Raw genomic sequence first — 135,106 nt, 5'->3', positions numbered from 1 at the left:
AGCACTTTTGTGTTTTTGTTTCAGGTTCCAGCATCCACAGTATTTTGCTTTTACTTAAGATCCTGAGGGGATTTGTCAGGGTGGATCCTCCTGAGAAGTGTTTCCTCTTGTGGGACAGAACGGAACTCGAGGGCAATGTTTAAAAATAAGGGGCCTCCTATTGAAGAGAGAGATGAGGAGTCTTTTTGTTCTTACAGAGGATTGTTAGTCTGTGAGATTATCTTCTCCAGGGAGACGTGAAGGCTGGATCATTGAATCTTGTGAGGCCGATTTTAATATATTCTTGAGGTGGTTAGCACTGCTGCCTCATTGCATCAGGGACCCAGGTTCAATTCCAGCCTTGGGTGACTGTGTGGAGCTTGCAAGTTCTCCCAGTGTCTGTGTGGCTTTCCTCCAGATTCTCCAATTTCCTCCCACAGTCCAAAAATGTTCAGATTAGGCGGATTGGCCTTGCTAAATTGCCCCAAAGATGTGTAGGTTAGATGGATTCGCCATGGGGAATGTGTGGGGTTATGGGGACAGGGCAGGGGAGATGGCCTGGGTAAAATGCTCTGTCAGAGAGTCAGTGCAGACCTGATGGGCTGAATGGCCTCATCTATGATTCTATGAAATGGGATGCCAGATGCTTCAACACTGAGACAGAAGGAAGTACAAAGTGGGTAAAGGCTTCATTCATCCATAAACCAGTACAGCAGGTTCCATGTAACCTAATCACCAGAAGAAGACTGACAAGCAAATTAAAGGGGTAGATTGAAAAGTAGAGTTGAAACCACAATCAGATCAGCCGTGGTCTTAACAAATAGAACAGCAGGCTCCAAGGGCTGAATGGCTACTCTTGCATTTAATTTGCATTTGGTGTCCATGTATGTGGTGGGCTTATCGATGTAACCTGCTCTAATTTTCACTCTGACTCATCTATGATACAATAGATAAATACAATAAGATATAATAGCTAATCTGCTGATTTATGCAGGTTTAATTCAGTGTGCAATAATGTAAACAGGGCATCCTACTCACCTCTACTTCATGACTTAATGTACTGGCATATTCTGCATAAAACAATCAATTAAAAATTTGTGAAAATTGGAAAATTTCTGAGCGCCTCTTGCAGCGCTGGAATCCGCAGCGATACCCTGGCCTTCAGTACTCGGATTGGGCTGGGTAGAGAGGCAAGTTGCGGTCATAGCGAATAGGGCTCCCCCAAGAGATGGTCTCCTGTTGGTCATCTGTCAGACTCCCAGCTTCAGTTCCAAACTATCCCAGCTGCTTCCCGAACTTGCCATACACTTCCCACCAACGAAAGAATAGATTCCGTGATGTCGAAGCTCAAAGAGACATTAGTTTCCGGACAGAACAAAAAAATCAGACATTGCTTGCTCTGCTGATTTGCAGTTAATACAGACTATGAAGTCAATATGACGTGGGCAAATGTACCCGCCTGGCGGTAAAAAGGGGCGATTTTAGCCAGGGCTCATCTCAAAATACATCCAAGCAAGCGTAGAATAAAAGTCTGTGTAAGAAATCCCCAAACTAACAGGAATGGAAAACAGCAGCTGGTAAATTGACCCCGTTGGCGATTATTTGAGATTGAGAATGTGATATTGGGAATTTAATATTGAGAATTCAGGTAAGTTTGTCAGCGAGCTAATTTCTATCTAGATTATCATACCCTTTTAAAAATAGCTGGAAGAAAATTCCTGAGGACCCTGGATCAGGTTTTTAGTTATTTAGTGCAGAAAGAGGCCATTTGGCCCATTGAGGCCGCATGGACCACAATTCTATCCAGGCCCTACCCCATATCCCTACATATTTCACCAACTAATCCCTCTAACCTACACATCTCAGGACACTAAGGGGCAATTTTAGCAGGGCCAATCAACCTAACCCGCACACATCTTTGGACTGTGGGAGGAAACCGGAGCACCCGGAGGAAAGTCACGGAGACACGAGGAGAATGTGCAAACTCCACACAGACAGTGACCCAAGCTGGGAATCAAACCCAGGTCCCTGGAGCTGTGAGGTAACAGTGCTAACCACTGTGCCACCGGGCCACCCAATTCCCAATTATTCTCAATTCCTAATTCTTGCTCACCTTGTATGAAGTTTTGAGTCACGGCATTTTAATCCTAATGCCAATACTGTATGTTTCTCTAAATGGTCAAACACTTTTTAAAATGTCCAAGATGTTTTTACATAGAAACACAGAAGATAGGAGCAGGAGGAGGCCATTTGGCCCTTTGAGCCTGCTCTGCCATTTATCACGATCATGGCTGATCATCCAACTCAAGAGCCTAATCCTGCTTTCTCCTCATAACCTTTGATCCCATTCGCCCCAAGTGCTATATCCAGCTGCTTCTTGAATACATTCAATGTTTTGGCATCAACTAATTCAGGTGATAATGAATTCCACAGCCTCACCACTGTTTGGGTGAAGAAACATTTCTTCATCTCCATCCCAAATGGGCTACCCTGTATCCTCAGACTGTGCCCCCTGGTTCTAGACACCCCACCATCAGGAACATCCTTCCTGCACCTATCTAGCCTGTCTAGTCCTGTTAGAATTTTATAAGTCTCTATGAGATCCCCCCCCATTCATCTGAATTCCAGCAAAAATATTCTGCTCTATGTGTATACATTAGGACTGCATTAATCTGATTTCCACAATGCTGCTGCCATTTTAAAGTCAAATTTACCTTGGAACCTTGACAATGAGTTTGAACAGAATGGTCTTTACTTCCAGCAGTTTAAATGTCAGTTCAATGTTTAATCCCTGTTCTCTGATAAATTTTGCATTTGCATTTTAATTGCAGAATAAAGGTAAACTGAAATGGCCTCCTTCTGCACTGTAGAGATACTATGATTCCATGAAATGGGCTGCCGGATGCTTCAACACTGAGACAGAAGGAAGTACAAAGTGGGTAAAGGCTTCATTCATCCGTAAACCAGTACAGCAGGTTCCATGTAACCTAATCACCAGACAGCACATACTAATCTATTTATCTACTTTTGTGCCATCAGAGTTTTCCATTATAGCTTTTAAAATAACTGAAATGTATTTCTTTTCACTGGTAGAATGGATTTAGTGTATGTGATCGCACAAATGCATTGCATGAAGAGTTTAACTGCTTTATGTCTGGAAATAGTTCATTGATTTATGTGTGAGGCAGAGAGGGGAAATACTTTGTCAGCAATGACAAAGTGATATTAACCTGCTTCTCGTGATGATTTCTAATTACAGTGCCCCACCTTTTTTTTTTTACAAACAATGGGATTCACGTTAACCTGTCAAAATTGGCATTAAGCAGGACGTACAAGTCTCAGGATTGATTTGGCTGGAGCTCAGAAACAAATGAAGTTCAATTGCGTTGCTCGTTGTAGCCTACTGACCACTAACTACTGGGAAGGATGTAGAGGAACAAATTTGCAAGGAAATTACGGGGAGGAACAAAAATTATAGAGTGGTTATGGTGGGGGGCAATAATTGTCTGAGCACTGATTGAGATAGTAGTAGGGTAAAAGGAAGAGTGAGGCAAGGTTTCCTAGGGTGTATTCAGGAAACTTTTCTATGTTTCAAGTCCAACAAAAAGAAAGGTATTCTTGAGAATCAAGCAGGCCAAGTGGATCAAGTGTCAGCCAGAGACTATTTAGGGCACTGATCATTGTATCATGATGTTTAAGTTGGTTATGGAAAAGAACAAGAACAATCCAGAGAAAGAATAATTAACAGGAGTGGCACGGGAGGGGGGAAGCCAATTTCAATGGGTTAAGAATGGATCCGGGCAAGGTACATTGGAATCAAAGGTTGGCAGGAAAAACAATAGCTGAACAATGGGCTACCTTCAGAGAGATCGTTCAGGCACAGTCAAGGTGTATTATCACAAAGGGGAAAGGTCGGGCAGGCTAATTCAGAACACCCAGGATAATAAGAGATCAAGATTAAAATAAAGAAGGAGAAGTGTGCTTATAATCTATGTCAGGTGGATAATATGATGGAGAACTGGGCTTTTTTTTTATTCATTCGTGGGACATGGGCATCGCTGGCTGGCCAGCATTTATTGCCCTTCCCAAGTTACCCAAGGGAAGTTGAGAGTCAACCACATTGCTGTGGCTCTGCTGTTACATGTAAACCAGAACAGGAAAGGATGGCAGATTTTCTTCCCTAACGGGCATTAGTGAACTAGATGGGGTTTTTTTTCCGACAACTAACAATGGTTTCATGGTCATCAGTGGATTCTTAATTCCAGATTTTTTAATTGAATTCAAATTCCACCATCTGCTGTGGCAGGATTTGAACCTGGGTCCCCTGAACATTAGCTGAGTCCTGGATTAATAGCCTAGCAATAATACCACTGGGCCATCGCCTCCCCTTCATGGAAAGTAATAGGTTCACAAGGGAGGTGAAAAATCAAATGAAAGAAGCTAAGAGAGAGTGTGAAAGGCAGTTAATATAAAAGGGAATCTCAAACTCTTCAATAGGCAAATAAATAGTAAAAGGAAAAGTGGAGCCAATTAAACACCAGAGAAGGGGTTTACACATCGAGGCAAGGAGTATAGCTGAGGCATTAAATAAATATTTTGTTCTTGTCATTAGCAATTAAAAAGATACCTCCAAAGCCATGATTGATTTTGATTTGTTTTATTATTGTCACATGTATTAACATACAGTGAAAAGTATTGTTTCTTGCACGCTATACAGACAAAGTATACCATTCATAGAGAAGGAGACAAAAGAATGCAGAATGTCGTGTTACAGTCATAACCAGGGTGTAGAGAACAATCAATTTAATGAAAGGGAAGACCATTCAAAAGTCTGACGGCAGCAGGGAAGAAGCTGTTCTTGAGTCAGTTGGTACACGACTTCAGGCTTTTGTATCTTTTTCCCGACGGAAGAAGGTGGAAGAGAGAATATCCGGGGTGCATGGGGTTCTTAATTATGCAGGCAGCAGGAAGTGTAGATAAAGTCAATGGATGAAATAGGAGATCATTAATACACTAAAATGATTTAAAATTGATAAGGGGGAGCCTTGGATAGGCTGTCCATACTTAAAGCACCTGAACCAAATGGGATGCATCCAAGGACGCTGAGGGAAGTGAGTTGAAATTGTAGAGGAATGAACCATAATTTTTCAATCTTCTGTAGACTCAGGGGTGCTGTCAGAGAACTGGGGAATTGCAAATGTTATGTGTTGTTTAAAAAAGAGTGTAAAGATAATCCCAGCAATAACAGGCCAGTTTAACTTTGGTGGTGGGGAAACTTCTAGAAACAATGGCCAGGATTTTCTAACCCTGTCTTGGGACATGAAATGTACCAGCCAAAAATTCTTTAACTTTCAGCAGGGACAGATGATCCCGGAGGTGGGCAGGGCTGGAAAATCTCACCCAATAATTCACATGAAGAAATGTGGGTTAATTATTGAGACTGGATTTTTTCAGAGAAAATCATGTTTAATGAACTTGCTGGTGTTTTTTGAAGAAGTAACAGAGACTGTCACGTGGCAACATTACTTGCGTGGAGTACATGGAAGCCCAAAGGGCATTTACTGCAAAACAAACTCGTGGCGACAATTAGGGAATAATAGGGACAATGGCAACATGGGTACAAAGTAGCTGAGTGACAAGCAGAAAATTGTGGTTAAAGGATGTTTCCCGGGTTGAAAGAAAGTTTATAGCAGATTTCCCCAAGTTGGGACCCCAATTCTTCCTGAGAAATATTAATGACCAACACCTTGGTACACATGGCAAAATTTCAAAATTTTAGTCTCATTGTAGAAACCCTACAATGATTAAGGAGGCCATTTGGATCATCGAGTCTTCAGTGACAACAATCCCACCCAGGCCTATTCCCATAATCCCACATACCTAATCCCTCTAATTTACATATCTCGGGGCACTAAAAGGCAATTTAGCATGATCAATGCACCTAACCCGTACATTTTTGGACTGTGGGAGGAAACTGGAGCACCTGGAGAAAACCCATGCAGACATGGAGAGAATGTGCAAACTCCACACAGACAGTGGCCCAAGCCAGGAATCAAACCCAGATCGCTGTGCCACCGTGCCACCCATATGATATGATATGAAACTTGGAAGGATTGTGAACTGTGAGGAGAATAGTGTAGTACTTTAAAAGTTGCTGAGGTCGACTAAAGACAATTGTGACATCATAAAGCTTTTCACTACAAACCTAGCTTTAAAAATGTTTAAATAGTTTTGCTTCTTTCAATAGTTCATTACTTAGGATAAAACTACGGTTTGAGTCTAAGTGGATGTCCTTACTGAAGGATCCGTTAAAATACTTACTCCAAAAACAAATTTTACTTGTTTTAGTACTCACTGCTCGCAATGCAATTCCAATACAGAGGAGACCAAATACAGACTGAATGACCACATGAGCTGACCACTCAAGTCACAAGTATAACCTCGAGCTTTACATCACCTGTCATTGGAATTGTCCATCTCGCTTCCACACTGACATCTCTGTTCTTGGCCCACTGCACTGTTCCAGTGAAGTGCAATGTAGGCTTGAGGAACAGCAGTTCACCTTTACAGGTACCTTACAGCCTTCAGGATTCAACAGTGAGTTCAACAATTTCAGGTTGTAATCTCTGCTCCCCCATTTTCCAAACAAAGCATTTCTCCAGTTTATCACCTTTTCTTGACTGTTCTTTGCTTTTGAATGCAGCTGTTCATTATTCTGCTGTTCACGCTTCCTCTGGAGCATCTTTTCTTTCTTTTCTTGTCCCATTTGACCAGATGTGACACCAAGGAGCTGGAGCAGAACTGGAATTAATGGGAATCAGGGCAAAAACCCTCCTCTGGTTGGAGTCCTACCTACCACAAAGGGAGATGGTTGAGGGTGTTGGAAATCAATCACCCCAGCTCTAATCCATCACTGCAGGGGTTTCTCATGGCAGTGTCCTAGGCCGAACCACCCTCAGCTGCTTCATCGGTGACCTTCCTTCCATCATAAGGTCAGGATTAGAATGTTCGCGAGTGACTTTCAGCACCATTCTCAACTCCTCAGATACTGAAGCAATCCATGTTCAAATGCAGCAGAACCTGGACAATATCCAAGCTTGGGCTGACATGTGGCAAGCAATAGGCATGTACCAGATAATGACCATCCTCTACAAGAAAGAATCTTACCATTGCCCCTTGACATTCAATGGCATTACTATCACCAGGACTCCGAAGGCAATGCCTACCAAACCTATGACCACTACACTTAGAAGGACAAGGACAACAGATATCTGGGAACACCACCACCTGGACTTTCCCCCAAGTCATCAACATCCTGACTTGGAAATATACCATCGTTCCTTCACTGAGTCAAAATCCTGGAGCTCCCTTCTTAACAGCATTGTGGGTGTATCTACACCTTAGGGACTGCAGCAGTTCAAGAAGGCCTCCACCACAACCTTCTCAAGGGCAATTAGGGATGGGTAATAAATGCTGGCCTGGCTAGTGACATCTATGTACTGTAAGGACATTATAAAAAGGTATCTCCAATATCTCACCCTATCACCAACCTCCCCTGTTGTTTTTTTGTTACATACTCCTCCATTTCACCTCCTTAAAAGCAACTATTATGTTTATAACTTTTCCCAGTTTGAGGAAAGATCACAACCTAAAGCATTGACACTGCCTCCCTTTTCAGCTAGTGACCGACTTGCTGAGTATTTCCAAAACGTTCTGTTTTTATTTCAGTTTTTTTATTCGAGTATCCATTTGATAGTTTACAGGACTTTTGTGCACATACCTGAATTTGCCTGAAGCTAAGGGGACAGAGCAAAGGGCCAGAAGACAGCTGAGGTTCCAGTGATATAAGTAACTAATAACTTTTATTTTGTCTCAACTGGCAAGCAGATTTTTGCAGACAGATATTTCAGCTATTCATTTTGAAGGGCAGAAGTGAGGAGCAGTACTGTAACTCTCAGTTTGGTGTTAGTTTTGACTGCCATCTCCGCAATTGTCTCTAATGGAAGAAAGAAGGACAGTGGTAGTATGTTACTGCTGGAGCGCAAGCCTTGAGTGTCAGTCAGTGCGGCACCAACTGGGTTGGGGGGTGGTGAGCAATATGCTATCCATCTCCCATAAAATTCAGCCCACATAATTACAGCTTTGAAAGACATTTGAAAGTACTTCATGGGGAATTATGAAATAAAAACACTGAGGCTCCATCCGTCCTCTTATATGGATGGAAAAGATTCTATGTCACTGTCTGAACAAGTGCAGGAACGTTCACCCTTGGGTCCTGGCCAATATTTATGCCTCACTCAACATCATTGTAGTGAATTATGTCATCATTATTCATAAGAACATAAGAACATAAGAAATAGGAGCAGGAGTAGGCCATCTAGCCCTTCGAGCCTGCCCCGCCATTCAATAAGACCTGTTTGTAAACAAACTGCTGTACTTCCTTCGTTACAACATTGAATCCATTTCAAAGGATCACTGACTGCGAAGTGCTTTGGGACATCCTTCATTTGTGAAAGATATTATAGAAATGGACACTCCTGCTTTGTTTTCTTCCTTCCTTTATGTTCTTGGAGTTATATTGCTGTAATTTTTTTTTATTGAGACAAAAGACTCCTGTCTAAGTTTGAAGCTCCAATGCTGAAACACCCACTATTTTATTATGCCTGTTAGGGAACATACCATTCTCCTTTCTCAAGTAGATCACAACAACCTCTTCATTCGTGCAGTCACCTCACCCTGACGTATCTAAAAATGTTTATAGTAGCAAAGAGAGAACAAAATTGTGTTCCAGAAGTACCAGTTGAATAATAAATGAATTAAAAAAGTATAGGGGGTCCTTTGTAGAATTTGGGCTTGGATTTGTCAGAATACGCGACAGTTAGTGGTGTTGCTCAGTGACAGCACTCTTTCCTCTGTGTCAGAAGGTTGTGTGTACAAGTTCCAATCCATAAAACTGAGCACACAATCAAGGTTAATACTGGAGTGCAGTACCAAAGGAGCATTGCACTGGAGGAGGTGCAGTTTTTCAGATGACATACTAAACCAAGACTCAGTCTACCTCCTAGGCAGATAGAAAAGGTTCAATAGAAAGATTCTGAAGAAAAACAGGGGAATTCTTCCAGGCTACTATTCAACCCTCAAATCACATCACTAAAATAGATCATCCCATTGTTGTTTGGTTTGATTTGATTTATTATTGACACAAGTATTAGTATACAGTGAGAAGTATTGTTTCTTGCGTGCTATAAAGACAAAGCATATCATTCATAGAGAAGGAAAGGAGAAAGTGCAGGGTGTAAAGAAAGATCAACTTAGTGCGAGATAAGTCCATTCGGAAGTCTGATGGCAGCAGTGAAGAAGCTGTTCTTAAGTCAATTGGTACGTGTCCTCAGACTTTTATATCTTATTCCCAATAGAGGAAGGTGGAAGAAAGAATGTTTGGGATTGCAAGGTCGTTAATTATGCTGGCTGCTTTTCCGAGGCAATGGGAAGTGTAGACAGAGACAATGGATGGGAGGCTGGTTTGCATGATGGGTTGGGCTACGTTCATAACCTTTTGTAGTTTCTTGCAGCCTTGGCAGAGCAGGAGCCATACCAAGCTGTGATACAACCTGAAAGAATGCTTTCTATGGTGCATCCGTAAAAGTTGGTGAGATCATAGCTGGGACGTGTTGGTTAGGTGCATTGACCCGAACAGGTGCCGGAGTGTGGCGACTAGGGAAATTTCACAGTAACTTCATTGCAGCGTTAATGTAAGCCTTACTTGTGACTAATAAATAAAATTTAACTTTATTGTCCATGTAATGGATGTGCTGTTTGAGCACATTGAGAGTCTGTTTGATGCTATTTCTGGGTGGGAGCATCCCTCTTGCATGCCAACTCCGCAGCTATGCCCATGTCCCTGACAGGAGTTACAAGTCATGTCTGAAAAGATTTTCCCTTATCATTCAGTAGTCAGCCTGTGACCTGATAGCTTGTTTGGAATAACCAGAGGACTAGCACAGGATGAATGAATTATAATTACTGTCACAATGTCTAGGCATATTGAATTGATAGGCACCCATTATATACTTGTAAAACAGGCACTAGGCAATTCAATTTCTAAGCTAAGGTGCTCCATCACAAGGAGAAAGAGAATTATAATGCTCACAGCTGTTTTTCAGTGTAGTAACAACACAGTAGGAAAGCTAAAGGAAATCTGGATTCTTCCCCATTCCTCCCACAACATGGGTTATAAGATTGACCTTTCCAAATCCCATTTAGTGATAAAACATAAAAAAAACTATTTAATTAATTCAAAAGTTGTCTTGTATTTATTTATTGTATTTATATTGAAGGTTAACAATTGACAAATGTTCATGATTATGTGCAAACTCTACAATTTTAGTAGAGGCACTATGTCCTGAATATTAAAAGCAACATTTAATCTATAATAAAGAGTTTTCACTTTATTTACGAGGACAGTTACAAAGACATGCTCGGTCTTATACTGAAGTAGTTGTTTCCATTTCTGAATGGTGGTCAAAGGTTATGTATCCCCCAAAGGTTTGAAGGATTTCTTGTAATCCAAAGGAATGTTATCATTAATCGATGAAGGGACAACAAATAAATAGAAACTAGCAGTTATCAAGATTGAACTACACATAAAATGGTTCCCATGGAAATGTAGTGCTGAGAACACAGGTCAGAGTATTTAATTTGATCATGATGGATAGATTTAAGTTTTCAATTGCATTACCTGGCATTTTTTGGAACGAAATATAACATTATCTATCCTATGTGCAATTGATATGCTGGGACAAATATTCCCATTACACTATTTTTCAGCGCAGATTTGCATTTTATTGTTGTTCAGAAGAGCATTTGTGCAATTACATTTCTTTCTCCACCCACCTTTTACATCGTGAACTTTTGTATTTATCAAGTAAGTAATGTCCTCAGGGAGGTACAGTTTATTCAATTCTGGCATTGAGCCCCCTGGGATTAGACTTTTATTTTACAAGTTAGGTGAGGACTAAGGATGGTTTCCAAATTCACCAAACAAAACATCACAATTCCAGCCAAATACACTCCCACCATTGACTAATTTTGAACTTCACTCAGTGCCAACAGCAATCACCCTTGCAGTTTCAGATTCCAATCCTGCTAACATTCTAGCAGGAAATTGGCATCAAGTATTTACCTTTTGTTGATGTAGCTCCAACAATTGCAGCATTGCTATATTTGAATTGAAATATTTCTAGCTACAGATTTTGTATCAACATTTGTGAATAATACTGAAATTTCGTAATATCTTACATCCTGTGCACGTATCTGGAACAACGATAGTGTTGAGATTTGACAGAAACTGAAGTCGGTGCACTTCCAGCATTAAGCTGTACGCAACTATCATTTATCTAACAGAACTCTGACAAGAGTTAACCTGAGGATTCGTAGGTGCCAGCACCAGTACGCATAAGGCCAAGGACTGATACATTGTCAGTCTCTACTGACATGGATTTAATCCACCACAAGGTGCTGTACTGAGATTTCCCCATTTGCCAGCATGATGTAAAATGGCACATATTTACAAACAGTGATGCATATCCTGTACCAAACTGTGGTGAAAAAGATACAAAACCAAAAACTGCTGAGCAAGCCAGGGAGCATCCTCTCATCATATCTCCTTTTGTTTCATCCTATAGTTTTGATCAGTTAACTATTTCACATTTCAACTTGTTCTTTTCCATTTTTTGTGTACCTTTTCCTGCACTCTGACCCCCTTGAGTTCCAATGATGGGTTATGCATACAATGGATCTTTTTTATTTCTTCACAGACACTAGCTGACTGGCTATGTGTTTCTAGCTTTCTGATTTTTACTTCCCTTTTTGACCAGTTGTAAGATTTGGTTTTGCTTGTTATCAGTGAAATTAGATTGCAAGTTACCATTAATTTGTGCTAAAATGTACTATTTTCTCCTTTGACCTTTTTGACTGGAGCTTTTCGGGGGCCGCATTTCAATTTTTCCTCACCCACTGGGCCAGTGAGCAGATTTCAGAAAGATAAGAAATTTGGGAATAAGTCTACAAGTATTTTTATTAGTGCCACAGGTGGGCTTACATTAACATTACAATGAAGTTATTGTAAAAATCCCCTAGTCACCACAATCCAGCGCCTGTTTGAGTACACTAAGGCAGAATTTAGCACGGCCACTGCACCTAACCAGCATGTCTTTCAGACAATAGGAGGAAACTGGGGCACCTGGAGGAAACACCTGCAGACACAGGGAGAATGTGCAGACTCTGCATGGAAGTGACCCAAGCTGGGAATTGAATCCTGGTGCCTAGAGGCAGCAGTGCTAACCACTTTGCCGTCCTCAGAAATGCCAGTTGGCCGTTCAGCCCTCAAGCCTCTTCTATCATCTTATTAGACCTTAGCAGATCTGTACAAATACTCTCTTTTCCTGCCTCTAATTCATTTATCCTAATGTTCTTCCCTAATAAAAAGAAATGACAATCTCAGAATGGGATTTTCCCATTCCATCGTGGCGGGTTCCCCAGTGATGGATGAGGCAAGCAATTCAAATGTCAATTGACTTTGGTAGAACTGGAAGATCCTGCCGGTGGAAGGGGTCGGAAAATCCTGATCTCAGTCTTGAAGGCTCTAGCTATTCCCCAAACTTTCGGGGGAATGAGTTCCAGAGTCCCACTACTCTTTTTGTGAACAACTGCTTTCACTCCTGAACATCTCAGCATTAATTTTAAAACCATGCCTCTGTGCTCTGGATTCCCCCACCAGAGAAAATAACTTCTCTGCCCCCTCAAGCCCTTCTTTTTAAATCTCTGCAATTACAGATTTGCGACTTACATTATCCAATCAATTGTTGTTCGTCTCCTGGAACAGGACCCTATAAATCAGATTAAACTATTTCCACCAAAGCTTTGTTAAACTGTAATTCATTAGAGCAGCGGCATAACTCAACTTGTTTCACAAGGAGGATAAAACAGCAAAGATTACTGAATTAAATGTTTAATTTGTAATTGAAGGACATTGTTCACCTGCCATAGTCACAAGTAAGTGATACAGGTCTCTTTTTCACATAGTTTCGTCTGTTTGCTTTTTTTCTCTCCTATGATCTCTCCACTTGAATATCGAGCATTTACCTCCACTTGAATATCGAGCATTTACCTCCACTTATCAGTCCAGTTTATTCCTTGTGTTTAGTAGTGACTCTTTCAGAGTTTTTCAATCCTCCAGTGCCACTATGCCAATCAAACCTCTGATCCACAGTTGTTGTTGTTCTGAAGCCTCTTCTTGGGAGTGGTGGAGGGAAGCCTAGACAAACCATCTGATTTCCCTGTCATTTTCTCTCTAACAATGACAATTATTAGAAAAGCCCCATGACCCCATTCCATGATGTGGAGATGCCGGCACTGGACTGGGGTGGGCACAGTAAGAAGTCTCACAACACCAGGTTAAAATCCAACAGGTTTATTTGGGATCACGAGCTTTCAGAGCACTGCTCCTTTATCAGATGAGTTAACAACTCACTTGATGAAGTTGGTCATGTCATCTGATGAAGGAGCAGCGCTCCGAAAGCTTGTGATACCAAATAAACCTGTTGGACTTTAACCTGGTATCGCGAGACTTCTTACTGTGCCGACCCCAGTTTAGACACTGAAAGCAATTTGATTTTACCTCAAACACAGAACCTGTCTTCATGGCGATCAAGAGAGAAACAGTGGAGATGTCATTAATTATTTGTCCATCCAGTGTTTCATCATCAAACTCCTTGCTGTCTCTGGCATTTTGACTGTGGGCATATTCTCACCCATGAACTTCTTGCATGAAATCCTTGCTCCTCAAAGATATCGAAACTCACCGTCTATTGACAGAAGAGAGCCATTCCTTCTGTAGCCCTGACATAGCTGCTCTCTTGCCACCTGCCCCAGTGTAACCAATCCCTTGCCATCTCCTGATCCTCTGTAAGGGGAGGCAGTGGTGTAATGGTATTGTCATTGGATTACTAATCCAGAGACCAGGGGAATGCTCTGGAAGACTGGGTTTGAGTCCCACTACCAAACGGTGAAATTTGAATTCAGTAAAAAATCTGGAATTAAAGTCTAACGGTGACCATGAAACCATTGTCGATTGTCGTAAAAATCCATCTGGTTCACTAATGAGGGGAGGAAATCTGTCGTCTTTACCTAGTCTGGACTACATGTGACTCCAGATCATAAGAACATAAGAACTAGGAGCAGGAATAGGCCATCTGGCCCCTCAAACCATTCAATAACATCATGACTGATCTTTTTGTGGACTCAGCTCCACTCACCTGCCTGCCCACCATAACCCTTAATTCCTTTACTGTTCAAAGAATTATCTATCCTTGCCTTAAAAATATTCAATGAGGTAGCCTCAACTGCTTCACTAGGCAGGGACTTCCATAGATTCACAACCCTTTGTGTGAAGAAGTTCCTTCTCAACTCAGTCCTAAATCTGCTTCCCTTATTAACCCAGCAATGTGGTTGACTTTTAAATATCAGGGATGGATAATAAATGATGGCACAGCCCGTGAATGAATAAAAAAAAGTTTCCTTGCCACCTCCTGCCCCTTTGTAACTGTTCCCTTGCTACACCTACTCCTCTATAACTGTTACCCCACCAAAGTTGCTGTCGGCCCTATGCAACTGATTGCTTGTTGCTTCCCACCCTCTTTTAGCCATTGATTCATCACCTCCTGCCCTCTCTAACTGTTCCCTTGCCACATCCCACCCCATTGCAGTGGCTCCTTTGCCACCTCCTGCCCTGCCCTCACTGCTCTACTGCCAAGAGCTCTGGCTGAGCAATGTTATTTATCTTCTCCTCCAATCAAAAATAGTTTCTTGTCCATGTTTGGCACTGATAGGCTCACTACATGTACTTTGATCAGTGGTTGGGTGGACCAGATGAAAACTTTGATAGGCTGGACTCTGGCCCCTTAAACAGTATGTTGGATCTGATTAATATCCACCAGAAACTTGGCTGCATTTTCCCAAATCTAAACCATGTAAGCCCCTGACACTTGGCAAAGTAAGAAAAAATATGCATGATATTTAATTGGGTGATACATAGGTAAACTGAAATTACTAATTAAAATATGTAAATGGGTCAAGCTAGTCTCTTGTACTTGGTGACTGACAGATGTTTGATTAGGTGGTCACAGTTTAGACATTAAGAACATACTCCAAAACTGTACATCCAAGATTTTGCCTGAATATGTTAAATACTAAATATTTTTGACAAAATGGACTCTACTTTGTACCTAGACTAAGAGAAAAGAAAAACTGCATTAAATCTGCATTGAACTTATAAATACTTACTATGAGCAATGCAAATCACCCCTGAACTATAGCTATCCAGGGAAGTATACCAAAGTGTGTTAATGCCTCAATTATATAATTACAACTTCAGAGATGAAATTGTTTTCATATTAAGTGATTTGCCAAAGCATCACGAAGCTCCCTTGGTGGTACTTTAATGCATCAAATGGAACATGAGTGGTTAGAAAAATATATAGAAATATCACAAAAGAATTCTCATTCCATGTCCATTGAATGCACCAATATATCATGTAATGTACTTTTTAAAAATATACTCTCAGAATAGGGTTCCACACAAGGCAGCAATTATTGCTCTTCCATTGTTGGCCCAAGATAATGTTGAAGATGGCTATCCTTTGACCACGACTGTTCTTGTAGTGATGGTACTCCCACAACAGCAATAGGGAGGGAATTCCAGGTTATTGACCCAGCATCAAAGATGCAGGTTTATGTCAGAATGGAAAATGACTTGAGAGGTGTTCCCATGAAATTTTGGTTGGGGTGGCTTGTAGGGGCGAGAGTTGCTCTGATACTAATCTCAGTGCTTTTCAACACTTCATCCTGTAGGTTAAACATACAGCAGTTGGAGATTTGATTGGATTTATTACCGTCATGTGTATTAGTATACAGCTAAAGCTGTTTCTTGCGCGAAATACAGACCATACCATTCATAGAGGAGGAAAGGACAGATTGTAGAATGTAGTGTCACAGTCATAGCTAGGGTGTAGAGAAAGACCAAATTAATGCAAGGTAGGTCCATTCAAAAGTCTGTTGGCAACAGGGAAGAAGCTATTCTTGAGCCAGTTGGTACGTTCCTCAGACTTTTGTATCTTATTCCCGACAGACGAATGTCGGAGTGCATGGGGTCATTAATTATGTTGGCTGCTTTTCCGAGGCAACAGGAAGTGTAGTGTGTCATTGGGTGAGAGGCTAGTTTGAGTGATGGGTATTATTCACGGCTCTTTGCAGTTTCTTAGGGTCTTGGACAGAGCAGGAGCTATACCAAGCTCCGATACAATCAGAAAGAATGCTTTCTATGTTTCATCTGTAAACGTTGGTGAAAGTCATAGTGAACATGCCAAATTTCCTAAGTCTTCTGAGAAAGTAGAGGTGTTAATGGGCTTTCTTAACTATAGTTCTGATATGGGGGGACCAAGACAGGTTGTTGGTGATCTGGACACCTAAAAACTTGAAGCTCTAGGCCATTTCAACTTCGTCCCCATTGATGTAGACAGGGGCATGTCCTCCACAATGCTTCCTGAAGTCGATGGCTATCTCTTTCATTTTGTTGACATTGAGGGAGAGATTATTGTCGTCGCACCAGTTTACCACATTCTCTATCTCATTCCTGTACTCTGTCTTGTCACTGTTTGAGATCAGACCCACTATGGTGGTGTCATCAGCAAATTTGAGTTGGAGGGGAATTTGACCACACAGTCATAAGTGTATAAGGAATATAGTAAGGGGCTGAGGATACAGCCTTGTGGGTCACAGTGCTGAGGATGATCGTGGAGGAGGGAAATGTGGTTGCCTATCCTTTCCTGATTGCAGTCTGCAGGTTAGGAAGTTCAGGATTCATACACAGAGGGAGGAGCTGAGCCACAGAAATTGGAGATGAGTTTCGTTTGGAGGTGGAGAAGATAGATACTGATGATAATAGTGTCAATCAAACAAACTGTTCTGTTCTGGTATTGAACTTCGTGATTCTGCTATTCCAGCTTCACCCATGCGAGTGGAGTTTTCTATCACACTTTTGACTTCAGCCTATTAGACTTTGCAGATTTTGAGAGGTCAGGAGATGAGCCAATCATCACAGAATACCTCACCTCTGTCTTGTCTTTGTAGCCATAATGGCTGATCCAGTTAAGTCGCTGCTCAGTGATCCACAGAATAATTGTTTACAGGAGAAAATTGCACAATTGAGATACTGCCAAAGGTCAATGGGAAATGGTTGGCTTTTCTCCTGTCCAAGGTAATCATTACCTGGCATTTATGTGGTACAATTTGTTCCCTTTGTTCCTTTTGAGTCTAGATGCTTTTGTAGGTAGGTAGGAGAAGTTGTGAATGGGGTTCAACACTGAAACCATCAGATAATACTCCCTTTCCTGACATCTTGAAGAAGGAGGTCCTTTGGTGCAGCAACAGTAACGGTTCGTCCAGGAGATGTTCTGACCTGTGTCATCCAATCTCCAACAACCACAGCCATTTTCCTTTTTTCCAGGTATAATTCCAACAACTGGAGAATTTGTCCCTTGACCGCTCCCCCCCCCCAACCCCGCCAATATGATGCTCAGTGTTTACCAGTGGCCCTTAGAACCATACTTAAATCAAATGATCCATGGATGACATGGATGGTTGCAGTTAGCTCTCCTCTGCAATTTAACAATTGAGTTCATGCCTGGAACATGACAATGATGACTAGAGCACTTACGTTACGACAAAACCTCAGTAGCAGGTGTCACTTGATTCTGCTACTGATGATTCCTTTGATTGCTTTACTGATGATTGATAGGAAGCACAGTGTTGAGTGGATCAGATTTATCTTGTTTTATTTTGTAGGGTAATCTTCCACATTGTCAAGTAGATACCTGTGTCATAGCTATCCTGGAACAGTTTAGCTAAGGGCCTTCAACACTCTAGCCAGGATGTCACTGAAGTCCACTGCCTTGATTCACTGTACCTAATACACAATGTCACATGAAGTAAGCCAAACTGGCTGAGCGCTGATACGTGTGATACTGGGGCCCTTGGAAGGAGATAGAGTGAGATCATGACTTTAAATGAAAACACTTTCAAACATTTCACCCTCTGGTTGAGGATGGTAATGTTCTGAGAGATTTATTCCCTTGCCTGATCTGTCCATGTTGAATTGATTTGCAACTGGGGCATTAAGAGTAAACCCCAAGGTGTGGGATTGAAGTGACTTCTAATAAAGACTGGGTCTAAATATTGCCAGTTAATGACACCAAGTGCCAGCTGTAACAGGACATAGATAGGTTAGAAAAATAGCTGGGCAATGATAGATGGAATTCAACATACAGAAGTTTGCGGTGACGTATTTTGAGAAAGGGATAGAGAGAGGCAATGTAGACTTACTGGCACATCAGTCACACAGCATGTGCATCGATTTTTGAAGGTGGCAGGACATACTGTGAAAGTGGTTAGCAAAGTGAATGAGATCTTGGGCTTTATAAATAGAGGCATTGAATACAAATGCAGGGTAGCTATGATGAACCTTTATAAAGCTATGGTTAGATTCCAACTATAGTGCTACATCCAGTTCTGGTCACCACATCTTAGGATGTGAATGTCCTTAAGAGAATGCGGAGGAAATTTAGCAGAATGGTTTCACAGATGAGGGAAGTAGGGGGTAGGGTTTAGCTACAAGGTTAAGTTGGAATGGTTGAGGTTGTTCTCATTGAGACAAAGGAGACTGTGGAGATGTTGTACATGATTGAGAGAGGTTTGGAGAAGGAAGACAAAGAAAAACCATTGCCATTAGCAGATGGCACAAAAATCAGGAGAGACAGATTTAACTGCATCTTGATTGGCACCCCATCCACAATAGTAATTCCCTCCACCACCAACAAACAGTGTGTACCATCTACAAGGCGCACTGAACAACTCAGCAAGGCTCCTTAGACAGCACCTTCCAAACTGATGACCACTACCATCTAGAAGGACAAGGGCAGCAGACACATTGGAACACAACCAACTGGAAGTTCCTCTCCAAGTCATTCACCATCCTGACTTTGAAACATACTGCCTTTCATTCACTGTCACTAGGTCAAAATCCTGGAACCCCTTCCCTAACAGCACTGTGAATGTACCTGCACCACATTGACTGCAGTGGTTTCAGAAGGCAACTAACCACTACCTTCTCAAGGGCATTTATGGATGGGCAATAAACGCAGACCTAGCTAGTGATGCCAGTAAAAGCAAAATACTGCAAATGCTGAAAATCTGAAATAAAAACAGAAAATACTGGAAAAGCTAGCAGATGCCAAACCAGAGGGAAATGCGAGGAAGACTATTTACCCAGTGAGTGGTAATAACCTGGAACTCACTGCCTGCAAGGGTGGTGGAAACAGAAACAATCAATGATTTCAAAAGGAAATTGGATGGGCACTTGAGGAAATCAACATGTGGTGCTAAGGTGATCGAGCAGGGGAAAGAATTGGTCTGTGGGCCAAATGTCCTCTTTCTGTGCTGAGAATGAGTCCATGGCTAATGCTTAAATTTGACTTCACCATTTGCAGAGTGGGCTTTTAAATCACTATTGGCTCTGGGTTGTTAGTCCCACTCCCTCCAATCCAATGTCAATAAAGTGCAAGGAGGAATCATTTTAATGCATTCATTCAAATATTGTATCATAGAATCTCTACAGTGCAGAAGGAGGCCATTTGGCCCATCGAGTAAGCACCTGTCTCTCTGACAGAGTACCTTAACTGAGCCCTTGCCCCCACCCTATCCCTGTAACCCCATGCATTTGCAGTGGCTAATCCACCTAATCCACACATTTTTGGACACTAAGGGGCAATTTAGTTTGGCCAATCCACCTAACGTGCATGTGTTTGGACTGTGGGAGAAAACTGGAGCACGCAAAGGAAACCCAGACAGACATGGGGAGAACGTGCATACAGACAGTCACCCAAGGCCGAAATTGAACCTGGGTCCCTGGCGCTGTGAAGCAGCAGTGCTAATCACTGTCCCACTGGAATAAGTGGGTCTTGGGATAATATTGAGCTGGGCTGAGATCCTGAATATTGTAAATAGCTGAGAGGTACAGCGCAAAGATGTGCGGTTGGGTTGACTGGCAATGGGAAATTGCTCACTACAGGAAGGGTAGCAGGCAGGACACAGACCATGCAAAAGTCGATTGACTGTGGCAGGATTTTCCAGTCTTGGGACGAGCGTGGCTGGAAAATCGCACTTTGTGTCAGGGAGATTAGTAGGGCAAATAGATGGGAATAGCAGGATAGGTGGGGATTCATAGAATCCCTGCAGTGCAGAAAGAGGCCTGTTCACCCATCGAACCTGCACCGACAACAACTCCCCCAGCCCCCATCTCTGCAACCCCACTAATCTCCCCGCCACTGAGGGGTAATTTAGTGTGGCCAATCAACCTAACCTACACATCTTTGAGCTAAGGGAGGAAACCCATGCAGACACGAGGAGAACGTACAGATTCCGCACAAACAGTTACCTGAGGCCAGAATTGAACCCGGGTCCTCGGCGCTGTGAGGTAGCTCTGCGCCACCCACACAAAGGGTCATCCGGACTCGAAAAGACTTTTTTTTCCCTCTCCTTACAGATGCTGCCAGATCTGCTGAGATTTTCTCTGTTGAGGGTGCAGGCTGAGTGGGCTGAATGGCCTCTTTCTGCACTGGAGGGGATCCAGTGATTTCAGGTAATTAATGCAAAACAAGGCAAATAGACGGTGGAGGAAAGCAGTTGTTGTTGGGAAGACGCAGGCACCGAGAGTAAATTCGGACTTGGCTCCCCACCTGTTGGAGCTGCCGCTCCGGAATGCGGATGGTGTGCGCTGTTGCCGTGGTGACTGCGGATTGTGAGGGCTGGGCTGGAGGAGGAAGGAGAGACAGAGCGAGCGAGCGAGAGAGAGGCAGTCAGTCAGTCAGTCGGAGTCCCCGCTCCGCATTGAGGCCATGAGGAGCTGAATAGCTCCCCCTCTCACCTTTTGGCGATGAGGAAGTCCGGGCCCGGGGAGACCATCAGTAAACTTCTGAGAAGGAAAAGTTCTCCGTCGCTCTATGCGGTGACCCCTCCGCCAGGCCAGGCCATCCCTGCCGCCGCTGCTGCTGCTGAACTGCAGCAACTGGGTGAGTAAGTGAGTGAGTGAGTGAGTGTTTACTGTCAGGGTGTGAGGGCTGGAGAAACTGCACCCTGAGCCATAGAAACCAGAGCGAATGTGAAAGTCCCTGCCTTTCTCCCTCTCATCTTAGCCAAGCTGCTGGCACAGAGATGGAGGGGAAATTCTGACTGGAAGCTGGTTAGGTGTGTGAATAAATGATTTTCATTTCACTGTTGCAAGTTTAAAGAGAAAAGGGTTTTTTTTTTAAAAAAAAATGAAATGGTGGAGTGGGTGTTGCCAATGATTTCTTCATCACTTAATTTAATTTTTTTAATTGAGTTCAAATCCAGTTTATCCAATGGATGCAAATCTCACTCCCAATAAACTCCCAGGGAAAATGCCTTTGACCAGTGTCTGGTTCCCAGTGGATGAGATGCCACAGCAGGCTTACCCATGATTTGGAACCGATTTGGCCACGAGGAACCTACCCCTTTTTCAGTGTACAAAATGGATGACATCTTAATCTCAGTTTGACATTAGATACACCGTCTCTCTATTTTTTTTTGGTATGTACATGAAATGCTCATAACGTGAATGCAGTGGGGCAGCAGTCAACGGCAGAGAGGACCTGAGATCCAGCCGTCCTGCCAATTAAAAATATCCCGGAGTGCTGTTTGGAAGAAGAGCAGGGGAGTTATCCACGGTGTCCTGACCAATATTTACCCTTCAATCAACTTCACAAAAACGGATGATCTGGTTGTTAACACATTGCTGTTTTGTGAGAGTTTGTAGTGTGCAAATTGGCTGCCACATTTCCCACATCACAATCGTGAATACATTTCAGAAGTATTTAGGCTATAAGGTGCTTTTGGTATGTCAGAGGTTGTGAAAAGTGTTATTTAAATGCAAGTTTTTCTTTCCTTTAACCACGATAGATTTTTTAAAAAAGTTCTGCTTTATTTAATTTTAAGTCTTGCACCAATACCATACATAGTGGAAGAAATACATTGTTAATGAAATACATTTTTAGAGAAATGCTTTATTGGTGACTATTTTCCTGGCAGTGGCCTGTGAGGGTGAATGGTCTGTTTCTAATCTATAAACGCCATGTATGTGGACAGAAGTAGTCAGTGAGTATTTTAAGTGTGGAATTTAGCAATACCCTGATCTTTTACTCAATGTATTGCCAAATTGACTTGGGTGTTCAGATCGAGAAGGTAGTTGAGTTCGATCCATTTCAGAATTTGAAGAGTTAAGTGGATTTAGTATGGCAATAGATTTGAATTAAATGCACAACTTACTCGTGAATTTGGATTGTAAGGAAAGGCAGAGGCTCACAAAGATACTTTACATGGAAAATTCATACTTACACAGTGGAGGTGTCAGGCATTTCGGAGGGTAGGTGGTGAGCGTGTTATGCTGCTTCTAACCTATATTAACAATCAACAGAAACCTAGCTCGACCATAAATGATCTCAGATCACTTATGTAATTTGACTTACTGATGGGATATTCTGGGTGGTGCCATTATTGTCCTTGCAGACAAGGGAATTCTGTAATCAAAATCAAAAGACAGCTTAATAAAAAAAAAATTCACCAGAGGCTGGGGAAATTGTTTCATGATTGTACATAATCAGAGGTCCCCTTCAGTTTCATTTAATGCACAGCAAGGACTTGCGTTCCTTAAAGCAACATTTATGAAACTTAATTAGAAAATGCAACATGACTGTTCTAAAGGATGTAAAGTGTTTAAAATAATTGCCCAATGTAGTGAATGTTAAGCTGCTGCCTGGAAATTTGTAGGTCATAAAGGCTGATACCGGAGTTGAGGGGATTGAGCTATGAGGAGAGGCTGAATAAACTAGGCTTGTACTCGTTAGAGTTTAGAAGAATGAGGGGAGATCTCATTGAGACGTATAAGATGATGAATGGGATGGATAGGATAGAGGTGGAGAGACTCTTCCCGCTCAAAAAAGACAGTAGGACTAGGGGGCACAGCCTCAAGATAAAGGGGAGGCGGTTTAGAACGGAGTTGAGGAGGAACTTCTTCACTCAAAGGGTGGTGAATCTCTGGAATTCTCCGCCCGTTGAAGTGGTGGAGGCTGCCTCGCTAAATATTTTTAAGAAGCGGGTTGATGGGTTCTTGATAAGAGAGGGGATTAAGGGTTATGGGGAGAGGGCGGGAAAGTGGAACTGAGCCACGACAGATCAGCCATGATCTTATTGAATGGCGGGGCAGGCTCGAAGGGCTAGATGGCCTACTCCTGCTCCTATTTCTTATGTTCTTACATCTGAAACTTCACATTTCAATTAGTAAGACCATAAGAAACAGAGCGGAAATAGGCCATTTGGCCCCTCGAGCCTGTTCCACCTTTCAGTAGGGTCATGGCTGATCCAACATTCCTCACATCCACTTTCCTGCCCTTTCCCTATTAACCCTTAATACTTTTATCTATCTTAGCCTTAATTATATACAATAACTCAGCTCTGAGAGTTCTCTGTGGCAAGGAGTTCCAAAGACTCTCAACCCTCTGAGAAAAGGAATTCCTCATCTCAATTGGCGCCCCTTAATTCGGAGACTATGCCCTCTGATCCTTGACTCTCCCATGAAGGGAAACATCCTGTCTGCATTTACCCTATCAAAATCCTTAATTCAATATGTTCAAATGAAATCACCTCTCGTTCTTCCAAATTCCAATAAGTGCAGTTGTCGCAAGACTTCCCTACTCTTTTTACTTCAACCCCCTTGAAATAAGGGCCTTTCTGATTACCTGCTGTATCTATGTGCTAGCTTTCTATGTTTCGTGCACAAGTATCTTCAAGTCCCTTTGTATTGCAGCTTTCTGCAGTTGTCCCCATTTAAATAATATTCCATTTTGTTGTTCTTCTGTCCAAAATGAACAACTTCACATTTTCCCACATTTTACTCCATTTGCCAACTTTTTGCCCACTTACTCAATCTATCAATGTCTCTTCGTACACTGTTTGTATCCCTCTCGCAATTTGCCTTCGCATTATTTTTCTGTTGTCTGTAAATTTTGCTGGCGTACGTTCACTTCCTTTCTCCAAGCCATTAATATTGCACTTATCCCTGTGGAACCCCACTGGTTAGAAGTCGCCAACTTGAAAATGAACCCCTTATCCCCACTCGCTGTTTCTTGCCCATTAACCAATTCTCTGTACATGCCAATGTACTACCTCCAACACCATGGGCTCTTATCTTATGACTTAACCTTTTGTGAAGTACCTTATGAAACACCTACTGGAAGTCCAAATATAGCACATCTACTGGTTCCCCTCTGAATGTAAAAAGAAAAGACAAATGGGTGGCACATCGGCACAGTGGTTAGCACTGCTGCCTCAGTGCCAGGGACCCGGGTTCAATGCCAGCCTTGCATGGAGTTTTCATGTTCTCTCCATGTCTCCTTGGGTTCCTTCTGCGTGCTCTGGTTTCTTCCCACAATCCAAAGATGTGTAGGTTAGGTGGATTGGCCATGCTAAATTGCCCCTGGGTGTCCCAAGATGTGTAGGTTAGGGGGGTTAGCAAGATAAACATGTGGGTTTACAGGAAAGGGCCTGGATGGGATTTTCTGTCAGAGAGCTAGTGTAGACTCAATGGGTGGAATGGCCTCCTTCTGCACTGTAGGGATCCTATGATTTTATGAATTTTGAAATGTAACTACTCTTCAGATGCACCACATCAGAGCTCAAAAGTTGACAGACAAGACCTCATTTTTATTTCAGCAAAGGATAATCATCGGCTAAAGCAACAATGTACTTTTAACAATGCAAGGTTTAAATCCAGACAGTAAATTTTGAAATATTCAGGTGGTCATATATCTCACTAGGTTACATTGAGCATTATAATTATTTAGGTACTTCTTTTTGATCGAACTCTTAATACATCAATTTTTTTAACTCATTTAGAAAATCTGCTTATGCAACCTTCACTCTTCATTTATATTAGTTATACAAAGATTATCTTCTCCCTATCCTTTATTCATGTTTCTAATTTAATTATTTTAAAATAATGTTCCCTGTATATGAAACTTCTACTGTAGCCAAAAAATTCACCTGGTTCAGCTTTGTCAATTCTTCTCATAACCTTTTCCAGAAGAAGACTGGGGAGGTGATGGCCTAGTAGATCAGTAGATTATTAATCTGGAAATTCAGCTAATGTTCTGGGGACCCGGGTTCGAATCCCACCACGACCAATGATGGAATTTGAATTCAAATTAAAAAAAAAATCTGGAATTTAGAATCTGCTGATACCATGAAACCATTGTTGATTGCCAGGAAACCCCATCTGGTTCTTAATGTCCTTTGGGAAGGAAATCTGTCATCCTTACCTTTGTCTGGTTGACACGTGACTCCAGACCCACAGCAGTGTGATTGACTCTCAACTTCCCTGCATGGGCAACTAGGGGTGGGTAAAAAATGCAGGCCAGCCGGCGGCACCCATTCCCATGAATGAATTTAAAAAAAAATTAACTTCCAGAACTCCTTTTCCTGCCACCCAGCACAATTGAATTTGCTCACGTCAGGAGAATGTTCTTTATCCAAAGAGGGTGAAGAATGTGGAATGCCGTTTCACAGGGTGTGTTTGAGGCAAATTACATTTAAGAGGAGGTTAGATAAGCACACGAGGGAGAAAGGAACAGAAAAGTATTTGGATAAGGATAAATGGAGAGAGATAGGAGGAGGCTTGTGTGAGGCATAAATGCTGATATAGACTAGTAATGTTGAATAGCCTGTGTGTGTAATGTAGGCTCAATGTATCTCTTGGTCACATTGAAATCCAATAACATCTTTTCTCCAATTTGCTGACCAGAACTACACCCAGTCCTCAAGATGTAATATGGTCAGTGTGTTATGCAACAACATAACAGCTTCTGCATTTGTACTTTATACCTCTGCCAAAGCAACCTAATAATTTATTTCCTTCTTTTCCTATAGTCAAATGGGTATATTACATCTGTCTTTGCTATTCAGGTTGCCTAGGAAACTTATATTACAACGTGCAAGCTGTGCTCCAAGCCACATGAGATTTTAAAATATTAAATATCAACTCCAATGCTCAACTTATTTATATTTTTGCTTCCTCCACATCTATATTTGCCGTAAAATAGTGCATCCAATGCACATCAATGTCTGTTAACACTTTTGAAAACAGAAGTGTGAAGCAGCCAAATCATTTATTTTGAATGTACAGGGAAAACTCCCACAGCAACTGAAAATACCTCGGTGATGCAGGAATCAAAATGTTTGTAGCTTTCAACGGTAGGGAGAGAAAGCCAGGCATTTATCCTGGACTGTCACTTGCACAACCTGAAGAATAATTAGGTTCTAATTGACCTAATCCAGTATTTATTTGATAATAACACATTTGTAGCCTGAAAGGGTTGAGTGATTCACTTTAGCAACAGGATAATAGTGTGCATTACAAGATATCTGGGAGTTGCAGTTTATTAGTTCAGCCATGTTGTACACAGCTGCCATTGTAATGTTACTGTCATTAATTGTAATGGTAGTTGGATCACAGATTGTGATTGGTTCTAATAACTGGGGAGAAAGTGCATATGAGTTCGAGGAGACTCATGAGATGGGTTGGGATGGGTGGGGTGTAAATGGGATAGTTAAGTTTGAGTATGTTTGTGTTATTTAATTTGAATTTTCAACATCCATTCCCTTGTCAAATCTAAGTTTGACCATTGTAATATACTAGACCATTCTGATGAATGGTCATTGACCTGAACTCTGAATTTCTCTCCTCAAATGCTCCCTGGCCAGAGTTCCAGTCACCTTTTCATCTCCAATGGCTTCCCATCCTCCAGCACATTGATTTCAAAATTATCCTTATTGTCTAGAGATTCCTCAGTGGCTTTACCACGCTTTAGTTTGGCAATTTCCTCCAGTCCTGTGCCCCAGGTTGTACTCTCGAGGCCCTACATACATATTCTCACCAGACAAGCCACTATTCCATCAAAGTCAAAATCTCAACATTCAGGAATCCTATTTCAAATCTTCTTCCCACATTTTTAAAAAGCTCATGAAAATCAACCCACTCAATTGTGCCTTTGGGTATTTCCTCTAAGGCCAGGTGTTTGATTTCCTCTCTATGATAATTTATTGCATTCAAGGCAGGTAGCACATTATAAATGTTATTTTTAAAGGTATGTAGTGCAATAAAGGCAGAACTGCAGTGGTAGCTGTGACTTAGAGCGACTATTATTCTGCAGAATGTGATTGGGCAGATTTTTTTTAATAGAGTGGGTGTGGGAGGAAAGATTTTGTAACGCTGAATAATAAAACGTGTAAGAAAGTAAATGGAATGGAGCAAGACAGACTTAACCAGTTGGTGTAAACGATAATAAAAATGTACATTATTTAATTCAGAATGTTATTTGCAGTAAAGCAGTCACGAATCTTGCCCAGAACATGCTGTTTCTCTAAGCATGTGTCTTGAGTACAATACTATAATCTATGAGGAAAATATCCTGTGATATTGCAGCAGTTCATTGTCTCTTTTGTGTCACTTCTTATTTGATATGAGGCTGCAAATTGTGAATTTGCAGAGCAAAGCTTAACCTTCAAAAACTAAAATAGGGTTGTTATAATGAATTAATGTAGATAAAATACATATATGTAAAATTTAGTTCCTGATCTGTCACTGAAGGCCAGGAATTGAATGCTTCCTCGTGATGCCATGGCTTTGGAGTGAATACTGTACACCCCTGAAGGCAAGTGGTTGAGTTGTGGTATTGTCACTAGACTATAATCTAGGTCTAAAATGAGGATCTGAGTTCAAACCCCACTATGGCAGATGGTGAAATTTGAATTCAATAAAAATGTGGTCTAATGATGACCACAGACAATTGTTGGAAAAACCCATTTGGTTCACTGATGTCCTTTAGGGAAGGAAATTTGTTGTCTTTATCTGGTCTAGCCTACATGTGGCTCTTAATTGCCCTCTGAAATGTCCTAGCAAGCCACTCAGTTCCAGGGGAAATGCGACACCTACATCTTATGAAAGAATTTTTAAAAATGCTATTTCTGCAACCTTACTGGGAAATATACTAACCCAGCGTTTTGACACAAAAATGACTGAACTGGTTCTCAATTGGGGATGCTTTTATAGTATTTTAAATAAAAATGTTCTTCAGTATAGTAACCCGTGTTATTCATTTCCTGTAATATTTTCCAATAGAATTCGTCGATATACTATTTTGTGGTCTTTCCATTGAACTCCGTAAAAAGTTATTCTCTTGTTGTTCTATGTGACACAAACACATATTTGTAAAACGTGAGATGGTTGGGTGGGAGTTCAAAAGGCAGAAACCTGTTCTTAAATCAGTGACACAGTGATTAAAACTGCTGCCTCACAGCGCCAAGGACCAGGTTTGATTCCAGTCTTGGTGACTGTCTGTTTGCACATTCTCCCAATGTCTGCATGAGTTTCTTCCTGGTGCTCCAGTTTCCTCCCACAGTCCAAAAGATGTGCAGGTTAGGTGAATTGGCCATGCCAAATTGCCCCTTAGTGTCTAAAGGGGTGTAGGTTAGGTGGATTAGCCATGCATGGTAAGTGCGCAGAGTCGCAAAAACCCAGCCTGCAGGTGCAGCAGGTGGTCAGGAAGGCGAATGGGATACTAGCCTTCATAGCGAGGGGGATTGAATATAATAGGGAGGTCTTGCTGCGGCTGTATAGGGCATTGGTGAGGCCGCAGCTGGAGTACTGTGCGCAGTTTTGGTCGCCGCACTTACGCAAGGATGTTTTGGCCTTGGAGGGAGTGCAGAGGAGGTTTGCTAGGCTGATACCGGAGTTGAGGGGGTTGAGCTATGAGGAGAGGCTGAATAAACTAGGCTTGTACTCGTTAGAGTTTAGAAGAATGAGGGGAGATCTCATTGAGACATATAAGATGATGAATGGGATGGATAGGATAGAGGTGGAGAGACTCTTCCCGCTCAGAAAGGACAGTAGGACTAGGGGACACAGCCTCAAGATAAAGGGGGGGAGGTTTAGAACGGAGTTGAGGAGGAACTTCTTCACTCAAAGGGTGGTGAATCTCTGGAATTCTCTGCCCGTTGAGGTGGTGGAGGCTGCCTCGCTAAATATTTTTAAGACGCGGGTTGATGAGTTTTTGATAAGCAAGGGGATTAAGGGTTATGGGGAGAGGGCGGGAATGTGGAACTGAGCCACGACAGATCAGCCATGATCTTGTTGAATGGCGGGGCAGGCTCGAAGGGCTGGATGGCCTACTCCTGCTCCTATTTCTTATGTTATGTTCTTATTACAGGGACAGGGCAGGGATGGTGTAGGCCTGAGTAAGATGCTCTTTTGGAGAGTTAGTGAAAACCCAATGGGCCGAATGGCCGCCTTCTGCGCTGTTGGGATAAAAAAAAGTGCCACAATGTCTCCCTCCATTCTATGCCATTTGTGAAAGAGGAACAACGAATCTTTGACAATGAACGTTCAACTATAGAAAGGGAAGAAAAGATGACGTGTAAATAGAATTTTGAAATGGCCTGGTGCCAACTTCAGTACGCATTAAGCTGACTAAAATCTCTCTTCAGTTTAATTAAAAAGTAAAATAAAAGCCAAAGAGAATTCATGAGAAATGCATTTTTCCCACTGGCTTCACAGCTCACAAATCCAATTCACTAATGAATGATTATTATGTAAGATTTTGTACTACCTAACTTGTCCTTAATGTCATCATATGTCTTAATGAAATAATAAAGGTGCTTTGAAAACAGAGTTGATATTGAATGGTACGCTATCATGCTATATTAGGTATAGCAGCATGCAGAAGTATGAAAGGAGAATAAAGTACATAAAGGAGTAGTGAATGTTGGATAATGTTTAGAATATTTAGTTCATGGTTCATGTTAATATTTTATAGTTAATGCTTAGTTCTTCTTAATGTTGTGAAGGTAAGGTAATAAAAGTGCTACATTTTAGTAGTTGCCAGAAACAGCTGTCCAGGGGATGTTTTTGTTTTGGGTGGTAGAGCAACATTAGTTTAAAAGCATTCAGTAGACTATGAAAAGTTGTATGACCCATTTACTACTTCAGATACATTAAGAAATTGAAACAATTATCCTAAAAGTAGGTTTGAGGGCAACCAGAGGCACGCTGTGTTATGGAGATAGGTGGACCTTAGAAAGGCTTGCTTGTTTAAATTTTATCTGGCTGTTTTCTGGGAGAGATTTTTTTTAGTTGCAGTTTGAATCTCCTGTGGTTTGCAGCTCAGTGAATGAAGTTAGCCAGAGTAAATGACAGACAGAGCTTTAAACAGATTTCTTTCATCCTGGTACTAAGTGCTGTGGTGGGAACGTGAACGTGGCGTGTTTCCCATTGAGAAGACATGCCAAATCCTCTTGTGCCAACCATATACCATGGCAGGGCATGCCTGATGGCATATAATTGACCATCGCATCTGGGTGCCATATTGAAAATATGCCTATCATCACTGACCCATTATTAAGGAAAGGAGATAGACTGTGTGAAGGAGGAGATGGATTTCCTGAGAATGCAGATGGATTTGCAGGAACAATCTGAGACTCGAAGATGGACTTTCTCCAGATGCCAAATCTGCAAGTTTCACCTCTAGATGTTTCCTCCACCCCGACATCTGGGTCCAGGGTTGTTGGCAGCCTCCATTCCAAACTCCATTGTTCAGGTGAATCTTGATATCAGCACACCAGATTCCACACATGTTGTGAATCAGTTTCAAGCTGCCCTCCAGTGGGTTTCCTGATCCGCTGTATCCCATGGGAGATTCACACCGGTGTAAACCTAATTTCCAGGCCTTCTGATGAATTCTTCCCCACCCATTGTTGAACCTGTAGTAGCTAAAGTAAACAGTGGCCCCTTAGAAGCAGAGGCAGGAGAAATGAGGTTGTGCCAGAGGCATTGAGCAAATATTTTGTATCTGTTGTTATAGTGGAAGAGATAGATTTCATACCAGAAATTGACAGTAACCTAAAGGCAATAAAAATGAATAAATTAAGAAAATTTGTATTAATAGAAAAAAGTACTTGAGAAACTTAAGAGACTAAAATCTGATAAATCCCTGGAACTTGATTGCCTACACTCTCAGGTTCCAAAAGAGATGGTGGATGTGTTAGCTATTTTTCCAAAATTCTTCAGATTGGGCAACAGCCCTATCTGATTGGAAGTTGGCAAATGTTCCGCCATTTTCCAAGAAAAGAGGTGGAGAGAAAACCATGAATTACAGGCAGATTAGTCCAAAGATGTGCAGGTTAGGTGGATTGGTCATGCTAAATTGCCCCTTAGTGTTGGGGGACCAGCAGAATAACTACGTGGGGTAGGGGGATAGGGCCTGGGTGGGATTGTTGTTGGTGCAGAAGGAGGCCATGTTAGACTAACATCAGTCATTTGGAAAATGTTGGAATGTATCAATAAAGAAATGTTAACAGTGCACTTAGAAAATCATTGTATGAATAGAATAACCAATGTGGTTTCACTAAAGGGAAATGCTGTTTGACTAATTGAGGATGTAATTAGTAGGGTAAATAAGGGGGAATCAACAGAAGTAGTATACCTAGATTTCCAAGAGGCATTTGATAAAGTGCCACACAAAAGATTAAGAAGCAGAATAATATTAGCATGGATGGAGGATTGATTAATGGATAGAAAGTGGGTATAAACTGAGCATTTTCGCATTGGTAGGTAAATAAATTGCAATAGGAAACTTTTTGTGAATTTAAAATAAGGAAGGTTATTCATCATCACACACTTGTGGGATTCTATGATTAAACAAATAAATGGGATCAGTGGCATCAATGGGAAATTCCATTGACAGTGGCAGGACCAGAAGGTCCCGCCAGTAGCGAATGGCATGCCACCTCCTGCCACCAAGAAACATGCGGCTGACAGGCCAAAGGATCCCAACTAACATCTTATTTCGCTTGACTCACCCACACTATCAATCACATTAAAACTTGGATACCAATGAAGAAAAAACGCTACAATTACAATTTATGACTGGGTCTCTTGCATAGCAGATGACCTGATTTTTTGATTGAAGTGAAGGTTTTGCAAAACAGGTTTTTTTTTCAGTAAAATGTGAAGCTTCTTGTAGTTGATTTACCAGGATTAGTTCTCACCTTGAAGATATGATGGCTGTTTGTTATCTTGATTGTTTATTTGATATTTACCAAGTTCAGTGGTTGTCAATGGAATTCTGTCCAGAATAGCTTCTTGCTGTTTTCAAATCAGGCAATAAACGTGACTTTCTTACTTTGTGACTGGTTACAAGTCCAATGTCCTTTTCTAAGTAAGATGGGTGTCCAGTTCAATTATATACCCTGTATGGTGACTTTCACACCTTGAGAGTTTGAGACAACTAGTGTCTTGTATCTGACTGACCCATTCAATTTGAAATTACCCTTTTGAATTAGTTTCGGGAAAAGACATTGAGTCAGCGTTCATCTGTAAAATTCCTTCCCTTTTGAAGCCTTCTGTGGTCTTTAAAACTATGAAGTATTGATTGAAAATTCATAACATACTGGACATGACATTTGCTTCATACATGGTGAACGAGACATGTCAACTATCGTCACATGCGCCCAACCTAATATTCATCACACCCAATTGTCCAACTCTTAATTATCTCATCTATCACTCATTGGTATACAAGACATGTTCATGACTACATAGAGATCAACCAATACCAGACCACCTCCCAAGGATTCTGGCCACCCTTACTCAAGAAAAACATATTACCATTCATTCTGCACAATCAACCAATCAGCAGCAAAAGTGTTAACATGAAGCAGCCTATTCCAATCCTGACTTATCAGTCATAAGATCTCAGCGATATTCCTGTTTCACGTGCTCCAATCACTCCTCCAGACAATGGGTAGAGTACGCTGCCAAAAATGTTGAGAATCATAGAATCCCTACAGCACAGAAGGAGGCCGTTCAGCCCATCGAGTCTGTACCCACCACAATCCCCATCCTATTCCCACAATCCCATGCATTTACCCTGCTAATCCCTCTGACACTAGGGTCAATTTAGCATGACGAATCAACCTAACCCGCAAATCTTTGTGGACTGTTGGAGGAAACCCACGCTGACATGGGGAGAAAGTGCAAGCTCCATACAGACAGTGACCCGAGGCCAGAATTGAACCTGGCACCCTGGCACTGAGAGGCAGCAGTGCTAACCACTGATCTATCATACCGCCGGCAAACTATTCCTTAAGGGCTTCTTTTTACGGTAACAGCTACTCGTTTTAGAGTAAATCGTTAGATTGTGTGATCATAAAATTATCCTAATCAAAGGTTACAGATACTATTACCAGCTTTATCACTTTGTGCTGTTCGTGAACGTGCCAAGATTAATGTAGTCATGAAAAGTAATCATATATTCATAAACTAACTGTAATGCTTTGAAATGGGGCGGGGAGTAACTCTCCCAAACCATTGAAACTAGTTTTTGTTTTTCAAAAGTGGAAACAAATGATGAATGAGTGACACAGGTCATATTTTTATCTTATAATGACTATAATGACATACAATGGCTTGTAATTTAGGTATCGTGGGGTGGGTGGGGCATAGATACATATGGATCAAGATATCTTTGCTTCCATTCACTATGATCTCTATCTCTTAAATACATAATTTAAATAAATACATTTTTCCTGCTGACTTCAGGTTCTTCTTCATTCTTGGCTACACTTCAAATGAGATGAATAATTCCAGTCAGACCAGACTAAAATCTTGTTCTGAAACATTTTAACGATGCATCCATTATCTGTAATAAAAACATAGAATTCTTAAAACATTCAACAGGTCAGGAAGTATCTCAGGAGAGAGAAAGAATGAACATCTCGGGTCAATAACCTTTCATCAGAAGAGGGATTATCTGTAGCTTAACAAATTTTTGTTGCATCGGGTTTATAAAACTTACATGTCCTGAAAACTTAAGATGGCTCCTATTTTAACATAATGAACCACATAACCAAAGTGCCTATGGTCTAAACTCTAAACTTCAGTGCGGTACTGAATAATAGTGTCTTTCAAAAGAATGCAATTTTTCAGATGCGATGATTAAAGCATGGCTCATTTTGTTAATTCAGGTGGATGTAAAGTAGTTGGTCTCACTTACCATGAGGTGGATATATAACTTTGCCTTCTGAAAACGAAGCCAGTTAGAAGTGTTGCTTTTTGCAAGAGCTCTTAACCATTGATGATCTTTCTCCTTTCTCACTGAGATAAGTTGAAGAAACATAGAAACATCGAAGATAGGAGCAGGGGGAGGCCATTTGACCCTTCGAGCCTGCTCTGCTATTCATTACGATCATGCTTGATCATCCAACTCAAAAGCCTAATCCTGCTTTTCCCCATAACCTTTGATCCCATTTATCCCTAGTGCTATATATTGAATACATTCAATGTTTTGGCAGGAAGGAAAGGATTCCTGAGTGGTTTAAAAAAAAATCCCATGGTACTATCCGAAAAAGAGCAGAGTGTTCTAATATCCCAACTGGCATTCATCCCTTAACCAAGGCCAAATAATGGTAAATTATCAAATTTGATTATGGGACCTTGATCTGTGCTGTTTGGGCGATGGTTTACCTACTAAACAAGATTGTTTTGAAAAGCAACAATGAAGTTTCTGTGGGTTGGATGATGAAATTACTGGTAAGTTCTATGACATCTGTATTTTATTCCTCTTTAAAACTATACTTGAGCAACTTCCTGCTTTTTTGGTTGCCAAGTTAAGATACCTGAACTTGTGCAACTTAATGCAAAGCCTGATGTGACTGAAATGAATCTGAGCCCTGGCTAACAGCATGTCTGAAAGGTGCTTGCATTCAATAAGCATCGGTTGTTTATCCTCTATTTGTATTGCAAATTTTTCATAAATTGTCCTGTTAAATTTAGAACGCTATTGACCTGGACAGGAATGAAGGTTTATGACTTTGAAATAAAACAAATGCTTTATTAATGCTGCTCTAACGCCCGTAACAAAAATGTTTGATTCAGCTGCCAAGGGTGATAGTTTACAAGCCTTGTATACGGCATTTGAACAACTAGCTTACCATTGCCTAGGGATCATACCTAAAATCTTGCCATTCCCTAATGGTTTAGTTCCTCATTAGGCAGTGTATTTAACAACAAACTATCAAGTGGCATCATTGCTTAGAACAAACATACAAATTAGGAACAGGACAAGACCCCTCAAACCTGCTCCACCTTAAGTAACACAGCAGATCTATTAACTTTATTGATTTTCCCAAATTGCCACTAAGGATTTATGATTGCTGAGTATGACTGCCAGTCCCCAGAAAACAATAGGCTTGATAGGGAGTTGTTATTACAAAGAATTATATTTTCCAAGTTACACTTGCACAGGAGTGTCATAAATGTAGTAAATCTTGATTGTGACATTAGGACATCCTAGGGGTGCTTCACAGCCAAATTTTTGAGCTGTAGTTACGGTTAATTGTAGGGAAATATGGCAGACAGTTTGCATACAGCAGAAACCCATAAATGCCAATGGAATAATGACCAGTTCATCTGTTTTAGTAATAAGAGATTGGCTGAACAATAGGAGACATTTTGAATTTGAATTCTCCGAGATGAAGACTAAGTGGTGTTCAAATGGTGCTCTGGAATCTTTCAACAAACGCCTGAGAGGCCTCCGTCAATTAAAACCTCAACTAAAGGGCAGCACCTTGAACAATGCAACACTTTCTCAGCACTGCACTAAAATGTCAGCCCATGATGGGTTTGAGTCTCTGGGGTGAGACTTGAACCCTTGATCTTGACGGTCTTAAAATAAGAGTGCCACAACGGAGCCTGGTTAATATGTGCAGGAGTCCATTTGGCCCATGAAGTCTGCACTGACAACAAACCCACCCAGGCCCTATTCCCTTAATCCTTATAAACCCTTGTTAGCCCCCTGACACTAAGGGCCAATTTAGCATGGCCATTCAACTTAACCGGCACATTTTTGGATCGTGGGAGGAAACCGGAGCTCCCAGAGGAAACCCACGCAGACATGGGGATAATGTGCAAACTCCACAGTCACCCAAGGCCAGAACTGAACCCGGATCCCTGGCGCTGTGAGGCAGTAGTGCTAACCACTGTGCTACCGTGCCGCCCGTCATTATATATGTTGAAGCTGCACTAGAAATATTAAAGCTTTGGATGAAGCACATTGATTAGGCAGCTGTGGGAAAAATGTTCTGATGCATTAAAGTGAAATACTTTTGATGAAAAAATACTATCTTCCAAAATTTAATAGTTTCTCTTGTCAATCATCTCTTTTCTCTGAAGTATATGCAAATATGGTCTTTTCTGAATTGTGCCAAGGTAAATGAGTTTCATCAATTGGCCCATATATTAAGGGCAAAAGTTTTGTTCTTTTTCCAAAGGTATATGTATTGAGCTCGGAAGAGCAGATGAACATTTAATTCTAAATTTTTTCCAAATGCATGTTTAGTTGTCTGAGACTATCTATATTCTGTGGAGTAACTGATCACAGTTAGGTTAGTGAAATGGAGGTGAAGTTTCTGCATATTGAAGCATGATAAGCTTGCTGCCGAGGTGTGGATGATCAGGATTTTATTTGTGTTGAGCATGCTGTTATGGAGGTATCTAACTATGCAAACAAACATGATCAACATTAGGCAAAGTCTGTGCCTGGTTTAAATGAAATAAATCTTAATGCCTTGGCTAGCAGTATGTTGTCAGATTGGAACTTAAAAGGAGGCAAAGTGTCAGAAAGGAAAGGCAGCCCCACATGATGAGTTGGTATCGGATAATCCCATACAACTGATGAGGGCTGGAGGAAAATGGATGGGAAAGCTAAACTATGTTTAGAAATTTTATAAATTTTGGTTATTCTACCCTCTTGGTTAGTTTTTTTCACAACAATTTATTGTTGTTCAAGAGGCTGTTAATTTTTATCAAGATCTGAACACCAAAAGATCAGGGCTTTCCTCTTTGAAGCAAAACAATCAAAGGAGTGGCTGCTTTCCAAGTCTAAATGTTTACAAGCGCTTTGATATCAGGCTGGCTTACAAAGTAAATAAAACATCGATGGGGTCAGTTTATAATCTTGCTTCATTGGGAGACAACACCCATCCTTTAAACAGAGAAGTTGAAAGGTTGCTCATACCCAGTTCTTGTGCCAAGCTGAGCAAAGCGCTTAATTGCAAAATGTTCTGAGGTTTGATTCCATTTCAATTATCGTCACACTCTATAAGGCTCAAAAACAAAACTTGCAACAAATAAAGGGGGCTGGGGAATGTCTCGCTTCCACCCCCTCCTCTCCTCCCCCCCTCCCAGCACAAGGGGTAGAATTCTCAATTTTTTTCTTCTAAGTGCTCAACCAGATGAGAAAAGTCAGCTGGGCAGCTGAATTTTCTCATCATATTGTCCAGCACTTAAGAAAAGAATTCTGGAGGCGTGTCCCACACTGACATAGTAGTGGTACCAGGCCTGAAAGAGCCAGCAACGTTGGTTTTAGGGCACCCTAATCTCTGGTGTAAAAAAAAAGACCTCCCCCTCCCCCAACCCCCATATGGACGCAGAGACCCCTAGAGGGGACACGACCTCTACGTGGCTCACATGAAATAATTCTTCACGTCTTGGCTAACAACATTTTTGGAACTTGGAAGGAGGGACGGAGTTCTGAAGAAGTCATACAGACTCAAAGCATTAATTCTCTTCCTCTCCACAGATGTTGCTAGGCCTGTTAAGTTCATCCAGTGTTTTCTGTTTTTATTTCTGATTTCCAGCATCTACAGAATTTTGCTTCCATCTTGCTGAGGGCCTGGCTTTTTACATTGTCTCCTCAGTTTTGGTTCTCTGCCTTGCATTGTCAGCTAACTCAACCTGAGGAAAGAGAGGGAGAGAATTAGTAAATGGCATTTGAAAGGGGAGGCGGAAATGTATGGGGCTCCTTTGTAGAGTATGCAGAGGATGAAGCAGTAAGGTTGCAGTCAAGGTGGGATAGATCATTTGAAGGACATAATTGGCTGGAATTTGAAATGAGAGGGCAGTCAGCAAAGGAATGCAATGTTTAACAATTGTTATGTAATATCGATTATTGTTTGATTTTCTGATGTAAATAAGAAGCAGAGTCGGAACAGGGCGACATGGTGGCACAGTGGTTAGTACTGCTGCCTCTCAGAGTCAGGCATCCAGGATCAATTCTGACCTTGGGTGACTGTGTGGAGTTTGCATGTTCTCCCCGTGTCTGTGGGGATTTCCTCTGGGTGCTCCAGTTTCCTCGCACAGTACGAGTATGTACAGGTTAGGTTAATTGGCCATTCTAAATTGCCCCTTAGAGTCAGGGGGATTAGTAGGGTAAATACATGGGATTAAGGAGATAGGACCTGGGTAAGAGTTGGTGTAGACCCAATGGGCTGAATGGCCTCCTTCTGCACTGTAGGGTTATTACAATCCTAACAGCGTCCCTTTTTGTGAATGGAGGCACAGCATGTGTTCTGTGGGAGAGAATTGTTCAGATTTCTGGTGAGGTCAGTGGTTGGAGGGAGCACTGTAAAATGGAAATAGTAAGACACTATGGTTGAACTGCACCCGGTGCTGAATCCACATCCTGAGATTTTGATTCTGAGCCCACAGCGCGCGCACACACACACACACACACATATTCCTATGCCAGCAACTACTTCCACCTGTTTCATAGCGGGAAGTGAACTGGAACCATGTCAACAAAGTCCGGCCCTTATTTCGATAGCAGAAGGCATTTCCAACTCACCTTGCTACCTGCTTGGAGTTAGTTAGTGTCAATGAGCCTGATTTTAACCCATTCAAAACACTTGCATAGAGTTAAAATTGGACCCAGTGTGATTGAATCCCAACATAGTTTTGATGAAATTTGTATCTGTGTTGTGAAAACTGTGTTTCTGCTTTGTTTCTTTGTAGTAATGGGTGCTGCTAGCAGCGCGGACATGGATATATCGAAGATTGTGATTACAACCCTTGTGCTTTTTATACTCCAGTCCTGCTGAAAGTTCGTCTCAACCTGAAATGTTCACTCCCTTTCTCAGTCTACACAGAGGTTGCCTAGCCTAGCCTTCCAGCAATTCGTTTTTTAACCCAAAAAAATTGTTGATTGGCTGAAAAGTGCTTGGAGACACTGAACCGGATTCTCCGACTCACCCATGGCTGGGATTTCCCAGTTCCACTGCGTTGAATGGGCATTTGACTGAGTACCAAATTCTCCTTTCTCACTGGCAGCGGCAGCAGGGTGTGAACAGCGAGAGAATTCTAGCCCGTGAAGTTGGGAGTCTATCCACTTTAAGTTCTTCCTCTGCCTGCTGTACAAAAAATGACATTCTTGGTGACTAAGTCCCTCTCAAGTGTCACATCAATGCAATAAATGAACCGGCACAGTAATGAATGACTTGTCTTTTCACACTTAATCTGGCATAGCAATCTGCAGGAGACAGAGTGGGGATAATTGGCAGGTATGTTAACTGGCAGGACGTGACTGGTGTTCCACAAGGCTTTGTGTTGGGCCATATCCATTCAAGGTATTTATTGATGATTTGGATAAGAGGATATTATCCGGTACACCAGGTAGCAAAGTATGTGATGACACCAAGAAACACATTGAAAACTGTATAAATGGAAGCATAAAATTACTCAGATATTGACAGATTAAGCAAATTTGCAAAACTGTGGCAAAGGGATTTCAATGTAGACAAATATGAGGTCATCCATTTTGGACCAAAAAAGGAAGGAACCGAATAGTTACTATGAGGGAAAAAGCTAGGAATAGTGGGGATCTAAAGAGATAGGTCATTAAAGAGGCATAATCGGACACAGAAAGTAATCAAAAATGCTAATGGAATGTCAACCTTTAGGACTAGAATACAAGTGGGTACAGAGTCATAGAGGTTTACAACATGGAAACAGGCCCTTCGGCCCAACTTGTCCATGCTGCCCAGTTTTTACCATTAAGCTATGCCCGATGGCCTGCTTTGGCTCATATCCCTCTATACCCATCTTACTCATGTAACTGTCTAAATGCTTTTAGGAAGAATGGTAGGAAGGACTATTACTTACGTGGCGAAAAACTGCAGCAGGCGACGGTGCAGAGGGACCTCGGGGTCCTTGTGCATGAGTCGCAAAAACCCAGCTTGCAGGTGCAGCAGGTGGTCAGGAAGGCGAATGGGATGCTGGCCTTCATAGCGAGGGGGATTGAATATAAAAGTAGGGAGGTCTTGCTGCAGCTGTATAGGGCATTGGTGAGGCCGCAGCTGGAGTACTGTGTGCAGTTTTGGGCGCCGCACCTGCGCAAGGATATTTTGGCCCTGGAGGGAGTGCAGAGGAGGTTTACTAGGCTGATACCGGAGTTGAGGGGATTGAGCTATGAGGAGAGGCTGAATAAACTAGGCTTGTACTCGTTAGAGTTTAGAAGAATGAGGGGAGATCTCATTGAGACGTATAAGATGATGAATGGGATGGATAGGATAGAGGTGGAGAGACTCTTCCCGCTCAAAAAAGACAGTAGGACTAGGGGGCACAGCCTCAAGATAAAGGGGAGGCGGTTTAGAACGGAGTTGAGGAGGAACTTCTTCACTCAAAGGGTGGTGAATCTCTGGAATTCTCTGCCCGTTGAAGTGGTGGAGGCTGCCTCGCTAAATATTTTTAAGAAGCGGGTTGATGGGTTCTTGATAAGCAAGGGGATTAAGGGTTATGGGGAGAGGGCGGGAAAGTGGAACTGAGCCACAACAGATCAGCCATGATCTTATTGAATGGCGGGGCAGGCTCGAAGGGCTAGATGGCCTACTCCTGCTCCTATTTCTTATGTTCTTATGTAAAAGACAAATTTGTACCCGGCAACTCTGGCAGCTCATTCCAGACGCTCACCTCTCTGTGTGAAAAAAAATTGCCCCTCTGATCCCTTTTGTATTTCTCCCCTCACATTCTAAACTTATGCCCTCTAATTTTAGACTCCTCTACCTTATCTATTCCCCTCATTATTTTATAGACTTCTATAAGATTACCCCTAAACCACCTCCGCTTCAGGAAAAAAAGTCCCAGCCTATCCAGCTTCTTCTTATAACTCAAACCATCAAGTTCTGGTAGCATCCTAGTAATTTTTCTTCACACTCTTTCCAGTTTAATAATATCCTTTCTGTAATAGGATGACCAGAACTGCACACAGTATTACAAGTGTGGCCTTACCAATATTTTGTAAAACCTCAACAAGACATTCCAACTCCTGTATTCAATGTTTTGACCAATGAAATCAAGCATGCTGAATGCCTTCTTCATCACCCTGTCCACCTGTGATTCCACTTTCAAGGAGCTATGAACCTTTACCCTTAGATCTCTTTGTTCTATAACTCCCCAACACCCTAACATTAACTGAGTAAATCCTGCTCTGGTTCGATCTACCAAATGTATCATCTCATATTTATCTAAATTAAACTCCGTCTGTTAGTCATCAGCCCAGTAGCCCATTTGATCAAGATCCCATTGCACTTCTCAATAACCTCTTTACTGTCCACTCTGATTGGAAAATGCCTAGGACACCAATCTTGGTGTCATCTACAAACTTACTAACTGTGCCTCCTAAAATCTCATCCAACTCATTAATATAAATGACAAATAACAGTGGACCCAGCACTGATCCCTGAGGCACACAGATGGTCACAGGCCTCCAGTTGAAAAATAACTATTTACAACCACTCTTCTATCATCAAGCCAACTTGATATCCATTTGGCTACCTCATCCTGGATCCCGTGAGATTTAACCCTATCAACAACCTACCATGCAGTTAATACCTTGTCAAAGCCTTTGGTAAGGTCCATGTAGACAATGTTGACTGCACTGCCCCCATTTATCTTAGTTACCCCTTGAAAAAATTCAATCAAATTCATGAGCTATGCTTTGCCACTCATAAAGCCATGCTGACTAATCAGTTCTTGCTTCTTTAAATGCTGGTAAATCCTGACCCTCAAAATACTTTCAAACAACTTACCCACTACAGACGTTAGGCTTACCTTCTACTGGCCTTGACCTTCACTCTAAACCCTGTAGTTCCCAGGCTTTTCTCTGCAGCCCTTCTTAAACAAAGGCACAACATTTGCCACTCCCCAATCTTTAGGCATCTCGCATGTGGCTGTTGATGATTCAAATATCTCTGCTAGGGGACCTGCAATTTCCTTCCTAGCTTCCCACAACATCCTGGGATACATTTCATCAGGTCCTGGGGATTTATCTACCTTGAAGCGCTTTAAGACTTCCAGCACCATTTCCTCTTTGATATGTACGTTCCTTGAGACATCACTGTTTATTTTCCCAAGTTCCCTAACATCCATGACTTTCTCAACAGTAAATGCTAATGAATAGTACTCATTTAGGATCTCACTCATCTCTTGAGGATGACCTTGTTGATCCTTAAGAGGGCCTACTCGCTCTGTAGTTACTGTTTTGCCCTTTTTATATTTGTAGAAGTTCTTTGGATTCCCCTTTGCTTATCTGCCAAAACAATCTTGTGTCCCCTTTTTGTCCTCCTGATTTCTCTCAACTCTACTCCAACACTCCCTATATTCTTCAAGGGATCTACTTGATCCCAACTGCCTGTGCATGTCTTCTTCTTGGCCAGGGCCTCAATATCCCAAGTCATCCAGGGCTACTTCTACCAACCCTGCCTTTCACTCTAAACTCTCACCCTGAACCGTGGTTGAACACACTTTTAAAAGTCTCCTACTTAGCAGATGTCCCTTTACCTGCCAAACGACTCCCCCAGCCAACTTCTGAAAGCCTAATTCCATCAAAACTGGCCTTTCCCCAATTTAGAATATTAACTTTTGGGCCAGACCTATCATTCTCCATAGCTATCTTAAAACTAATGGAATTATGGTCACTGGTCCCATAGTGACTCCTCACTAACACTTCTGTCACCTGCCCTTCTTAATTTCCCAAGAGGAGGTCAAGTTTTGCCCCCTCTCTAGATGGGCCATCCACATACTGAATGAGAAATTCCTTCTGAATACATTTGAACAAATTTCTCTCCATCCAAGCCCCTAATATTATGGCTGCCCCAGTCAATGTTGGGAAAGCCAAAGTGCCCTAATATTACCATCCTATTTTTCTTGGAGCTATCTGCAATCTCTTTATATATTTGCTCCTCAATTTCCCGCTGACTATTTTGGGGGCCTATTGTACAATCCTATCTGCTTCCATTACCGGCCTCCTTTCCATATTGAACACCCATCCCAAGTGCTCTTGCCCAAAGTGATCTTCCCATCATGACCCCCATTTCTCCCTCTCCATTCATCCCTCAGGACTCCCCCTCCTGCTGCCCCTGCCCTCCCCAGCAAGACCCCAGACCTGTTTGGTCCTGTGGGCTCTGGCTCTTTGACTGGTGGGACTGCTTGTGGCCCCAGCAGTGACCACTGTTCCAGATGGGATTACAGAGTTACTGGCCAATTGGATTGGCTGGCAGCTGTCCGAGGTGGGACTTCCTCCAAAGTGAGGGATGGAAGTCCCATCTCTAGCCAACTCGTCATGCTTGCTGGTTCTTCAAGTGCCAGTGCTGGCAACCGGCCGTCCAAAATTGCCACTTCAAATGCTGTCTAAACCGAGTTTGTGCACTTGAAGCACTTTCTGTTGGTTAGCCAGTCCTTCATCCAAGCTAATAAATGACCTCTAACCACATGTGACCTTACTTTGCGTACTCACCTTCTGTGCGCCACCTTATCAAATGCCTTCTTGAATCATAGAATCCTTAAAGTGCTGAAGAAGGCCATTTGGCCCATGGGCTTCACACCAACTCTCTGACAAAGCATCACATCCGTAACCTCACGTATTTACCCACTAATCTCCAGAACCTACACATCCTTGGATATTAAGAGGCAATTTAGCAAGGCCAATCAAGCTAATCCGCACACCTTCGGACCACAGGAGGAAACTGGAGCCCCAGAGGAAACCCACACAGACATGGGAAGAACGTGCAAACTCTATACAGTCACCCAAGGCCAGAATTAAACCTTGGTCCCTACTAACCACTGTATGGTGCAAAACAGTTTCACAGAATTCTCTCTTCAAATGATCTATTCGCATTAAATTCTTGTGTGTTTGAAGCAGAATTACTGTTCACCAAACACTGCATTAGAATCTAATTTGCAGCCTTAAACAATTAGCGGAGAATCTCTATATAGAAAAACATAGATGGAATGAATTCTATCATTATTATAAGATATGCTCATATCACCTCCATGCACATTCATCAAGGTAACATTGGTGCTGTACAAACACTCAACAATTGTGTCGGGGGATTAGCAGGGTAAATACATAGGGATAGGACCTGGGTGGGATCAGTGTTGGTGCAGGCTTGATGGGCCGAATGGCCGCCTTCTGCACTGTAGGGATTCTATGAAATGCCAGGAATGGCCTAACTATCTAACAAGAAAGAACCCAATGACCTCATGTGCATATCAAAGTTGAGACGTACACCAGTCCCTACTACCAACATCTTGAGAGTCACCATTGACTAGAAATTAAACTGGACCAGCCACATAAATGCCACAGTTACTAGAGCTAGCCTGAGTACTCTGTGTCAGGTGCTTTACTTCATGACTCTCTAATGCCAATATACTCTCTACCCCCACGAGTTTTCTCCCACTCTATCGCTGTAGTCCTGCAAGTTTTATTCCCTCAGTGGCCCATCTAACTTCCTTTTTAAAATTGTTAACTGCTTCCGCTGCCCTCATACGCAACGAGTTCACTACCAGTCAGAGTAAAGAAAGTTCTTCCTCGCTTCTTTAAAGGTACTACTCGATACTTCTTAGTTTTTTAAGATTATGGTTTACAGATTTAATCTTTTTTCTTGAATATATAGATTATAAGAAAATTCACATTTAAGCGGAGTTTAATTAAACTTTCCCCTCTGCTCCCCCACTCCTGTAAACATAGGCATGTGTGAGTGATTGACTACAAGCTGTAAATCAGCTTTAATGTAAAATAAGTGATTTGTTTTTCTTCATGTGTTATTAATTATTCTGAACGTTGAAAGAGGATATGGGTTGTTTTGAACGGAGTCCATGTATAATAATAAGTCAACGGCATTTTCACAAATACAACATCGAAATACTGACATTTTCTTCGACTGAAGCAATAATATCAGGTTGAAAGCATGAAGCTGGTTTGTTGAAACATTTTGTTTACCTCGGTCTAAAATAAATTACATCTATTGAACTGATTCATGTCTACCATGTTAACTTTCATCACAGAGCGTGCTTTTTAAGATTAGGCCTACATTGCTCAGTTTAGGAATAAAATCCAGCATTTTTCATAATCCAATCTTAGTTCTGCACATTGGCATAACTGAACAGACTCCTTGCTTAATCTTGGACCGCATTGTCTCCCCTTGAGCCAAATGCTAGTCAAAATCATGCATTGAACAGAAAAAGCTTTTCTCATAATCGCCCTGCCATCAAGTAAACAAAATCAGGGAACCAAAAATCTCTGAATAGCTCGGAGGCTGTCTTATCTCAGGTTTTGGAGAATTAGTCCCTTACGTGCTTAATTAATTTATTTGCAAATTGAATTTTGCTTGATGATGAGCGGAGTACCTTCTGCTCCCTCAGTGAATCTCTGTCATCCCCTAAGACTTAAGTAGGGAGAGTGATGGGATTTTCACTACTCCTCTACCTGGCTGCAGCCTCGACAATATGAGCAACTCACTGCATTAACACCTGGAGGTTGGACTTAACTAGTGTTTTTAATACAGCTGTAGTGCAATATTCTTTTTTACAGTAAGTTATCGGACTTCTGTTGGCAGCAGCTCCCCAGACCTGTGTCCTTTACCAAGAATGACAGGAACAGAAATGTTAGGGGAACATGACCACTTCTCAAGTTTCACTCCTACACCATCCTAACTTAGATAACTGTTGCAGTTTCTTTGTCATTTTGGGGTCTGGGATCACAATCCTAATAATCCTTGGATATTAAGAGGCAATTTAGCAAGGCCAATCAAGCTAATCCGCACACCTTCGGACCACAGGAGGAAACTGGAGCCCCAGTTTCTGGGATCCCAGGTTCAAATCCCACCACAGCAAACGGTGGAATTTGAATTCATTAAAACAAAATCTGGAATTAAGAATCCATTGATGACCATGAAACCAGTGCCAATTGTCAAGAAAACCCATCTGGTTCACTAATGTCCTTTAGGGAAGAAAATCTGCTGTAATTATCTGATTTGGCTTACAGCAACGTGGTTGACTTTCAACTGTGCTCGGGCAAGTAGGGATGGGCAATAAATGTTGACCAGCCAGCGATGCTCATGTCCCACAAATGAATAAAAAAAAGAACAGCAGTGTAGGATAATCATCACCACCACAAGGAATGCAATGAAACCAAACATCATCTCAGTAAAATTAAAGATGGCATATATGCTGCGCCACTCACATTCAATAATAATAACTTACATTAAAAAGGTTCTTTATAAATGTAATAACACATCCCAATGCATTTGAGAGGAGCAACTAATCAGATGACATTGAGCCACAAAGAGATTAGGACAGATGGTCAAAAACTTTGACAAAAATACAGGGTGTCATATCATCTATAAAGGAAGAGAGAAGTGGAGTAATTCAGGGAAGGAGTTCCTGAGCTTGGAACATAGGCAACTGAGAGTATGGCCAGCCATAGTCAAACAGTTAATATCAGGTATGCACAAGAGTTCAGTCTTGAAAGAGTATAGCAATCTCTCAGATTTTGAGAACAAATGGAACAAAATTAAACTTGTGATATAATTAGAATAGAGGTAATAGTAGCATGCTATTGCCATCTAATTCAAAAGTGAATGACTGAAGCAGTCTTGTGATTTGTATGATATTCCTCAATGATTGGATAAAAATAGCACTCTGTAGTTCTCCATTAGATATTAGCCATTTCACAGTGGCTATATTTTTCTGCAAATGCAAAACTGTTTTGGTGACTGTCGAAAATGATTATGCTGCTGTGTATTTGTGAAGGTTGTTTCCTATTAACTGACCAACCTTATCGCAATAGAAACATGTCAAATGTGTGAGCATTGTAAATGAAGTTGGTATTTATGAGCTGTGACACATTAGTTTGCATTGTGCAGTCCTAATTGACAAGTTGGAACCAACCAACAGAAATGCAAATCACGTACGTAAATTACCTTTGAACTTTTTGGCATGCACCTATTTTAGATCGCAAACAGAGTTTCCTTAATTCTTCAGACACTTGCTTGCACTTCTTCATGTTGTCCTATTGTGTGATTTCCCCCCGATGAAATTCTCAGAATTCTCCCTGCCCTTCCCAAACCATCAGGATAGCCATTGCTGGAGAGAAGAATCCCATGGTGTAACCTAACCCTGGTCAAATTAAATCTCGCTGATTTTTAAAAACAATTGTGTGGGACTCTGTCAGCATTAAATCTTCTCTCCAGCAATGGCTATCCTGATGGTTTGTCATTTGTTTTGATTCTCTCCCCCTGCAAAAATGTACTTTTAGACTTTTCACTAAGGCATAAAACTTCTGATCTCAGGACACGCATCCATTTCCTAATTCTCGTGAGTGGTTGTGATTGAAGGTGTAGAATATGGAACAGCTGGTTAAGGGCAAATGCTTTCCTGTCAGCATAATCAATGTTTTTTTCAAATTCATTTGTGGGACATGGGGATCACTGGCTAGCCAGTTCATCCCTGGTCGCCTTTGAACTGAATGGCTTGCTTAGGCCATTTCAGAGGGCAGTTAAGAGTCAACCACATTGCTGTTGGCCTGGAGTCACATGTAGGCTAGACCAGGTAAGGATGGCAGATTTTTGGCTTTTGGCAAATTCCTGAAAGGATTTGTTCGTTGGAGCGAGCGGAGAGAAGGTTACACAGAGTAAAGGTAAGCAATTGCCTTTGTAAAGATTTTCGCGGGCTTTTTAACTTCTACTTTAAATGTTAAACAGGAAGTGGGCCGCGGGGCTTTGTAGGAAGGGATTTTTTACTGCGCAAAGTATAAAAGGAGGGTTGCAGTAGACAGCGGGAAGCAGAGTGAGCTGTAAGGGCTTTGGCTCACAGGGCTTGAGAGAAAAGGGCTAGGTAAGTCTAAACTCTTAACTGTGTTTAGAATTCACTAGGAGACTGAGATGGAGGGGCATGTGATGTGCTGTTTCTGCATGATGTGGGAGCTGGTGGACCCCAAGGTACTTCCCAGTGACCATGTCTGCAGTAAGTGCTGTTTGCTTGAGGAGCTCCAGCTCTAAGTAGACGAGCTGAACTATGAGCTTCAGACATAGGCTCATCAGGGAGGGGGAGTGTAACCTGGATAATGGGTTACAAGAGAAATTCAAACCCCCTAAACTGACTCACTCTGAGGGTCAGGAACAGGGGAGGAAGGGTGAGGGTGTGGGGAGGAAGGAGGGGGTGGGGGGGAGGAAGGGTGAGAGGAAGGAGGGGGTGGGGGGGAGGAAGGGTGAGAGGAAGGAGGGGGGTGGGGGGGGAGAGGAAGGGTGAGAGGAAGGAGGGGGGTGGGGGGGGAGAGGAAGGGCGAGAGGAAGGAGGGGGTGGGGGGAGGAAGGGCGAGAGGAAGGAGGGGGGTGGGGGGGGAGAGGAAGGGCGAGAGGAAGGAGGGGGGTGGGGGGGGAGAGGAAGGGCGAGAGGAAGGAGGGGGGTGGGGGGGGAGAGGAAGGGCGAGAGGAAGGAGGGGGGTGGGGGGGGAGAGGAAGGGCGAGAGGAAGGAGGGGGGTGGGGGGGGAGAGGAAGGGCGAGAGGAAGGAGGGGGGTGGGGGGGGAGAGGAAGGGCGAGAGGAAGGAGGGGGGTGGGGGGGGAGAGGAAGGGCGAGAGGAAGGAGGGGGGTGGGGGGGGAGAGGAAGGGCGAGAGGAAGGAGGGGGGTGGGGGGGGAGAGGAAGGGCGAGAGGAAGGAGGGGGGTGGGGGGGGAGAGGAAGGGCGAGAGGAAGGAGGGGGTGGGGGGGGAGAGGAAGGGCGAGAGGAAGGAGGGGGTGGGGGGGAGAGGAAGGGCGAGAGGAAGGAGGGGGGTGGGGGGGGAGGAAGGGCGAGAGGAAGGAGGGGGGTGGGGGGGGAGGAAGGGCGAGAGGAAGGAGGGGGGTGGGGGGGGAGGAAGGGCGAGAGGAAGGAGGGGGGTGGGGGGGGAGGAAGGGCGAGAGGAAGGAGGGGGGTGGGGGGGGAGGAAGGGCGAGAGGAAGGAGGGGGGTGGGGGGGGAGGAAGGGCGAGAGGAAGGAGGGGGGTGGGGGGGAGGAAGGGCGAGAGGAAGGAGGGGGGTGGGGGGGGAGGAAGGGCGAGAGGAAGGAGGGGGGTGGGGGGGGAGGAAGGGCGAGAGGAAGGAGGGGGGTGGGGGGGGAGGAAGGGCGAGAGGAAGGAGGGGAGTGGGGGGGGAGGAAGGGCGAGAGGAAGGAGGGGGGTGGGGGGGGCACCCAAAAGCCTCAGCCCCTGAATCTGCACAACAGGTTTGAGATTCTTGCTCCCTGTATGGACCAGAACGAGGGCTGCAAGGTTGACAAGCAAACTGCCTACGGTACAGTGATGAGACAGAGGTCAAAGTAGAAGAAGTAAAGAGGAGTGTAGTGGTAATTGGGGATAGTGTAGTTAGGGGCGTAGACACTGTCCTTTGTGACAAGCATAGAGAATACCGAAGGGTGTGTTGTCTGCCTGGTGCTCGGGTCCAGGATGTCTCATCTGGGCTGCAGAAGAACCTGGAGTGGGAGGGTGAGAATCCGGTCATTGTGGTTCACGTGGGTGCCAACGACATAGGCAAAATAGGAACTAAGGATCTGCAGAGGGAGTATGCAAAGCTGGGAACCAAATTAAAAAACAGAACCGACATGATGGTTATCTCTGGATTACTACCTGAACCACGTACAAATTGGTGCAGGGTAAATAGGATTAAGGAGATGAATGAGTGGCTCAGGGATTTTTGTGGAAGGAATGGGTTTGAATTTATGGGGCATTGGCACCAGTATTGGGGCAGATAGGACCTGTTCAGATGGGATGGTCTTAGTCTGAATTGTGCCGGGACCAGAGTCCTGGCGAATCATATAACTAGGACTGTAGATAGAGCTTTAAACTAATTGGCGGGGTGGGGGGGAGGCGGGGAGGGTGCAGGTGCAGGGGTAGGAGAAATTACAAAATCTAAAGTAAAGGAGAGGGTATGTGTGCAGGTAACTGTTGAGGATGTTCCACTAATAAAAGGAGTAGGAGGCATGAGAGAGGTTAGTAGCGTTTCCACAAATAAGGTCCAGTTAAAGGCTGGTATAAAGACACTTTACCTGAATGCACGAAGCATTCGGAACAAAGTAAATGAGCTGATGGCGCAAATCAGCACAAATGGATAGGACCTAGTGGCCGTTACGGAAACATAGTTGCATGGTGACAGGGACTGGGAGCTGAACGTCCATGGGTATCAGGTGTTTAGGAAGGATAGACGGGAGGAAAAAAGGGGTGGGGTAGCTCTGTTAATTAAGGATAATATCAGGGCGGTAGTAAGGGAAGATATAGGCTCCAAAGAGCAAAATGTGGAATCGTTGTGGGTGGAGATAAGGAATAGTAAGGGGAGGAAGACACTGGTGGGTGTAGTCTATAGGCCCCCAGATAATAACTTTGAGGTGGGGCGGGCTATAAACAAGCAAATAATAGATCCGTGCAGAAACAGAACGGCGATAATTATGGGGGATTTTAATTTGCATATGGATTGGATGACCCAAGTTGGACGCGGTGAGCTTGAGGAAAAGTTCTTGGAATGCTATCAGGATAGTTTCCTTGAACAGTATGTAACGGAACCTACGAGGGAGCGAGCTATCTTAGATCTGGTGTTGTGTAATGAGGCAGGTAGAATTAGGGATCTTCTTGTGAGGGATCCTCTTGGGATGAGTGATCATAGTATGATCGAATTTCTGATGCAGGTGGAGGACGAGAAAGTAGGGTCCCGAACCTGTGTCCTCTGTTTGAAGAGATGGGACTGAAGGTGGACAAGTTCCCTGGATCCCAGGGATCTGAAAGAAATGGCAGAGGTGATAGTGGATGCCTTAGTAATTATTTATCAAAATTCGCTGGACTCCGGGGAAGTGCTGGAAGATTGGAAAATGGCTAATGTTACGCCGCTGTTTAAAAAAGGTAGCAGACAAAAAGCAGGGAGTTATAGGCTGGTTAGTTTAATGTCTATAGTTGGAAAAATGCTAGAATCAAAGAAGAAATAGCGAGGCACCTAGAAAAGAATGGTTTGATCAAGCAGACGCAGCATAGATTCATTAAGGGGAAGTTGTGTTTGACGAATTTATTGGATTTCTATGAGGATGTGACTAGTGCAGTAGACCAAGGGGAACTGGTGGATGTGGTGTTTTTAGATTTCCAAAAGGCGTTTGATTAGGTGCCTCACAAAAGGTTGCTACAGAAGGTTAGGGTGCATGGAGTTGGGGCTAAGGTGTTAGCATGGATAGAGGATTGGCTATCTAATAGGAGGTATCAATGAGTGCTATTCTGGTTGGCAGTTGGTGACTAGTGGAGTGCCGCAGGGATTGGTGCTGGGGCCTCAACTGTTTACCATTTATATAGATGATCTGGAGGAGGGGGCTGAGTGTAGGGTGACGAAATTTGCTGATGACACGAAGATGAGTGGAAAAGCAAATTGCTTGGAGGGTGTGGAAAGTCTGCAGAGAGATCTGGATAGGCTGAGCGAGTGGGTGAGGACTTGGCAGATGGAATATAATGTTAGCAAGTGTGAGGTTATCCACTTTGGCAGAAATAATAGTAGGAGGGATTATTATTTAAAAGGCGAAAAGCTGCAACATGCTATGGTGCAGAGGGACCTGGGGGTCCTTGTGCATGAATTGCAAAAACCCAGTCTGCAGGTGCAGCAGATGATCAAGAAGGCGAATGGAATATTGGCCTTTATAGCGAGGGGGATAGAATATAAAAGTAGGGAGGTCTTGCTGCAACTGTACAGGGTACTGGTGAGGCCGCAGCTGGAGTAGTGTGTGCAGTTTTGGTCGCCGCACTTGCGGAAGGATATATTGGCCTTGGAGGGAGTGCAGAGGAGGTTCACCAGGCTGATACCGGAGATGAGGGGGTTGGCCTATGAAGAGAGACTATATAGACTGGGTCTGTACTCGTTGGAGTTTAGAAGGCTGAGGGGGGATCTTATAGAGACGTATAAGATAATGAAGGGGATGGATAGGGTAGAGGTAGAGAGATTCTTCCCACTCAGAAAGGATAGTAGGATTAGAGGGCACAGCCTCAAAATAAGGGGGTGGGGTGCAGTTTAGGTCAGAGTTGAGGAGGAACGTCTTCACTCAAAGGGTGGTGAATCTCTGGAATTCTCTGCCCGTTGAAGTGGTGGAGGCTACCTCGCTAAATATATTTAAGTCACGGGTAGATAGGTTTCTGATAGACAAGGGAATTAAGGGTTATGGGGAGAAAGCAGGAAAGTGGAACTGATCTACTTCAGATAACCCATGATTTTATTGAATGGCGGTGGAGGCTCGAAGGGCTAGATGGCCTAGTCCTGCTCATATTTCTTATGTTCTTAAGGACATTAGTGAACCAGATGGGTTTTTCCAACAATCATCAATGTTTTCGTGGTCATCAATAGATTTTTAATTCCAATACCACAAGGCATTGTCCGTGATGCTGTCTTTCAGATGGGATGTTCAAACAGATTTGATTCCCGGCTTGGGTGACTTTGTGTGTGGAGTTTGCACCGGGTGCTCCAGTTTTCTCCCACAGTCCAAAGATTGGCCATGCTAAATTGCCTCTTAATACCCGGGAGTCTACCAGATGAATAAGCGGGGACAGGGCCTGGATGCGATTGTGATCAGCGCAGACTTGACATGCCAAATGGCCTCTTTCTGCATTGTCGGGATTCTGTGAACAATATTTTTGTTCCCTTCCCTAATCACTTGCACTCACTCAATCATTTTTTTTTGAGGCTCAATAAGTGCTGCTTGCCACCCCACTGGAGTCATGTTGGTTCCTAGACAGTTGGCTGGAGCTAATTGTAACTAAAAATGCAGCTACTTGAGAGAGATAAGTGAAACATGGATCTTCTAAATGTAAGCTTGCCTCTTATCGGATAATCAGGGAACAATAGCTGACCGGTACTATGGCTCAATAAAGCATGTGATCAGCTGGTAGAAGGCAAGCCCCATCCATACATTTCTGCTATTTAGTGCAGTGTTGACCCAAGTGATGTGAACAATAAAGTGATGCAGAGGGGAGAGTGACCTAATTTCAGCCATGGCTTAGTGTGTCGTGCTATGAAGCCTGGAGTCAGAAGATTATGGGCTCAAGTACTACTGAGGACTCTTGAGCACAAAAGTCTTGGCTGATACACCAGTGTAATAGCAAGACTGTTGCTGCATCAAGATGTTAAACTGAGGTTGGCTCTGCCTTACCAGGTGGCTGTAAAGATCCTATCGTTAAGAGAAACAAAGGAGTAACCTATTGTGACCTGGTTGATAACTATCCCTCAATCAATGTTAGTAAAACAGATTAGCTGGCCATTATCACGTGTTTGTTGGTGCTTGGTATATGCAAATTGCCTAATGCATTTCCTACACTATAGTGACTATGCTTGAAAAGTATGTCATTTGGCTGTAATGTGCTTCTAAAGTGACTCCAACCATAACAATACAAGATGTACCAATGACATTTTTATTGCTGACTTTTGATTTGATTTATTATTGTATTAGTATACAGTGTATTAATATACAGTGAAAGGTATTGTTTCTTGCACGCTATACAGACAAAGCATACTTTTCATAGAAAAGGAGAGAGTGCAGAATGGAGTGTTACAGTCATAGCTAGTTTGTAGAGAAAGATCTACTTAATGCATGGTAAGTCCATTCAAAAATCTGATGGTGTAGAAGCTGTTCTTGAGTCATTTGGTATGTGTCCTCAGATTTTTGTATCTTTTTCCCGATAGAAGAAGGTGGAAAAGAGTATGTCCGGAGTGCGTGGGTCCTTGATTATGCTGGCTGTTTTTCCGAGGCAACGGGAAGTGTAAACAGAGCCACTGGATGGGAGGCTGGATGGAGTGATGGACTGGGCTTCGTTCACGACTCTTTGTCGAATTTTTGTCGAATGGCAGGGCAGGCTCGAAGGGCTAGATGACCTACCCCTACTCCTATTTCTTATGTTCTTATGAACATAAGAAATAGGAGCAGGAGTAGGCCATCTGGCCCTTTAAGCCTGCCCCGCCATTCAATAAGATCATGGCTGATCTGTCGTGGCTGATGTAGTTTCTTTTGTAGTATGTAGTTTCTTTTGCGGTCTTGAGCAGAGCAGGAAGAGAAACAGCAAAAGGTTTTGGAGAGACTAGTGAGTGAAAGTGAAAAGAAAAAGGCTGAGCATAAATGGGAAAGAAATAAAATGAAGAGTGCCTAAAAAGAAAATCATCCCAGAATGTAAGATCACAGTGAAGAATAAAAAGATGAAACAGGTAGACCCATTTTGTTACCTAGGAAGTATGTTAACATCAGACAGAAAGTTCAACCAAGAAAGGATTGGAATGGCCAAAGATGTGTTTTGTAAAGTGAGGAAGATTACAATCGATGTAAAATTAGCAATGAAAACAAAACTGAGAAACCTGGAATGCCACATCAGACCGATTCTGACAAAGGAAGTGAGCAAATTAATGCAGAGAATTGAGACTGCAGAGTTGTTGTTTCTGAAGATGTCTTGGGGAAGTCATACTGCCAATGACGATTGTTCACCTATTAACACATTCTCCTTTCTCACCTTAATGCCACTTTTAGCACTTCTTCACAGCCCTTAATGGTATTATTATCACCCACTTTGCCTTATGTCTGGGACACCTTTGTCAATCTCTCCTTGGCTCCGATTTACGTCGGTGAAACCTCATGTTAAGGGAGGAGGTTTCACCGACGTAAGTCGGAGCCAAGGAGAGATTGACAAAGGTGTCCCGGACATAAGGCAAAGTGGGTGATAATAATACCATTAAGGGCTGTGAAGAAGTGCTAAAAGTGGCATTAAGGTGAGAAAGGAGAATGTGTTAATAGGTGAACAAAGGTCAGTGCTCAGTGGCAGCCTTTATGATGACTTATTTGTCTGTCTTCCATTTTCTCTTTGCACGTTTATTTCTATTTGCTGTTTTTCCCTTCCCACATCCCTCTCCAACCTCAGTAGTTGTCCTGAAGACTCTCAAAAAGAAATGAAAAGCAGATCCTAAAAGGACAAATGAAGCAGCAAAATAAATGTTAAAAGATAAAACAGCGATGCCACTGACCTACCGGAATAGTTAATTGTCCTAAAAAGGTTTAAAGGTTAATTATTCTTGGTAAAAAGTCTGACAACACCAGGTTTTAGTCCAACCAATTTATTTGATAGTAAACTCACAAGCTTTCGAGGGGACTCCCTCTTCGTCAGGTGAATGGAGAGTTCTGGCCTCGGACAGAGCATATAAAGCACAGACAGTTTAGAGGTTACTGATTAGAATGCGAATCTTTACACCTAACCTGCTGTTCAAGTCCTAAAGTGGCCGACAATGTTGGGTTCATGTCGCACTATCTGTAACCCCCGTGACTTGCCTGGGTTTGCAAAACCTCACTCACTGTGCTGTCTGGAGACAATACACATCTCTTTAACCTGTTTTCAGTGCTCCTTCCACACACATTGTCAGCCACTTTAGGACTTGAACAGCAGGTTAGGTGTAAAGATTCGCATCCTGATCAGTAATCTCTAAACTGTCTGTGCTTTATATGCTCTGTCCGAGGCCAGAACTCTCCATTCACCTGACGAAGAGGGAGTCCCCTCGAAAGCTTGTGAGTTTACTATCAAATAAATTGATTGGACTAAAACCTGGTGTTGTCAGACTTTTTACTGTGTTTACCCCAGTCCAATGCTGGCACATCCACATCATAATTATTCTTGACCAGAGCTTGCCTTTGCAAAAATAAATTTTCTCTCTCTCTCGCGAAGGGGAGAGAGAGAGAGTGGCTTGGGATTCACAGAATGAAAATGTGGCTGAATTTCTTAATTGGTCACTGCCTAAATTTAAAGAAAAGGGACTGAAAGGATATTTCAAAATGAAATGTGAATAGTGACGATAGTACTCTTGTTGAACCGCGAGAAGTTCAGAAAAGGGCTCTGTTTTCCAACTGCGATGTAAGTCTGGCAGAAAAGAGTATTTAATTATTAAAGGCTATTTGAACAGTGGCCCCAATAGTCACCTCATAGAATCCATTGAATCCCTATAGTGCAGAAGGAGGCTGTTTGGCCCATTGAGTTTGCACTGACCACAATCCCATCCAGGCCCTACTCCCATATCCCTACATATTTTACCCACTAATCCCTCTAATCTACACATCTCAGTACACAAAGGGGCAATTTTACCATGGCCAATCAACCTAACCCACACATCTTTAGACTGTGGGAGGGAACTGGAGCACCCAGAAGAAACCCACGCAGCCACGAGGAGAATGTGCAAACTCCACACAGACAATGACCCAAGCCAGGAATCGAACCCAGCAGCAATGCTAACCACTGTGTTACCGTGCCGTCCCTGATTATGAGAAATCAGTGCGCAGGGATTATGATGGATCAATGATAAATTAAATTTGCTGGTCTTATTATTCCCAAGCACCAAATCAAACTGCTTTTTAAAGAAATAGAAACATAGAAGCTAGAAGCACGAGTAGGCCATTTGGCCCTTTGTGCCTGCTCTGCCATTCATTTTGATCATGGCTGATCATCAAATTCAATATCCTGATTCTCCCTTCCCCCACATATCCCTTGGTCCCTTTAACCCCTAGAGCTATGTCTTATTTCTTCTTGAAATCTGACAACACTTTGGCCTCAGCTACATTCAGTGGTAGTGAATTCCACACATTCACCACTCTGAGTGAAAAAATTTCTCCTCCCCTCAGTTCTAAAAGGTTTATCCCTTATCCTCAAACTATGACCGCTAGTTCTGGACTCCCCCACCGTCAGGAACATTTTTTCTGAATCTGCCCTGTCTAACCCTGTTAGAACTTTGTGTTTCAATGAGATCCCCTCTCACTCTTAACTCCAGTGAGTATAATCCTAACCAACTTAGTCTCTCCTCATATGACAGACAGACCTGCCATTCCAGAAATCAACCTGGTACTCAGGAACTCAGCCAGGTTGACTAGATTTTTTTTGTATGTTCTCATATATTGTTAGGAATATCTAGTTCATGATTCATGTTAATATTTTAGAGGTAATTTTCAGTTCTGGGAAGGTCAAAATTGTAAAAGTAAAGTCACTAAAATGCCAGACTTTCGAGATTGCCAAAATGACTGGTCAAAGGTAACCCATGTTTGTTTAATAAAATTAGAAGAAAAAGTTATAAAACAGCAGGTGGACTTACTTAGATAAAGGCATGGAACTAAGTCTAAAAAATGGCAGTGTTAAAGTTTATTTATTAGTCACAAGTAAGGCTTACATTAACATTGCAATGAAGTTACTGTGAAATTCCCCCAGTTGCCACACTTCCGGTGCCTGTTCGGGTCAATGCACCTTAACCAGCACATCTTTCAGAATGTGGGAGGAAACTGGAGCACCCAGAGGAAACCTACGCAGACACGGGGAGAATGTGCAAACTCCACACAGACAGTGAGCGATCTGAGGCCAGAACTGAACCTGGGTCTCCGGCGCTGTGAGACAGCAGTGCTAACCACTGTGCCACCTTGCCACCCCATAAGAGATGATAGTGCAAATTTTACCTTAGTGAGGATAGCTGGAGCAGAGGAGAATTCTTCAGAGGATTATGGCATACTTATGGGTCTTCTCTAGAGAAGTAAATAACTTTAAGATTGATGTGTCTTATAATAGAAATCTTGGGGAAGTAAAAAATTAAACCGGAAAGTACAACATACATAGTTATAAACCATATTAAGTGAATAGTGATTGTTTGTTTTTCATATACAATAAAGTTTTATTTTATTTGAAAAAGTGAAATGTTGTGTTGTAATTCTGTTGGTTAAAACAATGTAGAGGTGGAGAGACTCTTCCCGCTCAGAAAGGACAGTAGGACTAGGGGGCACAGCCGCAAGATAAAGGGGGGGAGGTTTAGAACGGAGTTGAGGAGGAACTTCTTCACTCAAAGGGTGGTGAATCTCTGGAATTCTCTGCCCGTTGAGGTGGTGGAGGCTGCCTCGCTAAATATTTTTAAGACACGGGTTGATGGGTTTTTGATAAGCAAGGGGATTAAGGGTTATGGGGAGAGGGCGGGAATGTGGAACTGAGCCACGACAGATCAGCCATGATCTTATTGAATGGCAGGGCAGGCTGAAAGGGCTAGATGGCCTACTCCTGCTCCTATTTCTTATGTTCTTATTTGAATTTCTTTTCAAATGTTAATGGTCCCTAACCAGATCATAATAATGTATAATATTGAAATTAAAAGTTTTATATTTTTTCTTCTACTTCAATAAATCATCTTGTTTTCCACAAATTACACTCATTGTTACTCTACGGAGAGAATGCAATTTTTAAAATTTAAAACAATTAATTCATATCATTTGCGTCCTATGTTTAATCCCCACTTCAGTGAAGATTTGGTTTAATTACTTTCACTTTTTGTGTGAGATATTTGTATTGCAAAATTTTTAATTTAGTAGACTAATTCCACCCCTGACAAAACCTCATCAGTTCACCCCTATCCGCATTGATTGTCTCAGGCTGTTCAAAGCCTTTCATCTTATTCAATGTGAAACTGACCTTCAAACCACCATCTCCCTTATCACATAAATTGCTTACTTTCACTTAGGTATCACCACCCACATTTTGTACTTTAATCAGCTGGTCCACTATGTCTCCTCCAAATTTGACTATTCCAATGTTGCTGTGGCCAGCTCCCAGTCCTTTGCAAACTTTAGCTTGCTGAAACACAGTCCCACACCACAACTTGCTTATCCGTGGTGCCCGGCTTCACTGACCTATGTTGCTCATGGTCTCCCCCAGCTTCACATGTTGGAAGTTTTCATCCTATGTTTAAATCGCTTGATGGTCTTACCTCTCCCTATCTCTGTACCTGTACAATCTGCTCAAACTCTCCCTTTGTCTGACTCTGGTTCCTTGCCCAACTTAGCAGCCATTTGCCTAAGGCCCATCTCTCTGGGATTCCTTCTGGTAATCCCTTCTTAATTTCTTAAAAACCCACCTCTCATGCTAGCTTTTGGTCATCCCTCATAATGGATGGGATTTTTATCCTTGAGGCAGCTAGTAAACGTCAGGAAAATTCCTGGCTTGGCCCTTCTACCTTGGGAGAATGTCGCCATAAAGACAGGATTTTAATTCCTTCGAGACTGTAATTGGAACAGCCAACGCAGGAAAAGGTTCGATAGCAGCCACGGGAATGCTGGGTGACAAGTTGGATTGTTTAAAAGGCCCACCCCTTTGGGACGTGGGATGAATATAAACTAAAAACAGGCTCTACAGGTCTCTCCTCTCGCAACACTTCATCCTGACACATTCCACCTGTCTACTTCATGTCCTCCACTTGGCCATCATGGTGCCCACATATTCTCCATGCCAAATGCGTAATGAGGTACAATCATGAGCCCAGAAATCCATTGGAGCACTGAAATACCCTGAGCCCCAGGGAAAACATGCTGAATTGACAGCTCTGAATCTCTGATCTGTGCTGTCTATTGCACAATGTTTATTACACAATATAAAAAATCCAAAGATGTGCAGGTTAGGGGGATTGGCCATGTAAAATTGTCCTTTGTGTCCGAGATGTGCAAGTTAGGGGCATTAGTGAGATTTATATGTGGGCTTACAGGAATGGGGCAGTGGGTGAGCCTGGGAGGGACACTCTGTCGAAGAGTTGGTGCAGACCCGATGGCCCAAGTGGCCGCCTCCTGCACTGTGGTGATTCTGTGATTCAAAAGATTTCAAGTGTTTGCTGTTTCTGCTATTGATACTTCAAAGGGTATGGATGATTGACATTTATTTGGCTGTAAAAAAGAAATTTGTTTCAGAAAATGTAAAGTTTTCAATGTGTTTTAAAGAATTTTAAGTACATCATATTGTCACCATAAGGTTAACTGGTTCTACACAATGTATAGTGGGTGAATGAGCATGGAATTACAATAGCTTGATTTTGAAGCATAAAGACCATTATTGTGGGAGGGGGAACATCTTGGCATGGGAACATGAGGAGTCATAGGGGTGTGGGAATAGTTTGACATGAGAGGAATGAGCAGGACCTTTGGTATAAGACCTTTTGAACTTGACTTTCAAAATGTTCCCTCAGACAGATTAATGTTCAAGACACCTCTGAGGCCTGTGAGCACAACTCTTGAAAAGCTGATCTGATTCCATGAGAATTGCAGAATATGAGTACATGCCTACACTTGCGATGGAGCCAAAGTGGGAACCCAGGGTGCAGGCTAATGACCCAAATTAGCCCGCACCCTTAAAAGGCACTGTTAAAGATTGGATATACACAGTAAGAAGTCTGACAGCACCAGGTTTAAGTCCAACCAACTTATTTGATAGTAAACTCGCAAGCTTTACTATCAAATAAATCGGTTGGACTTAAACCTGGTGTTGTCAGACTTCTTGCTGTGTTTACCCAGTCCAACGCCGGCATCGCCACATAAAGATTGGATATCCCAGGAATGGGGTCCAGAATCCCAGGATGGGTCCCGACCACCATTTGTAAAGGTCTGCAGAGTCCCCATGATTCTGAAGATGCAGCCCAGTGTCTCCTTCATTGATTTTGTGCCCAGCTTTGGAAATACATTATTGTGAAACACCTTGGAGCTTTCTTCTGTTAATGGTGCTCTGAGCGAAAGCTGTTCTTATTACCTTAATTATTCCCAATTTATCATTCATGAATCACTGAGAATGCGAAGGAGCTTATGTTATTTCTCTCCTGAACAATTAAAACTTGAGTAAATGTTCTGTTCTCTACACTTGCATTAATTGAGTTTCAACACCTGTGTTTGCTTGCAGACAAACTAGATGACATTCTAGCAGCGAATCGATCCAGTAAAGGAGCGATGAATATGGTGATGGATTCTGGAACAGCAAAAGTGAAACAACGGCCAACAGTCAAGCTTGCCATTGTAATGTTGGGTTTTAGTTCCTTTTTTTTAAGCAATGCTTCAGAGTCAAAACAAATTCTGTTGTTGTCAAAAAAGGCTATCTCTGTTAGCACATTACCCTGTGGCAAAATGATCCTGCAGTATAATTGTGGTTTGCGCTAAGGATTCATGTCAAATTTCCTATTGCAATGGCCACTAGATTTTGCATAAATGAAAATGTGGGTGCAGCAATTTCTACGCTGAAGGTTGGCATCTAAAGATGTATTGTACAAAGAGAAACAAAATGCTCACACTGAACTTCTCAATCTGGGATGCAGAGAAACTTGCCTCCACTGCTTTGGGCTGCTCATATGAGCTGAACTGTTTAATGTGCAAAGGAAAATCCAAACTTATTTTGAGTGGTTGAACCGGAATGGTATCCATAGCATCTGTCAGGCTAAATTTATATAGTTTTAACACAGGCTTCACTGCTTTAGAATCAACTGGGACAGATTTTGCAGTTAAAAAGATAAGAATTGGCAAATCACATTCATTCTTACTTGCAGGAAGATCAGACCACAACTTTTAGTGATTGTTGCATTTAACTGCACGTACAATCAAGACATTATTGACATGCCCTGTTCATCCAAAAGTTGCACGAAAGTGATACCTTGCTGACTGACCATTCAAATCCATTGAATACCGTAAAAACTGCTGTGCTTAACTGACAGATATGAACTACCTTCACCAAACAACATAGCCCGCACTGAAAATTAACATTTACCAGGTGGAGTCTCATTCCTTCAGATTTTAATTATTGTTGGAGAGGTTAAAAAGATATACAAACACGTTTTAATGTTTTTCTTTCTTTTTTTTTATCTCTTTCTTAATCTCATCCTTTCTTTCTCTAATTCATGTTCCATACCTGATTTGTCATTGAATTCAATAGTCTACCTAACTGACACTTCCTGACTTAGACTCTGCGTTGCACATTAATAGTTCTTTAATGTGATTGGTCAAGGCAATACACAGTTGTTTACCCTGTTTGCATTGGCATTAGCTGCTCTGTGGAAGGCAATACTATTTAACTTACAGTACCTTGCAGTGGGAAATCCCCAAAAAAAGGTCTATGTGCAAGTTTGACAACATCCAGCAATTCCATTGCATCTCATCATGGTAAATGAGGTTTCACAGAAAATATTTGGTTAATTGGAAAAATAAATTGCAATCCAGAGTTTATCCAGAGGATATAAGAAAAATGAGTAGTGTAAAGTACCTGAATGTGCAAAGATGTTGAGAATAATTAAGGGCTCTGATAGATAAATAGGGAAAAACTATTTATGTGATGAGTTGGTGATGAGAGCATTAATTCCAGTTAATCATGAAAAGAATGAAAGAGAAGTTTAGGAAATTTACTTAATACTGAAAGGATCATGGAAGTAAAATGCATAATAGGAAAGTGGATAACTATTTGAAAAAGCAATGCGTGAGGCTGTAAGGGGAAAGCCTAGAGTCTAATTTGATAACCCTTTTCAGGAAACTGGCAGTGAATCAACTGGCCACTTTTTTGTAGTCACCGCATCAGATTGTGGTAAGAACCAAGGAACTTACTTGATTGATAGGCATACATTTGCCACAAGTATTAATATAACCAGGTGGAGTATTATAAAGAATTGAAAAAATTCCGATTTTTTTTTCCAGTGAGGGCTATGTTGTTTGGTGAATGTAGTTCATCATTTGTAATTTATGGATTTACTGCCGTGAGCTCAATCATGTGATTATCCACAGGGAAAAAAACAGGAAAGAACAAATAATGACTGTCATTAAATGTTCCAGTGTAAACATAAACTGAGTATTCAGTGTTGAAGCATGAAGCATAAATGGTGGAGGGAGCATAAGCATTCATTCATATTGGTACAAATGGATATGTATGCCACTTTGCTGGGGCCTCAGACAATATCCCACTGAAACTGAACAGGAACTTGGAAGAACAGCCCAGATTCTTATGTGGTATATCTTCTGACAGGGAAAGGCAGTGGCATTGTGGTGTTGTCGCTGGGTTAGAAATTCAGAGATTGAGGGAAATGCTCGAGGGACCCGGGTTCGAATCCCACCATGGCAGATGGTGAAATTTGAATTCAGCAAAAATCTGGGATCTACTGATGACCATGAAACTATTGTCAATTATTGTAAAAACCCATCTGTTTCAATAATGTCCTTCAGGGAAGAAAATCTGCTGTCCTTACCTGTTCTGGTCTACATGGTGACTCCAGCTCCACAGCTGAACTCTTAAATGCCCTATTGGGATGGGCAAAAGCAGTGCCCATGAATGAATGATCAGTCAACCTCAAACTTCCATTGTTTGAAATATGCCCAGTACAAAACTTATGGGATCAGACTGGCTAGCTGATCTTAATTTACATTGAGGATTTTTCTAAACTAAAAAATGGAAATACATCAAACAAAAATTAATTCCTCCTGTATTTCCATTCACTTTTTTAAGCTACACTCTAATTTATGGTGATTGCTGAAGGAGAACAGAAATTTTTAAGACCTTGAGCCGTTTAATCTATGTCCGATCCGTAAGAACAAGCACTCAAGTGTGTATTCTACTTTACAGCCCTTCCAGGGACGCCCAACGTTTGCTGTGCCAACTCCAACACTGCCAGATCAAGCATTGTATTCCAAAATTCCAAGAACAGTAATTGCAGGTACGTTTTGGATTGAGATGTTCTGGCATTGCTGACAGTGACTTGGCTCACTCCATCACTGGGGGGGAGAAAGATTGACGAAAAGACATTTGGAATTTTTTTAACCACGTTTTTTAAGTCAGCTTAAAGAATACTATGTTATTTCCAATTTGCGTTTTCAGCAATTATGCTCTGAACTACTATGTGGGATTATTTAGGTAATTTAGTGCATGTTCATACAATTTATATCAGACCTGGTATCAAATTTTTAAAAAGCATAACTTATTGAGTTGACATTTTAGTAATTCTAGATGGACTATATTCCATTCCAAGTCACCTATGTGAATTACTTGAGAGGTACCTATCTATTTCCCAATCACCTCTTCTAATATTGTAGACACTTAAGACCATTATATATTGGAGCAGAATTAGGCCTTTCAACCCATCGTGTTTGGTCAGCCATTTAATCTTGGCTGATAGTTTCTCAACCCCATTCTCTCACCTTTTCCCTGTAACTTTTGATCCACTTAGCAATCAAGAACCTATCCATCTCTGTCTTAAATAGGCACAGTGACTGGCCTTCAGGTGTTGGAATGAGGAGGCAATGGCCTAGTGGTATTATCGCTAGACTATTAATCCAGAAATTCAGCTAATGTTCTGAGGACCCAGGTTCATATCCCACCATGGCAGATGGTGGAATTTGAATTCAATAAAAAAATTCTGGAATTAAAAGTCTACTGATGACTGTGAAACCATTGTCGATGGTCAGAAAAACGCATTTGGTTCACTAATGTCCTTTTCAGGAAGGAAATCTGCCGTCCTTACCTGATCTGGCCTACAGCAACTACGGATAGGCAGACAGTTTTGAGCCCTGTCCCATGAATGAATGAAAAGAGGAGAATACAGGCCTGTGGCATCAACAGTCCATTTGACTGCAGCATCATTGAAGCAGAGGTCAATCATTTCCAGGAAGAACTAAGTTGAAAGTAACCACAATTTATTAGCAAAGTTTCCTAATGAGCACTTTTCAGAGACCTGGAGAAAAATGTTACTGTAATCTTGGACATTAACAGTGGTCTAGATAACATGAAGGTCATGCAATTGTTCCCTTTTTTGTTTGAATTCATCTTTTATTCTAACAGCTGGCTTCTCTTTAGTCTCTTTTAAATTTTTGTTCTTGTTTGCCCCTGTGCAACTTCATGTTTTTACGATTACTTCCCAAAAATGTCACTTGGCCTCAGTGTTGGGGAGGGGAATGGTAGGCTGGGAGCTTCGCTGTTTCCAGATCACTGTCCATGTAAAGTGTATCTCTCGCTTTGAGTAAGAGGGGAAAGATTTGACGATGCTGCAGTTGGCTGGACTGTTGACGCTTTTCCAAGGCTGGAAAATTCATAATGTAGCCACTTAGGGGAGGGAGTAGAAGGCAGCCTACAAAGGAGAAATGAAGGTGAGGGAACTGGCGGCAAAAGTCACCTTTATTCTGCACACGGTCATTTGCTCTTTTGTGGGTAGAGTTCTGCAAAAGTCATTGTACTGCAATAATATATTTTTTTGCTCAAACTAAGGAACCATTAAATGACATTTGTAACTACAGTAAACATGAGGGGGGCGGGGTGTGGGGTAGGGATCTATTGTCATTCTTATGTTGAATTAAGTTAAACATTACCATGTACATGCAATGGGAGCTAGGCGAGATATTTTAATCAGAGCTTTTATTTTCACAAGCTCTTCTGTGTGCAACTAATCCATCTAAATTGACTTTTGTGATGCAAATAAATATAATTGAAGTATCTATGATAATAAATAACCTCTTGCTCCATGGGCACTGGGTTTGTCTAATTGAAAAATCTGAGGCGTGTACAAAATGAAATTAGCGCTTAATGTGAGTTTGTTTTCACTTAATAGCATTGTAAAAACAATCAAATAATCTGACACTTCAGTCGCAAAGGTCAAGGACTCATTACGAAAGGACACAGTTCTGTTAAGTGACCATAAACATTGGAACAGCAATGTCGTTTCTGTGAGTGTGCTTCAGGGAAACCAATTTGATTCCTCATCTTGAGAATTCTAATTATTTGGAAGCAGATTTTCAAAATCATGAGACGTTGACTTGATTGTGTCTAACTATTTAGACTAATCGAGGTTTTAATAACGAGGAGATATAATTAAAATGTTAAGAAATTGGAAGCAGAGGAGATGACAGGCCTACATCACCTCCTGACTTTGTGTCCCTGATCTTGCACTTGACAGAAGGAACAACTAAGGGTGGGCCTAGCTGGGGGTTGTCCCTGGGAAACAGGAAATTACTCTGGACAGGAAATCTCAGTGCTCCTATACCTGGAGAGAAGCAACTGGGTTTCATTGCTCCTGTAGCAGCTGGGGGGAACAGAAGGAACAAAAAGGTTGGAATTCTCCCATCCCGCCCAGCACTGGAATTTTAGCAGGCAGGTCACGGACAATTGGGCAGGAGTTTCTGGCTTTTAGACCACCGCGGCCAAGAATTCCAACCAAAGTCTGCTGTAGATAATTGTACATATGGAGAGAAAGTAATTTAAGTAAATATTATAAATGAATAGAACGGATAACTAGAACTGTGGTGGAAACACTAAACTGGACATTAGGTTGGCTGGGGAAACTAGAATAGAATCCATAGAATCCCTATAGTGTAGGAGACCATTCGGCCCATTGAGCCTGTACCGACAACAGTCCCACCCAGGCCCTATCCCCATAACCCCATGTAGTTACCCTGCTAATCCCTCCGACACTAAGAGGCAATTTAGTATGGCCAATTAACTGAACCTGCACGTCTTTGGATTGTGGGAGGAAACTGGTGCACCCAGAGTAAACCCACACAGACATGGGGAGAATGTGCAAACTCCACACAGACCCAAGGTCAGAATTGAACCCGGGTCCCTGTGAGGCAGCAGCGCTAACCATTGTGCCGCCCATGTCGGATAGAATGACATTCAAAAATAATTATATCCCTGTGTAATAAAATTAACTCAAGATACAGCAGTAGTTGTGAGTTTGCCAATAATTGGCATAATTTTATTACAGCAAGTGCAAAATATTGCAGATATTGGAGAGGGTAAGCAGATTAGGCAGCATCAGATGTTGGAAGGAAGTTGAAATGAACAGATTGCAACTGGCAGATATTAAAGGTAAAAGCAAATTTCTGCGGATGCTGGAATCTGAAACCGAAAGAGAAAATGCTGGAAAATCTCAGCAGATCTGGCAGCATCTGAGAGAGAAAAGAGCTGATGTTTCGAGTCTAGATGACCCTTTTTCAAAGCGTCATCTGGACTCAACGTCAACTCAGATGTGAGAGGTAAACAGTCTTGGAACAGAGCCAGGAGGATTGGGGCAGGAGATTAATAAAAGGAAAAGGAGGCCTGTGAAAGCAGGAGGACAGCGGGTGAGTAAATAATACATATGATAATAGGGCAAGACAAAATTGGGTGATGATGGGACGAGTAAGGGAAAGAAAATTAGATCCATAGGATAGGTAAATGGTTACAACGGAACAGCTGATAGGATTGGAAGGAGGAAGATGGGAAGGAGCTAATATCTGGCATTTGGGCTGACTGGCTATTTATGTCTTGTTGATTATATGTAATAGTAGAGAAGGGAAAGGTGAAAAATGTAGCAAAAGGGAGAAGACATCTATGGACTAAGAAAGCCAAGGAGTTGGGCAAAGTTGATTAAATGTTCCTACTTACGACAAAAAAACAGGCCGTAGCATTAACGCAGCTGTCATCAATCTCTCCAAGACAGACCATCACAAAGGGGGCCTGAGAAGGACTGGAACAAAGACCATTCTGGATAATCTCATGTTGCTGAAATACTTATTAACAAACTTATTACTCTATTACCAGAGATAAATGTGAATAATTATTATGTTTGCATTATGTAGGCAATGACGTAAATGTCAACAACAACAGACCTAATGTTGGAGACCGTGGACACAGTATCAACATGCCAGAGGATGACTGGATTCCACCACCTCCAGCAATGGCCCCTCCACCACCTCCACCAATGGCCCCTCCACCACCTCCCACACAAAGTACTTCTCAGAATCCACATACGACTTATTTGCCTTATGAAGTGGCTGTTCCACCACCTCCAAAGATGGCGCCGCCGCCGCCGCCACCTTTAAGCATGGCTTCACAACATAAATCTGCTTCAATCTACCAGCCTCCTGACACCAACTTTTCACCGCCTCCCGATATGGTTCCTCCACCACCTCCATTAATGGCGCCTCTAAAATCTCTTCCAAAGGCTGAGCAGTACCCCAAAACATCTGCCCCGACAACTCCAAAAGTACCACCTCCTCTGCCTCCCTTCCTGCTTCCACCTAATGATTATTCTCTTCACTCCCCTTGGCAAGATGGTGTTTCTAAATCAAGTGAAATAAAGCATCTGAAAAAATCACCGCCACCTCCTCCACAAAGGGATATTATGCAACACAGTCATTTTCCTCTGAAACCGGAAAGAGATGTGTCGTCGTCTTTCAAATTCTTTCCCAGCACTTCGCAAATGTCAGTTCCAAATAATCAATCTTTGTATGCAGCAGAAGCTCCTGAAGTGATTCCACAGCCTTTGTTTGCATCAACTTTCAATCCTAAAGCGCCAGCAAAGCTTTTTGGGTTTCCCGAACCACTCAACAAATTGGAAGGCTCATTAGATTCTGACTGGCAAAATAAAGGCAAATCCATGATAGTCATGAAGGATGCTGACCAGTATCCAATGGACCAGACTGGTGGAATTAACCACACTACCTCCATGCCCAAGAAGGCAGTGTTGAATGAAGGCACTGAATGTGCAGCAATGAGCAAGGTGATCGACGACTCTGCTCCATATAAACCTCAGAAGCCAGCTCGCAAGAACAACCTGCTCATGCAACAGTCTAAACCAGTCCAGAACAAAGGAGAATATCCCATACATTCTGGTTCTTCCCTCGATCACTCTTTCCCAGACGGAAAAGAGATCTGGAGCAATAACATGGATAATCGGCACACCAGTTCAAGGCAAATTCATGATCCAACCAACCATCAGAATTTCTCCAGCAATTTGCCTGTTACAGCCAATTCTGGAATAGAATATGGAAAACCCATTGCAGGGGAGAAAACAAAATCCACCCTGATGAGAGATTTTGCAAACCAGAGTTCCTCAGAAAATGCTATGTTGGATTTTCAGTCCCCTAAAGCAGTGGAGCAGCCAGATACTCCAGATTCTCCTCCAGAGCAAACTTTAGTTTCCACAGAGTGGAATACTAATCCACGTTCACCACTGGTTCTTCTCATGGCCGCAAAGCGGCGAGATTCGAGTAAGAGCCAAGGACTCCACAAGGCTGGCTCGGAGGCATCAAGCTTATCTTTGGGTGGTACTCGATACATAAAGTCGACAAATTCAAATACAATCCATATCACACCCATAGCTGATAAAAAGGAATGTTCCTCAATATCACAGGCAGAAGAAGATATGACAGCACATCACAAGCACATAGATGACATACTCAGTTCTCTGAAAAACACTGAGAAAAGTCATGAATGGTCCAAACCTTCACTCCACTCAACAGCCTATGGAATGGCAGAGCCAGAAGACACTCAAAAAGATGTTGACATGTCTCTACTTCTAATCCCACCTCCACCAAGTTTTAGTGATGAAGAGAATGAAGAACCCTCGTTCGGACTTCTGCCACCTCCATTCGAATTTTCCAACCACAATGACAATCAAGATGATTCTTCCCAACCGGAACGAAGAGCGAACAATGAATCTGGAGTCAACGATCTGCACCCTGCCAATTCAGACAAGAGAGGGCTTTCTCTACAGGGATCAACTCATCAAAGTGCTGACCATTTAACAGCTAATCACTATAACAGCCTGAGCAATACAAATTCTTATTCTATTAACAAATCACCATTAACTATGTTGTCAGCTCCTGCCGAAACAAGCTTTGCTCAGAAAAAGCCACCAATAGTGGAAAAGCCCAGGTTTCTGGATAACGGTGTTGTGAATGGAGGCTCTGCAAAATTTCACAACGCTAAGCAAGTTTCAGATTCACACACTTATTCTCAGTTAATGTCTAAAACGTATGGAAAAAATGTACCCAAGATGGAAACACAGCAGACAGAAACTGTGCCATCAACAAACAAACTGGTAGTGAGGAATAACGTTATTGATGAATTACAGTCCAAGGTACAAGGTTTAAGCACCAAATCTTCTGGTGTGGCATTTAAAAGGTGAGTTTAAGTGTGTCTCAATGTAAAAAGTTTGACAGTTCATTTATTAGTATCAGAAGTAGGTTTACAATAACACTGCAATGAAGTTGCTGTGAAAATTCCATAGTCGCCACATTCTGGCACCTGTTTGGATACACTGAGGGAAATTTAGTATGGCCAATGCACCTAACCAGCACATCTTTCGGGAGGAAACCAGAGCACAAGGAGAAAAGCCTGGTAGACGTGGGCAGAACGTGCAGACTCCGCACAGACAGTAACTCGAGCTGGGAATTGAGCCTGGGTCCCTCGGTGCTGTGAGGCAGCAATGCTAACAATGTAAATAAAAGAGTAACATTTTGAAGAAAAAGTGTTGAAGGAAGCCTACAGTTTATCTAAACCATTCAATTATATTTCTGTTCTCTTTAGTTTTCTGTCAAGTCTTATTGCAGATGATGCTTTACTATGGCATCGAGGGTGTGCTGCATCACTGCAGCGCCAAGAGCACACTGTGCCACGGCAATGCTGAGGGCGCACTGCTTCATGGTGATGCTGTACTTGGTTTAGTGTTTCAGATGAGAGGTTAAACAAAGGCTCTGTCAGATGTAAAAGTTCTCATGGCACTTTGTCAAAGAAGCGGAGGGGAGTTGTCCTCTGTGTCTTGGCCAATATTTATTTCTCAATCAACATCACAAAAACATATTATTTGATTGTCGTCAGATTGCTGTTTGTCGGAGTTTTCTGCTGTACTTCCTACATTAAGTATTTCATTGGCAGAAAGGTGTATTGGGATGCCCTCTGGCTGTGATTTGAATGCAAGCCTTTTTTAAGTAGTTCATTTCTAATCATGTTGAAAGAAACGCAGGAACAAGAGTAAGTCTTTTAACACCTCGAGTCTGTTCTGCATTCAGTGACATCATGGCTGATCTGTGACTCCATCTTCTCAGCTTTGCCCTAATTCCCTTAATTCTTGTGGATGACAAAAGTCTCAGATTTAAATTTAACAATTGATCTACCATCAGCTGTCATTTGTGGCAGTGTATGTTGAAGTGTTTCCTAATTTCACTTCTGAAAATTAATGTTTCAGCAAAGCCCTTCCTGGTCCTTACTTAAATAAAAGCAAAATACTGCAGATGCTGAAAACTGAAACAAAAACAGAACATGCTGAAAAATCTCAGCAGGACAGAGAATAGACCTTAAGTTTCGAGCAAGGATGACCCTTCTTGTAGTTGGGGAGATGAAGCAGTAGGGTCCCCTTATAAATTGAAAACTGATCAAATTGCTCTTCAATTTGCTAAATTCAAGGAAATAAGACCCTAATGTGTGTAATCTCTCCACGTAATTTAAACCTTGGAGTCCAGATATTTTTCTGGTAAACCTTTCCTGCACTCTCTCCAAGACCAATATAATGATTTGCTCAAAGTCTGGTGTGGAGATGCTGGCGTTGGACTGGGGTAAACACAGTAAGAAATCTGACAACACCAGGTTTAAGTCCAACCAATTTATTTGATAGTAAACAAATAAATTGGTTGGACTTAAACCTGGTGTTGTCAGACTTCTTACAAGGTCTGGTGCCCAGGACTGCTTATGGTGTGGTTTAACCAGGATGTGCCGAAGCAAGAATTCTAACCCTCGTCTTCAGGTCCACTTGAAGTAAAAGCCAGCATTCCATTAGTTTTTGTGATTATTTTCTGCGTACAACTAACTGTCATAATCAATAAATGAGAAGTTCTACCTTAGACCTACAATTGGCTGTATTTGTTTGGGAAATATTATCTAAAAATCCAATGATTTTAAAAAGTTAAGTAAATTAACAAGTAGTAAATAAAATGAAATGTTTACTTCCAAATTCTTTGTGTCTGTGCATTGGGGATCAGTCAAATTTCTGTTGTAGACTTGAATGCACCAAAGCAATAGCATCACCAACAGCCTGTGAGATTGCTAGCAAGTGATCTAAGCAAAACAGTCATAGCTACAACCACTGATTTAGGTTGCTCAGAAACACCACTCGGCAATTATTACTTATAATGGTTAAATATTGTGACGTATGTTTAATTGATTGATGTTAGAGATCTTTAGTGACTTCTTTCAGGGTGGTACAGTGGTTAGCACTACTACCTCACAGCCCCAGGGACCTGGGTTCAATTCCAGGCTTGGGAACTGTCTGTGTGGAGTTTGCACATTTTCCCCATGTCTGCATGGGTTTCCTCCAGGTAATCCAGTTTCCTCCCACAATCCAAAGATGTGGGGGTTAGGTGGATTGGCCATGCCAAATTGCCCCTTAGTGTCAGGGGGACTAGCTAGTGTAAATACATGGGGTTATGGGTACAGGGCCTGGGTGAGATTGTGGTCAGTGCAGACCCGATGGCTGAACGGCCTTGTTCTGCACTGAGAGATTCTATGACTCTTGTTAATAAATGGAACATTGAAGTTACTGAGCACATATTGTGCAGTAGAAAGAGCATTACTAGTAACTGATGCATCCAATCTTTTTGATAGTACTATTATCTTGTGGTTTTACATTTGCAAATTAAAGGCTTTAATGAATCTTCCATTCTTTTCCAGCTCACAGAATGCACAAAGTTACGGTCGGACCTTTACTATCCGGCCAGGTACAAAGCAACCAATAACCGTGGTGTACCCTTCAAACACAAAATGAGAATCTATTGTTTCTAAACCAGAATGATTTCCTACTCACTCCGAATAGTGCAAGTGTCACACACTTAATGTCTGAAGATCTTCACAGTGACTTCATTCACGTTTTGAGGACAACATTCTTAGCATCCAAAATTCACTCAATGTATTTGAGCACATTGGCACTTGGTGCGCACGCACACTTTATATTTGTGACATATTCTGAAGAGGCCTTTTACCAGTAATAGATGGCATGTTGCAGCTTGTTTATAATGTATGTATTCTGATGTAAAACATGCTTTCAACGGGTTTTGCCTTATTGAAGTACCTCTGCGCATTGTATAATACACACAGCCTTTACTTTATGTAATCCTGTAGCATGGTCCCAGCACACTCTCCTGTAACACGCAGATTCAATGTTGATCTTACACTGTCACAATTGCAATCATGGGAGTATTAGGAATATTCATTTTTTTTTACCTTGCCGTTTTATAAACTTGTCAAAATCAAATAAATATCCTGTAAAAATTTTAATTATTTTTAATGTTGAATTATTTTCCCAATAGACGAGGGTTACCTCATATGATGTGTCTGATCCCTAGAGGCAAACATTTAAAGTATTTTCTACCTTTTAATGAAGTGCTGACATTTATGACACAAAGTAATGGTCTATGTTATAAGCTGGGGAGTTTATTGAGTGATGCTTATGCAATCTGAATTTGCTAGAACCATCTACTTATAATCTCCACATTGTAAAAGTTTAAAGATCACATTGAAAATGTATTTACCAAATGGGGGAGAGGGAAGGATTGCCCTGTATCTAATCTGTACTTTGACTTGTATAGTGAGTTTGACATGAAATTAAACATTTTTATTTAAGTGGTCTATTTTGGATAAAAATCAAAATATAATCTAGTGTGAATTTAGGTAAGATTGATGTAATGTAGAAGTATCTATGTACAATATTCATAGTCTCAATACTGCATATTTCCTTTCTGTAATATTTACACCAAAATCTATGATAAAGATGGTTTATGTTTGGTTTCTGAACAGGAAAGCTAATTCTATACTTATAGAAATCAATAAACATTAATCTTATAAAATCAATGTCATCTGTCACTTTGATTCCACACTAAATCAATTGCCTGTTTCTATAAATATTTACAAATGTAATCTCCCATTTTCAGTTGAAGAATATATATCAATTTTTACTATCAATTACAATCTATGTAAATGCATACTGCTTTAATAATTAAATCACAATGTAAGACATCAAAAGGTTCCCTCTCAGGAATTTATGAATATTGGAGTCCTGTGATGTACACAGTACGATAATGGCATTGTATTGGCAACTGGGAGGAGAGTCCATGCTGGAGCCAAGTGCTAAGTTTTTTGGAGATAAGGAGGAATGGAGGTATTGCACCAATTGTGCTTCTTTGGTTCTTTGTCCACTTCTAAACCTTCCTATGTGAGTAAACGCTAAATGCTTGTTCATGTTGAGCGTAGCTTCCTTAATGAGATACAGCAACTGAAATTAATCACGGAATCATTATGACACAGGAGGCTATTTAGCCCATCATGCCTACTGTTTCTCCAAATAAGCCTCATGACTTAGTGTGTTTTCTCTGCCTTTTCTCAATAACTTGCACATTATTTCTATTCAAATAATCATCTGATGCCCTCTTGAATGCCTTGATTGAACACTTCCACGCAGTGCATTCCAGACCCGAACCACTAGCTGCATGAAAAAGTTTTTTCTCACATCACATTTGCTTCTTTTACAGATCACTTTAAATCTGTGCCCTCCCATTCTTGATCTTTTTATGAGCAGGAACAGTTTCTACCTATCTAGTCGCTCTGGCCAATTGTCAAACAATCCCCAATGATCACACTTCTCTCAAATTGTTTAATCATTTTTGAACTATAACAATGCCCTACTAATTCTTACATGCCATCACTCAATTTCAAAATTGGGTTATGACTCAAGTTTCTACAGAGTGTTACATGTAGTGGAAGCAATTTTATTGGATATTTGCCCTTGAAAGTTGGAATTGCATTCTATGCTGGAGATTACATCATTGGCTACTGGCATTCCTGCAAAACTATAAAAGGGTCAAAAAGATGACTAACCCCCAAGTTAGTTGTGTTCTATGTTCCTACAGACAGCTGTGAGATCCAATTTGTGAAGCACAAGGGTCCCTATTATGTTTTTTAGCTGTTAAAACAGCTGTTTTTTTTGTGTCATGTCTCATGAGCTTTATTTCAAAGTTCCTCACTTTGCTGATCTTTTTGTCAGATCAAAACTGTGTTTTAAAACTGCACCACTTTACGCTGTGTTTGTAATGACTTAAATATTGCATTTACCCCACCCAATTAATACTTGTCATGATTCAGCTTACTGCCCAGAGAGACTTTGGAAGTCTGCAATTATCTAAGCCAACAGTACATCATGCACAGTCCAAATGCATTTTTATTATATAAGTGCAATCTGATTTCCATAATTTAACATGCAATTATTAATTTGTTTTTTCTGTGTGACATTCAAGATGGATCTCCAGCAGGATAGATGCAACTGACTGATCCATCAATCAAGTTAATAGTGTGCAGCTGAAATTTTTAATTTGCATTTTAACCACATGTAAAGTTCCTGAATCACCAACTCCCCCCTCAACATTATCTTCAAATACAACAGTCTCTGCTCGAGCATTGTTTTGAAGACCATGGAGAACAACCTTAGTCATCTCTCTCTTTAAAATGGACTGAGTAATCTCCCAATTAATGATTAATGTATAACCTTGTAAGGTCATTGAATGTGTCATCACCATCTTTCAGCTGAAATACCTCCAATTTGATTTCCATCCAGCCAACACCAGTCCTCACCTTATGTGACCAAGGCCAATGACATCCTGTGTAGCTTCAATCATGTCATCTCTCCTACTTTGTGACCTTTACACACAATCAACTATTCTAACTCTTTCACACTAACTCATGTGAGTCCACCATTTCATGACTCCATTCCTACCTGTCCCAATGTTGCCTACACATTGCAGTGGAATTTTCTTCCACATTTGAAATGCTACCTCTTCCCAAATCCTCATATACACACATTGCCTTTGAGAAACAGGGCCATTAACATGCGTATTGGCACTATTTTACTTTGTCCACACAACTGCTTACCATGATGCTATTTGACGTTTTGTGGTTGACTCATAGCTTCCAACTAAACTTGGCAAGACCAAAGCCTGCCTATTTCTTACAAGAAACTGACCTGCCCTTGCTACTTGCTCAGATCTAATCAGATAAAAACAACATCTTAAAAAAAAACCAAAAGCTTAGCCCAAAGAGGACAGTTTTAATTAATTAATATTCATTAGAGTCATAAGTAGGCTTACATTAATACTGTGGTGAAGTTACTTTGAAAATACCCTGGTCACTAAACTTTGGTGCCTGTTCAGGTACAGTGAGGGGGAGGTTAGCATGGACCTAACCAACATGTTTGAGGGGAGTCTGAAAAGGTGGAGGCAAAGAGATTAGTGAGGAATTTAATGAACCTGAGCCTGAAGGGGTTGAGGGACAGATGCACAAATGGGAGCAATCTGGGAGAAAGATTGGGAAGAGAGAAAGTTGTAGCACTGTAGGAAATAACAGATGGGGGTGGGTGGGGGTGTGGTGGAGGAGGACTTAAACAGGGGAATTGAAACACTACGGGTAAGATTTTTAAATTGGGGGACTGTGAACAAATGGCAGATTGTGAATGTTTCACATGCATATTCTTCAAAACAGTTCTGCTAAAGCAAATACAACCAAGTGTCAAAACCCGTCTTTGCTCTACAGATGGAGGGATTTAAAGGTCTGTTTTCAAATACAGTAACTCTTCCCATATAAAAAAAACGCATTGAACTTGCTTTAGAATTAAATTATTGTTTTGTGTGGTTATTTTGTTTAAAGAAGACAACATTAAAATAATAGAACCACAACATTCCTACACTCTAAACAATTTATGGAAAGCACTTTTGCTCAAGCTCGTGCATTCACAGCCAAGTCTGTACCGCATTTAATTGCCACAGATCAAGTGAACTGTTTAAAATACCTTTCAATAGGAAATGAGTTTAGCACCCCCTGTTGTTCATTTGCCATAATCTTGTATCAAAATTGTCATTAGTTCATTCAAGGGTTCCATCTGATGCTACAACATCATTTTTGCCAAGACTCTAAATATGTTTATCACCAAAGAATTTCTGCTGGTTCAAATTTCCTAAAAGCAACATTGGCGTTAGTCCTCTTTTACTGGCTTGCTGCACCACAATATTGAAAAACAGTGCTCTAGAATGTAGGCTACTCTGGAAAATGAAGAACAATGAAACATTGAAACTAGAAGCAGGAGTAGTCTTGAAGCCTGCTGTGCCATTCATTTTGATCATGGTAAGTTCAAAACTATTAATTGCAATTATGATTCATTTACTGGAGGGGATGCAGAGGAGATTCACCAGGATGCTCCCTGGGATGGAATATTTAAGTTATGAAGAGTGGTTGCATGGGCTTGGGTGGAGCAGAGAAGACTGAGGGGCAATCTGATTGAAGTGTACAAGATTATGAGAGACATGGCCAGAGTAGATAAGGAGCAGTTGTTCCTCTTAGTTGAAGGGTCAGTCACAAAGGAACATGAGCTCAAGATGAGGGGGCACAAGGTTTAGCGGGGATGTGAGGAAAAATGTATTTACCTAATGGGTGGTGATGATCTGGAATACACTACTTGGGAGGATGGTAGAAGCAGGTTGCCTCACATCCTTTAAAGGGTACCTGGATGAGCACTTGGCCAATCATGACATTCACGGCAATGGGCCAAATGCTGGCAGATGGGATGAGGTGGGAGTTCAGGTGTTTCTAATGTGTCGATGCAGACTTAATGGGCCAAAGGGCCTCTTCTGTACTATATGATTCTATGACTTAGTCCGTACGCATCCCAAACAAAAATATTGTGAGTTTCATGCCATTCAATCCTTACCTTTGTGCATCATCCCAAGCCCTTGCTTATATCAACCCTATTTTGAAGCTTAATCACACGTATATATCACCTAAATTATCATTTACAGAGTGTCACTATCATTGACTTCCAGTTGGATAACAGTCTAAACTGAGGGGTCAGTTTTACTATACAGAATGAAGCCAAAACAAGGTAGTCATAGGGGGCATTTCTTTTTGGCCAACCAAATAAGCGAAATTAAACAAACTCAAGGACAAGGCAAGAAGGGCATCTCCCAAAAGGAAGGGAACCACCTGAACCAAAAGCCAAAGCAGAGAAGAAACTTAAAACATTAAATCAAAACATGACTAAGGGGTTCGATAATACATCCCAGTTCCTGTGGTGCCCAATGGGCACAGAATAGTCAACGGGGCAATGAGCAAGGACCATTCCAATTAAAGGTTGCAGGCATCTTATTACCTGCGGGGTCAATTGTTGTAAGTTAGTGGAGGAGCTCCCAGGTATTAATCTATGTTACAATGTCTGTTCTGGCTTATCATAAGCTAATCAAATTTTCCTTTGTGGAGCTGGTCTGCCACAGTAGATGCTGCTGCTTCTCCACAACACTTATGGTCAGGCCGTTGCCACGGTTACAGATGGCATTCAGTACCTGATGGGGAGACAGAGCGTACAGCTGCTGGGTTTATTTTTAAACATCAGGTCACTTGGAGTTGGAAGACTGCCACGTGAAATAAATGGATTTTACATTCCACATACACGACGTAAACATCCAATAATGTGTTTCAGGCACACGTATTGTGCATAATAAAATTATTTACCCTTTAAGTTACCAGCTCTGTCGACGCAACAGATTTTCCAATATCATTGTGAGGAAGTTAACAGCCTTTACTTATTCATGACTTAAACACAGCTAACGGACTCAAATAATTTTACCACTAAGCTGTTCTATACGTGGCCTTCTTCATATTCAACTGTTCCCATGTTAACAGTCAACTTCAGAGTTAATCCCATTTTTGATTGCAGCACAACCATATCATATTTTGTACAATTAATAATTCAGAAATGTCAACATGCCTTTTAAAATTTTTACGAGCAACAAACTCATTCTCAACTTTCAATGATATGATTTACATCAACATCAACATTTCCCAAAGCCGTCAGTTTTGTCTTGACAATAGCAATCAATGCCAGCTCGTCATTCATTAAACTTAATTTCAAATCCCTTGATGGAAACAGAACCACTCTTCAACAAATTACCAGCCACTGCGAAGTTTATTTACTAGTGTCACAAGTAAGGCTTACATTAACACTGCAGTGAGGTTACTGTGAAAACCCCCTAGTCGCCACACTCTGGCACCTGTTTGGGTACACTGAGGATGGCTAATGCACCTAACCAGCACATCTTTTGGACTGTGAGAGAAAACCCATACAGAGAGAATGTGCAGACTCCGCACAGACTGTGACCCGAGCCAGGAATCGAACCTGGGTTCCTGATGCTATGAGGCAGCAGTGCTAACCATTGTACCACCCTTACCACATGAGCCACATGAATTATGAATTCACGTAGTCATTCACTGAATTTCATTACAACACATTATACAACATTGTTTCACTGTGGGAGATAATTACCAACACTGCAATCAAGATAATTATTGGTGACATATACATATATTCTAATTATCTCAATTACTTTCTTTTCTCCGCTAACCCACCTGTTGCATAAACAGCTCAATGAACTAACATGGAGGTCATGATCAAATATAGACAGTGAGTTGGTTATTGGACCAGTTTTTGGGACCAGAAGAGAGGAGCAGGAATGTGTTGTTGCAATTATACAGGGCCTTGGTGAGGCCACACCTAGAATATTGTGTGCATTTTTGGCCTCCTTTTCTGAGGAAGGATGTTCTTGCTCTCAAGGGAGTGCAGTGAAGTTTTACCAGGCTAATTTGGGGATGGTGGGACTGATGTATGAGAAGGAATTGACTAGGTTCAGATTGGTTTCACTGGAGTTCAGACGAATGAGCAGGAGGGGGATTTCAGAGACTTATAAAATTCTAACAGGACTAGGACAGGGTAGATGCAGGGAGGATATTCCCAATGGTGGGGGAGTCCAGAGCCAAGGGTCACAGTCTGAGGATTCTGGGTGCAACATTTAGGGTGGAAATGAGGAGACATTTCTTTACCCAAAGAGTGGTGAGCCTGTGGAATTCATTACCCCAGGAAGCAGTTGATGCCAAAACATTGAATGTATTCAAGAGGCGGCTAGATATAGCACTAGGGCGAAGGGGATCAAAGGTTATGGGGAGAAAGCAGGATAAGGCTGTTGAGTTGGACAATCAGCCAGGATCATAATGAATGGTGGAGCAGGCTCAAAGGGCCAAATGGCCTCCTCCTGCTCCTATCTTCTGTTTCAATATCATGCACTGAAAATGTTCAGTCTATTATTGGGCTGGGTGAAGAGCCACTCAACAGCACTATCTTCAGGTTTCTGCAGTCTTACTCAACAACAATATTCAATCAAAAGCATATCAGCTTCTTCATACACAGCATGGATCACGTCAAATAAGGCGAAAAAGGAATCAGCACTTGAGATTCTTGCACAACTTCAGGATTTAAAATGCCATCGTCAGATGTGGTAACACAGCAATCTCACCTTTTGAGTCAGAAGATTAAGTTTGCACACTACTCAGACTTAATCAAATTAGTTAGATGGACTGATCTGTGTATTGAAGAAATGCTGCAATGCAAGGGGAGTAGAATCTGGTTTAACATCTTATTTAAAAGTCACTTAAAATTAAGAGAGCTGATGGAGCAGTGATATTGTCACTGGACTAGTAATCTAGGGACCCAGGGTAAATCTCAGGGGACCTGGGTCTGAATCCAAGAGGATGAAAATTAAATTCAATAAAAAATCTGGAATCAAAAGTTTAATGATGACCATAATGGTCGATGGTCATAAAAACCCACCTAGTTCACGAATGCCCTTTAGGGGAAGTAATCTGCCATCCTTACCTAGCACATGATTCCAGAGCCACTGCAATGTGGTTGACTCTTAAATGCCCCCAGTTCAAGGGTAACTAGGGACGCGCAACAAGTGCTGGCAGTCAGCAATGTCCACACCCCTGAATGAATAAACAAAAAAAACCCTCACTTTTCAACCTTTTTGGTTAAGATCAAGCCCAAGATAGGGTGCAATGCTTGGATCTTGTTTGTCTCTCTTGTAGGGATCATGAACTGGATTCAATTGAATTTTGAATTGGGTTGTTGGAGCAAGGAATGGATTTGGGTTTATCTGAGCATTGGCTTTGAACTTTAAGAATGGAGTTAAAAAAGACACACTGAATGCATACAGTGAACATTATAGGTATCCAAATTATATTGAGTAACCTTAGAGTGAAAATTGATCTATGTAGGCAATTTAAATATAGTACCATTTGTAACAACCATTTTGAAGTATTTAATGTTTCCTTTGATTGTATTGCACCTCAGTGCAAAATTATTATTGCACTGGGGTGAATATTATTGTACTTTATAACGTTCTTGCAGATATTCTACAAATATACTTCTGCAAAAAAAAGTGCACATAAAATAACTCAGTACCATTCATAAAGGGAGTTCTGCTGTCCTAGGCCTCATTCTATCCCTCAACCAATAAAGCAGATTAATTGTACACGTTTCTCATTGCTCTTCCTGTGAACTCACTGTTTGCAAAATTGGCTAAGACACATCAAATATATCTATTTGGCAAAGGCACTTTGCAATGTTCCAAAGATGTGAAACCTGGGATATAAATGCATATTTTTGTCCCTCTCATCTAAACAGTGCTTTGGTGGGATAACTCAAAACAAGTAAAAGGAAAGGCTAAATGAAATACTTGGCTTTTAAATTCAATTATTCCATTTTAACATATTTGGAGTTTTTTTGTGTTACAGCTGCACTAGGTCCTTAAGGCTAATCCAGATAATTATTTCCTAGCTCATCAATGCTCAGAACAAATCACTTTCCTATTTTAGCTGTTAGATCACCCAGTAGATGACGAATTAAGTTCCCTCTGCTCTGCTTTAACTATGTTTTTGCTCCATTTTGTATTTATAAAATACATTTACCACCCTGTCCTCATCAATCATCTTTATCACTTCCTTAAAAATCTCAATTTAAGTTTGTGAGACACGACCTTTCCTGCACAAATCCACGCTGCCTATTGTTAGTAAGTCCATATATTTCCAAATATGATTAAATCCTGTCCCTAAGAATCTTCTCCAATAATTTCCGTACCACTGACATATGACTCACCAGCCTGTAACTTCCTGGATTATCCCTGTTGTCCTTCTCCAGTCCTCTGTGACCTCTCCCGCAACATAAGGATACAAAGATTTCTTACAAGGTCCAATTTCCTCTCTCAACATTCTGAAATAGATCCCATTAAGTCCTGGGACTTGTCTACCTTAATGCTTTTCAAAACACCCAACTCCTCCCTTCTTTTTTATCTCAACCGAACCTGATGGGATGCTATCTACAATATGCCCTTTGACCCAGGATGAGTTGACATATAATCAAATCAACCTCACCCTACCCCCAAATACAGCCGGGGAGGAAGGGGGTAACGACTTCCAGCAGAGGAGGATCCTGTGACCCTACCTACATTGCCTCCTTGCTGCCACCATAACTCAAGACATGTTTTAATCAGCCATAGCCATCGTTTCAAGACGAATTTACTTCACAAATCCCCGACTTCCTTTCATATTTCATTTCTTTCCCTCATATTTTGTGCCATGCAAATTATGTTCCGGGGTACTACATGTTATTACCTGGTAAAGAAAAGCGACAGGTAACACGTAGAGCCCAGGGAGATGAAGGGGCTTGAGCAAGTTGACAGACAGCAACAGAATACAAGAATAACTATTGCTGCAAGTAAGACCAAGATGCTTTAAGGGTGTTTTCATCTAGAATTCTCGTCATAACTGAGACAGACCTTAAACATGATAACGCCATCAGATCAGAAGTGTTGGAGTACATAGGTGCAATTAAGTGAAAGAAAAAGTCACCTTTAACGTGTTGTCTAAATGATGAAGTACACCAGCCACACTCAACTGAGCCATCTGACCCACTCAATGTTCTTCTTTTAGGAACAAAATTGACACACTTCTTGAAAAACACTCCAAAATATAACAGCTTCATAGGATCACCTAGGCAACTCAGGAAGAAGGGATTTCCAATGAGGTCTATCATGAAGTATTTAATGTTTCAATGAACACTGAAAATGTAGAGAGATGCCACAGACATTGAATATTTCATCATCAGCATCAAGGCAAAGTATTAACAAACATTGAGGAAACCAAGGTGTAGATGCAATTTTGATTGAGGAATTTGAGTGTGACACTAAGGATGAGAATGTTTAGTAGAAATCAAAGTATATATTGTAAACCTAATTAGTGAGCCAAGTAAAGCAAATGAAAGTAAATGTGAAGGGAAATGTTGTTAAATAATATTTTTGAATATAATTGCACAAACTTGTTTCAGATTTGTGGGATTAAGATTGCTCATTAAGATGCATGAAAAGTAATTAAGGGAATTATGAATTAAATCTATTGGATTTAAGAAATACTTCAAGTACTTCATGGAAACATTTTTGTGGTCTGGTCAGCTTTACTATCTATCTCATTTAGTCCATACGCCTGTAGGGTGAGCATCTTATTATTTCAAAAAAAATTCAATCTTATTTTTTAAAACCTTATTTTAGATTCATCCTTTTATTTCCTGGACGTAGGAGGAAGTTTAAAACCAATGAATGCAATATGTCCAAAAAGCTCCAACTTGATTGCTGCCTGCTGGCCCTGGCTCAGCGGTAACATTGACTTTTGAGGCACAAGGTTACGGATTCAAGCATCACTCCAGAAGCCTAAACAGATAATTGAAGCTGATAGGTAATCATTTATACTGGAAGTATTATTCACTAAACCAAAGCTACATCTGCACCCTGAAATGAAGGTAAACATCTTGAAGAGGAGATCGTTCCAGTATGCTGATCAATATTTATCCTTCAACCAGCATCAGTAGGAGATTATTCGATCATTGTGGGACAGCTGCCGTGCATAAAACTGGCTGCCAAATTTTCTGCATTAGAAGTGACTAAACCTCAAAAGTACTTCTTTGGCAATTAAGTATTTCTGGGATGTTCTGATGTCATGAAAGGTGATCTTTCTCTTCAATTTCACTCACTTTCCTCTTTCTACTGTTCTCCATTTTATAGACATCATGGATGGTGATCAATCTAAACATATCATCAAAGTCTTTGTAGCATGATTTTTATTAACCCACATTTCTGTATAAAAAGAACAGTTAAAAAAGCTTCATATATGTGCAAATCTCAGATAGTGACAACAGAGTAAATTAGTGATATTCCCTGGACCTGTGGTATCTTTGTATACATGTGTCCACAGTTTCTCAAACAAACCTTTTAAATCAGCAATTAGCTCTGTGCACTGTCACATGAATGCCCTTTTCCTAAATTCATCTCAATTAATGGTCAATAAAAATAAAACAAATGAGACTGTATACTTTGACATACACTTTGGGAACGAGGGTTATACTAGGGTTCTTAATGTAAAACTGTTTGCAGTGCATTAAAACAAGTCCCAGGGAGTTACTTTTTAGTGATTCAGAGAGTCATTCTAATAGTGGAAAACCTTCCATTCAGTTTTTTTTTACAAAGTGCATTCATTCTTATGTATAATATGGAAGTTTATTTTTGGATTTTGTCACACTTGTGGTCAGCATTGCTGAATTTTACTAATTACATTCGATCTTCTCCTTTGAGCCTTTGTAATATATACTCTTGCAGTGGGATAGTTCCTTTAACAATGTGAGTATGCACAAAGCATGTAAAAACAGACAAACTTATATCACTTTTAAAAGTTTCTTTTAATCCTTTTCTTCCTCATTCTAAACATAATGTGAAACACAGTAGCAGGGATCAAAATTCACAGTAATCCAGTAGCTCCAGGCTACCAAAATATCTCTCAAGCCACTGAATTATGAATATCAGAGGTCCAGTTGGCTACCCATTTCTAATACATGACATTCTACAAGCCCACAACAAAAGATAAAACATTGTTATCTTACACTCTGCTCTTACAGAGCAAAACTAGGTGGGTGCACATGTTCTTTAGAGCTTGATGGGACAGGGGTACAGAATTTGGTGAGGTTAGTAACTTTTACAAACAGAAATTTGGAGTGTTAATAAGAATGACTCCCTCACACCTCCTTCTCCCCCGACCCCTGCCGCCACACCTCTTTTCTCTATCACTACTTTGGCGTTTGGGTTTCCCGACGATACACCCGTGTGATTACTTTTCCTCAGAACACGGTTTGAAAGATGTAACATGGTTATAGAAAAGGTACAAAAGAAGCACTTTGAATACTACGTCATCTTCTCATGCCGTATCTACATCCTTATCTAAGCTGATCGTGTGATGTAGAACCTGATGGTCCCATCCTGCTGTACTGAGCAGATCAGAATTCAGAGGTGACCAGCACACACTTCGAACAAAGTCCTTGTGTGATTTATTCCTAAACCTAAAAATAAAATTTGAAAAAGATCAATTTACGGACAAACAAGACTTTTTTGCTACTAGTTAAAGTAATGTATTTCTGCACAGACTGCAGAACCTTCATTCACTTACACTTCTGAGAGGTTGATGTCAACAACAGCCAGCGAACAGTCTTCACTGACTGAAGCCAAAAGGGGAGAGCTGCAAAACAAATGGCAAAACATCACTTACTGCAAGATGAAAGGGTTATACTTATACACTGTCTACTCTTGTCAGACATTAGCTGAAGAGTAACCCAACGTGCACTGAATGTCCTCTGCAACTCAATGCATATTTTTGCCAGAGTTCTGGAACAATAATTTGTGTGTCCTGGTATGAGATATTAAATGTACCTAGTAAGGCATTATTTTTCAGCGAAAAAAAATCGCAGGATTAAGTAATCTAACTGCTTTGATACAGTCTTAGCTTTAACTTGGCTGATGAGAAAAAAGCCAAGGTAATTTTACCATAACTGGTAGCAAAGCAAAGCATGGCAGTATTTTTTCATATCGAAAATAAAAAAAAACACATCTCACTACTAATCAATTCCAGCTGTCCCTTTGTTAACACAAAACAGCAAAAGTCACTGGCATAGGACTATTCAATCAGTATGAATTTTTAATAAGCTATCCAATGTTCCTGAAAGTAGCCATCAAATTACCTGTGTGAGGAAAACTGCAACCCGGAAACAGTCCGTGAATGTACTGCTGATGTCTGAATTGAATCAGCCTGTTTCTGTAAGCTTTTTACACCAACAATTCCATTTTCAGTACCTGTTAAGTTAAAATAATGTAGCTTTAGAAAAGCAACTAACATAACTACAATGCTATTTTCTAAGTAGATCCCATACAGATTGTTCAGTGAAGAAAAAACAATCTTCTAAATATGCAGCTTATAATTAAAAGCAACATTAAAATGTGCCAACATATAGCTTTTAAGTTGTAGAAAAAAACCATAATCTTTTATGATAATAGAAGTAGTGTGCACAAACTATTAAAATTCACAAAAACCTATTACCAGAATTTAATATGTAAAGGAAATTCTGCTCCATTAAATATAGAAGCAAACTGTTTTATAACATGTATAAAATGATCTAGATTCAAATGCAAATCAGATCATTTAAGTACAAAATAATGTAGATTTAAAACATCTCTAAAACCATGAGTCAGAAATTTGATAGTGGCTAATACAAGCTATTAATTCCGCAATTCAAGTTTTAAATGTCATTTTCAAATGTGTCAAGAAATGCAAATTCTAAAAAGTCTTTAAACACTACAGGCTTGATTAGTCTGAGTGACCATTTTTTGGTCATTATTTTGTCATCCTCAAAATTAATTCTTGACAGTTCCGAAAAGGATTTATTTTTTTCCCCCACAAATGCAGCAAGTATGTTTAAATATGAATTAACACAGTAAAACAAATTGGATAGCTGTTATGTTATAAATGACAGCAATGGAGAATTTAAATATAATAATTTAAACAGAAACACACATATTCATGTGTGAATAGCAATAATATTCACCTCTAGTCTGGCACACCTGATTAGTTTACCTGTCATCTTTCCCTTTTATCAGATTTCACACCAACATTTTACTTTTCTAATTGCTTAACAGTGCTTCTATTAATAAGGGTTGATGTTGAAAAGAAATAAACAAGCACAAACTGTTGATTTGGAGTCACGTACCAAAAGCAATGACTTGTTCTTTCTGTGGATGCCATGTAACACTGGTTGGAGAAGATCGCAATGATCCCATTTCTGAAATCAGATTTAACATTTAAAAAGACTTGTCATGAACTGGATCAACAGCTAGACTCAGAATACAACAGAATTCTGCAAATTAAAATGAGTCTATCTGATTCATTACTTCCAAGGACATTAGAACCATGAAAATCCTATATCCTTCACTCTTCCTTTCAACTTAAAACCGAAGTTTGGCATTGGTTAATCAATACTTCCCAAATTATCCTTCTGCTCCCTCCATTTACAACATGAACAATGGCGTAGCTTCTAGAATCTTCGATAATAAAGTAACACGCTGTGAATCCAAGAATTGTTTATATTGGTTTCTCTCCATTGTGTTTACAATCAAGTCTAGACTCAATCTATTCATGGTGAGAGATGTATGAATATTGCTCACATAGCTCTAAATAGTTTAATAAAGTCTATGAAAGTCAATCTCCCCTTTAGCTGATCCAACTATGGAAATTTGCAATATTTTGCTTCAAGTTTGCATTAATGGATTTTCTAAATGTAAAAGCTTATTAATCAGGGATGGAGAGGACACATTCAGGTTTCACTTATATGACCTAGACATTAAAACATCCCAACCTGTCTTTTAGACAGCACAAGCTAACAAGAAATGTAGATAACAAGCCTGGAAGTTGAAATCACTATTGATCAAACACAGACATCACTAAATGGAGGCAAAATACACACCAATCCGCAATGCTGGTTTGGAATTTCTTCTGTCCCATAGTAAAAGTCTCCTGTCCTGAAAGAGGAAAAATCAATCGAAAAAGAGGGGTTGTTTTTATTTAAAATATTTGCTAAGTGATATCTCTGTTGGCAGACAGGATTCAACTAAGGTGGGGTACACAAATAGCAGACCAGAATCCAAACCTACATTGTCATGGGTTTAATAGCTGAACATGCAAAAGTTTCAATTCATACTTTTTATAGACTAATTTTAGTAACCCTTTCACTCACATTTAAATTTTAAAGTTATTTTACTTTCTAAGCATAATTTCAAGGGCTAAGAAACATTAACTCTTTGTTTGGTGGAGTATTATTAGACCACATTACTATGTTATTCTAACTTGCACTATGGTGCTCAAATTAAATCTCTTAGTATGTAAGCAGTTTGATTCTTAATCCAGACAGGAATTGACTTGCAAACTTAAATCTGATATTAAATCAGAATTCAATTATTGCTCCTCACTCTGTTAGAGAAGAACAACATACTTTTCAGTCCAGCACTTATATATTGTCTGTTACCTCTCATAAGATGTCAGCATGCATCACCAAAATGCCAATTAAATAATTATTGCCTGATTATAATTTCCACCCCGGTTCTCAGTGCATGCTCATATTTGTTTTAAGTACCAAAAGATTTCATGCAGAATTAAAAATGCACATGAAAGCACAAAAATAACTTACAACCTTTGTTGAGGTTTACAGGATTATAATACTCTGGACTGTCTTTTAACTTAGGTTAAAACAAAGGGGTCATATAATCTGTTCTGAAGTTTGCCTGACATTTAGCACAAGTGAGATCAAAGGAAGTCTTAGATTGTTTTACTGGGAAGGTATTTACACTTCGAGACAATGGCAGCAGACACTGAATTCACATCAGGTAAACTCAGTGTCACCCAAAGTACAAGAGAGATATTGAAAGTACCAGTTTGCAAATAGCTATGATGTGAATTGTCCGTTTACTGCTTAGATGGAGTTAAGATTAGTTAATCAGTATTTCTATCTGGGTGCAAGCTTAATGTATTGCATACTATCATGGGAAAGAGGGCAGAGGAAATCATTTTTGAGATCAGGGTTACTGGCTTTTCTACTAATCAATTAAAATCACAGACTGACATCAGATGTTTGTGGCCAGAGAGAAGAGGCTGTTTGGTTTTGTGAGCTACCACAACGGAATTCAGGAGAGACTACTTCTAGTTGAAAAGACACATCCCATATCCATCTAAGGATTCTGAGAGATTCGTTCTGATGTGGCAGAAGGTAAGAATCATTGCAACACGCTTTACTGCTGGTTATGGATTTAGAAAATTCTGAAAATTATGGAAAGAACCTTGAGACAGTCACAGTTACTACTTGGCAAAGTGGTGATACAGAAACACATTAAAAGCTGGGAGCAACTATGGATTGCTTGCTATGAGGATTGAAATTCCATTGAGAGTTCAATGTGAGAAGAGTATATAAGGGGAGAATTCATTTCTGTAGTTTAAAGTATAATTCGCCTACAAAAACAGTGTTCAGTCAGTGGTGCTTTAGTCATTTGTTATAGTAAAGATTTTAGAACACAAAATCCTGCCAGATCATCCTTTTCAGCTATTAACTGCAAGTTCAAAGTTATTTTTCAACATTATTGTCTCTATAGCGATCATAGCAAAATGTTCCTCCCTACCTGGAATTTTAAAGCCCTGTTTTATGAATTTGCTAAATATAAACAAATATTTTCTTTACCACGAAATAACTGGAAACTAAGCTTGTTATTTAGCTTCACAATTTCACTCACTGAGTAAATACACAAATGATGTACATAATACATTGCTTAGCCCTATTGACCAATCATATTGGAAGGTCCCAAATCTATGCTAAGTTATGGATGCCAACGAAGGTAGCAGTTAGATGACTAAAACTGGTTGCAGCTGAAGTGAGACTGCAGGACGGTGGAGGAATTAATCCAGGGTATTCACTTCCCTTTACCACCGAACATTTCCCGCCAGTGAGAATAAACTGATTTGAGTGTGTCTATGAGGAGACAGGAATGTTGGGCAACGACAGATGTCAGGCTCAGCCTGAAATGGTCACGTGTTTAGAGTACCTGAACACTCAGTGCCACTAAAACCATACGACTGCATGAATTACAGCTTGAGGGGAGGGAAAAAAGAAACAGGTTTTGGCTGTCAGCCCTTGGCATCTCTTTCGTCTTTCTATTAGGTCACATTTGATCTGTACAACAAATCCCCCTACCCAGCTTTGCTCCTTAGCCCTTTTATGCCCTTACTAACAAAAGTCAATTAATTTTTGTCTTCAAAGTTTCAAGAGATCCACCATTCATATGGTTCTAGGTGGAAGTGGAATTGTGCCAATGGGGGAAGGGCAAGGAATCAGTGGTTCCACAATTCCGCTACTGTTCATTTCCTGTAGGAAAAAATGTCACCTGAAAAACCCAATACTAATTTTAAGATTATATCCTCTTATTCTGGATTCTTCCACCAGAGGAAATGTTATCTATGTATCTACTTTATTAAATTCTTTTAACATTTTAAAGAACCCTATGAATCACCCTTGACTTCCTAAGCTGAAGGAAATACAAACCCAAGGTTATACAATCTGTTCGGAGAATTTAACTCTTTCAGCCCCTGCAACGCCAGAATATCCCTTCCGAGATGCGGTGCCCAAAACTGAAAGCAACACTCTGAATCCAGATTGACAAAGGTTCTGGACAACTGAGAAACATAACTTCCTCACTTTATGTTACAATCAATTGGAGTTTGAGTAAGCCTTTCCCTTTGGCTGGACACTGTCCCTTACCTTATTTGTTTACCATGACTGTTCGATTACACAAGTAATGTTTTTCCCCCCTGTGGGATAGGTACTAATTTTGTACTGTATTAAATAGTTCTTTGAAGGTTTCCCACTATTTGTCTATAGTTATACCTTTCAATAGTTAACCCACTTTATTGTAAGTCACGTCTTTTCTTCAAGGTTTGACGTCCTTAAATTTAAGATGTGGAGATGCCGACATTGGACTGGGGTGGACGCAGTAAGACGTCCCACAATACCAGGTTAAAGTCCAATAGGTTCATTTGGAATCATGAGCTTTCAGAGCGCTGCTCCTTCATCAGGTGTGTCACACTGAGTTACGACTCACTTGATGAAGGAGCAGCACTCAAAGTTTGATTTCAAATAAACTGTTGGACTTTAACCTGGTGTTGTGAGACGTCTTATTGTGTCCTTAAATTTAAAACCTCGGTTTGTGGCTTTCTCTTTGCCCTCGATGTTGATGTCAAATTATATATTTTGTCACTACTCACAATGGAGGCAGATGGCTGAGTCGGTGAATACAATAACGTGACATTCTTTGTAATGAGCACATTGCTGGCCGCAATTACTTCTAAGCAATGTATAAATGACATGGGCTCAGATTTTGAAGCCATTGGCGAAGTTGCAACATTAACCAGTGATTCTGATGATCTCTGTGGCGTGGTTTTCCCTCTCCCAGCTGACCATAATCGGACACGATATCAAGGGGGTGGCTTGGCATACAGCAGCAGAGAGGTCAGTAAGCAGCAACAAGCCAATTACGTTCAAGTAGTCTCACAGAAAAACAGGAAGTTAAAAGCATTAATATCCATCACTTTTAATTTTCAGATAGTGAAATGAATTGATTTGATTAAGAAAACAATTTTTAAAAATGAGGAATTTTTTTTTATTAGGGAGAAATTTGGTATTTCATAGAGCCAGTGAAGGCATTTGGTATTTTACTGAAAGCTCAAGTTACACCTCATTCAACAAGGTCTAACTTTTTCCACAGATTTTCACAGCGTAAGAGTTCTTACAGGAAGTTCATACCAATTCAATTGATTTCTATGCAATGCAGAGGTTGTGACATCGTGTGGGAGGTGGGTGGAAAGGGTAGGGGCAGCTCAATACTGCATGCTCTGGACAAGTTACTGACTTCAACTTTAGGATTCCGCATTATTTGTGCACAGGTGGCCCCCAAGCGTCACAAACATTAGTGGAGTGAATATTGAGTTTTATATTATTACTCCTACCACAGATGGTAGTCTTCAACCAGTTCAATATCAAGAAATGACTGTAGGCACTGGAAACCGCAAAGATTATGGGTCCTGACAACATAGGGGAATTCCACAGTAACTTCATTGCAGTGTTAATATAAGCCTACTGTGATTAATAAATAAACTTTAAACATCATGCTGTGGTGCCAAAGATTTGTGCTCTAGAATCAGCTGTGCCCATAGCCATGTGGTTCCAGCACAGCTGCAAAACTGGCATTTACTTGACAATATGAAAAATTACCCAAGTATGTTCTGGCTACAAAACGAAACCTGGCCAATTACTGCCCCATCAATCTGCTCTCAATAATCAAAGTGAGGAAACGTGTCATTCACAGTGTAGTCAAGTTGCTAATATTCAGCAACAGCATGCTTTCTGAAGCTCAATTTTCCACTAGGACACTTGGCTCCGGACCTCATTAGTCTTGTTCCACATGTTGACAAAAGAGCCAAATGCCAGAAGTGAGTGACTGCCCTGAACATCTAGCAGCATTTGACTGAGTGTAACATCATGACATTCTTCAGATGGTAAAACAGTTTATGCCAGTCTGCAGGAAAACCTGAGTAACATTTAGGCCCGGACTGCTTAGTGGCAAGTAACATCAGAGCCACACAAGTGTTAAGCAATGAGCCTCTCCAGCAAAGGAGAATCTAATCTGCTTCCCCTTTGATGTTCAACTACTTTAACATCATCCACCGCAAGCATCCCGAGGGATACCATTGACCAGAAAGATAACTGGAACAGCCATATAAGTAGGCCAGAGGCTGGGAATTCAGCAACAGATAATTCAAAACATTTCTCCCAATGTCTATCCACCATCTATAAGGCACAAGTCAGGAATGTGAAAGGATACTCTCCACTTTCCTGATAAGAGTGCAGCTTCAACAACATTCAAGCTCGATACTGTCTAGGACAAAGTAACCCATGAGTAACGCCCTGTCATATTAAACATATTCCCCCTATCACCACGCTAGGGGGACCAAATACTAGATGCACTTCAGTAACTCGCTAATGCTCCTTCAACAGCATCCTCCGAACCCACAATCATGGCCACCTAGAAGAACACAAGACACATGACAACATCGTCACTAGCAAGTTCTTTTCCAAGCCACATACCTTATTGACTTCGAACTATATTGCTGTTCTAGTGCCACTGGGTCAATAACCTGGGACACCCTTTCAACGATGTAGCTACACCATTTCACTGCAAAGGTTCAAGAAGGCAGCTCAACACCACTTTGCAAGGGCAATTAGAGATTGATAACAAACCTTGCCAACATCACCCTCAATCCACAAAAGAAAAAAAATCCAGGCAATAGTTAAATTTGCCTACATCCACAGTGAAAAAAAGTCAAATTCTCTACACAACTGGACAGTACATGGACATTTACATGATTAAATGTGCACTTGCAATTGCATTAGAGATAGATCAGGTGCAATGAATTATGAAGTTTGTTGGTTTTCTCAGATTTATATAACTGAACAAAATTTGAAAACTCTGAAAGACATTCAATACTTATTATGTATTCGGCATTTTAAGGAATGTTTCTACTTGACCAGTAGACAGGTCAACTTTAAATATTTAAAATATTATTCACTTTACCTGAGCACAAGAGAGGAAGAGATTCTCATTGCTTGGGCAGGCAGATACACAAGTCACAGGCCCTGAATGCGCTGTATTTAGAAATCAGAGTAGAATCAATTAACGGACAATTCTTGACACAAGTAGGTATCTTTATATATAAAAGCAATACCTCCGACCATTCTGATCATAACAAAACTATTTCTGCCACAAATTTTGAATTTAACATTTACACTACAATTTACTTTTCTCAAACATTCCTGTCAATATGATAAAGACTCACCACAAATAATGTCAATGAAGATCGGTCTGTTTAACTATTAAGTTGATTGCAGATGATAGCTGCATCATTAAAACTGCTGACTACAAAGCTTTTAAAATTGCCCATTGCTTTAATGCCCAAATACTCAATACTTTTTAATCTAGTGCAAATGTATACCTGAGTATAATATCTTTCTAGCCCATTGAAATTAAACTGATCATCCTCACTTCCAAAATCAGAAATGTGTTCTGTAAATCTCAACTCCCCTATGTCAACTAACGATGGAAAACAAGTTATCTGGTGGGAGTTCATATCAAAGTGCAACATTACATACCTGTAAGTACCATTCCTGCAACTCAAATACCAGGAAATGAATATTTCCAACAGACAGCATCCAATGACTAATGTAAGCCTACTTGTGACACTAATAAACTTTAACTTTCCCTTTAACATTCAGCAGCATTACTACTGATGAACTCCACCCCTCCCAAGTACCAAATGGCTGGGGATAGCAGTCGCCAAGAAGTGTAACTGGGTCAGTTACTTAAAACCATGGCTACAAGATAATAAGAGGCTGTGTCTTCTGCAGTGAGTAACTCACCTCCTGACTCCCCAAAGTTCATCCACCATCTACATGGCATAAGTCAGGAGTAAGGCATAATAATCCCAATTTGCAGGGATGAGTGCAGCTCCAACAACACCCAAGAAGCTCAACACCATCCAGAACAGAATAGCCCACTTGATTGGCACCCCATTAGCCACCTGAAAGATTCACTTCCTCCAGCACCAGGACTCATTAGTCACAATGTACACCACCTTCGAGCTTCACTACAGCAGTTGAACGAGACTTCCTTAAAAGCACCTACCAATCTACAATCTCTATCGCAGAACAGGAATGGGAAAACTATAGTCCGCAGACCACATCTGGGCTTTGGGAGTTTTTTCTTTGAATCTGGTCCTCGAGCTGTTTACATTATAATGATTATTTAAGTACTTGAGTTTGAGGGGAAAAGGAAATAAAATTATTTGCTCTTATCTGCATAGGGAGGCCACATGAAGTGATCCAAAGTAAGTCAATGAGCAGCAGCTATAGAGGGTTTTTTGCAAGCTAGAAACATAGTCAGTTGCCAGGTGAGAGGGGCAGAGCACACAGATGGAGAACTGATAACAGCACAGATTTACAATGTGATTAACCCATCGATTTCTGCTGACCTTATATAATGCAACGAAACAGGTCCAACTTAAGAGCTTGAATGCCAGTGAGCAAGGCATTGGTGGGTTATTTCCAGTTACCATTTACTTCATTAATCTGGCAAAGCATTTATGATGCTCTATTAAAATATTTCAGAGATTTTTGATTTTTACAATGTTTGTTTCTTAGCAATAATTTTTAAAACCGTATCTCCTCCAAGTTTATAACGTTGTAAAAGTTTTCTTTGGTATACAAAAGTTTTGTATTAGTTGTCAGGTTGCACAGTTCTCATAACAGGACATCAATGGCTAAGTTAAGCTTTGGGTTCACTTATATCATGTTCATTAGCATGTTAATAAGTCATTTTTAGTAAGTGTGGAAATGACATGATGGGTTCTTCATTAAAAAAATGCTATATTTTAATTGTTGCAGCTAACACAACTAATTTTACATATGCAACCCTCAAAATCTCAAAGATTTAGTGGCTCTCTACCCCAATTAACTGTTCACCCTTTGCCTGGAAGGTCAAGGACAGCAGATACATGGGAACACCATCGCTTCCAAGTTTCCCTCGGAGTGACCTGGGAATAAATCACCATTCCTTCATTACGGTTGGGTCAAGTTCCTGAAATCTCCTCCCTCACAAGGAGACAGTAGATAACGACTCCTGGCATATTTGGCATTTCCTGTGAGGGTACAGTGTAGTAGAAGATAGGCCATGCAGCTCAGTTTCTGGTGTTCTGTTGACAACTCATAAATCCACTGGGACACTGTCTCTCGCAAGAAGAGATTGTGAAAATGGGAAGTGAGAGTCACTAGGGCAGTTGAGCCTGTTGTCGAGGAAAATCCGAAGCTATATCTTTGTCAGAGGAGCTGAAATTCCTCTGAAGGAAGACGGAGTTTAAAGGATCTTTATAACTCAATGATCACTGATATCTGATCATGTTGCTGAGGGATTTGTAGAACTTGTCTTGTGTGTGTCTATTAGTTAATGTTTGTGATGTGTTCAACTGCTGTATATATGTTAATTCATGTTCACCTCATACTAATTCTGAATGTCAGAGTGTAAGAAATTTGTTGACTCATTTATTAGAACTCTGCTTGTTTAAACCTGTGGACTCTTGCTTCTTTATTCTCTTAATAAGTAACTGGGATTTCAAAATGTCATTCTTTACAACAGAAGTCACCAATCCCTAATCGGACCCTAACAATATTACAGGACTCATACAAGTTTATAACTGAGTTTGACCAAGCAAATCTCTATTGACAGTTATGCATGATTAACAAGTTTTTTCACTAATGGGTTTCTCAAAGTTACAGAATATTTTGAACATTTGTTTCATATATTTCAGATACAGTACCACAAAGAAATATCAATCAGTGAGATGTCAGCAAAACATACGAGTTATACTTATCAAAATCAACTGCTTAATGGATCTGAGCAATGTGCGGGAGTGACAAAATTGCTAGTCATATTTGTTGCTTCTTACCTTGATAAGAGATCAACACGGTTTTCTGTCCTAGGTCCCAAATCTTCACACTAATAAATGAAAGAGCATGGACATTATCAGTTAAGATGAACCTTACACAGTATGCCTCAATTATTTTTTGGAGTTCAATGTCAGTTATGTGCAAATTGCCATGCTTAATTGGTAGGAATAAAAGCTAGTGATAGAAAATTATACAAGACGTTTTTAAAAACTTACTAGTTTGCTGATTATACTCTTATTGTATACTGTGAAATAAAGACTTTAAAATATTGGTGGTTTTAGCTCCTGCAGATTTCGGAATCTAAAAATTGATTTGTTATGCATGCATAGTGGTGGGAAACCACTCATTACCACCAACGCTTATATTTATATAAAATCTGATTTCACAGAAGTAATATAATATCCAAGGCCTCTGCACCATTACTTGCTCAAAAAAAAAACCCGATGAGCAATAATGAAGTTAAGCATAAAAAAAATTGGAAAGGAGCTTGGATCAGAACAGTTTACGCTCCAAGGCTCCTTTGCTCATGCAAAACCCACAAACAACGGGTGATAGTTATGGCTGACTGTACAAGACATGTTCAGATAAGCACGGTTAGATGATGCAAGAACGATTCTGTTACCAACCTGCAATCTAGACTGCTGCTAACCGCCTGTGTTGCACCAGAGAGCACACTCACTTTAGTAACAATGTCATCGTGTTCGTATTTACAGAACTTGCTCACCATCACAGTTTCACTCTCAGCCACCTCCCACAATTCTACAGCACCTAAGAGTAAAATAGAACAGGAATTAAGTGAAAACTTGTTCTAACAAAAGGTTCAAACTGCACAATGTTTTTCGGGATGGGCAATAAATGCTGGTCCTGTCAGTAATGTCATGTCACCACAGAATGAATTAAAAAATTGCCTGGGGGTATTAAACATCATGTAGCTCATCGCATTTGCTTTCTGTTAATTACAGTGGGGTATAATATTTAGTATAATAACTCTCTGGCTAGAAAACTAATCAAGAAGGTAAGATCCCATGGGATCCAGGACAATTTGGCAAATTAGATCCAAAATTGGCTTAGTGGCAAGAAGCTGTGATCAATGGTTAACAGCTACTTGTGTGACTGGAAGTCTGTGTCCAGTGGTATACCGCAGGGATTGATGCTGGGACCTTTGCTATTTGTAGTGTATATTAACAATCTAGTCATAAATTTGCGGGATATGATCATTAAGTTCGCAGATGACACAAAAATTGGTGATGTGGTAAATAGCGAGGAAGAAATCCTTAGATTCTAGGACGATATTATGGACTGGTCAGTTGTGCAAAAGAATGGCAAATGGAAAGTGTGAAGTTATGCATTTTGAGAGGACTAACAAGGCAAGGGAATACCAAATGAACGGTTGGAGGCAAGGAATGACAGAGAACCAAAGGGATGCTGTTCAAAGATTCCTGAAGGCAGGACACAGAGATAAGGTGGTTATGAAGGCATATGGGATATTTGTCTGCATGACAGAATATAAGAGCAGGGAGATTATGATGGAGCTATATAAAATACTTGTTAAGCCACAGCCAAAGTACTGTGTGCAGTTCTGGTCATCACACTATAGGAAAGATGCAATGCACTAGAAAAGGTGCAGAGGAAATTCACCAGAATATTGCCTGGACTGGAGCATTTCAACCATGAAGGCAGGCTGGTTAGACTGGGGTTACTGGGGGGAGGGAAGAAGAAGGAACTTTTCCCCTTAGTAATCAATAATCATGGCACAGATTTAGATTTGAGGAAACACCTTTTTCACTCAAAGAATGGTAGGAATCTGGAATTCTGCCTGAAAGGGTGGTAGATGCAGGAACCTTCACAACAAGTATTTAGATGAGCAATTGAAAGGCCATAGTAGACAAGGTTATGAATCAAATGCTGAAAATAGGATTAGATTGTGTCTGCGAAGGCTATCAAGCACCAATGAGCTGAAGGGACTCTCTATGCTGTAAAACTCTGACTCTGAGCATGACATCACATACTCAAGTTTGATCAGTTGTATGCACATCCCAAAAGACATTGTTCTAGCTTACCGGTTTATAAATTTACCAGCATTTCTCTGTCCCAAAACTAAATCAAGTTAGAACCATTTTAGAAAGTATACAAATATTTATGGTCCAACTGCTCATGTGAACAGGAAGATAAAATGGTAGAGGGAAAAACAAAGAAAAGCATCATTGACGATCTAGCACTAGTGGAATTCCTGCAAGCTAAATGTTCTCCTAGGCAGTAATTTTTAACAGTCAGAGAAGTACTTAAAACACAGTCTTACCAGAATCAGATGCGACAAGGATTTCTCTGTCAGAAACCCAGCACGCATCCACCACCCCTGCCTGCGTCTGGACACCAACCGTGCAATATCCTTCATTTGGGGCTTTGAGGGGGTCTTTGAACAACCAAATAGAACCCAACCAACTGCGCCCAGATAACGTAGATGCTCCAAGTAACAATGCTCCATCTATAATGAATAACAGATACAGTAACTTCATTTGGGCCTGAGCAGGAAAAATATATCTGTTAATTACTGTGCTGCAACAATCAAATGGATGAAGAATGAAATAAAATGATTAAGGGCTGCATGTACACATATGCAAAATGAAAAGGAAAACATCATGTTTGATGTACAACACTTATTCCTAACTGAAAATGGAGAAGCAGGGAGAGGGATTGTGTATTGGTGCTACAATACCAGTAAGAAAACAATGACCAACCACTTTAATGGCGAATGGGCTAATGGAAGAGAAAATAGATTAATGGAATAAATAGTCAGCTTAATGAGGCTATGCAAAGGCATCAAAAGATCATTCAAATGGCAAAGCTGTTAAAAAGACTAACACAAATAAAAATACCTAGAGCAAGCATAGAAGGAAAAAGAAAATGCAGTAAGTTGGTATTAAAATAAAATTGCTGAAAATATGCAGTAGGCCAGAGGAACAAAACTTAAACCCATGCTGATCTTTGTTTTCTCAAATCCTGATTTACTCCAATGTTCACCTGGCCAACATTCACCTTCCACTTTATAGAACTTGGTGCCCATCAAAAGCTCCACTGCCTGTGCTCTAATGTACACCAAGCCCAATTCACCCATAACCACTGTGTTTGCTGACCAAAACGGACTTCCACTCTACCAACACCACAATTTTAAAACCCTCAACCTGGTTTCCAAATACGCCTTTGATCTCACCTTCCCTCAATCTCGGTAACTTTCTCCAGATTTCTAGTACGGTGATGCACCATCAATTTTCATAGCTCCACCGCTTTGGCCCTGTTTTCAGAGCCCAAAGGTCTGGAATTACCTCAGTAACCATTCCTGCCTCATTTTCCTATTTTAATATATGCCTTAAAACCTATTCCTGTGACCAAGCCATTGGTCATTTCCACAGATTATCTCCTTCTGTGGCTCAGTGTCTTTTCTCAAGTTCTCACTTGTGCCTTGGGATGATTTGCTGTAACAGGAGCTATGTAAATGAAAGTTGTAGTTAACATCTAGCATACATATCCCTCACAAGAATTACAATTGCCAGTGTTCACAAGACAGATCAGATTCAACCCTCAAAACTCCACTTTCCTCGCACCCTTTAATTCCTTCAGAACCCAATAATCAACCTCTGCCTTGCGAATACTCAACAAGCAAGCATTCACAACTCTCTGTGCTGCAGATTTCCAAAGATTCACAACAATTTGAGTGAAGATATTTCTCATCATAGTCCTAAACAGACAACTATTTATTTTGAGACCGTACCTCCATGTTTTAGATTCCTCACCAGGGGAAACACTCTCAGTCTTGATCATTTCCAGCCCCTCTCATGTCTCATTCTCATATGGTCTGATAAAGTTAGCATCACACTTAAATCAGCTTCAACAGCCCCCTACTGACACTAACATTGTATAACTTAGCAAAGAATCAAACATGAGACTTTTCTAACTGATATCACTTAATATGACAGAGCACATTTAATCAATAACCCAAGAGCTTTATAACAATTGCACACGTAATAGCAAAAAATAAAAACAGCACGCTGGATTTCTGTGTGGTCCCTCAATGTTCACAAGCTCTCCTGCATTCAAAAATGAGGGCTTAATCCAACATTAAAACTCATAACAAAATGCACAAAAACTATATTATTGATTCAGATCACCCGAAATAATTAGCACTTCAAAAAAATTCTGCTATTTTCTCAACACTGGAAAGACACATTTCTATCTGAAATTTGGCAGCGGAATCCCTGAAATAAGAACTGAGAGCTAGCATGTGCCAAGGAGCAAAAGGATTCAGAAGAGGCTGAATGATCGCTTCTCATTCCAAGCAGCTGTTGATTTAGCACAACTTGAGTGAACTACTTTTTAATGACTGAACAATAATTTGTGCACTTAAGTCAAAGAGCTTCACAACACAAGTAAAACTTTAAATTCAACAAATGGTGAAAAGATACTTCATGCAAAATGCTTGACATTTGAAGTTTTAGCTCGATGCTGATGACACCTAGGGTTTCAAAATGATCTGATAATATTTCAGTCAGTGTTAGCCCCCCTCATCCTCACATTACCCTAAACCTCCTTGTCCAAGCCCACCCTCCCAAGTGCTGCTCTCCCACCCACTCATCAGTTCCCACATTCTTGCCCATTCCTATCCCCGTTGCCTCACATTCCACCCCAATCCATTTGCCCTATGCCCCCTTTCCACAACATTCCCCTCTTCTATTCCCACTCCTCTGCCATTCAGCATAGCACCAAACCCATTCCCATCTGCCCTCATTCCCACTCCCAATTTGTCACCTCGCTGCATTCCACCCCCTCCCCAAATATTCCAACCTTATTCTCCATCTCCAATTTTCCCTTTCTCCCATTTGCCTCTCCTCAATCTTTCCTCATCTCATAAGCCTCTCTCTCATTTTCTTCCCCATCTCTCCCATTCCCTCTCCCCCTTGTGTTCCCCTCACATATCCTCTCATCTCTCTTGCTGCCCCCTTACCTTTTACCCCCACACTGCACCCCACCTAGTTTCCCCATCACAATCCCCCCCCACCTCCCCCTCACCACCCCCACTTCAGTCTCCCCCCCACTCAGTTCCCCTTCCCTCACGATCTCCCTCCCACAGTTCCCCCATCGCTTCAAACTCACATACCCTCTCCCCACCAGATTCCCCCTCACATTTCCCCCATCTCAGCCCCTCTCATGATCCCCTCTCAAATCTCTGCCCCTCACTATTCTCCCCTTACCTGATCCCCCCAACTCTGGCCAGTCTCCTCGCCTTAGCCTCCGCTCCTAATTACTCACCGCTCCCCACTCACAACCCCCCCCAACACTGAGTCAGCCTCCTCCCTCTTCACCCCACTCACTCACCTCCACCTACCTCATTTTCATCTCCTTCCACCTCACTCACCTCTCCCCTGCCTCACCTCTCCCCTGCCTCACCTCCCCCCCTCCTCACACACCTCCACCCCCCCCTCCTCACACACCTCCACCCCCCCCTCCTCACACACCTCCACCCCCCCCTCCTCACACACCACCTCCCCCCCCCCCTCACACACCTCCCCCCCCCCCTCACACACCTCCCCCCCCCCTCCTCACACACCTCCCCCCCCCCTCCTCACACACCTCCCCCCCCCCTCCTCACACACCTCCCCCTCCCCACTCACTCAGCCCCCTCAGGGTTCATCGGCCGGCGCTGCGGCCACAATGAGAATTAACTTTCAATGGAATGTGAATTTCCAGCAGAATAGGAGGGAAGGAACCAGCCGCGGAGAGATCCCCCTGCCGCGTTACCTCTCCGGTACTGAAGCGAGTCCAGGTGCCTCTCCATGCAGGCGGGCGCGTTGGGCGGGCTTCCCCAGCGTTTCTCCATCAGCGGCTGTCTGCCAGTCTGAGCAGCACCCGCGTGCTTCCGCTCGAGCTCTGACCCCGCGCGCTCCGCCTGCCGTTACCCGGCCTGCCCCGCGCGCTGATTTTCACCCCCCCCCCCCCCCCCCCCCGCGGCTGCCATCTTGGGGAGAGGTTACCGGCAGTAGAGGAGGGAGACGGAGCTGGGAGTCTCTGTTTCCTTTCGAACCGCTTCACAGGAGTGGGGGTAATCGTTCACGGAAGAGGGGGCGTCGCAGGATCCGAGGACCCGTAATCATGTTGTCCCGCGTCGTCCTGGCTTCGGGTAAGGGAGAAAGTGCATCGGAGGTGCCGGTTTCGGTCAGGCAAGGACACGGAGAGGGTGCTCCCGGGGCTTTGAGATACCCGGTGGCAGGCCCCTTGGTGCTCCTTCCGGAACGGCATCGCGGGGGGTAATGCTGCCCCTTCAACAAAGCTGGTGTCGAGTCCATATTGCTGGGCCCTGTATGTCCGTGTCCTCTAGGCAAAGTCAGACACCGTGGTCAAGACAACAGCCAGCTTAAAGGTCACAAGGCGACCGGCCGCCTTCTGCACCCCAACAAAACCTATCCCCACCAGCTAGATGAATATTGCTGTCCCAAGTACATATCAGGTTGACCCATTTGAAACACCCTTATACAATACAACCACAATAGAGGAGATTCCCCGCCCCCTCGGCCCATACTGGCTAATTTATTTTTCCCTTAACTCTTTTTCAACCCCCTTTTAATGTTATTGTGCATTATAATTAATCCCATTGTTTTCTGGCCAGACAGTCTCTGCTCGAGTAAGAAGTTTCACAGCACCAGGTTAGAGGAACAAGTGGAGCGTGCTACATAAATCAAACTGGAGTTTAAAAGCAGGAACTGGGGCAGTGGTAAATGCAGCACAGACATCAACACCAGAAGAAGAGAGCCAGTTTACTTTTCAGATTGTACTCTGGATACTGTACAGCATTGTATCAAAACAAAACCTTGAATTCTAGAGGAGAAAGTTGGATCAAGATTATAATATGAAAATAATAGTTCAAGAACACCCGATCTCAAGCAGAGGTACCTAGATTTAAGATCCCAGAATTAAAATAGGAATCCAGAAGCAAATCCAGTATCAGATTTGGATGTGTTTTATATTAAATTCCAGTTTGCTAAAACAAATAGTAGTCAAAAGTAAAAGTTTAATTGTTTTACTATATTTAGCTATGCTATTCCATAAATGGCAGCAAGAGCACATTAGAGGCTAGGAATCCTGTGCCAAGTAAGTTTAAGTTTTGAACTTAAAACTTGAACTTACTTGGCTCAGGATTCCTCGCCCCAAGTAACTCATCTTCCCAATCTGAGGTCTGTTTGCCATTTGCAAGGCACAAGTTAGATGTGTGATGGAATGCTGTCCATTTGCCTCGATGAGTGCAGCTCTAAAAACTCGCAAGAAGCAAAGGCAAAGCAGTCCACTTGAGGGGCAGCCCTTATATAAACATTCACTCCACCACCAATTCAAAGTTCCAGATGTGTGTACCATCTACAAGACACACCAAGGCTCCTTAGGTAGCACCTTCCAAATCCATGGCCACTACCATCTGGGAGGACATTGTCAGCAGACACATGGGAACTCCACCACCTGAAAGTTCCCCTCCAAGTCGCTCACTGTCCTGACTTAGAAGTACATCACTGTTCCTTCACTGTTGCTGGAACAAAATCCTGGAACTGTGTAACATTGGTTTAGGAAGGCAGCCCACCACCGTCTTCCTGAGGGCAATAGGGAAGAGCAATAATTGCTGGCCTAGCCAGCGGCACCCACATCCCATAAATGAAAAACGACATCATGGTATTTTTTCAGGAAAAACATTGGGGCATTCTGTTCCAGAAACAAGCAGGATGACCAAGTATCTTATGTGGTCCAGAGTTATTTGTGTTTTCATTGCTAAGTGTCTTGTATTCTTCATAACTGCCTTGAATATAGCAGAATATTTGTTCGTTTTATGTCTTTGCACTCGCTTTTTTTCCTTTTTGCGGAATAGTGGGAGGTATTGGATGCATGCACAACCTGTTGCATCATATCAAATATGTTTCTTCCATGGCAAATGAGTTCTGAAGTAGGTATTGAACTTCTGGCTCAGAGGTGCTTTGGATGATAGTTTCAATAGTTTTTGCTTCTGAATGCTGAACTTGTCTTTAATCTATTCAGTAGTGAATGAATTTTGATTTTGTTATATCATTTTATGGTTAAAAAAATGTAGAACGCACGTGCCAAATAAAATGTGGTAGCATTTTGGCATTTTTTGCTAGAGTTAAATGGGAGACTATGTTTTGGAAAGTTCCCCTCTTTGTATGAAAACCCAAGTCAAAATTAGCTGCTTAGACTCCATTTAAAAAGAGGGGTCAAATTAGAATCCATTTAAAATGAAGGGTCAAATAGACCTACTCTTCTTGTGCAATACATTTCACCAACAACATACAGAAATATTAAAGAACAGTTTATCATTTAAAAAAAACTTTCATGAGCATTCTCTCTCCATCTCTAGCACATGATATTTAATGCAGTATTGAGGTTAGCATCTGTTGACTCTCAGGATCCCATTTGAAATGTGATGGGTTGGTACTGATTACAGCGAGTGAAAGATTACCAAAAAAATTATCATTACTTGAATTTTAATTGGCAGTCTTTCACACTCTACAAGGATGGTTGATGTGGAAGATAGAAATGGCAGACTGAATCTGTTCTGACAGTAGGTAGTAGTTGCATTTTTTTGTGCTGAAGTCTATCACATTGAACCATAATAAATGTTACTTTTTAAAAAGCACGTTTCATTTACTAAGGCATTTACTGACTGATTTGCTCTAGTCTTAAGAATTTATGTATAATTATTTTTCAGCTTCTACTCTGAAGACATCAGCACCCATAAGCGCCAGGTTAGTAACAGGAGTTTCTTATATTGATTGAGTTTATCAATATGGACACACAAGTTAAGACACAATTTGACATAACCAAAACATAGTAAATTATTGAATTTCTTTCTTTAGTGCTGCAATTTTCACCCATCTTAATTAAATATGAAAATCCATATTCCATTATCTTGATCTGGAAAAAAAGTGAAATATTGAGGTTTTTTTGTGAAGGTGGAAAGTTTATCAAAATTGGAATAATGGTGTGTCATTGAATCTAGGGAATATACTCAAGAAATGGAACAGTATGAAGATGTTCTTTGCTGTGATAATTTGATAATATCTGTCTGAAATCTGCAAACTGTGCAATGTTGTTGATTGGTTCTATTTTGCAGTTTATTACCAGTATCCAGGACTTTTCATACAAGCCATCAGTCTCGGAGACCAGTGCCACCTCTTCCTGAGGAAGGAGGCAAAGTACGCCATGGCCTGATTCCAGAAGAATTTTTCCAGTTCTTGTATCCCAAAACTGGAGTCACTGGTCAGTACATAATTTGTTTACAAATTCAGTGAATTGTGTATTAAGTTCCTTGACTGGCTGGGCCAAATAGCCTGTCTTGTCTGCTGCGCATCCTGTATAATCCTCTGTTTTCAAAATTGCTTTATTTATCCTTTGTATATCGAATTAAGAGACTCTTACACATTTGTAAGAACTCTATTGTGAATATTTTATTCTTGGATCTGAACTATAAAGTTAACAGTCCAACTTTGTTTGGAAAAAGTTTTAGCACATTGGCACAGTGGTTAGCACCACTGCCTCACAGCACCAAAGACTTGGATTCGATTTCCAGCTTGGGTCAATGTCTGTGCGGATTCTGCATGTTCTCTCCATGTCTGTGTGGGTTTCCTCTTGGTGCTCCTGTTTTCCCCCCCTCAATCTGAAAGAAGTGCTGGTTAGGTGGATTGTCCATGATAAATTCTCCCTCAGTGTGCCTGAACAGGCGCTGGAGTGTGGCTACAAGGGTATTTTCACAGTAACTTTATTGCAGTGTTAATATAAGTGTACTTATGACATTAATAAATAAAATTTAACTTTAATGTAAATAGACAGTGGAGGTCCCCTTTCAAATTCAGTAGTCACCTGCACGTTGACAGAACTTTATTCAAAGTGTAATTAATGCTAAAGCCTGATCTGTGAAATTCATATTTAATGCTGTGGAGTTGAAGGTGTTTAGCTATTACTGTAGGCTAACATTGGATTGTATTTTCTGCTTTATGTTCACTGTGCAACTTTATATAGAAACAGAAATTTGCGTTCTTTTTGAACTTTAAATCTATGCTCCCCTGTACAAATCAATTATATTCAATTTATTTTAAAATTTTAATGACCAAGGAAAGGTTCTAACTTTGGTCGTAAGACTATTGTTAAAAGTGACCAATCTTTGTATCCATTTATTTGTTTTTCCTCTTTAGGCCCTTATATGTTCGGCACTGGGCTGGTGACTTACCTTCTATCAAAAGAAATATATGTCATTAACCATGAAACATTTTCAGCAATATCAATTGGCATTGTTATCCTCTATGGTATTAAAAAGTTTGGCAAGGATGTTGCAAAATTTGCTGACAAATTGAATGAGGTAAGTGTATTGAGAATTGGCGGCTAGGCTTGATACACAGCTGGATGTCAATGTCAGAAATCGAAGCAGGAGTAAACTATTTGGCCCATAGAACCTGTTCTGCAGTTCGATACAATGATGACTGATCATCTATCTTAACTCGATTTCTTTGCCCCCGCACCACCACCACCACACCGCACCACCCCCCCCCCGCCCCATTTCCCTCAGTTCCTTGATTCCCTGAAAGTTAAAAATTGATCTTGCCAAGGTTGAATTCTGTTCAGTTACGATGCTTTAATCTAGCAAAGCCCTTGAAACACATTGTGTGTCGTGTAAAAATGAGATTTTTTTGTTTTTTACAATTATATAAACGCATTTAGGCAAATTGTTAAAGGAAAGCTGGTGACCTTGCTAGTTGTTGGTTTAAATGGTGCTTTTAAAACATTTTTTTAACATATCCCTTTTCTAAACTTCTCTAAGAAATAATCTTTGAATTCTCATTAATTGTTTCACAAAATACTATGCATTAATATAATCTATTTTGTTTGACATTAACAGACCAAAGTTGAAAAAGCACAAGAAGTGAAAGACACAGCCATAAACAGCTTGAAGGAAGCTATCGAACAGGAAAAGAAAGAACAGTGGAGAATAGAAGGACGCCATCACCTTTTTGATGCAAAGCGGGTATGATGGCATTCTATTTCATTGGTTAATTTGGTCCAATTTTAATTTTTGATATTAATTGCCTTAATAGTTTAGGCACTTGCAACAACGTTGAAGTTGTTAATGAATGATGTCCTATTCAACTGTGATGCAGCCAATATTTAGCTTATTTCCAACATTGAAAACACACTTTCTGATAATTTTTGTCAGATCTCAGTTTGTGTATGTTATAACTGTGGCTATACTTATAAAATGATGTATGTATATGCAAGTTCTTGCTTTAAAATGAACAGCACAACCTAAATTAAGAGGTGGCAACAATTTTGTGTGATACTGGGTCATGCAGTTCAGATCAGTTCCAACATTGTCAGAATTCTCCATATCCTTGAACTCGAGATCCTGAGAGCAATTTGACAAACTTCCTGCTGCAAAGGAATTAAGGGTTATGGTGAACGGGCATGTAAGTGGAGCTGAGTCCATGAAAAGATCAGCCATGATCTTACTGAATGGCAGAGAAGGCTCAAGGGGCCAGATGGCCTACTCCTGCTCCTAGTTCTTATGTTCTTATTCATCTAATACAGGTTCATGCACCTCTGAAACTCACCTTTTTGTCTGATAGATGCAGAATGAACCCAGATAATTGCAACTTAAATCCCTGATACAAACCAGAGGTACAACATGAAATATGGATAGTCTATATTAATGAGTTGTTTTAATTAGATTTTGAGTTATAAGGAGATGATGATTACTGCAGCTAGCTTGTGTTATTTTACATAGACAAAATCCAAAAAAATTTTCTTGGTTCTTCAATATAAATATAGTAAATGGCTGCATGTTGTTTTGTCATAGTCTGTTGATATCAGACCTGCCAAGAATTTTACAGCAGCTCAAAGCCAGTTTCTGTAGCTGGCAGAAGTAACACAATACAAACTCTGTGGCAAATCTATTGCCATATTATGCAAATGTATTGGTAAAAGCTAAGTGGTTTCCATTTGTTTACACTGAGCATTTTAAACTGTTTGTAAAAGTAGCATATTAACAACCCTAAAATTATTCCTACATTCAAACTTGCAAATAACTTTCATTTCTTTGACTACTCACCTGATGTCTTGTACTAATTCTGCCACTCAACCATCTCAAGCAATTTACAAGTTTTTTTACCTTTTTCCTTTCTGCTCCCTTATATTTTTATTCTGTGATGTCTTCCAGTTCTGACGAAAGGGTTCACAGCCAAAATGTTCTCATCTGATCCTGTCAAACCTGCTAAGCATTCATAATCTCTTTTGTACATAATATGAACAAAATAGGTGCAGGGGCAAAGCCCAACGTGAAAAATGGAGCATTAGATATCATGGCTAAGAACTACGAATTGCTAACATTGACTATTGCATTGCAAGTATGCTCAGAAGGAGCATATCTGCAGGCATTTGAACAGTTTTTGTCTGTTTGTAGAATAACGTTGCAATGATGCTAGAAACGAACTACCGTGAACGACTGCACATGGCGTACGATGCAGTGAAGAAACGCCTGGATTACCAAGTCAGTCTCCAGCATCTAGAGCGAAGGCTTGCCCAAGAACATATGGCTAACTGGGTGGAAAAAGGTGTAATCCAGAGCATCACACCACAGCAGGTAGGTAGAGAAAAGTGATGAAAGATGCTGGCTTTCATACAGATCATCACAATAATACATGTGCAAAGACGATATTACCAATTTCGTTCTTAATGTGCGAAAGCATGCACTGATGTGCATAGCTATAGAATCTATGGAAGTTGTACGTTAGTTGCAGTGCTACTAAATCTTTGAGATGCAAGAACATATCTGATTTACATCATGTAAGTGCATAAATCTTGGTATCCAACACAACTGAAACAGGCAGCTTAATAAATGCACCTGTTGATTATCCACAAGTTAGCTAGTAGTTTCATTACAATATTTTGCTAATTTTTAATTTTATATATTTCAAAAAGAATGTACTGTTTCCATTTGTTGGATCTTCCTTCTGATTTTTCCTCTCTGGCCCAGCTCTTTTGAAGAGGGGAACCTTGTGTCAGTCTATATGTTGAAAGCATCTTTTGTACCTGCACAGTTTTTTACATGGGGAATTGAGCCATGTGCTTCAGATAAAACATGGGAGCTGTTTTTGTGTTCTTCTGGAATTAAGGTGTCCAGAATTTGTTAATGGATTAGTGGGAGCTCTGACATTTCTCATTCCTAGACCAGCATCCACCTGGCTGGGACTGGCTGACTGATTTGGGACTTTTTTAGATGACCATTGCCACATGTTTTACCGTTGCATTGTGGCTTCCTCAGTTGATGTTTTAAAAATGTTTTTTCACATAATAGCTTTAAAGAACATGATTTTGCTAATATTTTGCTTTTCTGTTTATAGGAGAAAGAGAGCATTGCCAAATGTATCTCCGACCTCAAAGTACTGGCTAAGACAGCACAAGCAAGGGCTTAATCGTGATGCAAAACTACGATTGACATAAAACCCATCTGGAGATATGTTAATGTAGATGTAACTTTGAAATGTGTAATCTAGATTCCTAATAAACAAATATTCTTGTAAACGGGAGAAAAAACATTAAATCCCGTGCTGATAAATCTACAGGTGATACTGCTCTTTCACTCACTTTTCATAGCATTTTTGAATTTATATGAAACTGTTATCTGTAAAATATAATTTTCATTTAATTTTCCTTTTTTTCATACTAAGGGCTTTTTTTTTGACTACAATGCCATTTTCAACTACCAACAGTAGTAGATTTATTTTATTCTGTCATGGGATGTGGCCATCACTGACAAGGTGAACGTTTATTCTGTAATTTCCCTCGAGAGGTTGGTACAAGAATGTATTTGGTTTACTGCACATAAGTGCATAAGTCACAGTACTCAACAAAATTGAAAGAAACATCTATTATGTGATGCTTAACAGATGAATCACTTTCATGAACTGCTGCAGTCCAGCTGGTGTGGGCACCCTGTTGTTAGGAAGAAAGTTGAAGAATTTTTATCCAAGGAGATAAGAACAATGCTACAGTTCCAGTCAGGATGGCATGCGAATTTAAGGGAATTCCTATGCACCTGGTCTTGACAAAGGAGCCTTGGGAAATTACTGCAATGCTTCTTTCATGAAGGGGTGGCATTGTGGCACAGTGGTTAGCACTGCTGCCCCATAGCGCCAGGACCTGGGTTCGATTCCTGGCTTGAGTCACTGTGCGGAGTTTGCATGTTATCCCTGTGTCATCTCTGGTTTCCTCCCACAGTCTGAAAAATGGTTAGTTGCCTTGGCGTGGTAAATTGGCCCTCAGTGTACCCGAACAGGTGCTGGAGTGTGGCGACTAGGGGATTTTCACAGTAACTCCAAAGAAGTGTTAATGCAATCTTACTTGTGACACTAATAAATGAACTTTAAAAATCTTCACTATTGTACGTCAATAGTGGAGAGAGTGGATGTTTTTGAGCTTATGTTGGAGCCATACTCATCGAGGCAAGCAGAGAGTATTCCATCACACTTCAGACTTGTGCCTTGTAGAAGATGAACAAGCTTTGGGGAGTTATGAAGTGAGTTATTCACTGCAGGATTCTTAGCCCCTGATCTGATTTTGTAGCCCCAAGTACTTGGCTGGTTCAGTTCATTTTCTGGTTAATGGTAACTGCTTAGGATGTTGATAATAAGGGATTCAACAATGCAAATTCCATTACATATCGTGGGAAGATTTTCTCCTGTTGGTGATGGTCATTACATGGCACTTGTGTGGCACAAATATTGTTTGCCACTTATCAGCCCAAACCCATACCTTGCCTAGATCTTGCTACATAATGCTACAGCCTGCTCAATATCTGAGGAGTAATACTACATAAATCCTGGTTTTTGACATCAACTGCTCTGTGATCCAAAATCATTCCACCTGTATATGCATGATTTGTTACTGAGCCCCAGCATGGCAGTAGTAGAAGTAATCAAAATGGTGGCAAGACTCAACTGACAGGAGACATTGGGGAAAAAAGATCAAAGCCTGTGGTTAGCTGAAATTCCATAGCAGGTGATTCAATTTAGCTGAAATTCTTTGCAAAAGAAGTTTCTATTGAGCCAGCGAGCCAGCCTTTTCTGCTGGCAGCAAGTAACCACACCAATCTGAGCAGGTGCAAAGCTCTGGACAAGCTGCCATTTTAGTGATTTCTCTGAAGCAGCATATGTGTGTGGTGAAACCTGTGAGAAAGTTAAGTGCCAATCACAGAGAAGGTAAACTTGATGGTGCAAGTGGAAAATGATAGCAAAAAGCAAAAATGTCGTGAAAGATTTTGCCTTCAAGTTTGCCAACCGTTCTGAAAACCAAGGCAAACATCTTCGAACAATTCAACAAACAGGCATTCTTTCCAGCAAGGGAAAAGGTAGGAACCTTTAGTCCAAATTGCAGGATGGTTCCCATGGGATTTCACTGTTTGAGATTTTACTGTGCTTACAATATTGTGCTGTGGTATTATTGGAGATACTGCTTGCTTACAGCTGAGCCCTGTATGTCAGCTCCAAATGGTCATGAAGAATAGATCCAAGACTTTGGTTAACATTTATCTTTCAACCAACACCCAGACAAGTTAACTAATGTTTTATCACATTACCCAGTGTCAGGGAGACGGACATCTGCTCAAGACTGGACAGGAATTTGGTGTTGAAGAGGGGAGGATGCAGTTGTAATGGTACTTGTAGGTATGAATGACAGGAGTAGGAAAAAAAGTTCTGCTTAAAACAATATGAGGAGCAAGACACCCAACTGGACAACAGAACCTCAAGGGTAATCTGGCTGATTATCTGAGTGAATTGGCAGAGGATAAGATTAGTGGAATGAATAGGTGGCACAACGTGGTTTCAGTTCATGGGGCATTGGTATCAGTGCTGGGGAAAGTGGGGACTGTACCGTTGAAGCAGCCTGCGATTGAAGCATGCTGGAACTAGAAAACCATATAACCAGGGACAAAGGTGGCCTTAAAATAAACCAGCTGGCTGAGGGATCCAGCTTGGTTAGATGTAGCAAATTGAAGGGTAAAGTCAAAACCAGAGAAAACAAAATGCAGGAAATGAAAGAGAGTGGCAGGAAGGGACAGAGAAAAAAAACCCTGAGAACGCACCAACCATCAAAGTTAGATGTTACCAAAGCACATTGATACAGTGGTTAGCACTGTTGTCTCACAGCGCCAGGGATCCAGGTTCAATTCCTGGCTTGGGTCACTGTCTGTGCAGAGTCTGCACATTCTCCTATGTCAGTGTGGGTTTCCTACAGGTGCTCCAGTTTCCACCCATGCTCCAAGAGATATGCTGGTTAGGTGCTAAATTCTCCCTCGGTGTACCTGAACGGACACCAGAATGTGGTGACTACTAGATTTTCACAGCAACTTCATTGCAGTGTTAATGTAAGTCTATCTGTGACAATAAATAAACTTTAAGAGGCGCAACTAAAGATACGATAACTGAATTTTCCTGTCCTGCCTGCCATGGGAATCGTAGCAGATGGGGCATGGACAAAGATCCATTGACTTCAGGTGAGATTTTCCAGTCTTGGGGCAAGTGCAGACTCAGTGTCTGAAACCATGCAGGATTCATGACAAAGTAAACAAATGTTGAGGTAGATAGATACGTCTCAGGCAAGGGAATCAAAGGTTACTGGTGGTAAATGGGAGAAATGCAGAATTTGAAACACAAGGGGATCAGCCATGATCTTATTAAATGGCAGCGCAGACTGGAGGGGCTGAATGGCTTACTTCTGCTCATTCATGCATTTGAATGTAAGGTGGACTCACTATCATCTTAAAGGCAATTAGCGATGGGCAATAAAAATACTGGCTTAGCCAATGATGCCCACATCCTGTGAAAGAGTTTAAAAAGTAATTTGCATTCTTACTAATTTAAGCAAGTATTGTGATTTATACCAGTTCTCTACTGAAGTTACAAATCCATGCTCCAAACTATTTGCCCCAATCTACATCACAACCAAATTTCAAAGGGATGAACAAGTTACACTGCATGAAGAAAAGATGTTACTTGGTTCAGGTGTCGCCATAGAGAACACCCAAGGGAATAGTTATCTCCCAAGCTTTTGTTTAAATTAAGAAGAGGCAAGGCACGTTAACTCTGATCGAGGAATTAACATGAATTTCAGTGCTGGTGAGATGCTAAATATATAAGCGGTACATCTAAATGACTGTTGGTCATATCAAAAAGCACGTTCCTTTGGATGTTTGCAACAGGCAGGGTACTGATCGTATTCAGCCAGCCTTTGATTGCAAAACCCAGAACTTACTGTCCAACATTAGATATGATTCTGCTATTGGACAGCACTTACTGAATGATCACCAGTGTGATAAGGATTACACTAATAACCAATTTAAGATTACTAGTCAAACTCACTTAGGCTTGCTATAAACTACATATATTAATTTGCCGGGCTTTGTCCCTTGCATGTCCAGGCACTATGCCTTTTTCAATTAAATAAAAGCACAGGTTCCCTGATGCATTTCCCTATGGCAAAGTCTTGACCAATTGGGGTCAACTTGTCATTTTTGAATTTAAACTAAAGCTTAGGAGATAACTTCCCTGGTGCATTCTCCATGTTGGCATATAGCACAATGGTTAGCACTGCTGCCTCATACAGCAGGGACCTGGGTTTGATTCTAGCCTTGGGTGACTGTCTGTGTGGTGTTTGCACATTTTCTCTGTGTCTGTGTGGGTTTCCTCGAGGTATTCCTGTTTCCTCCCATAATCCAAAGATGTGCAGTTAGGTGGATTAGCCATGCTAATTTGCTCCTTAGTATCCCAAAATTTGTAGGTTAGTTGGGTAAATGCACAGGGTTACAGGAGTAGGCAGGGGGAGGGGTGGCTGTGTAACGCGCTCTGTCAGAGAGTCGGTGCAGACACGATGGACCAAATGGCCTCCTTCTGCACTGTTGAGATTCTATGATGATGAACACCTCAGAATCCACCTGCCAACAAATGAGCACGTTTTTCTCATGCAGTATAAATTGATGTTCCCTTTGAAATTTGGTATTATTCTCTCCTGACGAGTGCAAGCTGAAAAATTTTGACAGCATGAGTCTTTTTTCAGCGCTAACTTATTTTATTCTTTCTGGCGGGACTATGTATATCTCAAGTGCAGATTCTTCAGTCTAATTGGTAGAAGAGTCTGTCTGTGTACAGACATCTCAGAACACCTGTAGAGGGCACTGTGCTGTAAAAGACTCCGGATTGGATGAAATAATGCTGACGACATATAAACGTGGTGAATGTATTGTGCTATTGCCTCACTATGCTCTTAGCAATGTCCTGTAATTTCCCAAAGTGTGCTGCAGATTAGTTATGCGCCTCACATTAACTATGTGTATGCCTAAATTCCTTATATTATTGTCAACTACAAGACGGACCACACACACATTTGTCATTGTGTCCCATATTCTTGAGAACAGAAAAATAAACAGAATTGCGGCAGTATTTTTTAAAAAACATACCCAGAAAGGAAGAAATCTAAATTTTGAATACTTGTTTAAGTCGGCACAAAATGCTTGTAATATACTGAACAACAATACAGCACAGGAAACAGGCCCTTCGGCCCTCCAAGCCTGTGCCACTCATTGGTCCAACTAGACCATTCTTTTGTATCCCTCCATTCCCAGCCTTAACATTTTAAAAATGATTGACGCTGCTTAGAGAGGTAACAGTTTTTAAAATCAGACAGAGAGGAAAGGGAATGTCTGTGAGATTGTAGAAGGCATGATAGTAAAAGGCAAAAAAAGGAAGGTAATGGAGCAAATAACTTGCCAAAAATTGATGACAATGAGGCTACGGCAGGTGAGGACCTAGAAGATGTCATTATCACTAAAGAAACGGTGTTAGGCAAGTTAATTTGGGCTAAAGGTAGACAAGTCTCCAGGCCTGATGGAATGCATCCCAGGGTACTAAAAGAGATGGCGAGGGAAATAGGAAATGCACGCGTGGTAATTTACCAAAATTCACTGTACTCTGGCGTCGTTCCAGAAGATTGGAAAACAGTAAATGTGACTCCACTATTTAAAAAAGGAGGTAGACAAAATGTGGATAACTATAGACTGGTTAGCTTAACTTCTGTAGTGGGGAAAATTCTTGAATCTATCATCAAGGAAGAAATAGTGAGACATCGGGACAGAAATTGCCCCATTGGGAAGACGCAGCATGAAAGGCAGGTCATGTTTAATTAATTTAGTAGAATTCTTTGAGGACATTACAAGTGCAGTGGACAACGAGTGGATGTGGTATATCCGGATTTCCAGAAGGCATTTGACAAGGTGCCGCACAAAAGGCTGCTGCATAAGAAACAGGTGCATGGCATTATGGGTAATGTATTAGCATGGATTGAGTTGGCTAACTAAAAGAAAGCAAAGAGTGGGGATAAATGAGTGTTTTTCTGATTGGCAATCAGTGACTAGTGATGTGCCTCAGGGATCAATGTTAGGACCGCAGTTGTTTACAATTTACATAGATGATTTGGCGTTGGGGACCAAGTGTAGTGTGTCAAAGTACACAAAGATGAGTGGCAAAGCAAAGTGTGCAGAGGATACTGAATATCTGCAAATGGATATAGATAGTTTAAGTGAGTGGGCAAGGTCTGGCAGATGGAGTACAGATGGAGTTAAGGTCTGGCAGATGGAGTTAAGAAAACAAAAGATTCTAATGAACCCCATTCCTGCATCCACTTATTTCTCCAAAGGTTCCAATGTATTTGATACCATTATTCTTCCTGGAAGTCTAATCAACAGATCGATCACTCTGGAAGGAATAATTTCTTCAAATCAGCCATAGCTTTACCTTTTACTGGTTTGAATCAGAGTCATTTTGTTCTTCTCTCACACTTCAATCAAATAATACTTAACTTTTCTACCCCCTATCTCTAAGGCTTATGTTCCTGATATCATATTTGCAATATTGAAAGCTGAAGTATATTCAGATCTTTCTCAAACCTCACATTTGATTTTAATCTATCTACATTTCCTATTGTTTGAATCTTTCCCTGTGGTTTTGCAACCAGAACCAGACACTACTGAAGATACAATCTCACCAGGACATAATACAGTTTCAATAGGACTTTCCTTGACTTGGATTTGAGCGCTTTGGCTGCGAGGCACAGTGGCACAGTGGTTAGCAGAAACCCACGTTCAATTCTGGCCTCAGATGACTGTGTGGAGTTTGCACATTCTCCCCGTGTCTGCGTAGGTTTCCTCCAGGTGCTCCAGTTTCCCCCCACAGACCAAAGATGTGTGGGTTAGGTGGATTGGCTGTGTTAGTGGCAAAGGGGATTAGCTAAGGAAATTTGGCGTGTCAGTTATGACTCTCACCAACTTTTACAGATCACCATAGAAAACAGTCTTTCCGATTGTATCACAGCTTTGTGTGGCTCCTGCTCTGCCCAAGACTGCAAGGAACTACAAAAGGTTGTGAATCTACCCAATCCATCAAGCAAACCAGCCTCCCATCCATTTATTCAGTCTATACTTCCTGCTGCCTCGGAAAAGCAGCCAGTATAATTAAGGACCCCACACACCCTGGACTCTCTTCCGTCTTCTTCCGTTGGGAAAAAGATACAAAAGTCTGAGGTCACATGCCAACTGACTCAAGAACAGCTTCTTCCCTGCTGCCATCAGGCTTCTGAATGACTTTCCTCACATTAAGCTGACCTTTCTCTGCACCCTGGCTATGACTGTAAGGCTACATTCTGCAATCTCTCCTTTCCTTTGCTTTGTCTGAATAGTGCTCAAGAAGCAATACTTTTCACTGTATACTAATACATGTGACAATAATAAATCAAATCAAATACTTGGGATTACAGGGATAGGGCCTGGGTGGGATTGCTGACAGTGGGCCAAATAGCAACCTTCTGCACTGTAGGGATTCCATGATAATGCAACATATTTATTATTTAGAAATAATAAATATCTTTTATTATTTAGAAATCTTCAAGAGATGGGTGGCATCTAAAACATACAAATTTGCTAACATCTGGCAGTTGCAACATAGTGCGCAATAACTCAGAAACTGGTAAAATTCCTTATTCCGGGAAATTGCGAAATGCAAATGTTAGAAATAACTTCACAATCCAAAACTGGGATCGTAGTGAAGACTGTTACTTTAAGGCAGAATATGTACTTTAAAGTTATATTGCTATTCATGTTCGTATCAGGTAAGGAAATAAAGATTCTGGTTTTCTATGTAAATATAAGTAAGCATCAAAGCAGAGAAAGACAAGCTGCTTTCAACATTTTTGAACTTTAACTTTTTAGAACTTCCTCATTATTCAGCTTTGAGTTTGCTTGTTTATTTAGGTGATCAATGAGAAAACCAGGAGTTATTTTTTTCCAATTTCACCTCGTTTGTGTTTATAATTCAATATGAGCTAAGGTGGCAAAATAAACTTGGATGTTTCCAGTAAGCCTATGATCCATGCTTTGCCTAAACATAAGGATTTGGTGCCTCAGAAAACATGACAAAAACTACCAAGTCTCACTGTTTTGGAAAGCAATCTTCGTATTTAAATTTTTCTGTAGTCTACAAGACTGAAATGATGTTGGATTGGCATTTTTAAAGTGTATTTATTAGTCACAAGTAAGCTGACATGAACACTGCAATGAAGTTACTGTGAAAATCCCCTAGTCACCACACTCCAGCGACTGTTTGGCTACACTGAGGGAAAATTTAGCATGGCCAATTTATCTAACCAGCATGTCTTTTGGACTGTGGGGGGAAACCAGACCAACCTGAGGAACCACGCAGACGCAGGTAGAATGTGCAGACTCCGCACAGAGAGTGACCCAAGCCAGGAATTGAATCCTCACCCCTTGCACTGTGAGGCTTTATTGTACGAAGTAACTGTTGTGAAAAGTTAACTGACACGTCTTTCTCTTCCCACTGTTGTACGTTGTAAACCTCTTCCCATACTTACATACTAGCAGGTTCCTGTAAATTAAGAGGACCGACGGTGATCAACGGATCTTTGGCAGGAAGGGTAACTGTGCAGTTGAAATACGACCAAGAAGATGAAGCTTTTCCAAAGAGCTGTTGTAAAGTGACAGCCGGTGTGTGCACTGAATTTGTGGATACTTCTGGACAGGTGAACGAACTGTATTTGGGAAGAGCATCCATCACCGAAGATAGAAGCAATAGAATAATTTCTCTAACTCTGCAGCAACTGAAAAAAGAAGATGCAGGACAATACTCCTGTGGAATACGTTTGTCTCAGTATCGATATGAATCGTTCTGGATGGAATTAAAAGTCTTGGAAGGTAAAGTACAAATTACAGTGGCAGTATAAGCAAAAAGGTCAGATACTACATGTGGTAAAAAATAATATAGTAACACGGATTAATCTATTCACCATATAAATGTTTCATGTTAGCATGTAAATTTGGACTGAGCAGACTGTTGATCTTGATTAGTTCCACAAATATCTCAATACAGATATTGTTATGATCAGGATGAAAGGAGTATGTTTATTATCCAGCCCCACTAGTCCGCAGGTCATGCCATTAACTTAAAAACCCAAGTTACTCACCAATTGTATACCTTCTTTTCTGACCCCCAAAATAAAAATGTCTTTAACCAGGTTTCTTTCAATAAACTCAGAATGAATATTGATTAACACACAGTTAAAATAAAGGATAAAATTTGTAGGGTCTCATCAATGTCGACCTGGAGCTCCTCGTGTAAAGACGAGCCACTGGTCCTGCTGGACATCTGAATATCTAGGATGGCATGGTGGTACAGTGGTTAGCACTGCTGCTTCACAGCTCCAGGGACCTGGGTTTGATTCTCAGCTCAGTCTGTGTGAGCATCCTCTAGGTGTTCCAGTTTCCTCCCACAGGCCAAAGATGTGCAGGTTAGGTATGTTGGCCATGCTAAATTGCCCCTTAGTGTCCTGGGATGCATAGGTTCGAAGGATTAGTGGGGTCAATATATGGGTGCAGTCTCAATGGGCCAAATGGCCTCCTTATGCACTGTCGGGTTTCTAATTTTCAACAACTGGTCTCAGTTTTGCAGCTTCAAATGCAGACCAGTAACACTCAGATGAGGATTTTTCAGCTACAAGTTAATAGTCACATGTAACTTTTAGCAAGGTAGAGAACGAGAGAAGCAGTTAGGTTAGCTTTCATTCCTCATGTTGTTCCCCAACAAGTCTGACTTCAAAACCAAAAGAGTCACAATTAAAGTCTTTTTTCTCTCTCTTGTGTGATTTCCAGCAAGTGTACTTTTCAATTTTGCTCCTCTCCCATCAATTAAACTGATTGCATTTCCAAAACAACCAACCAGATCTTCCTCAAGTCCCATTAAGTTCAGGTGAATACTTGGAACAGACCTGCTTGTTGACAGTTCCAAGGTGAACTTACAACCTTCTTAAAATAAGAACCAAATGTGCAAATCATGCCATGCCCTGCATTTTGTAATCAAAATATTCTGTCTTGAAATATATGATTCTAACAATTTCCAGGTTCAACTGACATCTTTATGCATTTTAAAATAGTTAGAGATACCCTGATATGGTCAGTAACTTAAATCTGGACTACCGCACAAAATTTGATATTGCTATTAATGTTAACCTAGACTTTGTGTTTCCTTTGTAATGTGCCATAAAAATCACTAAAAATCCGCAATATCAGTGTCAAAAATAGTTCAATCTTTTTACATTTGAAATGGAAATCTGGTTAAATCCAATAGATTGAGTAGGAACGACATTTTGAATGGAGTGGTATTCATCAAAGATCACGTTATGTAATACTACTCCAACACTGACCTACATAATAACCTGCAATAGAATTGCACTGAAGCATCCCAAGATGTGTAGAAACTTCAGCCAAGAAAGAAGAGAGGAAGTGCCCAAAAGCTTGGTGTTTGCAGAGAATTTACAGAAGGATAGAATGGCAAAAGGGTCTAAGAATGGAATTTCAGAGGGAGAGTAATTCAGTTCTTTGACAATTTTTGCCCATGATGGGATGAAGAAAAGAGGAATGCAAAGGAAGTAAGCATCAGAGGAGCAGACATTTTAGATCACAGGAGCAGGAGTAGGTCCTTTGAACCTGCTCCCCCATTTAATAAGATCATGCTTGATCTGGCTGTGGCCTCAATCCCATTCTCCTGCCTGTCCCCCAACTCACCCCTCCTCCCACAACCTGGAACAGTTGAGGCTCTGGGTCTGTACTTGTTGGAGTTTAGAAGGATAAAGGGGGATCTTATTCAAACTTACAGGATACTGCGAGACCTGAATGGAATGGATGTGGCGAGGATGTTTCCACTAGTAGGAAAAACTAGAACCAGAGGGCACAACGTCAGACTAAAGGGACAATCCTTCAAAACACAAATGAGGAGGAATTTCCTCAGCTGGAGAGTGGTGAATCTGTGGAACTCTTTGCCGCAGAGGGCTGTGGAGATCAGGTCGTTGATTGTCGTTAAGACAAAGATAGATGGGTTCTTGATTAATAAGGTGGTCAGGGGTTATGGTGAAAAGACAGGAGAATGGGGATGAGAAAAATATCAGCCATGATTGAATGGCAGAGCAGACTTCATGGGCCGAGTGGCCTCAGTCTGCTCCTATGTCTTATGGTCTAAACCTTGACTCTCCATGGAATAATGACCCAATGTTAGAAAAATAAATTTCCTAATCTCTGTCTGAAAAGAAGGACCTGTTCTAAAGCCATGTTCCGTGATTCCAGTCTCTTCATCAAGATGTTTCCAACCCATCAAGTCCTCTCAGAATCTTACATCTTTCAAATTGTTTATCTCCTCATTTGTCTAAAATCTAATGGGCAGAGGCTTAACCTGTTAGTAAAGGGATGTAAGGCTCGAGACGAGTGTGGCCTTGGGGTGCTGTAAGACTGCAGGGGCTTCAACTTTGGGAATGAGCAACTTTAGTCATTGAGCACTGAGGTGTTGAATGAATCGGGTTCCATGTGACAACAGGAAATGTGTCACATAATTTTTACAGTTCATCGAAGATGGAGATTGGTAACCAGCAAGGAGTGCCTTGGATTAGTTGAGTCTTGAATGTATAAGAATTTCAATGTTTAAGGAGCTGAGATGGGGGTCAGGTGACTGGGGAGGTGAAAGTAGATCTGTGTGGATAATGATGACCTGATATCTGAAGTGGAATTGGGTTGAACAGTTCACCTAGGCTGCAGTCTGGTTTAGCCTAGGAAAGCATTAGAATTTAAGGATGATAAGAGAACAACATTGAAACCGTTTAGCTAAACCTGAGTAATAAGAAGGGAACTATTTCAGCATTGGGCACCTATTAATGTGAACAGTAGAAATGAGATAGAAGGAAAGGTATGTGGATAAATTTAAGGAAATTGCAAGAAATAACCAAGTCATATGAATGGTTCTGTGTCCATCTTATTAAAGCTCCTCTTGAAACAGCACAAGGCAAAATTATATTCTCTGAGCCAGTTAGTATGGTGCACACTTATCCCTTTGACCTCTTTGACACAGCCAATTCCAGAAGATTTCATTCATTGTCCCTTTCCTTTCCTCATCCACATGCTTCCCTTTGGTAACTTCATATATAAAGAACCAGCAACTACCAGTGTGATAAGAACATAAGAACATAAGAAATAGGAGCAGGAGTAGGCCATCTAGCCCTTCGAGCCTGCCCCGCCATTCAATAAGATCATGGCTGATCTGTTGTAGCTCAGTTCCACTTTCCCGCCCTCTCCCCATAACCCTTAATCCCCTCTCTTATCAAGAACCCATCAACCCGCTTCTTAAAAATATTTAGCGAGGCAGCCTCCACCACTTCAACGGGCAGAGAATTCCAGAGATTCACCACCCTTTGAGTGAAGAAGTTCCTCCTCAACTCCGTTCTAAACCGCCTCCCCTTTATCTTGAGGCTGTGCCCCCTAGTCCTACTGTCTTTTTTGAGCGGGAAGAGTCTCTCCACCTCTATCCTATCCATCCCATTCATCATCTTATACGTCTCAATGAGATCTCCCCTCATTCTTCTAAACTCTAACGAGTACAAGCCTAGTTTATTCAGCTATGTTTATTCAGTAGTTTATTCACCTAGTTTATTCAGTATGATGATATTATACTATTCCTTACTACCACCTCTTGCAGTTCCCTCACAGAGTGGAATTTAATACCCTCCCTGAGACAAGAAAGTATTTAATTGGGTCGGAGGATATTGGCTGGGGACCCTTCCTGTCTCTGCTGCCAATTGAGGCCTTCAAATTCAATTAATGTCCATTTAAGTGCATCTTTCCACCACTTCTGATATTCAGCCAGCAACAGGCAGGGTAGGGCAGGGCAGTCGCCACACAGGAAGCCCAAAAAGCAAACACAACGTGGGTTCCTTGGAGAGGTTGTTCCTCACTCAAAGAAACACAGTGCTTGATCACAGGACTCAGCATCAAGAAGTTGGTTGGCAGGAAGACCTGGGAGCCACCTGATGCCAGGCCCCTCTCGTGACCTTACACTCATTCACCTCAGTTCTGGGGTTCCTTGCTGCTCCTGGGCCCTGGGTGGGTGCATAACTGGCAGCTACTGGTGCTTGCCCTGTGGCACTGCCTACAGTGGACAACTACCAACCTCTGTTTGGTTGGCAATTCTTGGGGGCAGGATTTCTGCCCCAGGTGGTCTTTGATCATGGGGATGCTCACCCCTGGCCACCTAGGTGCCCAAAGGAGGCGTCAAAATCTTTCACCAGTTCTCCAGCTGACAAGTGAGGCCCCTGGATTATATAATGCCCGCTGTTTCTGTCTGCTTATCTGACACGTAGGCCTGGACTTTTATCATCAAGGTGAGTAGGAGAGTCAGGAACATTCTTTGTTTGACCTGCTCATCTGGGGAGAAAGTGTCCATAAAGGTGGAATCTTCAATACCAGTAGATGGGTGGGGGATGTAGGCTGGAGTCGGGTCAGCTGACCTGGGTGCAAAGGCAAGCTGTTTTAAAAGGGGCTTCATCCCAATTAAAATAAAAATAGAAAGTCTCCCCAGCCCCCTCACCCCATCACTCCCCCATTCCCATGTCATCCCCGTGCTCCATCCATAAGATTTTATGCCCTCAGCCGCCCTCTATGGTCCCTCATAACGTAAGAAGTCTCACAACACCAGGTTAAAGTCCAACAGGTTTATTTGGTAGCAAAAGCCACTAGCTTTCAAAGCGCTTTCTGCCCCTTTGTCAGGTGAGTGGAATTTAAGGTGAGCACTCACCTGATGAAGGGGCAGCAAGTGCTCCAAAAGCTAGTGGCTTTTGCTACCAAATAAACTTGTTGGACTTTAACCTGGTGTTGTGAGACTTCTTACTGTGTTTACCTCAGTCCAATGCCAGCATCACCACAGCATGTCCCTCATAATGCCCATGTCAAGCTATGACACTTCAATGCCCATTTACTCACTATACATTAATTAACCCAATGGTGACAATAGGATGTATAAAGAGAAACTTCTTATCAATGAATGAGGGTTTATTTTTTCAATTTCCGCACATGACAATAAAAATGTCAGTCATTGAAGCTCTTTAAAGTTTCAACAGATGAAACTGCAGGTGCCTCGGATTTCTTAATCCTGTGTAAATATCATTGTCAAATTGACAGTAGAGATCAGAGAACCAGAGGTGTCAATGTTTTCCTTGGGGTTCAGGTGTTTTAGAACTCTAATGGATGTCCAGCCAACAGCCCAAAAATCCTTTTGTGATCTTGGGGATATGGATATGCAGGGTTGTTGGACACCCAATACTAAATATTGAGCGCATCATGAAACTGAGTAACTACATAAATTACCCTCACAACAGAGTAATTGATTAAGTGTCAATTTGTCAAGAAAGCTAAGGAAGAATAAGTTGCTGATTCCCTATATGAAGTTGCCTATAATTCTATAGCTTGAATCGTTCTAAGATTGAGCAGGAAATATAACTGAGTTTCAGTGCCCATGATTTCAGCTGTATCAGATGACTTGTGATTTGTAACACGGCAATCAACATTAATATCTCTGTTTACTTCAACAGCCTCTCTGATACCATCACCAAATCCAACAACAATAGACTTTAAATCTGCATTAAGGTAGGATTTATGTCAATTTAGGTCAGTGAGTAAATCAATGACAAAGATAATACTAAACATAACATATTATAATACAATTAGACTTGTCTCCACAATGTGAGTGAACAGAGCTCCTTGAATCATGTGCAGTGACATATCATTGAATCATAGGACCCCTACAGTGCAGAAGGTGGTCATTCAGCCCATCGAATCTGCACCGACCACAACCTCACCCAGACCCTATCCCCATAACCCCACATATATATCCAACAAATCCCCTGACACTAGAGTCAATGTAGCATGACCAATCAACCTAATCCGCACATCTTTGGAGTGTGAGAGGAAACTGGGGCACCTGGAGGAAACCCATGCTGACATGGGAAGAATATGCAAACTCCACACAGTGACTCGAGGCCGGAATTGAACATGGATCCCTGGTACTGTGAGGCAGCAGTGCTAACCATTGTGCCACCGTACTGCCCATATAGATTATTTGCCGTTGCTTATTTGGCAAATACTGACAGTTTATCAAACCTCTCTCTCCCTCTGTTCGTGGCTACTCCTACTGAGAGATCTGCTGCCATGATATGTCACACTCTTGTCTTGTTATCATCTTGCATCCACTGTAGCTCATCTGCAATCACATCTATCATCCTACCACATCTAGCTTAACCCCTTGCTCTGCTGCGCTCCACTTTATCCTCTCAAAGTGACCTCTGTACCTTTTCAGCTCTGAGCCAATGGCTGAAACACTGAGATTTTCTTACCTGGATGTCACTTTATAGAATTCTTTTCCTTACAATTTCAGGTGTCTTTTATGTAGTCTTGTGATCTGTGTCTAGAATGTTTGCGATACTACTTGGCACCTATATTTCAAAGCCTATGTTTTCTTCCACCGATATTGATTTATTGTTCAGGTTTCCAAGGCAGCCAGGAAAATGGGTTAAACATAGCATCTTACAGGTTTTTTCCTTATTATGAGCTTGCATTTTCTTATTGTTAGCATGTCGTCACTTTTGACTATCTCTAACCTCTTTCTAACTTTGGCATTGTATCTTCCATCTCCTGTTATCATTTGTCTAAGTAAACAAACTGATCTACTTGTTCCAGTGTGACACCACCCACTTCAATCTTCACTCTAGTTCCTTCTAATACTTTCCCTTTGAAGACTGCTATTTTGTTTGTCTTTTTGGTGTTTGTGCTCAATCCATGTTCTAAACTTCTATGATATTTTGTAGGATTTCTTCTGATTCTGCATGTATCTAACAGGAAAATAGTAAACTGCACTGTTTAGTACATCATGATGATTAGGTGTTAATTGATATCAGTGAGCTACAATATAAAGGCCATTTTTGGTGAAATGTAAGTTTAAGTTTATTTATTAGTGTCACATTAACACTGCAATAAAGTTACTGTAAAAATCCTCTAGTCGCCACACTCCCGCACCTGTTCAGGTATACTGAGGGAGAATTTAGCATGCCAATGCACCTAACCAGCACATCTTTTAGATTCTGGGCGGAAACCGGAGCACCTGAAGAAAACCCATGCAGACACGGGGAGAATGTGCAGACTTGGCACAGTGACCCAAGCCCGCAATACAGAAAATGAGCAAAAATCATTTAAAAACTTCAGATATTGGAAATCTAAGATGAAAGCAGAAAGTGCGGAAATAGCATTGTGGTCAACAGAATCAGTTGGGAGAATAAATAAATTGAGGGATTGTTAAGTATATATAAAATCTTGCTTAATAAATTATGCTTGATTTATAAATGCTAATTATTTATACTTTGTTAGATCAAGCACAACAGAGGACCCTAGTGTTAGAAATTAAAGATTCAAAATGTAGAAATCTTAATTCAAAATTTCGATACCTTGGAGCCCTAAATTTTACATGTCATTAACTAGCCACTTCCCCTGTCAGGGAGTACTGACAATGCAGGGTGATAAATCAGTGTTTCTGGAGATTTGTAATGAGTATGCTTGATGTGTGAGCCCTCCATCAGGGGTAGGTGGTGGCATAATGGTATTGTCAGTGGACTAGTAATCCAGGGTATTACTGTGTTACTAAACACAGGGGACTCGGGTTCAAATCCTACCATGGCAAATGGTGAAATTTGAACTCAATGAAAGTCTGGAATTAAGAATCTACTGATGACTATGACATCATTGTCAAATGTTGTAAAAGCTTATTAAAGCCCTTTAGGGAAAAAAATCTGGCGTCTTTACCTGATCTGGCCTGTATGTGACTTAATGTCATCAGGGATGGGCAATAAATATCAGGCCAGCCAGCAAAGCCCACGTCCCATGAATGAATAAAAAATAACTCACTCTTTGATCTTCTGTATTCATCTACTGGGCTACTGAGATCAGTCCCATGTTGTTTTTTGTTCTTCCATTTCTACCTGTCTCACCTCCATCTCATCAGCAATTCACATCTCTCTGTGTCTTGTAAATATGTGTGGCTGGGATTTTCTGGCCCCACTCTGCCGGCAATGGCAGCAGCCCAGTCAAAAGTCCATTCACTTTCGGTAAGACTGGAAAATGCCGGCAGTGGGAGGGGGGCTGTAGAATCCTAACCAATAAATTTATGATTTATCTCTCTAAGATTCTGTTGTCTCATTCTAATGTTATTCCAGCTCTATAACTGTCATCTGTCTTATACATAAACACGTGTCATCCACATGTATGCGTGTGCGTTTCTTTCCTCTCCTTTTTGTTGGGTTTTCCCTTAAATGCCATTCATTTGTAGCATCTTCTAGTGCTGATATAGGGTCTACACATGAAATAGAGCAGGAAAGTAAATGTCCACTGCCTAATAGATAGATGTAGAGAAAACCTCTCAATGATAATGAAAATATTGACTGCAACATTTGCCATGTGGTCTGGCAATATCATAAGGACATTTCAACACAATGGCCCATGTTATTAACTGGCAAGATAGTTTTATCTAACCATACTTTGCAAGGCCATCCTATTAAATGCAAATTGCTCTCATCTTCAGAGGTACTTTTCTAGAACATTTTCAAAAATATAATTGTGATTTTGAAACATTGTCTGACAATTGTCTGAATATTGTGTGTAATTCAACCAAATTCCACATTCTTCAAAGAAGACATTGTCCTTACACCAATTTGCAGAAAGGTATAACATCACTTGCTGTCACACTGCAGTTTCAAGTTTGATATGAGTGAAATAGACTTGTGTATATTTCTACACTGAACTTTGGTAATGCCTTTTACAAAGAAACTCTAAATCTTATTTTTTAATTTGCAGTCCTCCTATGAAATGGAACTTTGTTTTCTTAACCGCAGTCCTTTATTTGTCCTTGAAACTTTTTGTTGCTGTCACTATTTTAGTGGTGCTGCTGAAAAATCACAGAGGCAATGGTGAGTTATAGTCACTGGATATCAAACATGCAATTGTCCATTGACTTTAAAATACGTAATAGAAATATGTTAACAAATGGTTGAACAAAGGGCTTCTACATCGAGCAAGCTGAAGTATAACAGACTATCCAGTAGTCTGAAATTTCAGAGTGGAAATTTTTTCAGATGTCTTTCCTTTTTTTCTGAGAGGTGCTAGTATTTGCTGTATAGACATCGACGTATTGTTCACTATCTTTACCACATGGCCAATTTTAGCATTCCTTCTTGCAAGCAACCAACTCAACACCAACTTAGAATTTCTTCAGGTCCTTATGACTTAATTCTACATTGGTCAGTGCCTTTACCTAGCATCAGAGTAAATTAGTTTAACAGCACACATTAATACAATGGATTTACTTTCACTTTGTAACTCATTTAATGTGAATCTGCTTTGTGAAATTAATGTGGCTGTACAGGAAAATCTTGGGTTGGAAACCTCCTTAAAAACGTTTAGTTCAAAAGCAATTGAAGTTTAACCTAAAAAGCTGTCTTACCAGATGGGAATGGTATATTTAAAATTAATAATGATATGAATCATTTCTGCTGTTGTAATTAGATTTTTAGGACTAAAAAGTGTTGTGCATCTTTTAAAGATTATCAAGATTGGGGGGAAAAAGAAAGTAAAATATGACTTGATTCTGTTTTGATCAGGGAAATTTTTTAAAAAATGAAATACAACAATATCTTAGCCTAACAAAGGAGTTAACACCATCCACTGACAGCTTTTTTTAAAAAAAACTTCACCACACAATCACCTTTACATCACTGAATGGAAAGTATTGTATTAGGCATTATTGCATTTTAAGTTTCTAAATTGATGGAAGGAAATTTTGAATTGTCCATTTGATCTTTCGAATCTTAAGCATTGCAATAATAGATTCTCTGTTTTCTTCTTCTTTAAGGAAAGGACCGTGGTTTCTCAGATCACTTGAATATTGATGGCACACCAAGCCAATTTTAAGAGTTTAGGACCCTACCTGCAAATGTTGGCAGACAGCAAATGTCACAGCTTGGTGAAGATTTTGGATTAAAACCTTTACCTTTCAAAGACCATTCATTGTCACTTATTGGATTCATGACAGAGTGGTCGAGAAGAGTAGATACAGAAGTCATATCGCATTATGTAATATTCTGATAAGAGTAGGGAAAGGGACGGAAACGTAGGTGAGAGTAGGTGAAAAGTTTTATGAAATATGCTTTGCCTAATACTTAGAGGACAATAGCAAGAAAATAATTCTGTATTGTACATTGTAAAGTGCTACCCAAGTAAATATATTAAGTTTTACTTATGCTTAAATAAAAATCTTAAGCTATTATCAATATGGAGTTAACCTCAAACTATTGAAGAGACAAGTCCAAAGGGACCTCAAATTGGTTACACCTTAACATTTTGGCTTCACAGACCCACAACTGTAAAGCAGTTGGAAACAGAGGAAGCAGTGAATAATTACTGAGTACACAAGAATTGGAGATGATGGAAGTTTGCAGCCGGAATTCTCTGGTCTTTTATGCCCCACTACCACTGCCAGTGAGAATGGAGAATTTGGCACTCAACCAAATCTCTGTTCATTGCAGCAGGACTGGAGACTCCCAGTTGTGAGCAAGACCAGAGAACCAGGCTCTGCATTTATATAATACCTTTCAAAATCTCAGAAAACAGGAGGCGATGGCATAATGGTATTATCACTGGACTATTAATCCAGAGACTCAGCTAATGTTTTAGGGACCCAGGTTCGAATCCTGCCATGGCAGATGGTGGAATTTGAATTCAATAAAAAAAATCTGGAATTAAGAATCTACTGATGAACATGAAACCATTGTCGGAAAAACTCATCGCTCATGTCCTTTAGGGAAGGAAGTCTGCCGTCCTTACCTACTCTAGCCTACCTGTGATTCCAAAGCCACATCAATGTGGTTGACTCTCAACTGCCCTTGGGCAACTAGGGATGGGCAATAAATGCTGACCAGCCAGTGACGACCATGTCCCACGAATGAATTTTTAAAGAAGTCCTGTAGTGTTTTGCAGTCTGTGTGGTCATGGTTGCGATTTAAAAAACATGGCAGTCAATTTGCAAAAAACACGGCTCCACAAATGGCAACAATCAGAGTCTGTGCAGGTGTACACCAACTAGTGTGGGCTTGTGTCTATGCACCACTCACCCTTTCATTTGATCCGATCAGTAAATCCTACTATTCCTTTCCCCCCTCATGTACCTAGAATAATAAAATTCCAAAGCAGGCCTATTGTGCCTGTGCTGCACTTGGCTAATTGTTAGAATGATGCCACCAACACTGGTAAGGTTAGATTTATAATCCATCCTTAGGTGTGACGTCAGGTCTTTTCTTTGACCCGCTGTTCTCCCTGTGATGAGATGAATACACTGAGCAAAAACAAACCAATTCCTGCACTGTGGGTAATCCCACTTCTGTTCATTATGAATCTCCTTTCTTTCCTATACTTTACGTTTCAATTCCTATACTGAAACGTCAGCAGAGGCAGTAAAAGTTCAGTAAAAGCAGACTGCTATTGGGCACTGATTTAAGTGTAGGTTCTCCTCAAGTGATTTTGCATCAGACTTCTTCTAATCAATGAAAACTTCACTTACATGTCATAACATAAATTGTCAGTAGATGGGGCTATAGTGTAAGCAAACACAGCTCCTACCATCAGACACATGTATCTGACAAATTGCTTGATGTAACAAGTAGGTCGCACTGAACGATACTGAATGAGCCAACTAGAAACACAACTCAGTCCCACTCTGGAACACTGGTTAAACTATGTAGAGCACCAGCCAATTTAGATGATTATTATAATTTAGAATCAGGTAGGACTTACATAAAGAGATCATAGACAAGGAAACAGAAGATACACAATAATGTTTGAAAGCTTAGGTACAATATTTTCTGGCCATTGGTTATGAAAGAATGAAAAATAATAATAAGACTGTAATCTTAACAGAAACAAATGCAATGGCCTCTTAGACCAAGGTTTTCATCATCAAATCGAGTATTTCGTTTTCTGGCTTGGTGTCTTTCATTTAATGTCTCTATGAAGCACCTTAGGACATTTTACCATGTTAAATTTGCTATATTGTCTCAAGTTCTTGTAGAATACAGGGAATCTAGGGCTATTACTTGTTGCTGTTTCAGATGTTGATGATAAGCTCTTAGAAGAATGGATGCTTTAGAGAGGGTGCAAAGAAGGTTTACCAGGATGTTACCTGGTCTGGAGGGTTTTAGGTATGAGGACAGCTCAGATAAACTCACATTGTTTACACTGGAAAGAAGGAGGCTGAGGGGGTGACCTGACAGAAGTCTTCAAAATTAAGAGAGCATAGATAGGGTGGATGGTCAGAGGCTTTTTCCCAGGGTGGAATAGTCAACTACAAGACAGCATAGGTTTAAGGTGAGAGGTGGTAAGTTTAGGAGAGACGTGCGGGGTTTCATACAGAGAGTGGTGGGTGCCTGGAATGCACTGTCAGTGGAGATGGTGAAAACAGGCACATTAGCAACATTCAAGATGTATATTGATAGACACATGAATGGGATGCGAACAGAGGGATAGAAACCACGTATCAGCACAGACTTGGTGAGCTGAGGGCTTGCTTCTGGGCTGTATTTTGCCTTGTTCTTTGAATGTAACTCAGAAATTCCTCCAACTGTAGAGGTGAAATTTGATTCCTGAGGGACATAAATATGTTCCATCAACTTTCCCATTTTATCCAATTCCAGTGATGTTTCACAATGCAAATTTTGAGGATGTTTTTCAATGCCAATTTTAAAATTCCAAAATGAAAATTCCCTGTCCCAGATAAGGGAGGCAATGGCATAGCGGTATTGTCACTGGATCGACTAACTAACAGGGAGCACAGAGTTGGGATAAATAGGTCATTTTCTGGTGGGTGCACCATGGATCAGTACTGGGGTTCTACGAGTTGAAGAGATTGATTGTATTGTAGCCACATTTTCTGATGATACAAATTTAGGTAGAAAATCAAGTTGTGCGGAGGATATAGGGTCAGCAAAGGGATTACGATAGGTTAAACAAGCGGCAGAAAATTTGGCAGATGGAGTAGACTGTAGGAAAATATGAGGTTGTCCAATTTGGCAGGAAGACTGGAAAAGCAGAATATTATTTAAATTGAAAGAGATTGAAGAATGCTATGGTTCAAAGGGCTCTAGGTGTCCTTAGAAGTGAATCACAAAAGGTTACCCTACAGGTCCTGCAGATTAAGAAGGTAATGGTATATAGACCTTTGCTGCAGGTGGGGTGGGAGGTGGAGTATATGAGTAGGGAAGTCTTGAAACAACTGTACAGGACATTGATGAGACCACACCTAAAGTTCTGTGCATGGTTTTAGTCTCTTTACCTGATGGATAAATTTGCATCGTCCCCTCCCTGCCAGTGTCGATAATGTAGAGGTCAGGTTGGGTTGGACAGCAGGTGGTGACCCTGCTCTGTACCTTCTGATACACCCAAGGTGGGGCTGTAAAATTCATTCCTGAGTTACCAAAACCCATCAAGTTGAGGAAAGTGTATCGTAGGTTATGACTGCTGAACGCAAGTTAGGTGTTGGAAATAATTAAGACTTCTCTTCAGTATAATTTGATATATAAAGATGATTAAAGGGATCAGGCATGATTTAAAAATATGGGCTAACTTGATCCAATTGCCTGATGTCTATGGTCAAGACAAGGTTGTGTTCAGTGACTAGGAAACACCCTGAAGCAATTGCCTCCCTCCAGCCTCTGCACTGTGCCTCCCTGATCAATGACCGGCAGTTCCATGGAAGAAAGCTGGAATTGTTGAATAATACAGGACCAGATATGAAATCAAAATAAAAAGGTACCCATCAGTCTCAAATCAATGTGGTAAAATGAAATGCACACCCCTCTTCCTGTTTCAACATGAGATAGCAATGTGTGTCAAGACTCGATGGGCCGAATGGCCTCTGTCTGCAGTGTAGAGATTCTATGATTCTAGCACAGCAGGTGGTGGAATTTGAATTCAATAAAAAACTCTGGAATGAAAAGCCTAATGATGACCATGAAACCATTGTTCCTAATGGCCTTTAAGAAAATAAATCCACTGTCTCCTCGTGGTCTGGCCTACACGTGACTCCAGACCTGCAGCAATGTGGTTGATTCTTAAATGACTTCTGAAATAGCCTAAAAAAACCCTCAGCTGTAACAAGCTGCCATGAGGTCTGCAAAAAGGAATGAAACTGGTCAGTCCACCTGGCGTCGACCAAGGCACTGGAAAAGAGAAACCCTTTCTAACATCTGGGGATTTGTGCCAAAATGGGGAGAGCTGGCTCACAGACTAGTCAAGCAACAGCCCTGACATAATCATACTGACAGAATCACACCTTACAGGTACAGTCCCAGGCACCACCATTACCATCCCTGGACAGAAACATTCAGAGGGGGAGCCACAAGAGCCATTTAGGCTGGGCCTCAAGCTCAAAGGGAGCCTCACATTTTGACACATGGCAATTCTTTGGCATTTGACAAGTTTTACAACTTGTTCTGATGTGCATAAGGAAACAATATAGCAACATAGAAACTTAGAATATAAGACCAGGAGGAGGCCATTCAGCCCTTTGAGCCTGATCTGCCATTCACTGCAATCATGGCTGATCATCAATAGCCTGATCCTGCCTTCCTCCCAACATCCTTTGATCCCCTTTGCCCCAAATGCTACTTCCAGCTGTTTCTTAAAAACGTTCAATGTTTTGGCCGCTACGACTTTCTGTGGTAACAAAATCTGTAGGCTGACCACTGTCCGGGTGAAGAAGTTTCTCTCCATCTCTCTGAGGGGGTATCCCTCAGACTGTGACCCCCTGGTTCTGGACACCTCCACCATCAGAAACATAGGAAAAGAAAGTAAGTTTTGCTGTTCCATATTGTACACCAGGCAGCATCCGAGCAGCTGATCCTTCTGGAGTGTGAAGGAGGGCATAAGCATGTGCACATGCTTAGGCAGGACCGCTAACATGTGGTTAAAGTTATTGTACTCTTTGTTCACTCTTTATTAGGATAGCTTTTCAATATAAAGTCCTAAGGATGAAAACGCTCCTCTCTGTACCGCAGCCAAAGGAGTTGCTTCAAGAAATACTCATGTATTTCTCAGTATTTCCCAACATCAAAACTGCATTGCGTATTTTTGTCAGTTTGCCCATATCGCTTCAGGTGAACGCACTTACAACATGCTGAAGCAGGTAAAGAACTATCATCATTCAACTATGGATGAGTGTGAATGGTCTCACCATGCTTATTATCAACTATGACATTGCACAAAAGCTTGGCTATTCCTCCATAATTAGTGCAATTGCAAGTAAAAGGCTAGAAAAACATTTGCTAAATTAAAAAAAAATCAAATTATGGCTCACATTTTTTGGGTGCCCTTTTTTCCATCTTTTTATCATGGCTAGGGACCTCAAAAGTTGCACATATGCCAGAACTTCAACGTTCATCACCAAGAGTGGCTCAGTAGTACTACCACCAAGCTGGCCAGGTCCTAAAAGATATAACTGGCAGGATTTTATGGCCTCGCTTGACCCGAGAACAGAAAATCCCGTTCGAGGTCAACGGACATTTCCATTGCCCGCCCCTCACCCGCTCTGATTCTGTGGCGGGCAGGGTGGTAGAATTCCAACAAACTGCAGGGATGAGGGAACAAACAAGTTTGAAAAGCGTACTTCACCTCATCCTCACCAATTTGCCTGCCGCAGATATATCCCAGTAAATCCATCCATGACGTTATTGCTAAGGGTGACCACCGCATAGTCCCTGTGGAGATGAAATCCCATTTTCACATTCTCAATGTGAAATTGAGAATGTGAAAATGAGACTTCATGTTGTGTGGTCCTATCACCGTGCAAAATGGGAAAGATTTCAAACAGATCTAGCAACTCAAGACTGGACAATCTTGAGAGGTTGTGGGTCATCAGCAGCAGGAGAAGTATACTCAACCACAAACTGTAACCTCATGGCCCAGTATATCCCCCACCACGTCAAGAGACCAACCCTGGTTCAAGGAAAAGTACAGGAGCAGCACCAGACATACCTAAAAATGAGGTGTCGACCTGGGTGAAGCTACAACACAGGACTACTTAATGCCAAACAGCATAGACAGCAAATCAATTCCCATTGATGTCATGCCACACTCGTGGGAAAGCCGCAGCAGAGGTGCCCTGCCGGTGGGACCGAAGAATCCCACCAACGTGAACAACCGGAGAATTCAGGCCCAAATCCC

At 41.1% G+C, this 135,106-nt stretch overlaps 4 protein-coding genes across 4 annotated transcripts; 3 read left to right on the top strand and 1 right to left on the bottom strand.

The window, feature by feature from the left end:
* Positions 1-21,020: 21,020 nt before the first annotated feature.
* On the top strand, positions 21,021-73,852 carry LOC145356969 (uncharacterized). Its single transcript, XM_080209990.1, has 5 exons — positions 21,021-21,161; positions 61,080-61,192; positions 63,771-63,861; positions 67,754-70,082; positions 72,624-73,852. The coding sequence occupies exons 1-5, from the start codon at positions 21,026-21,028 to the stop codon at positions 72,715-72,717; spliced, it is 2,763 nt and encodes a 920-aa protein (XP_080066116.1). The 5' UTR covers positions 21,021-21,025; the 3' UTR covers positions 72,718-73,852.
* Positions 73,853-84,470: 10,618 nt separating this feature from the next.
* On the bottom strand, positions 84,471-102,242 carry wdr77 (WD repeat domain 77). Its single transcript, XM_080209987.1, has 10 exons — positions 102,124-102,242; positions 98,630-98,815; positions 96,957-97,098; positions 96,330-96,379; positions 93,407-93,477; positions 87,703-87,757; positions 86,950-87,021; positions 85,927-86,038; positions 85,359-85,427; positions 84,471-85,251 (listed from the first exon to the last, which is right to left on the bottom strand). Exons 1-10 carry the CDS (start codon positions 102,200-102,202, stop codon positions 85,110-85,112), a joined length of 978 nt encoding a protein of 325 aa, XP_080066113.1. The 5' UTR covers positions 102,203-102,242; the 3' UTR covers positions 84,471-85,109.
* A 78-nt stretch (positions 102,243-102,320) lies between these two features.
* On the top strand, positions 102,321-109,985 carry atp5pb (ATP synthase peripheral stalk-membrane subunit b). Its single transcript, XM_080209986.1, has 7 exons — positions 102,321-102,502; positions 105,086-105,122; positions 105,491-105,636; positions 106,569-106,732; positions 107,270-107,395; positions 108,827-109,006; positions 109,767-109,985. Exons 1-7 carry the CDS (start codon positions 102,475-102,477, stop codon positions 109,836-109,838), a joined length of 753 nt encoding a protein of 250 aa, XP_080066112.1. The 5' UTR covers positions 102,321-102,474; the 3' UTR covers positions 109,839-109,985.
* A 7,530-nt stretch (positions 109,986-117,515) lies between these two features.
* Positions 117,516-129,052, top strand: LOC145357033 (CMRF35-like molecule 8). The gene is made up of 5 exons (XM_080210084.1): positions 117,516-117,579; positions 118,346-118,678; positions 124,387-124,441; positions 127,694-127,806; positions 128,748-129,052. Exons 1-5 carry the CDS (start codon positions 117,540-117,542, stop codon positions 128,804-128,806), a joined length of 600 nt encoding a protein of 199 aa, XP_080066210.1. The 5' UTR covers positions 117,516-117,539; the 3' UTR covers positions 128,807-129,052.
* The last annotated feature ends 6,054 nt before the right edge of the window (positions 129,053-135,106 follow it).

The sequence above is a fragment of the Carcharhinus amblyrhynchos genome, chromosome 22 (assembly GCF_965287045.1).
Source record: "Carcharhinus amblyrhynchos chromosome 22, sCarAmb.v2.hapA, whole genome shotgun sequence".
Taxonomy (NCBI): domain Eukaryota; kingdom Metazoa; phylum Chordata; class Chondrichthyes; order Carcharhiniformes; family Carcharhinidae; genus Carcharhinus; species Carcharhinus amblyrhynchos.
This window is presented reverse-complemented; position numbering and strand designations above follow the sequence as displayed.

Bases quoted from the DNA above. Each gene is read 5' to 3' on its own strand.
- LOC145356969 (XM_080209990.1), top strand. From the start codon at position 21,026: ATGAGGAAGTCCGGGCCCGGGGAGACCATCAGTAAACTTCTGAGAAGG. The intron at 61,193-63,770 runs GTAATGTTGGGT...TCTACTTTACAG, and splicing joins CAACAGTCAAGCTTGCCATT to CCCTTCCAGGGACGCCCAAC. The intron at 70,083-72,623 runs GTGAGTTTAAGT...ATTCTTTTCCAG, and splicing joins TCTGGTGTGGCATTTAAAAG to CTCACAGAATGCACAAAGTT.
- wdr77 (XM_080209987.1), bottom strand. From the start codon at position 102,202: ATGGAGAAACGCTGGGGAAGCCCGCCCAACGCGCCCGCCTGCATGGAG. The intron at 97,099-98,629 runs GTAAGACTGTGT...TTTTACTCTTAG, and splicing joins CCTTGTCGCATCTGATTCTG to GTGCTGTAGAATTGTGGGAG. The intron at 85,428-85,926 runs GTAATTTGATGG...TTTGTTTTGCAG, and splicing joins TTGCAGTTTTCCTCACACAG to CTCTCCCCTTTTGGCTTCAG.
- atp5pb (XM_080209986.1), top strand. From the start codon at position 102,475: ATGTTGTCCCGCGTCGTCCTGGCTTCGG. The intron at 105,123-105,490 runs GTTAGTAACAGG...TCTATTTTGCAG, and splicing joins TCAGCACCCATAAGCGCCAG to TTTATTACCAGTATCCAGGA. The intron at 105,637-106,568 runs GTCAGTACATAA...TTTCCTCTTTAG, and splicing joins TCCCAAAACTGGAGTCACTG to GCCCTTATATGTTCGGCACT.
- LOC145357033 (XM_080210084.1), top strand. From the start codon at position 117,540: ATGTACTTTAAAGTTATATTGCTATTCATGTTCGTATCAG. The intron at 118,679-124,386 runs GTAAAGTACAAA...TTACTTCAACAG, and splicing joins GGAATTAAAAGTCTTGGAAG to CCTCTCTGATACCATCACCA. The intron at 127,807-128,747 runs GTGAGTTATAGT...TTCTTCTTTAAG, and splicing joins GAAAAATCACAGAGGCAATG to GAAAGGACCGTGGTTTCTCA.